Genomic DNA, 144,179 nt, shown 5'->3' with positions numbered 1-144,179 from the left:
CAAGTTGCGTGTGTGTGTGTGTGTGTGTGTGAGAGAGGGGGGTGAGGCGGGCAGCAAGTTTTTCCTGTATCCATGGTGTCCAGGTCGTATTGCAGTTGTTCATGTCGCAAAAACGAGGGCGGGGCTTGATTTCACAGGGCGTGCCAGATTGATTTCAGCCGTCACATTTATTACTGCTAGGAATGAAATTAGGAAGGATCAGCTGTCTGCGATCACTTTGTAAATGCCGACCCGACGTGGGTGTACTACGAAACCTACACTCGAATTTGGGGCAGATTTTACACTCAATTGATAAATGAGGGCCTTAAGATTTTGAGGGGCGCTAGCCCCCTCCTATATACAGGTTTAATGTTTGTTTTTAGTTAAACAAACATTAAAAACACCATTGATAATGAAGGGAAAATTACGTCATCTTGTCCCTAACACAACCATTAAATGCCATTAACAATAAAGAGAGTTTAATATTTGTTTTGTCCGTGTTTGTTTTACCTCACCATTACATCACCCAATCATACAGTAGCAACATGAGTTAGACTTAATATATTAGCGCCCCTCACTTCACACGGGTGTGATCTTTTAATATAATCGCTATTATTCATTCATATAAATTAATCTGTTGAAAAATAGTCCTGATGTGAGCTTGTAGAAGTTGTAGACTATCTATTTTAGCTGTTTTCGCGATTTTTGGAAATGATAAAATTATCAAATGCATGGCCTGTTTTGGCCATACGTTGGGCATTGGCATTGAGTGTGTGGCTATACATTTTTTCATTACTAGTATTTTTCCCGTCGGCTGGCACCTTACAAGGACTGTTGTGCTGTGCACCTTTTGCTCATAGCGTCTCCTACTGATTACCAGGAATAGGAGAACAGCCTGCAACCTGACTTTGGTTGTTTTGTTGTTTTATGCTGTGGTCTCAGTCCTACATTATAATTACTGCTGTAGCGCTATAGAGCGCTATAAGTGATACGTGTGTGTGAGCTGTGAATGTGGGCGTATATGATGGCCCAACCCAAATGATCCTTGGCTTGTAGAGCTTCATTTTTTTTTAATGATTTGTACTTTATTCATTTTCTTTTGTGTATGAAACATTGACATAGACATAGACAAAACACAACCAAAGAAATGCATAACAAAACAAACACAACAAGCACAGAAATATCCTGCAGGCTTGTAGAGCTTCATGAAAACAATGTTGAATTTAAGTTCCAGAACTTTAGAGGGTTGTTGATAACTAATGAAGATAAACAAGAAATGACACAGTCATATTAGCTCATCTGATTCATTGTACTTCCTCTTGCTGTCTGTGCTGCTACTGATGTTGCTTTGTTTTCTCCCACCACTACCCCAGCAGCACCAGTAGGCTCTGCTTTCCCCTGGGGGGTTTGTTATAGACGTATATCTCCCTGCTCTTAAAGGGTTGTCTGCTAATGTGCTGAGCAGGGAGTAATGCATAGCAGAGTCTGAACGCCAAGATCAAATATAATATTCACACTTGTATTTGTGCCTTATTATCTGAAGTATCTCATGTTTGATAGTTGCGATGAAGATTTATTTAACCAGTTACTGTGAGTTCACTAGTAGGAATAAACACACCATTGGGGAGGTTTACGGGATTTATTGACAGTGAAGGAATGGAGGCATGAAGGAGGGATGAATAAATGCAGATGTGTAGGTTCCGGGGGGGGGGGGGGGGGGTCGCTGACCCTGAGACTTTGGGGAGGAGGTCGAATGGCACTCGTCGTGTGGCGTTCGTCGTAAGGCGTTCGTCTTACGGTGCGCATGGACGATATCCCCCGCAGGAACCTGAGAAGGAGAGGAGAGAGTTTTGTTTTGTTTTAATAATGTGTTAATCGTTTGGTCCACTTTTGGCGGGGTGGATGTAGTAGTTCTAGTGCCGAAAAGCTCCTTTGGGGGGAGCGGGGAGAGGAGCTGCTAGGAGGTGAAGGGGTGGGGGTGGGTTGCGAGAAGCCTGTAGGAAGGCGGCTAGTGTGCGACGCAGCGAGGTGGGCGAAACATGGAGGATTCTGGGTGGTACTGGGCAGGTATAAATGGGGACAGGTTCAACATGGCGCAGGCATGGCGCCCAAGATGGCTGCCTCATGTGTTTGTGCAAAGTGAAGTGGATTTAGAATACAATAGATATCTTTCTTTTTAGCTGCCATCATTTGGATCTCTCAGTTTGAAACAGTTTGGAGCTGTGTTTGGAACCGTTTGGAGCTATTCTTTTTGTGTTTGACTGGTTTGACTGGACCCCCAAATGGCAGAAACACCACCTGTCTTAGAGTACACTATGGAATCCATGAAAGGACTCAGACATTCTGCTCCCCCACTAACTCCTCGCCTGAGAAAGATCTTAAGAAAAGAGGGAGTGGAACGGATACCAACCAGAAAAAGAGGCTGTAGAGGGGGTAAGAATGTTGTGCGCAACATTGGGACTGTTGTTGGCAGAAGATTTGACCACACTAGGCCTCGTCTGTTTGGATTTGGGAACTCCAGAGCTACATCACAATCAAACTTAATTAAAGTTAACACCCAGAATAATAGGCCAACAAACCATGCCATGTTACCAACTTTCTTGATGACAAACCCCAGATCTCTTGTATATAAAATTGTTGAGCTCCAGTCTATTTTGATACAAAACCATGTGGATGTAGCTGCATTTTCAGAAACTTGGTTTGGTCCCCATAAGCCTGAAGAACTATTGGGAATGGATGGTTACACCTTGTTTTCCAAATGTCGCAGCACCCGCCGTGGTGGTGGTATTGCATTGTACATCAGAGATTGTGTCCCATCAGACCCCTTAACCTGCATTAATGTTCCACAACATCTAGAATGTCTTTGGGTGAAAGTGAGACCTCACAGACTCCCACGGAACATATCTGCTATTGCTGTGTGTGTGGTGTATTCACCACCTAAATCACCACACCAGGATGAACTTATTGATCATCTAATAGCCTCAGCTGATTTGCTTCGTACTAAGTACCCAGACATTGGACTTGTAATTCTTGGAGATCTTAACCGCCTTGACATCCGTGACATCTGTCTGGATAATAACCTTTGCCAGGTGGTTGAGAATAATACCAGAGGCGAAGCCATCCTTGACAAGATTATCACTAACATGAAACCAATGTATTTGAAGCCTGAGATTCTCCCTGCCGTTACTTCAAGTGACCACAAATGTGTTCTCTGGAGGCCTAAAGGGAAATCATGCCCCCCCCAGTGCATTAAACGGGTAGTACAACCTATAAGGGAGCCTGGTCTGAGTGAGTTTGGTAGGTGGATCACCACCCATCCATGGCAGGAGGTGACTGAAGCAACCAGCACCAGTGAAAAGACAAATGCCTTTTATAATACTATCTTGCCTGAAATAGATAGAATTTTCCCTATGAAGACAGTGAAAATCTATCCATCAGACAAACCATGGATCACCCCCAAAATCAAGCACCTCATTCACCAGAGACAAAAGGCTTTCAAATGTGGAAAATCATGTGCTTTGGCTAGGTTCTACAAAAATAAGGTCCAAAAGGAAATATATGCAGCAAAAAAGCACTTCTACAAGTCCAAAGTGGAAGGCATGGAAAAAGCTAATTCAAGAGTTTGGCACAACAATATTAGATCGATGTGCAGCAAAACTCCTAAAAAGGAGGCCCGAATTGATGTTCCAGGAATTGACCCCCAGGACTTTGTGACAATTGCCAACGCAATCAATGCAAGGTTTGTCACAGTGTCCCAGTCATTTGAGCCCCTAGAACGAACAGCTTTACCTTCCTTCCTTCCATCCCCCCCATTGCCCACAATACCAGTTTGGGAAGTTTATAATAAACTGTCCTCCATCAACTGTCATAAATCCCCTGGCCCAGACATGATCCCCCCCAAAATATTGAAAGAGTTTGCATGTGAGATCAGTATTCCTCTTTGTGACATCATCAACAGTTCATTTGATGAAGGGGTCGTTCCTAGACAATGGAAAGAGGCTACTGTTGTCCCTATACCAAAATCGTCCCCATGCAACATAGATGAATTGAGACCGATCTCATTAACAGCTCAACTCTCAGAAATATGTGAACATTTTGCTGGGAACTGGATTCTTAACGACATCACGCCAAACCTAGACCCCATGCAGTTTGGCAGCCGACAGAACCGTTCCACAACACACAATCTAGTCAGTTTAATGGACTTTGTTTATATGTCCAGTGATGTTGCTGGCTCAGTGTGCACAGTAATTACAACAGACTTTGCCAAGGCCTTCGATGCTGTAGACCACACAGTGGCAGTGCAGTGTCTCCTTGATTTAGGAGTGAGACCAGGTCTGATTCCATGGATTTGCAGCTTCATGACTGATCGGCAACAAAAAGTGCGCTACCAAGGACACCTGTCTGATTGGGAATACCCCACATGTGGAGTCGCACAGGGAACCGTATTAGGGCCTATAATCTTCCTAGCACTGATCAACAGCGCCCTCCGGGATGGAACACACCACTGGAAATATGTGGATGATATGACCATGGCCCAGTCGTGGAAGCCCAAGGTTCCCTGCACCCTCCAAAAGACCCTGAATGGTCTGGACATCTGGGTAAACGAGCACAAAATGAAACTGAATCCAAGAAAATGCAAAGTCATACATGTCACTGGCATGAGACAGAAACCGGCCCTCCCAACACTCTCCATTGACCAAAACATACTAGAAGTGTGTGACTCAGTAAAGGTTCTGGGGGTCACCATTCAAGCGAACTTGAAATGGGACAGTCAGGTAGACCATATGTTGACCTCAGCCAATAGAAAGCTCTTTGTCCTATGCCGCCTGAAGAAATTTGGGGTCCAAGACCTTGAATTGGTTTCAATCTACACAGGCTACGTGCGCCCGGTGCTGGAATATGCAGTCCCAGTCTGGAACAGTTCCTTGACTGCCAGCCAGACTAAAAGTCTGGAAAGAGTCCAAAAACGGGCTTGCAGAATCATTCTTGGCCGGAGGTACTCGGGATACACAGGAGCTCTCCGCACCCTCACATTGTGCACCCTAGCAGAGAGGCGCACCCACCTATGCCTTGACTTCGCCAGGAAGCTGTTCAAATCTAACTTCAGGAACTGGCTACCTCCCCTCAGAAAAGAGATCTCTGGACGTCAAACTAGAAATGGAGACGACCTGGACACCCCATCATGCAGAACTGAGAGATACAGAAAATCACCAATCCCATATATGTGTGGACTTTTAAATGATAGTGGATTTTAGTTTTGTGTTTTACACCATTTGCATTTTTAGATAGGCTATTGCATTTTAGATTTGAAGTTTTATATTTGTGATCGGCAAAATAATTCAGTGTTTTTAATGGCACCTGTCTTTTAAAACCTGTGATCATGCTGAAAGTTGAATAAATAAACATAAACATCTACTTTAAAAGGTACTGTAGATTGACGTGGAGGGCGGAGAGTAGCATGAAGGGCAGGGCCAATGTGCGTTTCTCCTCCTCCTGAACATCTGTTGTTCCAACTCCATTTAATTAGAACCATTTCTCAATAACACATCACATGAAGTCTCATTTGTCTTCCTGTTGTTGTTGTTGTTGTTGAGCTGGTTTGTGCTTGCCGTCGCCTCTAGGAGACACAGATGTCCACAAATGCTGCAAAATAGCGACCTTTCATCTACCATCCATGACCTTTCACCCACCATTCATGACTGAGTAGAATTTACGGCTGGCAACCCTGAGCCCAGGGCTCACATTATCAGAGCTTCATGGGAAAATAATAGTGTCTGGAGAGAGGGAGGCGGAGGAGGAGGGAGATGGATAACAAGAGAAAGGAGAATGGATAGAAAGATGTGTGCAGAATGAGAAGGGAGAGGGCTCTGTTGGAGAGAGAGAGAGAGAGAGAGAGAGAGAGAGAGAGAGAGAGAGAGAGAGCTTAGGGCAGGTGTGTAGGAGGGCTTCAGAGAGAGGTTTATATGTTGGGGAACCTTAATGTCTTCCTGGGGTTTGATGAATGTCTCTGTAATGAACGCGTGGAAGTGTCAACCTTTAGCAGGGACCTTTACATCAGTGATGCAGTGAACAGAGGAGAGAGTTAAATTCCAGCTGTTTATTAGCCTTGCTAAGACAAGGCCATCACTGCTTATAAATTCACACATACACACTACAGTGGAGTGGATCAAAGAGTGTGTGTGGACTGTGTACACACATACTGTGCGCACAAAATGGCATCCCATTCTTTATACGGACTGTTCCCCTACTGTGTGCCTCAATGTAATCGTTTATTGAGTACAAATCTCTCATCATCATAGGCAGCATTAAGGGCCTTGCAAACGGGGAGCGATAAAGCACGCCAACAGACCTGGAGGAGACCTGTGTTGATCCAGGCAACAACGCCTGCGTTGTTGCCTGGATCCCTATAGATTCGATGTGTTTATTACACGTAACACGGCTTGGCTGAATGCTTGATTCTGATTGGTCAATCGCCGAATTCATCTGCCTGTTATTTCTGGATAATGACCGCTCCGCTCTATAACAGACCGATGCCTAATCAAACCCTCACCTGCTGTGCTCCGCTGATTTACCGCTGTTTCCAACATGACAGCCATGTAAATTACACATACAGTGTCATTTACAGCAAAACATTGCTCTCAAAAATGTTTATGAAAACATTTGAGCGAGAAATAGACGAAGCAGTATACCGAAAATGGATTTGATCAACTCATGCACTTCCTTGTTTTCCGACTGTGCTGCAGCTGGGCAAACGCCGGCCAGCGCGACACTTATGGGAATACTTTCATTACCAAGCAAAGGAAATACGAGTCGTTTTGTTGTGTTTTGGGTCAATTTATTAATGTATGTATTAAGTAGCGGGATAATGTATGGCTGAGTGGTCCTTCAGGCTGATTAAACACCTCCACTGTCACGTCAGATGGTTAACGGTGGTTAGTCAGCCTGTCTGTGATTTATCTATAAACAATGACCACTCAGCTCTGTGTGTATAGATTAGATGTGTGTGTATAGTGCGTGTACGTGTGTGCGTGCCGGAACCATGGTGCCCTCGGGTCTCCATGTCATATCGTTGCTGTCAGATGGAAACCTTGTAGGTCCAAAACCGTTATTTTTTATTATTATTTTAAAAACTATTTCATTGTGAAACCTTGTAGATCTGTGTATTTTCACCTAGTTTTGGGGCGAAAAACAATATGCAGATACAAGGTTTCTGCCCGACAACAACGATATTTCAAGGTGTTGATCTGCCAGGACTCTCCATCTCGCTCCTCCATGTTTCCCCTCCCCCATCCCTCCATCACACTGATAAAGAGATGCCAATGGAGAGAGAGAGAGAGAGAGAGAGAGAGAGAGCTGTGCTCTTTAGGATGTTAATAGAGGTCAGGACAGAGCAATCACACCATCTCTCTCTGTGTCACCTTCATTCACTACCTGTCTTTCCCTGTTTCATTCTCATATAGATTATTTTCATACCTGCCCTGATGGAGACTCCTTTGAGAGTCGAAACATGTTGGCTTTTTAAACTTTTTTAATAAAGTACCTTGATTTTATATCCACCCTCTCCTCATTTAAACACCTTTTTGAGTGCTCGGATCGCCGCCTTTTCTTCATTATAGATTATTTTCTATTGCCTCATTTGTATATGTCCATATGAAGTGTCTTAGACACCCACACACACACACATGCACATGCGCACGCACTTGGGCACGCACATGCACACGCACACGCGCACACGCACACACACACACACACACACACACACACACACACACACACACACACACACACACACACACACACACACACACACACACACACACACACACACTGACATTCTGATAGACATGAATAAAGGCCAAGGAAGACTAATGATGGCCAAGGAATGACTAATGGTGTGTGTGTGTGTGTGTGTGTGTGTGTGTGTGTGTGTGTGTGTGTGTGTGTGTGTGTGTGTGTGTGTGTGTGTGTGAGTGTGAGTGTGAGTGTGAGTGTGAGTGTGAGCGTGCGCGTGCGTGCGTGCGTGCGAAAGCCATCAGTAAGAGAGTTCATCTTCCGTGACTCATCTCACAGGATGATTGCCTGTGTATTAACGGATGACTTTACGAATGAGATATAACTACTGACCCACATCCACCTCCTTCACTTTCACGTCCTCCCTTTTCCCCTCTCGCTCCTCTTCTCTTCCTCTCCCCCTCATTTTCTCTCTCTCTCTCTCTCTCTCTCTCTCTGTCTCTCTCTCTCTCTCTCTCTCTCTCTCTCTCTCTCCCATGTGACAAGTATGTGTGCAAAAATACACCAGCGCCATCATTTTCTCCGGAGGCTCAGACTTTTTGGTGTAAGTAGAAACATAATGCTGATCTTCTATAGAGCTAGTATAGAGTCAATTCTAAGGTATGGTATCACCAGTTGGTTTGGAAACCTAACTGTAAAGTACAAATCTGAGATCCTTAGATTAGCCAAAATTGCAGGGAAGATCATGGGTATGTCTATACCTCCGATCACCCCCAAGCAGTGGCGAATATATCGACGGTGCAACCAGTGCAATGCACCGGGGCCCAGCGCCCCCAAGGGGCCCATGAAGGGGGAAGAAGAAGAGGGGGAAAAAGAGTCAGGACGACGGTGAAAGCCTGGTTTCAGGGGCTATCGGTCGCAGGAAGAGTAACACCAAGGATTCGTCAGTGATGTCACTGACTGACTGGTTTATAAAAAGTCCATACTACTTCCGTGTTGCATAACAGTGACATCAAGCGCGTCAAAACAATGAACAATGAAGCGCGACGCATCGCATCGCCCAGCCAAATATAATAGGTACAAGCATTCCTTTGTCCCTCTGTCAATCACACTCCTTAACAGAGTCCTTGCAGAGGGCAGACAGGGTAGGGGTCGAAGGTTTTGAGGTGATGTTCTTCCCCATTTTTGCACTAGGTATGTTGGTGTGTGGTACTTAAATATTGTACGGGTCACTGTCTGCCTTTGTTGTCTTGTATTGTGTATTGTATTGTATTGTATCTGTCTGCTGCAGGGCGGGTCCTTGGGGTCCAAGACAAATTTCTCCTCCGGGAGACAGAATAAAGAAACCTTGAACCCTTGAACCTTGAACTCTCTCTCTCTCTCTCTCTCTCTCTCCGTTGCAGTGTGCTGTTTGCCTGTGAGGCCGGGCGTTCCCTATGTGGATGCGGAGTTGAATCAACAGCACCTGAGACAGCTGGTGAGTTGACCTTCTGTCGTCTGTCTCTGACTAGTGGGATTCCTTGTTATTGCTTTCACAAACCCACAGGAATCTTAGGTTAAGGTTCCAGGCAAAGTCTGCCCAGAGATAGTGGAGCAATGAAGACCCTCCTCTCTGCAAGTGCAGCAGCCAATCGTTGACAAATGATGACAATCGGGGTGTAGAGTCCTGCACCGTAAAGTCCTTAGTGGTAATTATATTTTGTGCGTTAAAGATTCAGTGTTCATTCATCCATTTTGTAAATTAAATTAACACTCCCCTTCCCCTTTGGGCTTTTACAATTTGCAATTTAGGCATTTGGCAGACGCTTTTAATCCATAGCGACTCTTATGCACAAGACATGGGCACTGATACACACACAGCTCTTATAACAGAGAGAGAGGAAGATCATCACTGATACACACCCAGCTCTTATAACAGAGAGAGGAAGATCATCCGTCTAGTTCAGTCTTGGAGGGAGCAGTATGTTTCCATTACAGTCACGTTACGTTACTTATGGTCTTGAACCTGGGAGGGCTTGGGCCCACCATATATACACGTCTTCAACCTGGGAGGGCTTGGTCCCACCATATATACACGTCTTCAACCTGGGAGGGCTTGGTCCCACCATATATACACGTCTTCAACCTGGGAGGGCTTGGGCCCACCATATATACACGTCTTCAACCTGGGAGGGCTTGGGCCCACCATATATACACGTTACGTTACTTATGGTCTTGAACCTGGGAGGGCTTGGGCCCACCATATATACAAATCAGTTATGGTCTTGAACCTGGGAGGGCTTGGGCCCACCATATATACAAATCAGTTATGGTCTTGAACCTGGGAGGGCTTGGGCCCACCATATATACAAATCAGTTATGGTCTTGAACCTGGGAGGGCTTGGGCCCACCATATATACAAATCAGTTATGGTCTTGAACCTGGGAGGGCTTGGGCCCACCATATATACAAATCAGTTATGGTCTTGAACCTGGGAGGGCTTGGGCCCACCATATATACAACTCCGTGGAAGGGTGCCCTGTAGGCCTAGCCTGGCTAATAAGCCAGACTCAAATCACACTGTCATGTGGTATTTGAGTCTGGAGATGCTGTGTATGGATCTTGTTTCCTGGGGGGCGGGTTCAAACATTTTCTCTTTGACGCAATTGGTCAGAGCTACTGTCAGTCAAAGGTCTCAAGCATTGAACGTCACTGTACCAAAGCCCGCCCATATTGCATACCGTGTCCCGATTGGCCACACCAGTTCTCTGGTGTAGGAAATGGGCGTACAATTGAGCCTCTCCAGACCGTAATCCGCCGGCAGGCAACTTTTTTTTTGCCAATGGCTGATTCGGTCTGACTTATTAGCCAGGCTACTGTAGGCCAGCTGTAGGCAATCAATGCTGCGGAGTCAAGCTGCGCTTAATGTGACACCGCAGCTATGATTGTGCCCAGATAGGGCTAGGACAGGATATTGGAAAGGTCATAAATGACTGGACTAAATTAAATTAACTCAACTAAATGAATTAATCAGCAGCACAAATCAGTAATACAAAAAGTGAATTTAACAAAGCTTGGTATGTTCATGACATCAAGTGAATAATGTAACTTCTATGGACATCCAGAGTTTTAGATCAAAACTGAACCAGACACAGCCAAACATGTACAGAAGTACCGGAGCCGTGTGGTTTGTGTTTACGCTGCTGCTGACTGACCATTACATCCTAAACATCTTGGTCCGATGGTTGAGTGGGAGTCTCTGTGACCACGCAGCGTTCTGTTTTCATAGAATAAATATTCAGCCCTACTGTAGGTTACGGTATGTTACTATGCACTGTTGACTGAAAAACATTAGGCTCTTCGAAGAGCGAATCGGAGGAACCGGAGGATGCATTGTTCTCGCCAACCTGTCAGTGTTTATACAACCATAACTAAAACGTTAATTTGAGCACTCTAGGTGTGCAATGTTTTCCATTGATCTTGAACGTCGTATTGTTCCTCCTCAAAATGCACCCTGGATGATTAGCACAGCTGTTTAACTGTAGATTAATCACATTCACATTATTGTACTCAGGAACAAATATGCTCATACTCATACAGTACGTGGTGGTGCATACACATACAGTACATACTGGCCATGCACACTCACACATTTGATAATTATAAGAACATAAATAATAAACGGAGACACATGCAGATAGACCCACCCCCCCCTCCCACACACACACACACACACACACACACACACACACACACACACACACACACACACACACACACACACACACACACACACACACACACACACACACAGACACACATAATTGAAAATGTATTACCCTGTAATTTGTCTTGCTTTCGGCTGTTTCATTGCAGTTTTGACACTGACAGAAACCCATAATTAGCGTGTGTGTGTGTGTGTGTGTGTGTGCGTGTGCGTGTGTATGCGTGTGCGTGTGCGCATGCGCGCGCGCGCGTGTGTGTGTGTGTGTGTGTGTGTGTGTGTGTGTGTGTGTGTGTGTGTGTGTGTGTGTGTGTGTGTGTGTGTACGTGTGCGTGCGCGTGCGTTTGCGTGCGTGTGTGCATGCGTGTGTGTGTCTGTGTCTGTGTGCATGTGTGTGTGTGTGTGTGTGTGTGTGTGTGTGTGTGTGTGTGTGTGCGTGTGTGTGTGCCTGTGTAATATATACAATTATACATGTTATTTACTGTATAGAGAGCTTGAGAAATAAATCATTTTGTGGGCGAGAATCAAACAATCAAAGTGTGAGTCACACTTTAATTGTTTGATTCTCGCCCACCCAATGATTTATTTCTCAAGCTCTCTATACAGTAAATAACATGTATAACTGTGTGACATTATGGAAAGGCCTTTCCATAAAAGGACGTTTTATGATGTGACTTAAAATAAGACAAGCCTGAGCTTCCAAACTTTCTCAGATATCATGTAAACCACTTCAAAGTAGTTATACATTATATATAATTATAATTAGAAATATAAACTTGATCACCCTGGCTGGGTCGCCTGAGTGAGGGCTATGATGTTCGAGAGACGCGAAACCCTGATGACCTTGGGATACATCACTGAGGATACGTCCCAGGTGCATCCATGCAATGTTTTTTGTTTAGACTATGTGACAACCAGGGTTAGTCTGGTGACGCCCGGAGAGACAGGTAACAGCCGGAATGTAGACGGCACCCGGGTGAGCAGTATGGGTTAGCGCCCCAGCCTGTGTCCTCCGTGAGGAGGAAGCCCAACAAACCCTCGGTGAGTCCTTTAGGAGGGCCACTCGAGCCACAAGTGGAGACTGCAGCACCACCTTGCTGCTCAGGTGGAGTCTGCGGAACCATTGCAGCGTAGGAATCCATCACTCCTGAATGAAGTGTCTGGTGCTGGGACTCTGGTGCAGCGCACAGGTCCTGGGCCTGCTGAGAGCAGGAGTGGACCTGGTGAGACGCGGGAGGGGCCCGGACAGGTGGCAACCCAAAGAGCCTAGTCCTTCCATGCGCCAGAAGCGAACTTCCCAGCCCTGGCAGAGTAGTTCTGGAGTAGTTCCAACGGATTGTGTGGCCTTGGTCTTTCCCTAATGGGACTGATCGAGGGTAGCTACTGGGACGTAAGTCGGGACTTGATCACCCCGGCTGGGTCGCCTGAGTGAGGGGTATGATGTTCGAGAGACCCGAAACCCTGATGACCTTGGGATACATCACTGAGGATACATCCCAGGTGCATCCATGCATGTTTTTTGTTATAAATAATATGCCAACCCACTCCTGTAATCTATTCATAAGAATATTATGATCAATGGCACATGTCAAATGTACTGATGTACATTTGTGATGATGAAATCCTGACCTAAATATTTCAAAAAGAGAGAGAGAGAGAGAGAGAGAGAGAGAGAGAGAGAGAGAGAGAGATAGAGAGAGAGAGAGAGAGAGAGAGAGAGCACTGTTTACAGGTCTTTGTTGTAATCTGCAAACTATTTCATTCACTATGGATATCGTCTCTGTGGAAACCTTGTACAGTATGTCCTTCATTGATTATTTAAAAAATGTTTTTAAATGGTGAAAATAGCCTATTCACTACTGTTGTATGACTCTCCTGTATGATGAGGTAGCATTACTTTACGAAAAGAACATCAAAAGTTGAAGCTTTCTGCCCGACAGCGGCGATATAATAAAACAATTTCAGAAAGAACAAGAAACCGAAGTTCCACAATGAGATGCTGGCAAGCCTAGAGGAGGAGGAGGAAGAAAATGTATCTTGTTGAAGCAATATTGGCCTGCAGCTGCATCCCATAGTGCTGCTGATGTTCTGTGACTGTCATGTCACACAATTTAGCCCCTTTGGGATGGCATAGGCTTGGTTGTTTTTGTGTGATTTGATATCAGTGAACGAGAACTCAGATTGAACTCATTGTTTTATTTCATGTTGTGGAAGTCAGCCTACGCACCTAACCAGAAGCTTCTTGTAGAGCTCAACGTGTCACATTTTGCCTCAAAACAACAGATTAATTGTTTGACTTTTCAATTGTAAACTGGGCTCAATCTGCATTGAATACAGAGAGTGTATTGCATTACCTGCAGGGTGCAAATGACATGTTAATGCATGCAGATCTCTGCAGTGAAAATTAATGCAGGTTTAATTTAGCATTCAGTCTAGTCTCTGTCTCTATGTGTGAGTGAGAACACATGCGTGCGAGCACATCCTTTGTGCGTGTGTGCGTGCGTGTGTGTTGTGAATATTGAACCAAACCAACACTCTTAAATGGGCATTTATTTAGAATAATGGCATAGCCGCACAGAGGTAATGGAGGAGAGCTTTATAGTAGCCTTTAAGGTCAGTATAATTAATCACAGGTCATTCGCAATCAGGGTTTGTAGCCATGTGGTTTTCCATGTGTTTCAGTCCATGCACATTGTCATCCATTCAAGGTTTCTTAGACTTCAGCATGTTGACTATAACAGAAAACACTACATTTAGTATGTCGCTTGAAGACCAAGCATATGGAGGAGAATAAGTGGATCGAGGTTATCGCTTACCACCTGAGCTCCCGTCTTGTCAAACGCGGAGAGCCAGTAAATACTGAGGCAGAGAGTGCTTTTCTTCATACTGCTAGCTCCCGGCTGGTCAGTGCACGTGTGCCCAAATCAGGTTGATCGAGAACTCAAGAAGGTAGATTGGCAGGTAGCGTCCCTCGATGACGTGTCCCAGACTGGGGCGTGGTCTTCTTGGCTGTGCTCTGCCTTTATCCCACTGCCTCTTCCAGTTAATTATTTCTTTTAAACGTCCAAGAGGGCTAATTAAGATTCTGTTTGGCTGGAAACCTTGCTGCTGCCAGCTGCCCGGAGCATGCCTTGAGCAGCGTGGGGTTGGTGTTGCGTGGTCTTCTGGCCTTGTCCAGGCACTCGCCCCTGGTTGTTATGATCAGGGGCGAGTGTGTGTGTGTGTGTGTGTGAGGGAGGGGTGTGTGTGTGTGTGTGTGTGTGTGTGTGTGTGTGTGTGTGTGTGTGTGTGTGAGGGAGGGGTGTGGTTGTCTTGTCAACAACTGAAGGAGAGCTATAGCCTAAGTACGATGTTGTGAGTGAACTTGGTCTTGGTGTCTCAGCGGGAAGATAAGGAACATTACTCTCAATGACATACTGTAAGGTCAAATCCAGCCAAAATGATTAGTCCCTCATACATACGATCTCTGCCCTGTTGTGCCTGTATTCTGCTTCATTATCCTATCATATCTCTCTTATTTCTTGCACAGCATCTAATGAAGCAGCACTGGCCTAAGATAATCCTTTAGAAAAATTAGCATGATGTAATGAGCCCGAGTCGAGTCACCATGGGCGAGTGTAAGTCCCTGGACCGTGTCCAGAGCTGCTAGGATGAAGGAACCGCTGTGATGGTTTAATCCTGCTGTTGACCACTGCTGTGGCTTCATTTATCAGTACATGCTCTCTCTCTCTCTCTCTCTCTCTCTCTCTCTCTCTCTCTCTCTCTCTCTCTCTCTCTCTCTCTCTCTCACACACACACACGCACGCACGCACGCACGCACGCACGCACGCACGCACGCACGCACGCACGCACGCACGCACGCACGCACGCACGCACGCACAAACACACACAGACAAACACTAACAGACACACAGTAAACATGTATACACATGCACACACGGACATATGGCCATACTGTACACACCAAGACCAAGAGGTTGAAGGCTATAAAGGAAAAAGCAATGCATTCTGGGAATGAGCATCAGTGACGGCTCATTAGTTTTATCCCACGGCAACCCAACCATGCAGTGATTAATGGCTTCTGTTGAGGACTTTGTGTGTGCGTGCGTGCATGTTGAGGACTTTGTGTGTGCGTGCGTGCATGTTGAGGACTTTGTGTGTGCGTGCGTGCATGCGTTTGCAACTGTGTCGTTTTTTTTGTATTGTACTATGTATGTGTGTATGTGTCCATATGTGCAAATTAATGCCTGTGTGTGTGTGTGTGTGTGTGTGTGTGTGTGTGTGTGTGTGTGTGTGTGTGTGTGTGTGTGTGTGTGTGTGTGTGTGCGCGTGTGCGTGTGCGTGCGTGCGTGCGTGCGTGCGTGCGTGCGTGCCGGTCTGTGTGCCAATTAATGTTCCTGTGTGAGAGTGTGAAATTGGAACATGACTTCAACCAGTGTGTCACCAGTCATGATCCCTGACCCTGCATGCATCTCAGTTATTTTCCTCCCTTTTATTTTTATTTAACCATGTATGTTGTTGAGCAGCAGAGTCCCTCAGGGCTCTTTACCAGTGACTTTTTATTTTTATTTAACCATGTATGTTGTTGAGCAGCAGAGTCCCTCAGGGCTCTTTACCAGTGACTTTTTGCTCTACATTAAACATCTTCTCTGAAAATAGCTGGTCGACATGCTCACAACGCATCGCAACACGTCGCCTTGAGATCATGTCGATCAGCTATTTTCTGCAAAGGTTTTCCCAGAATGTGTTTGAAATGTATTTGGAGGATAAGCCCCTTGAGATAGATGGGGCTTATATCTATACATGGAAACAAGACTTGAGATAGATGGGGCTTATATCTACATGGAAACAAGACTTGAGATAGATGGGGCTTATCTACATGGAAACAAGACTTGAGATAGATGGGGCTTATCTACATGGAAACAAGACTTGAGATAGATGGGGCTTATATCTACATGGAAACAAGACTTGAGATAGATGGGGCTTATCTACATGGAAACAAGACTGCAAGGACTTTATTTGGTGCTATCCCTTTTGTGTTTGACTGTACTCTGTTGCTGTTTTTAGTTTACATTTCTGTCATAAACTATTTAATCGATCAATCAAAGATGCATCATCCTCATAGAATACAGATGAATGGGTTAATGCAGTCTTCTCTGCTCTCCCTTTCCATCTCTGTCTCCCTGGACCGATGCAGGAGTACATGGTACGCATGTATATTAGTGTAATAGTGTTACACAGTGGTGAGAGAAGTGTTATGATTTATTTTTACTTAAGTAAAAGTACTGTGCCAATACTAGCTCAATGGAGAAACACTCTCTGTTACAAGTCAAAGTAGTAGTATGCAAAATTTACTTGAGTAAAAGTACTAAAGTATTGGCATAAAAAATATTCTTAAAGGGATAGTTCAGATTTTTTGAACTTAAGTTGTATGAAATACTTGCCATTAATATAGTGGTTGCAACTGTATTAATTGATTGCCAGAGTCCCATGGTGGGAGTTCTGCTCTGGTTTTGGTGAAATATCAAGTAGTTCCGGTCATTTTGTGGGGGGCACTGGGGGCCACGCAGTAAAAGTAAATTAATCCACAAAACTAACGTAATTTGTATTGTTGACCTATTTCTAAAATATTAGTGCAACTTTCGTTCTTTTTTTACCCCTCTATCACACAGAACTATGTTTTTTGTGTCCATATCACTACGCCCAAAAAATAGTTCCATGTGATAGAGGGGTCAAAGTTGAACAAAAGTCACGCTAATATTTTAGAAATAGGTCAACAATACAAATTACGTTCGTTTTGTGGATTAATTTACTTTTACTGCGTGGCCCCAGTGCCCCCCACAAAATGACCGGAACTACTTGATATTGACCAAAACCAGAGCAGAACTCCCACCACGGGACTCGGGCAATCAATTAATACAGTTGCAACCACTATATTAATGGCAAGTATTTCATACAACTTAAGTTAAAAAAATCTGAACTATCCCTTTAAAGTACCAAAAGCAAAAGTACTGCAAGTTTTCGAAATTTGTCAAAATCATTCAAAAGCAGGTCTGAAAGCTCAATGCGTCTCATGGCAAGCTTGTAGATTGGCTATTTTGAATAGCTGATCTTACGTATAAAATAGAGCTTAATTGGTAAAATGTGTTTTGTAATTATTATAATCAAAATCTGTAAACTAGTACTGGTAGCTAAGGTCTCCAAATAATTGTAGTAAAAAATGCAATATTTGCCTCTGAAATATAGCTGAGTAGAAGATTTTTTACAGTAAAGTTAAAGTACCTCAGAATTGTACTCAAGTACAGTACACGAGTAAATGGCCCGACATAAAAAAAAATTGTCCCGAAGCCAAACCTTGTTGCAGACCCCTGACGGCTAAAACATGTCTGGTCTCATGTGGTGTGAGTCTGCAATCCATTACCTGGATGAGGATTGAATGAGAGGACTAACAAAGCAACTCCACCTCCATCTCCCAAAGGCCAGCTGAGGGTCTGAGGGTTGTGCTCAGGGCCAGCAACGCCACGTAAAAGGTTTTAGCTACAGAAATCTTAAATCTCCTACTTTGGCATTAGTCTACTCTATATGCATGCATACATCACCACATTACTACCCTGGAACTGGTCTACCATGCGACCTCAGTGCTGGAAAAGAACATGTATAAATGCAAAATATAAGGTGCTTACCCGCTTGCCCCAAATGTTAACTAGCTCTGTGGGGTGTTTGTGCAAAGTATTATTCCAGTGGTTTTCAACCAGTGGTCGGGGAACCACCAGTGGTCCTTGAGGAGGAGTTGGTATTGGTAACAAAATGGACCCTAATAGATCTTTAACTCTTGACAGTGTAACATGAAACCGGTCTCATGTTACGCCCTCAAGAGTTAAATTATTGTTAAACATCTGCATTAGTTAATATACAAGAGGTTTTAGAGAATGTAGAAGAATTGTTATTTTGATCAACATTTGCTGTTATCTCTCCTATGGCACCGCACATTAATACGGCATGAAATTGTGGACAATATCCTATCCAACAACAAAAACATTATACAGTTTTTTACAATCAAAAGTCAATCATATACGTGTTTAGAATTAGAACACTAGGTGTTCTCGTGAGGTGTTTGCGGTGACTCGTGTTCTAGTGTATTTTATATCCATAAATAAACATTTGGCATTGTATTATTACACACTGGTGTTTAGGTTTTAAACGCGTCACATGTTCCAGGGATTTACAGTGTTTATTGACAAATATGGACTAATACATGCACAAACACCGCGCAGAGCTAGTTAACATTTGGGGCAAGTGGGTAAGCAGCAAGCACCTTATATTTTGCATTTGCACATCGGATAAAGTACATCACTGAGCTGTCACATGTTTGGATTTACTGGTGACCGTGCAGGGACCACAGGGGGTAGGGGACTATAAGACTGTTGTAGATATGACAGTGTCTAAATCGATAAAATACATCTGCAAGAGTCTTAATCTAAGGCTAACTTTGAAGGTGCTATTCCATGCTTCATCTTGTGGTGCCAGCTTATATTCCTTGCAAGTTGAAAGTGGCCAAAACTTCAAAGCACGTCATGACTACAACATGACGTATCCAATATAATCACCCAGCAATTTAGTAACACAGACCAGGCTTTCCTCCGAGGTGGAAAGCCTGGTGACGTGAGGTTAGTGGGAGCATAGTATGCAGCAGAGTTGCTGTCAAAGTGTCCTTGAGCAAGACACTGAACCCCTAATTGCTCCTGATGTGCTGGTTGGTGCCTTGCATGGTATCCGCCGCCATCGGTGTATGAATGTGTGTGTGTGAATGGGTGAATGTAATGCACAATCTTTGTAAAGCGCCTTGGATAAAGGCGCTATATAAATGCACCATTTACCATTTACCATATAGCCTAGAGCCAGGGTATACTGTAGGAGCATATTATGCATGTACTGTATATTCGGGTTGCACAATAGACCAGTGCTATAGGGTATCTACATCAAAGTCAAAGTCATACGATTTTTGTCACACACGTTACCGCAGTGAAATTTGTTCTCCGCATTTGACCCATCTCTTGGAGCGGTGAGCCGCAGTGTGCGCCGCGCACGGGAATCATTTGATTAGTAGATTTGACCCCCAATCCAACCCTTTGATGCTGAGTGTCAAGCAGGGTGGCATTGGGTCCCATTTTTACAGTCTTTGGTATGACCCGGCTGGGGATCGAACCCCGACCTCCCAGTTTCATTGCGGACACTCTAACCACAAGGCCACTGAGCTGGTACATATTAGGGTTGCATGGTAGACCGGTGATGTGTGAAGACAAGAGTAGGATGTACATTACATACAGTACACACAGCCAAAAGGCTTTGTTGACCACAACATCACACCATCCCTCCTTCCCTCCACACACCTCCGTCACTGACATGTTGCATGTCTTTCCCTCTATTTGTACTTGCTCAGTTCACTGTTTTTCACACTGCAGTATCCTGTCTAAAACAAGAAAATAAACAACAGACAATAAAAAGGGTGTGCATGGCATGCATAATAAAACAGAATAACTTGACGAGTTAAGGCCTACTTGGAGTCATGCCTACATGATTGCATATAAACTTTCAGTAAATACAGACTACATAGAGTCCATAGCTGGAGGTCAGGTGAGGGCAGTGAGAGGGGAGACTATAGGGAATGCATAGTGTGTAAGGACAACAGAGAGAGATGGATGGAGAGGAGGCCAGTGCTAGAGAAGACGGATGCATCTGCCTGGAGATATTACTCTCTGAGCATAAAAGATAGAGGAGAGCAGGGGAGATGAGAGCAGGGGAGATGAGAGCAGGGGAGATGAGAGCAGGGGAGATGAGAGCAGGGGAGATGACACGAATGCATGCAAGAGACGGTGAGGAAGGGAGATATAAAGCCAGGAGAGGAGAGAAGCGATGCGAGATACTGGGTGATTACAGAATCTATGCAATTTTTGGGACAATGAAATGTACTTGGTCTACACCAAATCTGTTTGCTCAAAATAGCCAATCTACAATTGTAATTTTTCTGCGAATGTTTCTCCCAGAATAATATGCTAAGGTTTAAGTGGCTACAAGTCACCTGAATCATAAAAACTCTAATCCCCAAATTTGATATGATTTTCATCATTAGTGTTCTTATAGGTTACTACATCTGAATAATTTTGTGGTGAACAGCTAACACAGCACAATTACACAGCGAAATTATTTGTAACTTGTCAGAATAACTCTTTCAACTCGGTGTCCCAATTTTGTGCATGTCATTATATGTGAACATTTTGTATTATAGATAAGAAAGATAGGACAGACAGACAGACAGACAGACAGACAGACAGACAGACAGACAGACAGACAGACAGACAGACAGACAGACAGACAGACAGACAGACAGACAGACAGACAGACAGACAGACAGACAGACAGACAGACAGACAGACAGACAGACAGAGAGAGAGAGTGTTTTGTATTAAAGTGTCCTACATCATAAAATGCCCAGCCCGCACAGGCTTACAAGACACTCACAAAATGTACATACACAAAGATATAGACCATAAACAAAATACATACACAGTTACTTATGGATACATCGTTCTCCAATGTAACTGCTGTTAGATTTATAGCTGAGGCTAGGGAAATAGCCTAGAGAGCAAATACCTCGACCTTATAAGACTTCACTGGAAAAGTGAGAACACCAGGTATCAAAACACAAAAGATGAACTTAGAGTAATGTAAAAAACCTGAAAGGAGTTTTTGACACAAGACACAAGTTCTTAAAGTAATTCTCAGATTTCTTTAGTTTCTTTCTTCAGATTCAGAGCGTGTACAAGGGTAAAGGATAGAGGAGAGAGAATTCTCCTAAGTGCTCTGAATGTCAACATATCATTTTGCACAAACATATATACTGAAAAACATGTCATTGATTAGGATTCAGCTGTCACATTTCAATAGGTTGAAAGGTCCCATCAGTGTAAGATGTCATCAGGCTGTCATGGGCGTCCGATGGTCTGAATCCTGTTTTCGACTTTAATCACGTTCCGTGATTAGGATTCTGTTGTTGTTCATTTATCTCATAGGGTGAGAGTGTATGTTTATCCTCATCTTTAAGAGCAAGGTTGTTGTCGGGTTGTTTTCCATGTTTCTCCCACTTATTTCCCTTTTGGTATAATGACAATGACAATCTGGAGTGGGCGACAGCTGATAGTGGAATTAATACACACGCAAATATTGATATGACATCACTGTGTGACAGGGCAGTCCTGTTCACCAGATACAAGAAGATTTACAAGGTCTTTTTAAACATAGTAATAAGATGTGAACATAAAATATGAAACAATAAATCATATGGTAAGAAAATACCCATCAACTGCCATGCCTTATCTATGAATTTTCCTAAAACAAAAACTTCCTTGACCAACTTTCTTTGTCCAAAACAAATCTGGGTTCCTATCCTGGATGTTTTACATCATGATACAGTGGACAGTGAAAAACAAAATGAAACTCATCCTCCACAACTCCCAGTTGTGGTCACAAAGAACACACAGTCGCTGCTCCTCAGGAATGCCAGTACAGTATATCTGCCCACCTCAACTGCCAGAGGTAATGCACCAGATCTTAGCTTAAATTAAATGCAACATATATGGCTCAGTGAAATAGTCCTCTTTGAATTGAATATCATTTCTTAACTTTGCTTTCTTCTGAAAATGTTGAAAGAAATTGAGTTATTACTCTATGTGATGCCACAGGTGCTAAGGATCAAAACACAACACTCGCTCTTTCAGTGAAGTACAAAAAACCATGAGACTGTATGGCAGAAGAAGGCATGCATACAATAAAAACAAGAATTCATACATTATGAATTAATAACCAGCTGCTGGTATATATCTCCAGAATTGTGCTATGAAATGTAAATATCTGTGTCTATCTGTATTTAATGTGTGTGGAAACAACAACAGGATGTGTCCAGGTGACTCTGGTGTAGCCTTAGCCTACTACAAATGGAACCAATAAACAATAAACTCTGAGACTGTACAAATGGACTGTTATGGCTCCATTTGGTTGTACCCTCGCCGACCTCCACAGTCCTTCCGACTATCGGGGTCCGTCATAGTCGGCGTGGGGGTCCGCGGATAAGGGGGGTCCCCGCGGAGGTCGGCGCGGGGGTCCGCGGTAGTCTGCGGTGCGTGTCGTCAGGGCCAGATTTACCTTCCCAAGGGCCCCCGGGCTAGACAAAATTGCAGGGCCCGCCTGGGCTGTGCGGTGCAAAATTGCCGTATTTTGTTTTAATTTCGCTGTAATTTTGGGATACCCAGCCCCCCCAAAAGAGAAAGGCAGGCAGGCAGACAGACAACTAGTTGACATTGGCAGGGGTTTCCACAGCTACCCCACAACACAGCGTCACTGTCTTTTAACCATATAATAATACTAAATATGCAATAACTAAACATAAATCCCCCCCCCCCAAAAAGCCCCCCCCAGTCAGGGGCCCCCGGGCTGCAGCCCACCCTAGCCCAATGGTAAATCCGCCTATGTGTGTCGTCATGCCGTTCACGTTGATGCGTGTGGTTTATTTTCCACATGCCTGCATGGTGGCTGGCGTCAATTTCCACATGGCTAGTATTATGATGTGACTCTTCTTCATGGCGTGCAGACTATGGGATGTTATACTGTAAGTTGTTGCTGCATACAAGGCAGCCAATCAGCAATCAGAAGTACTCGTCAGTATACACTGACACCACGGCGCGTAAACAGCGCCTCAAACTGTGACTCCGCCCACCACCGGGGGAAGTTGTGATTTGCGCTCGTTCACTGCAATGCAATTTGCGGCATTTTCAAAACAATATTGAGCAGAGTAGCGATTATCAAACATATTTGCAATGCCATACGTTGAAAGATCTGTTGCCCGTGGACAAGGCACGCTACCTCTGCAAGTTAGATAGCATCGGCATAGATGTTTGTCCGTATGTGATTAAGGATTGGACCAAGTTGCATTGGCAGCCATAGAAAATTCTTACCCCAGGCTAAAACCGGATGTGACGTTTTTGGGCGTTCCTGTCTAGCGTGGTGTCAGTGTATAGTTGGCAGTATTGCCAACTGTCGTGACATTCAGTAGGACTACCAGTGTCGGTCTGGTCATCTAAGTTTCATAAGCATTCTATGACCAGCTTAGCAGCTGGTAATAAAACAGTTCATAGTGTTAATTGAGAAGTGGTAACAGTTTAATAATTCATTATTAACTTTTAGGGCATTGCAATTTAGTGCTGGGACTGTGTGCGGTATGGTACTGTATATGGGGCATTGGGGCTATACAGTAGTAGTACACAATTGAGCTTTGAGCCTGTCTGAGCCTGGTTTTCGTAGACAGTCCCATAAGACGCTGAGTTTGATCACGCCAACAGTGTTGGAGTGATCAAACTCAGCGTCTTATGGGGAAGGTGGGAGTCCCAGAACAGAGCTAGCTGCCAGCAGCCTAATGAGAGTATAAGGAGACTCACTCCAGCAGCTTTATAGAAACCCATTTTCACAATGAACTCAATTCACCCTTTCTGTTGGCAGTATGAAAGAATTCCACCTTTAGGGATCAATACAGTATTCATCATCATCTTCAAAGCACATAGAAGATGAAAAGCAAAAACAACAGTTAAGTGGTTGACTTTCTTTTGAAAAGTATTGCACGTAAGAATCTGTCACAAATAGTTTTGAGGGACCTTCTTTCTATTTTCATTTAACCTTTATCTAACCCAGTCATCTCAGCAACATGACAAAATGGGATGGGTAGGTGGGTGGGTGGGTGTGAATCTTTAGCTTGTGGCACAATCAGCTCAGTTGTTCAGCCATGGGCAATCGAATTTGAAATATTTGTATTTACTTACAGTATCTAAATCGCATAGTTTGCCAAGGAGGAATCTTAGAATAGCATTGTAATTGTTGCCAGTGTGAGGTGTACACACACACACACACACACACACACACGCACACGCACACGCACACGCACACGCAGTGAACAGAATAGTGTGAAAGTCTGGCTGCTGCCTGAAGTCTAGACGGGTATTAGAACAGAACATAATGTTATAGCACCTTGAAATCCTTTTTTATGTCCCCCTCCATTCCGATCTCTGCCTCTCTCACTGTCAAATCCTCCCTTATGTCTGCGTCTCTCATCTCTTTCCCTGCCATTTCCTTTCACTTACCCCATTGTGCACAGAACACTAGGCCTATAAGGAATAACGCTGGAGACTAGTGGAGAGTGACGGGTTAGTGACAGAATTCAAGTATGCTACGTTATATAGAAATATGTGCATGCATGCACACACACACAGGCACACACACCACGCACACAACTTTGACCCCCATCTTGTTCCTCTGCCTGCCGGGCTCGGTGACCTGCAGGGCGGTGTCAGTCCCGGGCCACAAAACTTTGAAGACAATTACAGGCAAACAGTATGGAATATGAAAAACCCTGTGTACTGAATTTAGTGACATTTGTAGAATATGTCGTGCCCCTAAGGGTGGAACTGGCCTGGCAGCCTGGCAAAGACAACAGTGGAGGAGTTCAACAGCGCACTTTGCTACAAGAAGTATAGTATCACTTCCACAGTCAATGCTTCCAGACCAGCACACAAGCCCTACCACCCTCTATACTGTATATGTGTTACCCTGATCTCTACACAAGTTCATGCGCGTTGTCACGGAACGTTGGTTCTTTTAATCTTGTCTCGCTCTATGGTTCGCTCTATGGTTCGCTCTATGGGGAACTGTGTCCTAGGCGTGATCGCGATCCAGTGTTGATTTCGTCGACTAAAACTAAGACGAAAAATGTTCGTCGACTACCTTTTTCAACTGACAAAAACTACATGGAAACTAAATGAAAACTAAGCTATGATGACTAAAACTAAGACTAAATATACGGACAATTTCGTCAACAAATAAAAACTAGACTAAAATGTTAGGAAGGGACTAGTGGACAAGAGATCCACTATAAGTCATTTTACAATTAGTTGCATGCTGAAAATAGCCGATCTACAAGCTCACAACGCGTCGCAGCTGTAAAGATCGGCTATTTTCAGCAAGTGTAAAAACAGTCATTACGACGGCATCAAGGGCTGCCAAAATACATTTTAGTCGACTAAATCAACCATAGATTTAGTCGACTGAAATCTCATGACATTTAGTTGACTAAAACTAGACTAAACACTAAAACATTAACTAAGATGTGACTAAAACTAAATTGAAACTATTCAAGAGACTATGACTGAAACTAAAATATAAATTTGCTGCCAAAAACAACACTGTCGCAATCACGCTTATAGACGGTGTTCCCCATAAAGAAAAGCTTAAAGAACCATGGTTACTGAAGTAACCTCTCAGTTTCTGTTGTCAAATTCAGTATAAGAACACACAAAGAAGAAACCAACTGAGCTCTCTGTAGAAATAGACTCACTCAAGTGTGTGTGTGTGTGTGTGTGTGTGTGTGTGTGTGTGTGTGTGTGTGTGTGTGTGTGTGTGTGTGTGTGTGTGTGTGTGTGCGTGCGTGCGTGCGTGTGTTTGTGCACTCGTGCGTGCGTGTGTTTGTGCACTCGTGCGTGCGTGCGTGCGTGCGTGCGTGCGTGCACTCGTGCGCATGCGTGTGCGTGCACTCGTGCGCATGCGTGTGCATGTGCCTGTGTGTGTGCATGGCATGCGGATGTCTGGTGTTTAATAATATGCGTGCACGACGTGTTAATAATATGCACTATTCCCAAGACAAGACACATTCATCTGTTCTCTTTCACTCCTCTGTTCTTACACCTCTCCCAGCAGTATACTGTACCTGCCATCTTTCGCTGTGATTCTGTCTGTACAGCATGGCTCCTCTTCAGGCCAGATGCATTATTTCCACCAGATAAAGATGACCTGCTGTTATTGCTCAGGGAGCCTAAAGTCTCAAAGCCCTAGCAATTGTGTTTGTGTGTGTGTGTGTGTGTGTGTGTGTGTGTGTGTGTGTGTGTGTGTGTGTGTGTGTGTGTGTGTGTGTGTGTGTGTGTGTGCACGCGCGTGTGTGTGTCTGTGTGTGGAGGGGGGTGCATGTATGAGGACACCGACTAATGTAAGAATGATTGATTTTTCAACACGTAGCCTAATAAATTGTTCAATACGTATATGAATACTTAAAGTGGATTCAATATTAATTTGCGTGTCTGACTACGGTCGCTGTAGAGATGACAAGTGTGACTATGCTACAGTACATGCATACACATCACAAGAAATTGCCTGCGTGAGGAACAGCTCTTTCAGTCTTACAGTTTGTCTGGATGTATTTTTTAAATTTCAAATTCAAGATTCAAGAGATTAATCTGTCATGCAAAAAATATATATAATAATCACAGTAGCCTATATGAATAATAAAGTAAAGTATCTAGCGAATCAAATGTAAAGTGTGTTCAAGTTTGCAAAGTGGAGAGAGTTTTGAATAACCAAATTACCGTAGAGTGTGCAAAAACAATATTAGACTTTAGAATTTAGAATATAAAAACATGATATCCTCACATGCAGCATTAGGCTGGCCAGGGTATATACAGTGCTGTACATACAGTATAGTGCACATTTTTACGTTGAACTGCAATAATTCTGAGCATGATATAGTCCAAAATCCTACAATACTGTATGTGCAGAGAATACAAATTGAGTGTGCTCAGTTGTGATCATGAAAAGGTTTTAGACATTTGACATTGACCTCGCAGTTTGGTCATTGTTTAGGACTCAGATGGGAAAGATTTTGGTGACTCTGTAAAAATGAAGGGATTACCTTTGCAGCCAAAGATGCATCTTTGTCTTATCTGCACTTTAGTTGAATCCCTTTCCTCCTGCTCCTCATTAGGAGTTTGGACATAAAATCCATAGTGCGATACGTTGTCGTACTCCTTCACGCGACACGTTATCAATACACTTGGTGCCAACTGCCAGGTATTGATATTATATTGCAACGTGCAGGTGCTCTACATTACAGATTCCCTCAGTGCAAACTCGCAGCACAAGACCACTGCATGAGAGCAGTCTGCTGTACTGTAGCTACTGAGCATCCACTCAGTCAGGTAGAAATTTCAAACATGCTGTGCTACTTAAAGAATAAACACAGCGGAAAAAGATGGGGAACAGACATTCCCTCTTCCCTGGTGCAACCAAGCCTAGGCAACACAACAGCAGAGTTTAATTATATAAGCCGTGCAATCTCCTATCCACTTCCTCCCATCTCCGTTCTTGTAACATTTCCCACCAACATGGGAATGGATAGATATGGATAGATTTCCAAGAAAAGATAATGATTGAAATTGAAGTCCTTGGCCTGCTGGAGGCGAGCACAAGAAATACACTGCTCATCTAGTATTATGTATGTAGCTGCACACACACACACACATGTGCGTGCGTGCACTCAGACACGTGTCTGAGCTGTGTGTGTCTGAGGTGTTGTTAAGCAACTTGTTATCTAAGTCCTGCTTGCGTTGCCGTCATGGAGAATTCCCTGGAGCGAGGGAGAAAATGGTGGAGAGAAAGAGAACGAGAGTGAGAAATCGGAAGCGAAACAGAGAGACAGACAGACAGACAGACAGGAAGACAGAGAGATTGGGGGAGCTAGGGCAGGTGACAGCGATAGTGGGTGATAGAAATGGACAGAGAATCATTGGGTGACAGAACAGAGACAGAGAATGAGTCATGGAAAGATGGTGAAGGAGAGAAAGACTTAAGGTCCCATGGGCTTAATGCTTCATATTTTCCAATGATGTTGTGCAGACTGTAACATGCACAAACATGCACGCACGCACGCACGCACGCACGCACGCACGCACGCACGCACGCACACACACACAGTGCCCAGCTGGGTTTGTATGATAGTGTGTCAAAACAAGTTTGACGTATTTCTTGCAGACAAGAGTGGTGGTGGGTTACCAAATGTACTAGCATATCTGATTGGTTATAAAACAATAACAGCTTACATAGTCACCTGGCAGGCACTAACTGTGCATTCACACATACTGCACAGTATTAGTACTGCACAGTACACACACAGTACACACACACACACACACACACACACACACACACACACACACACACACACACACACACACACACACACACACACACACACACATGCAGACAGTTTATGAGCAATCAGTGAGGCTGTGAGCCCTGGAGTCATTACTGCAGCTTTAATACCTTTCAGAGTGTAATATACATCTTACTGTGGGCTAGGGATGTCATTAACAGATCGTTTTGCAATCGCTTAGCTGGCATTATCATTTGGTTAATTTTACGACTAGTAACTAATGTGTATTATTTTGTAACTTTATTTTTGATTTAGAATGAAGCTCAAGGTAGCAATGTGCAGCACCACTTTTGGTCAGTCATCTTATTCAGTAAAAGGGATACACCTGTGGAATGACCTTCCAATTTATGAAATAAAATAAATGAATAAATAATTACAGATCCCAAATATTCAGGGTCAAACACTGGTGCAGGTGCGAATACTAGTATGTTAAGCACATTTTAAAAAATAATGTTGGTGTCACTGCTTTCATGACTGTAATCAGTGTGGTCGCCGATAGGCCAACAGACTATTGTTGTCTCCACCAGGCCGAAGGCATGGGGAGAGAGTATGTTTTGCACTCCGTCCGTGTGTGTGTGTGTGTGTGTCCGTTTGTGTGTCCGTCCGTCCGTCTGTCCGTATGTCTGTGTACAGCTAATCTCCGGCACCGTTAACTCGGTCGATGCCAAATTTTCTCTCTCTATCATGTGTTGAAGCCGCCGGATCTGTCCGATATTTCATATTCCATCCTAATTGGCTAACATTGGCTTTCAAAGTTTGCAGGATTGGCCCATTTTGAACAAACAGCCTCAAATCATGAATTTACGTGAAATCTTTTACGGACTTTCCTACTAGGCTGAGGAATATATCCCACCCTTTTCACATTAGCCTGTTATAGCGCCACCAACAGGTGGATTTTTGCAAAACACATTTTTGGAACAAAATGCCTCAAATCATGAACGCAGCATGCAATTTACGTGAAATATTTCACAGACTTTCCTACTAGGCTGAGGAATATATCCCACCCTTTTCACATTGACCTGTTATAGCGCCACCAACAGGTGGAGTTTTGCAAAACACATTTTTGGAACAAAAACTCAAATCATCCAATTGCCATCCAAGGCGTAAGAAGAAATTGCCTTTTCACATTGGCCTATTATAGCGCCACCGGCACTCTTTTCACATTGGCCTATTATAGCGCCACCAGGAGGCTACAACCTGACCTGCCCTGGTGGAGAACTGTGCCCCGAGGGGCACTTTATCTAGTTATTGGTCTTTTTTTCCTCTCCTCTGATTTGACGAGATATTACACAATGTATTAGCAATATATATTGGTAATACACTCGCAATTTCCCAGGATTGCATCTTTCTAGTTTGGAAATGTCATTGCTTTTTTACTTTTGTACCCTTTTTGTAAATTGATAGTTTTTTACTAGGTCCAGCTTAATATTTGTATAGAAAGGCCGAAACAGGGACTGGGGTCGCAAATTAGTCTTGGCTATAAACCCAACAATTGTATAGCCTACAATGCAAAGGTTTGTAACTTGATGCATTGCTTTATGTATTGTTCCTGTAACTGTTAAATAAACGTATACAAAAATCACGAACTAATATTTATCAGAATAGTAGAATCAGAAGAGTAGTCCATGGCCATCTAATGACGCCTATTGTATATACTTGATACAAGATAAAAAATGTTGTTGTCTTAATACATCATGTCCATTATTGATACGTGATGTGTTCCTACAGCAAGGTCAACCTTATCCTTATCTTATTGCGTACTGTTCTCTCTAGGTCTCATATCTTCTGGTCACGTCATGTGTCCAGCCCTATATATGTATTCCCTATGTGTGTGAACCTGTCACGTGATACTACCTCTGTGTCATCTTGTTCTCCCAGGCACGCTGCTTTACACAGAGGATTACTTCAACCGAATTGTCACACACCACCCTTGGACCACACAGAGGGAATCCTAAATTCATAGCACACAGGTACTTTTAAGTATTTTAAGTGATTAAGTGATGTCGCTCGTGCTTCTATTGTATTTGAACACTGAACAAAGTCAAGTTTGTCATCGTCCTTCTTTGTGAAATGGTCCGGATGGTCAAGCTGCGTTTCATTTAATTTTGCTCTTGATCTCTCTCTGAAATAGTAGACCACCTGGTGTGGTATTATTATGTTATTTACCCAATATGCTGATAAGCAAATTCATTTTTTTGCGGCTTCCGCCGTTATTTTATACTTTTTATAGAGTGACAGACAGTAGGCTGACAGGAAATGGGGAGAGAGATGGGGGAGTGACATGTAGTAAAGGCCGTCGGGATCGGGAGTCGAACCCGCGGCACACTGCCAGACTGGATTACCAGCCAAGGTGCCTGGACCGCTGAGCCACGGCCCAGGCCATTAATTTTATTTTTAATCAAAAAAGGCTACCCGGATAACTGAATGACATCCTTACTGGGGCCCTGAACAGAAGAGGTATTAATAGTAGACAGCACAACAATGAGACTAGACACAACAAGAGAACATGATTCAGTGATGCGCGTGGGAGTGGGTAGACTGCCACAACAGTGGGTGGTGGTAAACTACACTTCATTCCCTGAAGAAGGCAACTTGTTGCCGAAACGTTGGAAAAATAAAAAAAATGTTGGCATCGTGACTACGAGCTGTGCGGCCTCTCTCCTTTCTCAGTTGGTGGTAAACTACAAACATATACCCTGAAGAAGGCAGTTGTACCTGCCGAAACGTTGGTTCCTATACTCTGCATCCTAATAAATAATCGGCACTTTGGCTATCAGTGTGTGCGGCCACTCTTTTGTCTTTTTAAGACTTAACTCTTTAGATGTTTCTGCCGTGTGCCGCTGGCACCACTACTAAGACTGGTGTGCGTTTAGCATCCTCCTGCACAGTGGTAAACTACAAACAGTCCCACAGGGCTCTCAGTTCAAACTGAATATGAGCACACTCACAATGTGATTAGGATGACAGATGTGAACTTTCACCACACACTGTGCAAGTGCAGTGAACCTCAGCGATTTGTATCATCCTCTACCCTTAAATGATCTTGTCGATGGAGCCGTTAAGCCCACCAGGCTGCTGCTATAATATACTGTGTATAGGATAGTACGAACCACCACACAGTACAAAAACAGTGAAATAACACCCTCTGGTCCTATCAATACAGTGGATCTCTCTTTTTGGCTCTCTGCCTCTGTCTCTCCCATTCTATCTCTACCTTTTTTCCCCATAAATGCAACTCATAGAGTCCTGCATTGCCATCTGCTGTGGGCAGCATCATTCCGTATCTCTTTAGGTCATTAGTGTGTGTTTCCCTGCTGTCAAGGACCAGCACACCATAAGGAAGTCCGTCTGCGTACTGTGGGGTACGGAACACACATCATCAAGAGCAGCCACAAGCTCATACACTATATACTGTACGCATGGGTCCTCGCACACTTGTGGGCTTGTAAATCAATGTCAGTGCACAACTCCAAGTATGGGTACATAAGGCATAATTCTGGGCCAGCCAGAGAAGTAATCTCTAATCTAATCAGGCATCTATAGCAGTGGTTCTTTGGACCCCCATATTGATATGTATTTGGCCACGGACACCAATTTGAACACGTTTTGTGACAGGGACCCAACCTACTTTTTCTGGGGATCCCCTGGAACCCCCTCCCCCGGACCCCTGGGGGACCCCACTTGTACTGATCTATCATATATCTATACTGTATGACTCCACATTTGGGCAAGGTTTCAGATGTATATAAATGGGTTAACAAATAGCCCTGATCGGTCCAGCAGTTTGCGAGATTAGCTCCAGACTCAGACTGGACAGACAGACAGACAGACAGACAGACAGACAGACAGACAGACAGACAGACAGACAGACAGACAGACAGACAGACAGACAGACAGACAGACAGACAGACTGTGTGTGTGAGTGTGTGCGTGCGTGCGTGCGTGCGTGCGTGCGTGCGTGCGTGCGTGCGTGCGTGCGTGCGTGCGTGCGTGCGTGCGTGCGTGCGTGCGTGCGTGCGTGCGTGTTTAAATATAACTACACAAGGGGTACCAGAACATTCTCTCAGTCTGGAACATTCATTCATCACCCTATAACATGCTGGCAGGTCTTTAGTGAGAGAAGCCTCTATCTGTCTCTCTGACATTAGCAACAATTGAATTCATGGAGCATTTGTGATGAATGGGATATAAAATCTGTGTGTGTGTGTGTGTGTGTGTGTGTGTGTGTGTGTGTGTGTGTGTGTGTGTGTGCGTGCGTGCGTGCGTGCGTGCGTGCGTGCGTGCGTGCGTGCGTGCGTGCGTGCGTGCGTGCGTGCGTGCGTGCGTGCGTGCGTGCGTGCGTGCGCGCGTGCGTGCGCGCGCGCGTGCGTGCGCGCGCGCGTGCGTGCGTGCGCGCGCGCGTGCGTGTGCGCGTGTGTACACAGTAAATCACCTGTAAAATTGCCATTTGTAACTCTGGGGCGGTTACACCAATTCCAATGTGGAGACCGAAATGGAGGGAATTGTTTTGGTCAACGAAGAGAGTTCAATGAAATTCCTTTCTCCGTGTTTTAGCGACACCCCTTGACTGGAAAAAACGCTGAAAAAGGAATGCAGCAGGGTCAGTTTACGCTCATATCGTGAGCGTACGGACATTTACGAGCATTCCCACGTGTGGAATTCATGAACTTGAACTTGGCCGTGACGTTGGCGGACGTTGATCGTAAAATCCGCTCATTTCCAAGTCAGCTCGGAGGGTGGTGTACAGTGGGGTTCTGTCCGTCTCTTCCTTGTAGGTTTTGAAAGGGTTTTAAAGGTACCGTTCAGGCGAAATGTACCTTTGGAAGCCACACCTCTGATTGGTGGGGTTTAGTGTTTTTTTCACCCACTGTGTAATTCAATAAATGGACAGTAGGTGGCAGTAGGACAGAGGCCAGGATCGAGCTGAGGATCGAGCTGAGGCTCGAACCGCGAACCTTCCGATTCCCAAGTGGCCGAGCTACGTCCACTGCTGTCCAGGAGTAGACTCTGCTATTCGAGTCTAGAGGGAAAAGATGGCAGCCTTATTAAAGCATTACTTTTAGCTGTGGGTACAAACAAGAGAGAACAGGGTATCTTCTCACTTTCTTCTTTTTCCTACTACTTAACCTCTCTCTCTCTCCCCCCCCCCCCAGACAGACAGACTGTGTGTGTGAGTGTGTGCGTGCGTGCGTGCGTGCGTGCGTGCGTGCGTGCGTGCGTGCGTGCGTGCGTGCGTGCGTGCGTGCGTGCGTGCGTGCGTGCGTGCGTGCGTGCGTGCGTGTTTAAATATAACTACACAAGGGGTACCAGAACATTCTCTCAGTCTGGAACATTCATTCATCACCCTATAACATGCTGGCAGGTCTTTAGTGAGAGAAGCCTCTATCTGTCTCTCTGACATTAGCAACAATTGAATTCATGGAGCATTTGTGATGAATGGGATATAAAATCTGTGTGTGTGTGTGTGTGTGTGTGTGTGTGTGTGTGTGTGTGTGTGTGTGTGCGTGCGTGCGTGCGTGCGTGCGTGCGTGCGTGCGTGCGTGCGTGCGTGCGTGCGTGCGTGCGTGCGTGCGTGCGTGCGTGCGCGCGTGCGTGCGCGCGCGCGTGCGTGCGTGCGCGCGTGCGTGCGTGCGCGCGCGCGTGCGTGTGCGCGTGTGTACACAGTAAATCACCTGTAAAATTGCCATTTGTAACTCTGGGGCGGTTACACCAATTCCAATGTGGAGACCGAAATGGAGGGAATTGTTTTGGTCAACGAAGAGAGTTCAATGAAATTCCTTTCTCCGTGTTTTAGCGACACCCCTTGACTGGAAAAAACGCTGAAAAAGGAATGCAGCAGGGTCAGTTTACGCTCATATCGTGAGCGTACGGACATTTACGAGCATTCCCACGTGTGGAATTCATGAACTTGAACTTGGCCGTGACGTTGGCGGACGTTGATCGTAAAATCCGCTCATTTCCAAGTCAGCTCGGAGGGTGGTGTACAGTGGGGTTCTGTCCGTCTCTTCCTTGTAGGTTTTGAAAGGGTTTTAAAGGTACCGTTCAGGCGAAATGTACCTTTGGAAGCCACACCTCTGATTGGTGGGGTTTAGTGTTTTTTTCACCCACTGTGTAATTCAATAAATGGACAGTAGGTGGCAGTAGGACAGAGGCCAGGATCGAGCTGAGGATCGAGCTGAGGCTCGAACCGCGAACCTTCCGATTCCCAAGTGGCCGAGCTACGTCCACTGCTGTCCAGGAGTAGACTCTGCTATTCGAGTCTAGAGGGAAAAGATGGCAGCCTTATTAAAGCATTACTTTTAGCTGTGGGTACAAACAAGAGAGAACAGGGTATCTTCTCACTTTCTTCTTTTTCCTACTACTTAACCTCTCTCTCTCTCCCCCCCCCCCCCCCCCCCCCCCCCTCTCTCTCTCTCTCTCCCTAATGACTCACTTAATTTCTCTTTAGACATGCTTCAGTGTGTATCAGTGGCCTAACAGTAATGAATATTGAAATGAACGTGAACGTTGTGAATGTCTGCAGCGCTGTCTGCTGGCAACACAAGCCATATGGATTTGCGTTCACCCGGACTCACCTCTTTGTAGTCGACTAAAGAAGATCAAGGATCCGAGAGCGGCCTTTTTTTGCTCCACATCTCTAAGTGGGGTGTTGAGAAGTGTGCCTCCTGTAACATCCTTGTCTCTCCTCCATCTGTCTTTGTCCTGTTGCTTGCACCTCACATCTTGTTCTCACTCATCCTGTCCTCTTCTCAATGGCTTAGTTCATCTCAATCCTCATTAGACACAGGTGAATTAGGATGAGCATCTGTGTGTGTGTATGTGCGTGCGTGCGTGTGTGCGCAGATGGTGCACAAAAGGAAGATAAAATGGCTTGCTGGGTTTTGTTGGCTTTTATGGGTAGACAATATGCATAACCATAATCATACCATATGGGTAAAATCCAGAGTGTTTAACACTGAGAGTTTGTTTTGTTTTCACTTAAGTTAAATAAATACTCGATGTTACTGTGTGTATTGTGGCTAAACTAATCTAATAGGTTCTTTGTGCATGCGTGACTGCGTGCGCGACTGTGTTTTTGTGTTCTTGCACTAGTGCTTGTACAGTACATGCAGAGTAGCGTACGTTAACAGGAGGAGACGTGTGTGTCCGACTCCCATCGAGGCCTGTTGACCCTCTGTTCCTGTTGGCTTCCCTCACCACACAGACACAGTGGGTGGTACCTCAGCATACCTGGAGGAAGGGTAGATCAGTGACAGAGAGAGAGAGAGAGTGTGTGTGTGTGCGCGCATATATGCACGTGTGCACGACGTGCGCGTGTGAGTGAGAGTTCTTCCCAGGCCCCGGTTGAATAACAGATGCCTCATCACCGAAATGGAGCCATGCCCATGATCGTGATGCACACACGCCGCACACACAGACACACAGAGAAAAGAAGATGTTGTTGTTTACCAGTACCCAGGATCTAACGTGACTATACTTTTTATTTTAGTATTAACAGAGGAGAGGAGAGGAGAGGAGAGGAGAGGAGAGGGGAGGGGAGGGGAGGGGAGGGGAGGGGAGGGGAGGGGAGGGGAGGGCTAGACAAATTCAAAGACTTTGATATGATCAGCACAATTAAGTTATCATGTCTCGATGTCCTCACAATGTTTACTCAGCACGCCCGGACCTTTCCTGGTGGCCTGCCGCCTATTGGCCTGCCTGCCTGTCAAAAAAAAAAAAAAAAAAGCACTACCGACTGTGCCACCGTACCGATGCATGAGATTTTAGAAGACAAACAGATGGAGAGAGAGAGAGAGAGAGAGAGAGAGAGAGAGAGAGAGAGACTGCATTGACATTGGGTCAGTACAGGAAGGTAGACATTTTACAGGGACAGAGTATGATCATACCACTGAGGTTGGCTGCACTGGTTTAGCAGAGTTGTCTGGGGCATGTCAAAGGAAGATGAATGTAGAGTAGGCCCACCTGCAGCCCAGAAGCTTCGTTTCTCTCTTGGTTAGGAATGAGTCCTCTTTGGTACAGTGGTACCCATTTGGCTTCCCATGTGGGAGACCTAGGTTCAATTCCAGGTGGTTAAACTGCCACAGAGTGTGTGGTGAATGTTTAGATTTGATTTGAAAACTCTGTCCCTGTTTGAACTAGATCCTGGTGGGACTAGTGTTTGTAGTTTTGAAAATTCAATGGATGTTCCCTAAGGTGCCTCAGTGCTTGCCTCAGCTGACTCTTCCCTGATCGGTACTGCAAATGTGAGAAAGGCAAAAACTACCATTTCCAGAGGAGGAAAGTCTGGACTGGAAGGTGATTACATTTATACTGTCAAGCTGCTCTTTTGGCAAGACACTTGACCTCCTAATTGCAGCCTCTGGAGATGATGCTCAACAGCAGGCGACTGCAATTGAATTGGACATCTCCCAAGTGTGGATTTGTGTTGCTGTCTCAATGTTGAAGCAACTGCTGAAAAGAGCCTCTTGCAGCTCTGCCAACGTCCTTTGAAAACAAATCAAAGTGTTGTGGAATCACCTGGCCACCGTTGTCAGTCTATTTCAGAATGACGCTGGTCGATCTTAATGGTGCATGGTACCATAGTGTGTGTTGCCTCTGATCTGGTGATTACAGCACCAAGGCAGACACTTTTCTAGAGGTAGTACATGACAGAGAGACAGTGGCACAAAGAGAGAGAAACTAGAAAAAGTGCCCGTCAAGGCACAGGTCTTCACCAGGATAGGAGCTTTTATTTTGGAAAAGTGCTTCTTCCTCAACCTAATGGGAATAATGCGCGCACAGTTTCACCGCAATCGGACGCTGCGTTATTTTTAAACTTCTGAAATCTTTGGAAGCCAATCTTAGCCAATCAGGATGGAATATGAGAAATCAAAGACGGGTCTGTCTTGATCACATGGCTATAGAGATCATGTGTACCGATTAGCGTGAAATTTGGATAAAATCTGAACGAGTACTGAGAAAGGCTATCAAAGCTGCAAAGGGACAGTACAGGGACAAATTGGAACACGACTACAGCGGTTGTGACTCGCGGCGAATGTGGAGCGGAGTGCAGGCAGTTACGGGCTATAAACCCAAGTCAGGCACAATCACTGACACCTCCGCATCTTTACCGGATGAGCTGAATAACTTTTTTGCCCGCTTCGAGGCTCACAACATGGACCCAGTTACAACGGCGCAGAGCTCACCTGAGGCGGTGGACCTACAGGTGACGCAGAGGACTGTGAGTAAAGCGTTTAAAAAAGTGAATGCTCATAAAGCCGCAGGGCCAGATGGAATAGCCTCTCGTGTCCTTAAGACATGCTATAACCAGCTGTCATGGGTCTACCGACATATTTAACCTGTCCCTGTCATTGTGTGTGGTGCCATTATCTTTTAAAAAAACAATAATTGTGCCCATTGCCAAGAAAAAACCTGTTACCTGTCTCAACGATTACCGACCTGTTGCTTTGACTTCTGTTCTCATGAAATGCCTGGAGAAATTGGTTATTTCTTATATCAAGAGCATCATTCCTGCTAGCATTGATCCATTACAGTTTGCTTACTGTTCAAATAGATCTGTGGACGACGCGATCTCTCTTGCTTTACACACTGCCCTGGTACATCTTGAACTTGAACTGTTATGTCAGACTACTGTTCATAGATTATAGTTCCGCATTCAACACTATTGTACCATCTAAATTAGTGTTGAAACTCAGTGGCCTTGGTGTGGGCAGCTCCATCTGTAATTGGCTATTTGATTTTCTGACAGGCAGGCCCCAGTGTGTAAGCATAGGAGAGAGATGCTCATCCACAATTCTCACCAGAACCGGCGCGCCCCAAGGCTGCTGCCTCAGTCCTCTGTTGTACAGTTTGTTTACGTTTGATTGTGTCGCCAGATGTGGGAATAACAGCATAATTAAATGTGCGGATGATACCACAGTGATCAGATTAATAACCGACAGTGACGAGAGGGCCTATAGGAGGGAGATAGAAGATCTAACTCTATGGTGCGACAACAACAACCTCTCACTTAACACCAATAAGACCAAAGAAATCATTGTAGACTTTAGGAAGTCCAAAGGTATCCACACCCCCATTTCCATCAAAGGGTCATCTGTTGACATAGTTGATAACTTTAAATTCCTGGCCATACACATCACAGACACATTCACATGGTCACTCAACACTGAGTACATCCTCAAGAAGGCGCAGCAGCGACTGTACTTTCTGAGGCGCCTTAAAAAATTTGGCTTAAGTACAAAAAGACTAGTGAACTTTTATCGCTGTATAATTGAAAGTGTCTTAACTGGCTGTATCACAGTGTGGTACGGTAGCACGACCGCTCAGGACTGCAACAGGTTGCAGAGGACCATTAAAACAGCAGCTAAAATCATCGGCAGCACAGAACTACCCAGTCTCCACAACATCTACACCACTCGTTGTATGAAAAAAGCCCACAACATCATTAAAGACACCAGCCATCCCGCAAATACCCTGTTCAAACAACTCCCTTCCAAAAAACGCTACCAGAGCATCAAGTTTGTTTGTTTATGTCCTGTGTAGACTGAGAATGCTCTGAGCAAAATAATCTTCATTGTATTTATACTCTGTATCTATACATATGACAAATAAACCTGAACCTGAACCTGAGTAAGTAAAAAATTGTTTTACATAAGTCTGCCTCCTGGTTGCGCTATTAGGAGCAGATGTGCAAAGGTTTTTCCTTGGCCTCTAGGGAGCGAAAACTATAGAGTTCCGATAGAGAGGTCCGAAAATTAAAGCCTGGCCCTACCTGGGCCCTCATCAAACCCTGTACACTCAAGACCCTTCCACCGCTGCCACCCTTAGATCTCTATGGAGCTGACCTGTTCTGACATTCCATATGTTGATCTGACCTCATCAAACCCTGTACACTCAAGACACACTCCATATGTGGTCAATGCACGTGACCTCGCCCGTAGGCTTACTGGTAATAATAATAGAGTATAATTAAGCATATCATTGTATATACTAGAGAGGAGCCCGTGGGGCCTCTACGGTGGTGCCCGTTGGGCACTGGCCTACTTGGAATGATGCAAGTTGGAAATGCATGCCTGTCGAATGACTCTGAAAAATAAAACTGAACTGAACTGTCCGCAGACGGACACATGGACGGACAAACACACACACACACACACACACACACACACACACACACGGATGGACGGATGGACGGAGTGCAAAACATACACTCCTCATGCCCTTGGCCTGGGGAGACAATTAGTACTGTTTGTGGATACAGTGGAAGATAGAGGCATAAAGACAGAGGGAAGGCTGAAAGGAAGATGTGTGCTGATGAAGGCAGGGAGCAGGGGATTGTCTGGCTGAAAGATGTTTTTTCATGTTCACCATGCGGTGTGAAATAATTCTGTGTGTGCATGCGTGCATGCATGCTCGTGTTAAATACATGTGTGAGCCTGTGCATAAATCTTAGTGTGTTTTTATGTAACCGTATGTGTACAAGCAATGCAAGCAAAACATCCATTCCATACTGTACCAAAGTAGCCTAGTATTTCATATTACAGCATTACAGTAGTGTTACAGTAGTATTACTGTATTTTTTTTGGAGTGTAACAGGTGACAGGTCAGATAGGCAGAACGAGTAGGAAATGGAGATAGATGGTAGAAGGGGAGGGCGGAGAAGAAGAGGCACCCTTGGACATAGTGACCTCTGTCTTCAAGGGTGTATTGCGGTCGTGGCCGAGTTTGCTTTTAAAAGCTCCGACTCTGGAGAACATTTTTGAGGTTAGCTGACCTGCTTTCTAACTTAACCCATTTTGGGCGGGAACCCCTTTTGGTGTTAGCATCATGTTATGCTTTAGCTATTGAAAAATAGCAGATCTACAAGCTCATCGCGTGCCACCGAGTGGCGCGCTACGAGCTTGTAGGTCTGCTATTTTTGAAAAATCAAAGAACGACTGACATAGAAACATAGCTTTTTCAGAAAACTGTCAGGATTTAGAAGACATTTCTAGAATCTGATCTCAAGATGGGTTAAGTAGCTTAGACGTGGGATCATGTCCAGTAACCTGTCCTTGACTCACTGCTGTGTTCTTAACCCTTTCCACACTCAGTCCTCTATCTGGCACCAAGCATGTCGTTGTCGTTGGTGTCGGGCAGAAACCTTTTATCTCCATATTTGAACGCTTTGTGTTTTTCCGTAAATGAATGCCGTAGTTGATCATGTTACAGCGTCACACAAAAGCATCAATAGTAGCAGATCTACAAGCTCGAGCTTATACTGTAGACTTTTGAATTTGAATCCTGAACGTAAGAGCTTTCTTCCGGACAGAGAGGACGTGTTTATATCTCTGTATTTATTGTATGGAGGGGACTTTTTTATTATTTCACCTATAAGGTATATTAATGACATAGTAAAATGTTGAAAATGAGTGGTATTCCCCTTTAAGAGTGCAACGACGGAGGCAATGAAATCTCACATGGAGTAATAGATAAAAAGGTGTTTTCCCGCAAAATGTACGTATGTGACTATCATTCATTCATGGCTCTTTCAACAGTAAGAGAACAGGGCTAACAACATGTGCTACATCCACCAGCCCTGTGGGAGAGGGGCGTTCTGTCTCCATCCAACAGCCCTGTGGGAGAGGGGCGCTCTGTCAGCACATTTCATTATTACCCTGCAGATGCGGCTTTAGAATGGACGTGAAATTTCACTGATCACTTTTATAGCACATCAGGGCCAGCCTGTTTTTGGTGAATAGATTAAAGGTGTAGGCTACAGCTAAATACTAGTGGACCTAGTATAGAGCGCTGGGGGACTCCAGTCGCTTAACCGTTTCCGTCCGTAGGACGTCGCCACACGTCATAAGGACTCGAACCGAGGGGTACATACGACGTCCTCAGACGTCCTAGCGCATCCTCAATGATACCGGGCGAGAGAGTAATATTCTGAATTATTTCCTTTTTTTTATTTGTCAGTTTGCCTTTCGGCTACCGTATGCTACGCTCTGCACTCAAGTTAGCGTTGACTTAGCTGTTAGCGTGGCAGAAAGAATGACTCGTCTCTCCTAATCCAGGGCGCTCTCCGTGGTTTTGAACGGATCGATATACTAGCGCTTCATTTCTGCTCCTCATCCGTCTCTCCCGCTTTTTGGATCATATATCGTATAAATTAAAACGATGGCAATATAAGCTAGCAATGTAAAGATAACTTTTTTGAGCGGATTGTTTCCGGGTTGTGGGTTTCCGAGTAAAAGCGGCCATGTCAGAACATCATTGTGATGTCAGAACATCATTGTGATGTCAGAACATCATTGTGATGTCAGAACAGGCCAGCTCCATCTGTGTCTATGGAGATGTCAGAACACCATTGTGATGTCAGAACATCATTGTGATGTCAGAACATCATTGTGATGTCAGACCATCATTGTGATGTCAGAACAGGCCAGCTCCATCTGTGTCTATGCAGATGTCAGAACATCATTGTGATGTCAGAACATCATTGTGATGTCAGAACATCATTGTGATGTCAGAACAGGCCAGCTCCATCTGTGTCTCAGAACATCATTGTGATGTCAGAACAGGCCAGCTCCATCTGTGTCTATGCAGATGTCAGAACACATTGTGATGTCAGTTCTGTGTCAGGCATGCCCAAATATGAAATGTTGTGATGTCAGAACAGGCCAGCTCCATATATCGATATATGGAGATATAGGGGTGATCAGGTAGTAAGAGAACAGGGCTAACAACCATCTGCGCTACATCCGACAGCATTAGGCAGAGGCTTTTGTGCTGGTTCTGGACAACCGGCTGACACCGGGCACTGCACTCCCTGTGGGGGTGTGGAACGCGTGTGTCGGATGTGAAGTTGGTGGGGCGAACGGTTCTCAAGTTACGTACGTTACAGCCATACTGCACGTATGTACGTATTTTCATGTAATCCTATGGGCTGGGACGGCACCTGTTAGCAGGGAGTGTTGGGCAGGAGGAGTAGGATGATGGCTCAACGTCCTCCCGTTGGGGGCTCCTCACGGGCAGGTGAGTCAGTAGGATACAGCAGCAGTGACAAAACACAAATGTGTGTGGGGAGGAATCAATTGGCATAACAACTAAATCGGGGATAAAAAGGGATAAAAAGCTAAAAATGTGAGTGGTGTATAATATGAGTTGAAGTACAGTGTAGCGGGGAAGACTGCTTTGTTTTTCACCCACCAGCCAGCTTAATCCAGCACAAGCCATCCTACAGTAGTTGGCCTCAAGCTCACATCATGCATTCTTGAAGCAGAGAGGTATGTGCGTGCGTGTGATATACTTTATGACATGGCATTCTGCTGACTTATGGTGGAGAAAGCAACTGCTAAAAGTGTCCTGACAGGTCACATTAGTGCAGGCACATGCACAAATATTCACACACACACGCATGCATGCACACACAGATACACGCACACATGCACGGTTGTGGAACAGTGGTGCAATTGGTAGCATTATCGCCTCACAGCTAGAAGGTCCCGGGTTCGATTCCCACCAGGGACGTTGTGGGCGCTGGCGGCGTGTCCTCTGCGTCATCAGTGCCCATATCCTATAGGTGGGGTTGGTGAAAGGGCCTTTCTGTGTGGAGTTTGCATGTTCTCCCTGTGTCCCCTATGGTAGGTATCCTCACAAAAAACATGCAGTAATCCTGATCTCTATACTGCCTCCCCTTGGTCAGAAGAACTGATTGGAATAATGCGCTTCCACGCGCTACGTCCTACCGGGGAAACTCCCTCCCTGCCAGGTGATACGAAGCGGAAGCATGACCTCAGTTCGGGGCTCTCCCCAGGTTAACAGATGGAGAGTAGCGCCCAGGATTACAGCTTAGGCAAACATAAATAAATAAAATAAAAGCCTGTCTACTTCTTTTCTATTCTCTGCCCACTTTATCTGCTTAAGCCTTAAGCTCATGATGTGTGAAAATAATGGGATAACTTGAGGAGAATGAGAATGAGTGCAATGTTTGGATGTGAGACTTATGGGTAGGTGTATACAGGATGACTGCTCATATGCGTGAGCAGGCATACATAAATAATGAGTGTGCAAGCGTGCGTGCGTGCGTGCGTGCGTGCGTGCGTGCGTGCGTGCGTGCGTGCGTGCGTTGCTCCTCTCTCCAGCAGTGACAGATTAGTCGAACTGTCAACAGCCTGATGAACAATATGTCTCTTTCTTTCTTTCTTTCTTTCTTTCTTTCTTTCTTTCTTTCTTTCTCTGTCTCTGTCTCTGTCTCTGTCTCTCTCTCTCTCTCTCTCTCTCTCTCCCTCTCCCTCTCCCTCTCCCTCTCCCTCATCTTTTACTCCCTCTAACGGTCACGCTTCCATTCTTTTCATTTCCCTCCCTGTTCTCTGAGTCCTTTCTAGTCGCTCTCTCATGTTTGTTTCTCTCTGTCTAATTCACCCAACTTCTCATACGCCCCTCCTCACCCCCCCACCCCCCACCCCCACCCAGTGATCGATCGCCCCACCAAACCTTCCCTGGGTTTCCATAGCAACAGACTGTGACTGCCCAGAATGAGTGTGAACATGTTTAGGGGGCTGTTACTGATCTGTGCTCCCACGATGCCCCCCCCCCCCCCACTGCCCACATACCCCTCCTTCCATGGAAGGAGTGATACGGAGCGTTGTGAGCTTGTAGATTGGCTATTCCTAATAGCCTATAGAGCGTCACAGTCCCGCCCCCTTTCATGATGATGACATAATGATGTACGATGATAAGAGCGCCCCTCACTTCACACAGGTGTGCTATTTTTACTACAGCGTCACACAGAATTATCAAAAGTAGCAGATCTGCAAGCTAGCCGATCTTTTACTTTTGCTGTTTTTGAATTTGAATCTTCAAAAGTAACAGTTTTAGTCACATTAGCCACACCAGAGAGACAATATTGTGTTTTATTATATGAATCCAAATCTACAGAGTAACTAGTAAATTAAGTTTTCAGTTTCAGTTCAGAAGTGGACCAGTGAATGGACGTGCACTTTTTTTTGTTTTGTTTATCAGACATCAGAAAAAACTTCCTCCGGCAGATGGATTATTTTTATGTAGTGGCCTTAATGTTGCTTGTTACAATTAGGCTCTGTTTACTCTATCTCTATGTAGCCGCCTCAAACGCACGCACGCACGCACGCACGCACGCACGCACGCACGCACGCACACGCACATACTCTCACTCACTCACTCACACTCACTCACACGCATGCATGCATGCATGCAGTGCACATACACGTACAACTGTTTAATATTCAGAACAGGCACTGTCTGTGCCAGATCCGTTGAAAGAGAGAGTTACGACACTGCCAAAGTTTGGACAATATCGTAGTGCTTGGAACTAACTCCCTGTGGTCATTACTTCCACATTCTTCTTGTTCTAGTTGTTATCTATGAGCACACTGAAACTATTCTTTTGGCAATACATTATTGAACTTTGAATATTATATGAATGTTCCTCCTACAAGTCTATAGGAATGTTGTTTGTGAGTCTGCGCTGACAGTGAAGTACAGTACCGGTACTGCGTGTGTGCGTGCGTGCGTGCGTGCATGCGTGCAAGAGAGAGAGCGAGAGGGAGAGAGAGAGCGAGAGAGAGAGAGAGAGAGAGAGAGAGAGAGAGAGAGAGAGAGAAAGGGAGAGAGGGAGAGAGAGAGAGAGAGAGAGAGAGAAAGAGAGAGAGAGAGAGAAAGAAAGAGGGAGAGAGAGAGAGAGAGAGAGAGAGAGAGAGGGAGCGGGAGCGAGAGAGAGAGAGAGAGAGAGAGAGAGAAAGAGAGAGAGAGAGAGAAAGAGAGAGGGAGAGAGAGAGAGAGAGAGAGGCTGTGTGAGAGTGGGTGTATCTCACTGAGCAGACGGATGCTATCAGCTAGACACTGAACATTAGTCTCAATTCATCCATCCCTGGAAAAGAAACAAAGAAAGGGGAAGGAAGAAGGAAAAGGAGCACAGGTAGTCTAGGACCTGGCTAAGATATTATGTATGCACTTCACTTCATTTAGGAGAGAATGATCTCACACACACACACACACACACACACACACACACACACACACACACACACACACACACACACACACACACACACACACACACACACACACACACACACACAATGCAACGCAGTGGGCTTGTAAATAGGCTATATTTTTGCTGTTTTTGAAATGCAAAAAATAAATAGTTAGTAATAGATAGTTTTTGAAAATGTTTCGCCTGTATAATGACATGCACAAAATAGGGGCACCACGTTGAAAGTGGTTAATGAATGTATGGTTGCAGACAAAGACAAACACGTGCCTAAAACAATTAGGGTAGTGCCAAACGCCATCCCCAAATGACGTCAGTGCCTCTTCCTCGTGTTCACGCTATACTTCTTTTCTTCCCCTCCGCCTGCATTTCTGTTCTATCATTGTGTCTCTGCTCCTGTTCACATTTGACGTTAGTGAAATATAGCAAGCCCATGTCCTCCTGTTTAAAATGCGTCATCCCTTGACACTCATGAATACTGTTTTCACGAGCGCCCACGCAGGGCTCCACTTACAGTCCAAGGACTCGGCGAGAGCTATTGTGACGACTGGAAGTACCGCATGCAAGTGTTGCACTCCATTGATAATGAGTCATATTTCTTTTGGGCCAGCGCTCCTCCAGCCCCACTGAAAGAAAATGTTTCAATGCCAACTATAGCGTTATCCTTGAGTAAGTACTGTATGTGTTCTAAAAGCAACTACGCAGATGAGGAAAAATATAACTGGAAATCTATCAAGTTTAAAGCGCAAATAACATGCATTTTAAAACTGCTTTTAATATTTAATATCATATTGTCTATGTCCCTCAAAGTTATTTCTAATGGTTTGAGCCTCAATCACCACTCTGATATAACCAGTCCTTGTCATTTCTTTCTGGACTTTGAAAGCCGTTTTAGCTGCAGTACCACAATGTCCTGAGGTGGTGGGGGTGCTGATATGCAGATTATTTAATATTTGAGTCATTATAATACTGATGCTAGATAAAACCAGGCTTGTTTCCATTCCATGCCAGCTTGGAAAATCAACAATGGTGGACATTGTAAACAAAGTGGAAATGCAAATTTGGAACTGAAGACTAAAGAAGAGGAGGAATTATACAAAGTAGGGTGACATTGATGACATCACAATGAGACCAAAATCAGTTGAGCTGTTCCTGAGAGCAATTTCCATTAAAGCACCCATATGATATGAAAGCCTGATTGTTCAAAATTGGTTATTTGTGTGGATAGAAAACACATATGGGAGCCCCAAAAACACAAAAGAAATTGAAAAAGTTTAATTTTATGTTATAGGTCCTTTAATTTAGAATGAAAGCTAGTTTGATCTAGAGCAGGGTTCTCAAAGTGCGTGCCGTGTCACCCTACGGTGACACCGTGTCACCCTACGGTGCCGTGTCGGTGACACCGTGTCACCCTACAGTGCCGTGTCACCCTACGGTGACACCGTGTCACCCTACGGTGCCGTGTCACCCTACGGTGACACCGTGTCACCCTACGGTGCCGTGTCACCCTACGGTGCCGTGTCACCCTAAGGTGACACCGTGTCACCCTACGGTGCCGTGTCACCCTACGGTGCCGTGTCACCCTACGGTGCCGTGTCGCGTTGTGAGCTTATCGATCTGCTGTTGTTCCCCCATTGTTCCTCGTGACACATACTGTATCTTAGGGGGAAAGATTTACATATTTAGGTACCGTTATGTGACAAACGTTCGGTTCTATAAAGTACAATGTAATTCAGGGGCGTCTTGGATGAAAAAGGTTATTTACAGTGGTGACCTGAGACAACCACTTATCTAGAGGTCTGGTCTGCAAATGATACAGATGAAGCAGAAGATAAATAATTTGTCCAGCTGCTGCGCATCACAAATCAGCTTTTCAGCACGCAACACTCAATGTGTTGCGTGCTGAAAAGCTGCCTTGTGATGCGCAGCAGTATAGCTGACAGGATAGTGTATCAACCATGCATTCCAGGTTCAGTTCCACGGTTACCTGTTGGTTGGTTAGATTTTATACCATTTACTCAAGTCACTCATCATTTACCAGGATGGTTTGGTTGAGTGTCACAGTCTTCTGCTAAATGTCTTAACTTGTAATTGTAAAATTGAGAGCTCTACCTGTGATCGGTGATCCTAAATATTGCGAGCTTGTGACCAGCCTAGAAATTCAAACATCCAACCTTGCTACAGAAATCAGGTGAATGGTGAAAGTGAATGAGTTTGAGGATACTGCCACAGTGCCACGGTAATAATAATATCAATTTATGTTAATTACAGTATTATTATAAATTACCATCTGTGTGTTATTTACACCTTTAACTGTCAGGAGCTGCTCAGTGGCTAAGAATGCAAAGTTGTGGTTTTATTAGATAGCTATGCTATACATATGCCTGTGCTGGGTTAGGAGCAGCAGGTGTGAGCATTGCTGAAAAAAGAGCTTGCATACTCAGCAAATGTCTTCCATAGATATATACATAAATACATTTTAAATTAATGACATAAAATGTGTGCTGCTGTTTCCTGAAACAACACAACACTAAGCAATTATTTAATTTTTGGAAGTACATCAGAAGAAAGCAGGTTTTTACTAGTCAGGAGGTAAATAAGACAACTAATGTTGTCTTATCTTTCTTTTTGTCTTTCTGTCTGTCTCTTGTTCTCTTCGTCCTTCAAGGTGAGCTAGTCCTGCCACCCCCTGGCAGGTTGACCCTGCCCCGTCTCCCACAGACCTTCATCTTCCTACAACTCGCCTCCTGCCTCCCGGACACAGCTCCTCCACAATGTCTCTGCTCTCCTCCTCCTGCTTCCACTCCTCCCTCCTCCTGACCCTCTTCATCCTCCTCTTCTCCCTGCCTTCGCCTTGCCACCCGGAGTCCCAGCGTGGCGACGGACCGCCCAACTTTGCCGTGGAGGTCTCCCCATCTGCGTTCCCCGCCTCCTTCCCTCCCTTCTCCTACTCCTCCTCCATAAGCTACTCGCTTATGGTTAACTCCTCGCTGGGACCCGGCTCCGTGAAGAAGAAGAAGTGTGAGGAACCGGAGGGGTGTAGGCCGGGAATCCTGCTGCCCATGTGGCCGGGCCACCCGGGGCTGGGCGAGCAGGTGGCCAGGGCAGTGATCTACTTCTCCTCACTCATGTACATGTTCCTGGGCGTGTCCATCATCGCTGACCGCTTCATGGCCTCCATCGAGGTCATCACCTCACAGGTGAGCAGGAAAGTAATGGGCGGTTCCGAACCGATGAACAGATTGATGGGTGGAGTGGGGAGGGATGGATGGATGGATGGATGGATGGATGGATGGATGGATGGATGGATGGATGGATGGATGGATGGATGGATGGATGGATGGAGGAATATTTCATATACTCCCAAAAATTATCTTGCAAAGCATTGGACCAATAAGCGCCACATGTTGCATGCATGATGCCAGTCTCGGCCACAGAAGTATAGGCTACCTCAACTAGTTTTATTTTCTTTCTTTTTTCACATACATATTTGTTTTATCCTTTTTTAAATATTTAAAGAATACATTTTTCACACTTTTAGAGCATATCCGTTGCCTTCATATGGGCATACCTAACAATAGATGCCAAAACAATGGGAAATTTCCATTTTTGCCCAGCTTTGTGTGTCTGTGTGTGTACCCCATAGCATAGATTTGATTGGCAAACAAAGAGGACAAACAAATTGAGGACAGAAAAGTGATGATGCCAAAAGTGACTGGCCGGAATGTGATGATGTGTATATGATGATGTATGATGATGATAAGAGCATCCCTCACTTCACACAAGTGTGATTTTTATATCAAAAGTCCATAAAAAGTCAATTTGAATTACTTCCTTTGATTCCCATTGCTGCATGTTCCTCCAAACACCATTCTTGCAAAATGGTGACTAGTAACTGATGCCAATACCCCCAGGAATCCATTGCAAAGTCAATGCGAGTATACATGTTTATGATCCAATAATGAATGATTTATCAAAGTCTACTGTTGTTAGAGCAAATTGAGGCCTCCATTGTGTGAGAGGCACAATGCATGCTATAATCAGAGTACAATCATTGTCTGAGTGAGAATTGCAAAGCAAGGCCTATTTGGGCTCCTTAATGGGAACAGTATAGATTTCGATCTTGGTCCATTTATCCTATGTGTCGGAGACAATTGATTTTAAAGACGAGAAGAAGGAGAAGACTCTGGGGGAAGGAAAGAAAGTGAAATGGGACTGACAGAAGGTGAGATGGAGAGACAAGCACAGTGATAGGAAGGAGAAATATGGAGAGAGGGAGAAAGACACAGAGGAAGAGAGTATGGCATACATCTCATCAGGGGAAATGGAATTGCAGCGTGTTAAGCTTTTGGTTGCATGGTGTATTCTGTCAGAGAGCCGGAGAAAGAAATAGGGAATGGCCCTGGGGATAGGTGGGTCTGCGTTTGCGTTCATAGGGGACTGAACACATTTATATAATGTATATATTATATTTCAGTCAGGAACACTCATAAATAGATGTAACAATGTATTGCTAATGTATTGCTTATGGAATACAGCGCCACGTTTAACAAAACTGGCAGACCATAATGCAGACACGACACTAAAAGAAAAGTTATTCAACAAAAGAGGAATGGGTGTAGGTGTTGTCAGCTGGGGTGGAGATGGTTGGTAGGCTGAGGTTGATGGCAAAGTCCAAAAACAAAAAACACAACAAAAAAGGAACACTGTAGTACGTAGCCCTGGAGTGGCCATGGTGAGTAATTCACACAAAAACTGTAGAAATAACTAGCTAGAAGCGTTACCAAACGTGGAGTCTGAAAACGATCTGGCAGCGTGTGGAAAGTGAAGACCTGGGTTTTTATACTGTGGAGGTTGATGGGAAGATGGCGCGGCAGGCAGGTGAGTGATGATCAGTGGCGTGCACAGACATTTAGAGGGGCAGGTGCTCAAGTTAAAAAAGGGCACCTTGTGCAGCGCGTGGAACCGGCCGGTTGCCTTAATCCATTTTGGGCGGGAACCCCTTTTGGTGTTAGCATTATGTTATGCTTTAGCTATTGAAAAATAGCAGATCTACAAGCTCATAGCGCGCCACCGAGTGGCGCGCTATGAACTTGTAGGTCTGCTATTTTTGAAAAATCAAAAAAAAAGAAGAAAAAAAAAAGTTTTTTTTTCCTTTTTTTTTCAAAAGGGCACATTGCCAAAAGGGCAGGGGGTGCTCTAGCACCCCCTAGTGTCTATCTGTGCACGCCACTGGTGATGATCACGCATGATGTATGCAGTAGGAAATACAGTGCACATCTCTCTAATATCATTATGCAGATATGTCACCAAGATACATATTGTCACAGAGCATGCTTGTGCACTGAGTGCATAGCCTGGCTTCTTGGCCAGACTCAAATCACACTGTCCAGCGAAGGACAATCTTTTTTTGTGCCACTGGCAGATTTGCGTCTGGCCACTGCGACTGCGAGGCTACTGAGTGCAAAGCACACTATCATAATACGCTATAGGGATGGCAAAATGTACTTGGATTGAAACACCTCTATTAGAGAGGAAGAGTGAAATGAGAGAGAGAGAGAGAGAGAGAGAGAGCAGTGAAAAGAAAGAAGGAATGTAGAGAGACAATAGCAACGTTTTGAAAGAGGGGCGAAGACAATCCATCCATCCTCTTCAAGGTCAATGCAAATTAATGCCTCATCAAATATCCGACAATGCATCACTGTGACAGCTAGAACACCAGGCCCACATAACGTATGTTGAGCGTGCGTGTGTTTGTGCTTCCATGCATTCGTACGTGCGTGCACGGCTGCACGCGTGTGAGTTGAGATTCTATACTATAGAAGGCTGAAGTAGGATTTATGGCTGAAATGGAAGACAATTGCAATATAGAGCACAAAATGAACAGCTTAATGTGATGAATATATATATACTGTGTATATAGAGACCGTAATCTATCTCTATCTAGATCTAAATGGAGCATCTCATCGCTTAGAAAGAAACTGCCCAGGAAGGGCAGGCCATGAGCTTGACTCCAACAGTAGCCAATACTGTACATCCATCCTTGTCAAAGTGTCCTTGAGTAAAGCAATGAACCCATACCTGCTCCCAGGCCCCCCAGGGAGGACTCCGTCAACCTTGAAATCATTGCCGTATTATGTATGTTTGTGAACTTGTAGATCATCTATTTTTCCAAAATGGTTGAAAGTGCTTACGTCTGTACGTGGGTTTGTATAAATATTTAACCAAGAAAAAATATAAACGGTAGCTTGTGAATAAATAATAACCACATTTGGAATACAGTTTATTCTTTCCATTTCCTGAACAGTAAAGGTTTTGGTTTTGGAAATACAGATTTCCGTCCAACAGTGATGAAAGTATCGAACTGTGTGTGTGTGTGTGTGTGTGTGTGTGTGTGTGTGTGTGTGTGTGTGTGTGTGTGTGTGTGTGTGTGTGTGTGTGTGTGTGTGTGTGTGTGTGTGTGTGTGTGTGCGTGCGTGCGTGCGTGCGTGCGTGCGTGCGTGCGTGCGTGCGTGCGTGCGTGCGTGCGTGCGTGCGTGCGTGCGTGCGTGCGTGCGTGCGTGCGTGCGTGCGTGCGTGCGTGCGTGTGTGTGCGCCCACAGGAGAAGGAGGTGACTATTACCATGCCTAATGGGGAGACATCTGTAGCAACGGTTCGAATCTGGAACGAGACAGTGTCCAATCTGACGCTGATGGCCCTGGGCTCCAGCGCTCCAGAAATACTGCTGTCTGTCATAGAGGTATGCATACGCAATTACGCACTCACACACACACGCACGCGCGCGTGTGTGTGTGTGTGCGTGTGTGTGTGTGTGTCATATCTTTACGTACATGTATGCAGGCTCGTAATATACTTCATTTCTTTTAGAATACCAACGTTTTGAGCTTACCACACTAGCTTATAGAACTTCCATCTTATTTTTATCAATCCAAATGATACTGTATAGTGTAATATTTGCAGCATAATGAACATTCTGTCTCTAACCGGACATTAGGATATTTATAATCTTCACAGATAAGATTATCAAATATAATGCAATTTGAGCAAATTTGTCATTTCCTGCATGGCTTTACACAGACAAGACATGACAGTGTCAGTGACAGTGATATATGCTCACTGACAGTAAAAATAAATAAATACATAAATAAACATGAATCGTCAATCAAGTTTAATTTGTCTCTCTTGCTGTCACTATATAAATGTCATCCTTCACTCTGTAGCAGGTTCTCCAATCTCTCCATCCTGGTCTCCCTGATGTGTTGTTTACACAAGCCCAGAGATTTATTACATCTGTTAGTTCTTATCTCCGTCACCTGTCTTTCTGATCGTCACATTCCACCCTTCCCTCCACACACACACACACACACACACACACACACACACACACACACACACACACACACACACACACACGGCCCTCACACATCTCACGCCACACATCCCTGCAGGTGTGTGGACACAATTTCGAGGCCGGTGAGTTGGGCCCAGGAACCATCGTTGGCAGTGCCGCCTTCAACATGTTTGTGATCATCGGGATCTGCGTGTGGGTGATCCCTGAAGGGGAGTCCCGGAAGATCAAACACCTGCGCGTCTTCTTCATCACCGCCTTCTGGAGCATCTTCGCCTACATCTGGCTCTACCTTATCCTGGCCGTCATTTCACCAGGAGAGGTGGAGGTGAGAGACAGCATGGCAGCACTGCACAATGTGCAAGTCATGTCCAGTCATGTTGAGTGGGTGCGGGGCTTGAAGAATTGCGAAGTTGGCCGGTCGGTCGTTCAGTTGGTCAGTCAGTTGGACAGCCTGTCAGCCCGTCCAAATCTACTGGCTGAGAACTGGAAAAGAAAAGAAAAGAAAAGAAAAGGAAACAATTTGAATCCTTCCTCACCCGGCATCTCTAGCCCAATACAATATCCAATATAGCTGACCAATAAGCCTTTTATGAAAGGGGTGTGGGTTGGAATGCATTTCAAATTTTCAGGAGGGCTACCGGGATATCAAAGTGATAACAAACAATTGTCTCCACCAGGCCGAAGGCATGGGGAGAGAGTATGTTTTGCACTCCGTCCGTCCGTCCGTCCATGTGTTCGTCCGTGTGTCCGTCCGTGTGTCCGTCCGTCTGTGAACAGCTAATCTCCGGCACCGTTAACCCGGTCGATGCCAAATTTTGCACACACACTCCCTGGATGCGAACGATGAACCTCTGCCCCAAGATTTCCAGAACGGCCTGTTATAGCGCCACCAGGAGGCCGCTTTGTGCAAAACAAGTTTTTGGACAGTACACCTACAGATTTTGTCCAAACATCATGCAAATTGGTACACAGTCTCTCTAGAGCCATTCAACGAAACAGGTCTTTCAGATTTCTCAGACTCCATCCTGATTGGCTAAGATTGGCTTCCAAAGTTCACAGGAGTGCTCAGTTTCAAACAAAATGCGGCAAATGAAGAAATGCCACATGAACATTTTCAACTCAGCCTCATGTTGGCGCTATAACTGGCCGAAAAGTGTTTTTACCTCTAACTGCACGGATCTGTGGATAACTTTGTATGCCAACTCCCTAGAGGCCAAGGAAAAACCTTTGCGTGGAGTTTTTCACATCTGCTCTTTATAGCGCCACCAGGAGGCCGACATATCTAAAACACATTTTCTAATATTACTCCTTCAGATTTTATCCAAATTTCACGCAAATCGGTACACATGCTCTCCATAGTCATGTGATCAAGACGGGTTTGTTTGATTTCTCATAATCCGCCCTCATTGGCTACGATTGGCTTCTAAACTTTTCAGGAGTAGCCCGCTTTGTACCCGTTTTGTACAAATCGCCACAACTACTCAACGCAGCGTCCGATTGTGGTGAAACTGTGCATGCATATTCCCACTAGGCTTTGGAAGAAATGCCACTTGACCGTTTTCAAATCATGGTGGCGCTACAACAGGCCAAGCCGCGACACACACACACACACACACACACACACACACACACACACACACACACACACACACACACACACACACACACACACACACACACACACACACACACACGTTTATATTGCTCCTAAACATTTTGCCAAACATCACACACACACTCCTATCCTCCTGGTCGATACCTGTGCCCAGAGGGGCACTTTTTCTAGTTATATGTGATTACAGACATCTCCCAGTGCACCTCTGGCAACGAAAGAGCCAAAAAATAGAAAAAGATACAAGCGTGTTCCTTGCTGCATGCCAGTTTATCTGGTTCAAACAGGTGGGTGGCAGATGGTGCAAATTGTGGTCCTCATTGACACCGAAATTGCAGTATGCTGTGCCTTTCCTCCTACATTGCCACACAAGTCCCCGAAATAACAAAACATAATGCAGGTGAAGAAAATCACTGCAGCTCAGGAAATTTCATGAGCTGTCAGTTGTAATTTCGTATGTGCCTGATGCCATTGCGCCCACTCCTACATACTGTAGGCACTTAGTCTTGTAAAACTAAGAAGAAAGTCATCTGACAAAAGAAAGTCATCTGTACCAAAGAAAGTGTTAATGTGGTGCATGAGATCAGAGATAGTAGCCTGGGACTAGATTCTGCAAGGCTGAACAACAACAACTAGAAAAAGTGCCCTTCTGGGCACAGGTCTCCACCAGGAGGATAGGAGTGTGTGTGTGATGTTTGGCAAAATTTTTAGGAGTAATATAAACATGTTCTTTTGTTTGTTTGATTTTTGCAACAATTTTCTTCATTTTGTTGAGGAAATGCAGAGCCAGATCACTCATAGGATAGAATTCTGGATGAGCAGAATTTTGTACACAACGGGCTACTCCTGAAAACTTTGGAAGGCAATCTTAGCCAATCAGTGTAGAATCTTAGAAATCCAACAGGCTCGTTTTGATCACATGGCTACAGAGATCGTGTGTACCGATTTGCGTGCGATTTGGATGAAATCTGTGCGACTAACATAAACAATGTGTTTTGCAGAAATCGGCCTCATGGTGGCGCTATAACCGGCAGATGTGGAGGGATGCAGGGAAAATGTTTTTCCATGGCCTCTAGGGAGTGCGCATACAGAAGCCCTCTGTTCACTCAACTTGACTTTCTGTGAATGAAAGCGGATTGGAACTTGGAAGTCAAGCAATATACTCAGCTCCATTTAATTGGTGTTTCCATTTCATGTGTTTTATCCATTCATTCTCCTGTAGGTGTGGGAGGCTCTGGTGACCCTGCTGTACTTCCCAGTGTGTGTGATACTGGCCTGGGTCGCCGACCGCCGCCTACTCTTCTACAAGTACATGGGCAAGCGCTACCGCGCTGACAAGCGCCACGGCATCGTTGTGGAGACGGAGGGTGACCTGACGCCACAAAAGGGCGGCGGCATGGAGATGATCATGGACGGAAAGCGGGGGAGCACCATCGTGCCCTCTGAGAACTGTGGGACGGAATCTCACGACGGGACCGCGGGCAATAACGTAGGAGCTGTTCCCAGCACGATGGTCAACATAGAAAGCACCAAGGAGCTAGATGAGAGCCGCAAAGAGGTGAGGAGAGAGGACGGAGAGAAAGAGGTGTGGATGAGGAGAGAGAGGCAGATGGAGGAGAGAGAGAAAGGGTGCGTGCGTGTAAATGATGTAGAAGAAGAGTGGGACAGAGGGTGGATGGAGGAGAGAAGGGGGAGGGGGTTTGAGAGAGAGGGATGGAGCGAGGTGGGAGAGGAATTTGAAGAAGGTGTGTGTACTGATGGCTTTGGTATTTCACTTTCAACATTCAGATGTATTAAATTAATAATGGAGAGAAAAAATATCTGCTATTGAAACTACTGCTGACTGGAGAGCAAAATATATCAAATCATGTCAGTGGGGTTAAGTTTCAGTGAGAGGAGGAGAGTAGAGAAATGGAGGGAGGAGAGTGGAGAAATGGAGGCATGAGAGAAACACTCAACAACTCGGAAAAGCCTTTTCACAACGCTGTGTCATTCTCTGTTACCCATGACAAACACGTAATGGTGAGGTTAAAGTGGAGAGCAATATAACAGGTGACTCCCCCATAGGTGACAGTTATAGAGGTGCTAATTGAACACTATGGAGAGGAGAGAAACATAATTCACAGATTCTGTCAGTGGGTGAGAAATATGCATGTTGATAATTATAACACAACAGTGATTATCTGTACTTTGCTTTGAATGCAAGAATGAAAGGACAACATTGTCCTTTCCCCATTGAAGTACTTTAAATAGCTGAGTTGTGAAAACAAAAAAGAGGGAACCATTTTCTCTGTTGTGATTCCATTTGAGACCATATAATTTCCAAACTGGTGACAGCTGTTCTGACAACCAGTGTTTGATGAGTGGCTTTTATCTCCTACTTGGCAGAATTGACACACACCTGATTACAATGATATTTCTTATTTTGTACAGTTTACTCTAGACTAAAGTCACTATCTGCTGTATCTGGGCATCAATGTGTTGCAGGTTAAATACTGGGGGAGAATTAGAAGGGATCAGTTAAGGACACACCACACGCGCACGCACGCACGCACGCACGCACGCACGCACACACACACACACATATGAACGCATAGCCACTCACATACGTACACACATTCACTACAGTGAGATGCCCTGAGCAAATGCAGTCTTGTACTGTAAGTTATTGAGCAGAAAGCTGAGAGGTGAATAGGATTTGTTATGACAGCAAAAAGAAATGGAGGGCAGAAGAGGTGACAGACGGGAGATGAAGAAGAGATAGTCTGGGGCCGGAGACGTGGCAGAGGACAGAAACAAAATTACACGCAGGGATGAGGAAAGAGATGCAGAAATGAAAGCTGACGAGTTAATAGGCTGCAGAATAATGAAATAAATCCACATTCGGTCCTTCGCCAAGGCTACTTGGCATTGGTGAGGAGCACTGTCAGACCTGCTACGAGCTCTGATACAGAGCATTCACCAACACATAGAATGTGATCTAACTGTTCTCTCTGCTGCTGGAATCGCTTCTGTTGTAAAAGAAAAAAAGATACAATATGTCTTCCAGAAGAACTTTGATATTTGGACAGTGCAAGTGCTGCATTACTTCCTCTCCAGTGCCAACTGTTTTCACAGGCAGCACTCAAACCAAAGTGCCTAAAATTTAAATGTGAAATGTAAATGAGAGTGAAGGCTTGGAGGTTGAGGAAGTAAATGGGGTTTGGTGAGTGTTTGTTTGTCATCACTGGGAGTTATCAGATGTCCTGCTGCAGATGGGTGATTGAATCGGGCCCAAAACCCCTGCGGGAACCTCAGCCTCACCAGACACGTCAATTACTCGCCCACATAGCATCTCCTATTTCAACCACATAGAGGCATATCTGTTAATGAGTGCAGCAAGCCGTGTGCTAAAGTGTAAGGAACCTAGCGGATTCCAGTTGGCCGACTGATCTACTGTACTGTGTCCTTCCACTCTAATCATGTCACATATAGGGCTCCATTTTCATCACCGCTAAACCCCTTATCCCTAAACTTCTTTGCCTTTTTTTTGCTATTTTGCAAAACATTTTTGAATAGTTAAAATGGCCAGTCTACAAGCTCACAACGTGTCAATGTAGATTGGCTAGTTGAAATATTCAAAAATGTTTTTCAAAATAGTAAAAAAAGGCAAAGTAGTTTAAGGATAAGGGGTTTAGCGGTGACGAAAATGGATCCCTATAGTCTGCCACTAAAGCCCAAATCACACCAAAGGGTCAGGTCGGGACAAATTGTTTTTAAAGGCGTAGTGAAACGGAAATGGTGGACATTTTATTTTGAAGTTTCAGACGGTTTCAAGTTGAAACACCGCTCTGAAGTTTCTGAACCAATCAGAGCGTCGCATCCCTTCAGGCAATGGGACGGTAGCTATGCTATACGCACTAGGACCGACTAGGACGCATGTGTGTTTGTTTACAAGTCAGACAGTCGGCCAGCTGTAGCAGTTTACTGATATGTGGCTTATTTCTACCCTATAATGTTTTCAGATACATATTTTAGCGTGATGATTAATTTGGCCAACTGTCTTTGGCGTAAAATTCCATGCATGGTCACATGGATTCAGTGTACATGGATGCTTTCCAGTTCATTAAATGTCAAAGATGTCAATTTTAATAGTCGCCTACCCTATTTTTGTGTGTTAACATGGCCACTCCTTAAAATAAATTTGAATGAGTTCAGGCATGCTGAAATCTCCTGCCGAATAGCCCCAAATTAACAAATATGAGACATTTGGAATATTTTTGAAACGTACATTTTAACAATACAAATCTTGTATGAGGTAAAAAAAAAACATTTTCAGATGTCTGTGGCCAAATGCATATTTATTTGGGCGTCCATCGCATCGTATGCTTTTCAGAACAGAGCAGGAATTATAGGGAGAAACAGAAGGGGAGTAGATTGTTTGATTCTTCACTGCATCATTGGAACAGTGAAAAAAACTAGAGGCCATGCAGCACAAGTTTGATTTGTAGAACGTCACGCCACGTCTCTTCTTAGCTTCATGTTGCTGGCTACGATTGAAAATGACTTGTAGCCTGTCACCATGTCACCATGACCACACGCACACCCTCGCGCACCTCCCCCCCCCCCCCCCCCCCACTCACACACACATCATTCAGACTAGGTCTCCTTGTCTCCTAATTCTCCACAAATCTTTCATGGGCAGAGGGCATAAGATTGCACAGAAGATAATGGATTACATAGTCTTCTCTTAAAGGCAATGGCATCTGGCACAGTGATTGGATTTAATATTGTAATCCATACCTGCGTAATGTGACGGGTAGTGCAGGTGTTGTAGGGATATACGGCTGGTGTCTCAAGAAAGTGGCTTTAGTCTCAGTAAGACAGCCCTACCCCTATCCACAAGGAGGAGCAGTGGACCAAAGCATTATGGGGATTGTAGTCCAGGAAGGAAGTGAGCCCAGTGTCCACTGTCCATGACATCATGAAGCCCATGGACACTTTGAAATACTGAAATATCTAAAAACACAAATTACCCACATAAGAACCCCAGGAAAGTGTTTATTGACTCCCAAACATCATTACAATAAGATCTGGTTGCAAAAGGGGTGAAGTGGCCCTTTAAGACCTCCCAAAACAAACTAATTCGACTACTTCTCGGCCTGGGGCCCATGACCCACCTCTTTCCAACCCATTTTGCTAGTCTAAACTGGCTCCGGGTAGAAGACAGAGTTAAGCAATTGAAAATGCGATTGACATTCAAAATTGTAAATGCAGCCTTGCCCTCAATGCCCTCAGTACCCGCATACCTGACTAGCTACCTCAAAAAAGTGAGCGATGAAATATTCAAGTCAACCTACTGTACACTTAAAGGGGCATATCACTCAATTTCAACATTGAACAATGTCATTAATATACCTTAAAGGTGTTGGAATATAAAGTGTGGAAATAATAACCCCCCCCCCCCCTTCTATTTAGCGTAGACCTGTAGTTCTAGAACCTGGGGTCATGTGATCAGTGACATCACAAAGATGTACTCTTTGGCTTGCAAAGTACATCTTCGTGATGTCACTGATCACATGACCCCAAGTTCAAGACCTCCACTTCTGTGCCACACAGAAGGGGGGGAACTGTGTGTGTGTGTGTGTGTGTGTGTGTGTGTGTGTGTGTGTGTGTGTGTGTGTGTGTGTGTGTGTGTGTGTGTGTGTGTGTGTGTGTGTGTGTGTGTGTGTGTGTGTGTGTGTGTGTGTGTGTGTGTGTGTGTGTGTGTGTGTGATGTCACGCGACACTTTGAGTAGTTTTCGGAAAATATCGGTTCCAACTCGAAGATTAAAAAATGCCACGTGTACAAAAACGTATAAATAGAAGCACTTTGCTAACATACCATACTGTCCTCACCCCTCTAGGTGATCCGTATCCTGAAGGAACTGAAACATAAATACCCGGATAAAGAGCTGGACCAGCTGGTGGAGCTAGCCAACTACTACGCACTGCTGCATCAACAGAAGAGCAGAGCTTTTTACCGCATACAGGTATAGATAAACACACATGAACACAAACCTGTGCACATACAGTATACTCAAGATGGACTTTCACTGACTGCAGTACAGGCATGTGCCTGTACTGCAGTGGGGAAGTGGGGAATACCACTCATACTAACTGCACACTGCAGTACTGCATGTATGCATACTGCATACTAATAATACCGTAGGAGCCAACTTGTGCCCAAGCACTGAACTGCCTTCATAGGAGAATTTACCCTGGTTTAAGCCTCCATTCATTCTGTCATTTATGTCTCTTGCCGAACCACAATTGCTCTCCACTCTCTTCTCATTCAAGTTGTCTGGCTTTAGTGACACTTAATGGAACTGGCATGCATGCTCAACCCAAACGTCTTCAGAATATTATATGATGATGAAACAGCCATGAGCCATAGAAGGTCTATGGCTGTTTCCCTTCATGTGGGTGTGAAATCTGGTTTTAGGAAATGGCTAACATGTCTATCTCATGCACGTCACATGCAAAATCGTGAACTTGCTATGTTCCGGTGCTAGGGTTTTTAAAGGGTTAATCGGTCAAAATTATTTAGGCTTATCTATTAATCATTATCAAACTTATTTGTTATTATATTATGTATGTATTGTATAGTATGTACACATTTACTTGACTGGGTCTACATCAGGGGTGCCCAAAAGGTAGATCGTGTTCTACCAGTAGATCACAAAGGCTGTGCAGGACTGCAGGTAGATCACATGGTGCCCTTAAAATATATATAATTTATTTAAAAAAGGCATATGCCACTTGAATTAAGGCAACTTGACTTGACTGATTGACATCAAAAAGGGCTTGTCAGCTCAAACTCACAATACAATATATTTTTTGTTTTCAAGAGTGCTGCGCACAAATGTTGGTAGCATTACAAAGTAAAAAAATCAATTTTGTGTCATCAGCGTCCGTATTCCAAAGGTAATTTTTTTTAAACGATTTTCAGCAATGGGATAACACACTTTTTGGTTGGGTAGATCACGTTTAGCTGGGCATTTTGAAAGTGGCTCTCAAGTCAAAAAAGTGTGAGCGCACCTGGTCTACATTATTTAGCTTCCCTGGTTTCCAACTTTGCTACCGTCCTCCTGGCTCCAGCCCTGAATCGCTACCATTAAAAAAATATTTCCTGGCGATTCAGGTCTGGTGACTCTGCCTAATTCATGGTATACTGTAGTGGGAAACTGTTGATTTGACGTGAGTGCTGTTAGAATGCCTCTCCGTCAATCAAAATGTCATCTATTTTGTAACTGTGTGGTATATTTTGGGATAATCTTAAACGTCATGATTCTACATATTCAAAATGTAGCTTTTGCTTTGTAGCCTGGTAAAAAAAAGAAGGAATGTTTTTTCACATTTGGTTCACACATATGCATTATGCACACAGACGCACAAACGCTCACACACTTGTTCTGTGTGTGTCTCTATGACTGCGGGCGTCTGGATTTCAACAAAGTCTATCTCATAACCATCCCTCTTCTGTCTCACCCTCCTTCCCTCCAGGCCACCCGCATGATGATTGGTGCCGGTAACGTCCTGAAGAGGCATGTGGCTGACAACGCCCGCCGTAGTGCAGTGGTAGATGAGGAGGCTCCACAGGAACATGATGACATAGAGGTGTGCAGCCACATTGCCTTCGAGAGTGCCCACAGTCAGTGCATGGAGAACTGTGGTGTCCTCACCCTGGCCGTCGTCTGTCAAGGTACACCCACTGCTATCTTAATATGATTCTGCGTAATGGTTGGCCGACAGCACAAGGCTCCAAAAAGGAGGACAGGTTGACAAATTCAGTTTGAGGGTATTTTATTTACCGTAACGATTATTAGCGGTGCATGCCGGCAACAAAATACAAAAATAAATAATAAGCCGTTCAATAAAAACATTTGTTCAATTTGTTCATTTCGTTCACTCGTTCATTCAATACTAGAAAGCTCAGCAGTGCATGCGTAGACCGGCTCAGCACTCTGAAATCGAATTTGTTCACTCAACAGCGGAGCAACACGTGACAACAGTAGGCTACCCCTTGAAATATATTGCCCCCCCACCCCCTACCCACACACCTCCTCAAGTTGTTCCTGTTTTGTTTCTGAGGGAGAGCCTGTCCTCCAACTCTCAGTCCAATGAGGGAACAGTGAACAATCTCTTTTCAGGCAATCCCAAAATAAATCGCATTTGCAACTGAATGGACTGAACGGATCTTTCGGGAAGTGACGTAGTTCATGTCGTTCACCAAAAAGAACTGGTTCATTTGAGCCGTCCGTTCATGACTGACACAACACTAAGAGACAGGTGACCCACAAATAAATGATAGCTCCACCACAGTGTCAATAAATAAACATATAAACATTTTTTTAAATCTCTTTCAATCATTGTGTTTAACTTTAAAATGTAATTTGTACAAATAGAGTAAACACAATTGCATTTAGTCATTTGATTGGTGTCCTCAGTGGCTCAGTGCCAGCTTAATGGAAGGGCTTTAGGTGCGGCAGCACAGGGCACCAACTTTGGGGGCCACCAAATGGCGGGGAGAAAATGAAAGAAGACTCAATTATCGCTACAAGAGCGCCAAAATTTAGAAGCAATGGCTGCTGAACGGGCGAAAAAAAACAGTGAAGCGCACCGGCGTAGCGACAATTGTCTGCACTGCGTGATTAATTCCTGGCCATTACCATTATGTCTGTGCGGTTGAGTCTGTCACCCCCCCCCCCCCCCCCCCCCCCCCCCCAGACTCTGGGGCTATCTGTATTACTTTCTGTAGCTTGAGTTGGTGCCCTCTTGCGAGTGTTAACCTAATACACCCACACTAGTCTTTCCTGGAGGTCATCTGTCTCTCCATAGTCTCGGAACTTCCTCGGTTTCCATCCAGACTTTCCTGGAAGTCACTGGTTGCCCGGAGATCCATGACTGCAATTTCGTCTAAAGATGATTCCCCTTCATTCACTTTTGGTGAATGTGTGCATGACTAAATTGGGTGAAAAAAGGGACAAATTGGATGAATGAACACTTTTAAATGTCTTATGTTTAATGTTCATGCCAGTTGTTGTTGTAATTGTCTCCACCAGGCCATTACCTCAAGTGGCATTCAAGTCAATGGCAAAATAAATTACTATGACGGACATGTCTATCCCCTAATTATTATTGTTTTCTTGTCGTGTCCACAAGACAGTCAGTTACAACACTTGTTGGCTAGATGTGGTTCAGCCACAGCTGAACAGATTGCTGTCCCTTCTAATTACACTGCCACAGTCACACACAACGTCCTTATCGTTTAAACATCCCCATTTGGCGAGAGTGGCTTTTGCCCGTCCAAAACCAGATCTTAATCTGTTTAAGCATACCACAGATCCCCTGATCATAGATCAGCTGAACACCATATGCGTATGTGTATTATATTTTTATTGGCACTGTGAAAGAGAAAATTTGAATATACGGTCGGCTACAGAACAGAGAGAATAAGGAGCTTAACACAGTACTTGGAGGCTCGTTCCTCAAAAAAGACTTCTCAAAAGTGCTGCCATCTCCCTTTCATGATGTGTAAAGAAAATAAAAGAATCAGATGGTTTAAATTGTTTAAGAATCAATGGGAATAGAATACAGCCAAGTGAATTCCCCATTCCCCACTATGCAATATATTCACATGTTGATCTAGACTCATTATGCTAGACTTGATACATAAAGGTCTAATACAACTATAATGACAGTTTATCAATATGGAAGGGACAAGGGATAGTACATATACTGTAGGATCCTGTATAGCGTGCACAGCAAACTGTGCACAATATCAAGCACAGTTTATGAAGCCTACCATTTCTATATATTTGTCTGCTTGATATGACCCTCAATCACCCCATTCTCTTCAACAAATCCTAAAACAATAAGCAAGCATGCAGGAACTTTCCCCTATCCCCAAAAACCCAACTCAGTCCAGTGATCCACGACTGGAGGTCAACTTCTCATCTGTGGCATGTCCATAGAAGTTTGAAGTATTCTTAACAAATACTTACATTTTATTAGAAATATCAATAGTGTCATTTACTTGTCTCACAATAAATTGTTGCTCTTATTCAAATTCTACAATTCCCTTTAAGGTGGCCTGGAAGAGAGCACCTTCTACGTAGACTACAGGACAGAGGATGGCTCAGCCAACCACGGTTCCGACTATGAGTATGCTGAAGGAACGTTAGTGTTCAAACCTGGAGAGACACGTAAGGAGATCAAGGTGAGTAGGCAGGAGAGGAGGAGGAGATGGAGGAGATATAGAAGTCATGTGTTAGTGAGAGAGGAACGTGGGCAGACGAGCAGCACCAGAGATTTTGGAGGATTAAGCAAGGCAGTTTGTGATGTTCTGTTCACGTCTGCTGGAGATATGCCAACGTGGAGAGAATATTCTGTAGCTGATTGGGAACATTTCTGACTAGGCTGTGATGAGTGAAGGACGGTATTCCGAACATTCTTGAACTATATTGTGAATTTTTGTCACTTCTAGGTCCGGAAAAAAGATCATTTTGAATTGCATATTAGAATTGTATAATATCACGTATCAGGCAAAGTAATTTGCCTCAGTGGTTGATATATTGGAAAGAGAAGCTGATAGGATTTCTGTTTCAGGGCCGTGCACAGGTGGATTACTTTAAGGTTTGATTGATTGATTGATTGATTGATTGATTGATTGATTGATTGATTGATTGATTGAAGTATTTATTAACCCATATACTGCCTCCTGCTGGACGCAGAGCCAACCGCAGACTGCCGAGCCGATTTCAATGTAGCACACGTTGGACTGGCATCCTGTCTGGAGCGTCCATCTGTAATGCTAAATAAATAGCGCCAATGCTAGCGAGCTAAAACCGAACATCGCGCATTTTATCCAAACCATGGAGAGCTCTGTAGATTTCAAGTTATTCAGCTTTTTAGTCAGCCTGTATAATGGGAGGTGGACGGCAGCGTGGTTGCGCAATCCGGTCTAGGATCGCTAAAGAAGGAAAGGCCAAGCCAAAATAATAATTAAAAAAAAGAAATCAGCGATCCGGTTTGATATCAATAATAAAGCTTATCAGACGGAACATTACGCCAGAAGCAGTTGCTGGTTGGATTCCTTATGACTGTTAAAACTGTTAACTGTGGACGACACCATAAAGGCATAAAGCATTTCACTTGTTTACAATAGGGTCCACCATTTTCAATTCATCATAACATTTAGAGACGTACAAATATACATTTCTATATAGCCAAAAACAGGGAAACAAAAACATATACAGTGAGGGGGAAAAGGGGTGGGTGGAGGATTCAAACTTTACGGGGGCCAGTTTCGAATTGCAGCTGTCCGTATAAGTGCCCTTTGAGAGTGTTTTTGAAGGAGTCAAGGGATTCGCATGTCTTAATGACTGTTGGTAGGGCGTTGCACATTTTGGTGGCATAGGAGCGAAGATAATTTAGTCCCTTGTTTGTGCCAAGTCTGGGTTGCACATGGTTTGTAATGCTCAGAATATAAAGTTGTTGTTTGAATATCTCAAAACTTGTTCAAGAGATCAGCAGAGCCATCGTTTCTGCTTAGTCTGCAGTCACATTCGTGCTGTATAACAAAAAGAACAAAACAGAAGGAACAACAACAGCCCCTTTAAAGTCTTGAAAGATGCCTGAGGAGATCACAGTGAGGGAGTGAGTGAAGAGAGAGGAGCAGAGATAAAACAGGGAGACAGACAACGTCCCAGCAGGACAAGCAGAGAAAGGGTAAGGTGGATGTTATTATGAGGCAAGGAGGAGATCAGCAATACTGTTGCTAAGCCATTACTGCTAGAACTAATTAAACTTTAAGTTTAAATCAAAAGAGATTTCAGTTTTTTCTAGCTGTATAGTCCCGAGTGTTATATTAATCATGAGCGTACAAATGCGGATCTATTTGGTTACATGAGTTATAAATGGCTAAATTAATGCTTGATCCTTTTCTTATTTTAATCTATTCTTCATTTGTGGAGCATTAATAAACATTTGCTTATAGTTAACAGTGAATGAGACAAAGGGAATGGTAAAATGAAACATTACTCATTCCTGATCAAAATACTAATTTCTTTCCAAGACGTTTTGTCACATTGGATCTGAAGAGACATTTTAGAACTAAATTATCAATATTTTTTAAATTATTATTATTAAAATAATTAAAAAGGACTGACTCAATAAACAAATCGAATTAGCATTTATGCTTTACTACCTGAATACCGAGACGAATGAACGCTAGAGTGAGCCGAGTGTGATCTCTTCTCAGATTCCCCTCAGGTTTGTTTGATCAAAATAAATAGGTAGGTAATAGGATTACATAACATCTTGGTAAGTAATAGTATGGGTCATTAATGCAGAGACTATGGACTACAAATGGGTCCCATCTACGATCTCTGAAAAGACACAGCGAGGCTCACCAAGTCCATTCCAAGGGTCACCGTTGTTCATTTCAGAAGGATACAATTGGGTTTCATTGATCGTCGTGCCTCAAGACAGAGGCAGAGAAACCAATTTAAGTGGAATTGCTCACTCCTGCGACAGTTTGCTCACAGCATCTGTTCAGCTGTATAGTCATCCCTGTGGCACTCGTAGGCACTGCACTTAATTTAGAAAACACTATTGGATTGTCTTGATCCAGGGGCTTCTTGTCTGCAGTCAGGCAGAATAGACAGGTGCAATTATGGTTTGACCCTAAAAAAATTGCAACAGAAGGTTTCTCAACTGTTTTGTGTAGTATTAGGTGTCCTTAATAACATACTAAAAGTTTACCAAAGTTTGACCATGCGAAAGGTGTTATTTTAGCATAATATGCATAATATGCCCATAACATCCTATATAAGGCAAAAAAGTCCAAATTTCATCATTCTTTAAGTAACATGTGACATATGAAACTAGGGTGTTTGCATGATTCTGAATCCATTCCAAGCATTAGTTTTGCAAAAAAACACTCATTGGGCTTAAAACGGCCATGCCCACTTGCCCAAATGTGCTGGCATCATCAATTTGTGATGACGGCATTGGCCGTTTTTAGCCCAATGAGTGTTTTTTTGCAAAACTAATGCTTGGAATGGATTCAGCATCATGAAATCACCCTAGTTTCATATGTCACATGCTACTTAAAGAATGATGAAATTTGGACTTTTTTGCCTTATATAGGATGTTATGGGCATATTATGCATATTATGCTAAAATAACACCTTTCGCATGGTCAAACTTTGGTAAACTTTTAGTATGTTATTAAGGACACCTAATACTACACAAAACAGTTGAGAAACCTTCTGTTGCAATTTTTTTAGGGTAAGGTGCCTTTTTTTCATATATGCCCTCACCTAGAATGTGTTTTAAGCCACCTCCATCAAAATGTTCGCTTATATTGATTGTTTTCTTTACTTTGTGTGCATAATCTGGTCACACCCAGAAAAATCTGATTATTTATTTACAAAAAATAAAAATCCAATCACAATATGCTTATCACCAAATTTGATCTGCTGACTGTTATTCACAGAACAGTACGGAACATGCTACACTAGGACTGGGCAATATTTATTTGATAAGGCATAACTCCTGTCTTTTCCTGGTTTTATTCAATTAAGTCCTATGTTATACTTTATACTACAAGCTCACAATGCGTCACATAGTTTTGTGAGCCTGTAGTTCGCTATTTTTGCTGTTATTACCAAGCCCTATGTTACACATATAACAATGGTAAATTATTCTGCAAGAATGCAAGCAGACATATATATGTCCAATAGCATAAAAGGAAGGCTAAATTAGCACTGGTCTTCTATTGTAATTCTTATTAAAAAAAAGTCAACATGTTGGGTGTCAGTGTCCTTGAACTTAGCATTGCAAAATTATTATTATTATTAAATGAATTTTGAGACTCTAGAGCATTCTTCCCGAAACTTACCTTACCTCCTGACCTAGCTGGCGCACCCCCCACATGGAAATTAAATTAAATATTAAACATAATAGTTGTCCAACATATATGTGACATATTATTCGAAATTGGCCGTCTGCATATATGCTGCATAAGCTATATAGAGACCTATATACTGTATGTGCATATATCCACATATGTGCACATATATGAACCTGCATGAATATGGCATGAATCAGCGGCCACGAGATGCAGTGGCAGTGGAGTGACATAATCCCCCGTCTCATGCCGTTGCCGGATTATGCACTCGCTGCTTCTGCAAAATTGTGTTAAAAACCCACATCAGCCTCATGGTCCAATTCATGTTTTCACCTATACCTGCACCGATCTGTGGACAACTTTGTATGCACACACATAGAGCCAAGGAAAAAAACTTTGCCCTGCATTTTCCACATCTGCCTGTTATAGCGCCACCATGAGGCCAATTTTTGCTAAACTTACACGCTATTATCCTGGTGGAGACCTGTGCCCCGGGCACTTTTTCTAGATTTTATTTTATTTCATTTCATTTCATTTCATTTCATTTCATTTCATTTCATTTCATTTATTTCTTCTTTGCTATTCTTTGCTTTCACCTGCTTCTATAAAATGTTTTCAAACCTTCAACTTCAATGTCATGTAATAATGAATAACTCATTAAATGAGTTATTTGTGGCATAAAATATTTCTGCAAAACTATTTTGTTTTGCAGAAATATTTTATGCCACAATTTTTTATTCCAAGGCTGTGTTCTGTAAATGGAGTTTACTCCCATGGAACTGATGCAAGCCAAGGGATGCTGAACGTATGTCTGTATTGGTTTTGAAACACTTTAATTTACATAAATCAAGTGCAAGTGTACGCATTTTGATGCAGGCTGCATTTCCCTATCCCCTTCAGTCTCCTCTCCATGTCTGCCAGACTTACACACAGGCATAAAAATAACAAGTCAAGTACAACTACACTTTATAATACAAATGAAGCTTCAAGTTGTATAGTGTAGGTGTTAGGCAGACAGTCAGGCCCTGAACTGAATTTTAATGTTTTAGTGTTTGGCATTAGCTGGGGAGTGCTGCTGTTCATGTTGACTATATGCCTGGATACATTGTGCTATTTATGAGTAGCAGAAAAACTTGTGTTTAATGAGGATCATTTCCACTTTTGTTTCCAAAACCTTCTGTAGGCCTATATATTGCAGACAGACAACTTTAATGGGAACAGTATCTTGCCCCCATATTCAAGTTAAAACTCAAGCCACAAAAGGGGCACAAACTCATGTAGGTGGTGAAAATATCTCTTGGAACATGGCACGGTGCCAATTTCACAGATACTCTAGGTAGGAATGCCCTGCATTTGGGTCCTCACCATACCACCACTACGAGACAGTACAGTATACAGTATATAGTTGAAAGTATGTTGAAAGTGTACACAGAGGGTAGTAGCATATCATTTACATCGTGCAATACACTTTTGCAAGTAAATAAATACTGTACTGTAACAAATCAAATTTACTGACACAGAGGCAGCTATATATTCATACTTGTATTCAGGATGTGGTCTGTTGCTCGTCAACTTACGAATTCTGTACGGAGTTGGGAGAGCCCATACCTATCACTGTGTTCTGTACGGAGTTGGGAGAGCCCATACCTATCACTGTGTTCTGTACGGAGTTGGGAGAGCCCATACCTATCACTGTGCCACAGCCAGTTGGGAGAGCCCATACCTATCACTGTGCCACAGCCAGTTGTAAAGAAACTCCATTTGAAATGACAAGTGTAACGGTAGCCTCTGGTTAAGTCTGCCAAGGGAGATGACTGGCGATTGGCTCTGCTCTGTGCCTGGTCTCACACTAGTGTCAGCTCCAGTCTGTTCACATCCATCCACACACACACACACACACAATCACACACACACACACGCGCGCACGCACGCGCAACATCCTTCAAAGCGAGCACATGCACATTTTCATACATAAAATGCAAACACAAGCGTGCTCGTGCATTGTGTGTGTGTGTGTGTGTGTGTGTGTGTGTGTGTGTGTGTGTGCGCGCGCGTGTGTGTGTGTGTGTGTGTGTTTGTGTGTGTGTGTGTGTGTGTGTGTGTGTGTGTGTGTGTGTGTGTGTGTGTGTGTGTGTGTGTGTGTGTGTGCGTGTGTGCGTGGGTGCGTGCGTGCGTGCGTGCGTGCGTGCGTGCGTGCGTGCGTGCGTGCGTGCGTGCGTGCGTGCGTGCGTGCGTGTTAGCAACATCACTTGAGAATGGATGGGGAAATATTTTCATGAAACTTAGAGAGGTCGATCAGTAGGCTGTCTCAAAGAAATATCAAATATCAAAGTCACACAAAATAAAAGGACAAAATCAAAAATCGATGACACTTGGTGAGAAGAATGACCAGTGGACAGATCGTAATCTTTTGGGTCGAACAAGAGATGTTACCAGCAGGGTTTTCAATTTGCAATTGAATATGAACATCATTCCTGCCATAACACTGTCTTATATCTCCATTCCTCCACCTCTTCTCTACGTCCAGGTGGGCATCATCGACGACGATATCTTTGAGGAGGACGAGCATTTCTTTGTGCGCCTGCTGAACCTGCGCGTGGGCGACGCCGAGGGCATGTTCGAGAGCGACGACGGTGATGGACCCAAGGGTCGCCTGGTCGAGCCCCTGGTCGCCACGGTGACCATCTTGGACGATGACCACGCGGGTATCTTCACATTCGGAGCCAGCACTTTCCGCGTGAGCGAGAGCGTGGGCACCATGGACGTGACGGTGGTGCGCAACTCAGGCGCGCGCGGCACAGTCATCCTGCCGTACCACTCCGAGGCGGGCACAGCCAAGGGTGGGGAGGACTATGAGGATGTGCGGGGAGAGCTGGAGTTCACCAATGACCAAACCACGTGAGTAGAAAAACATTTGATTTCAACGTATACTAATGTATCAATGTATTACAAACAGAAAAACGTGTTGACTGAATGTCATGACCGTCATCTCCTTGTTTGTCATTGTACAATCATATACTAAAATCAGACCCGTCTGAACTGAGTGGTGCTGTGTGTGTATGTGTGTACTACTGTAATGTACAAGCCCTCCTCCCTGGCCTGTGTGTGTGTGTGCGTGTGTCAGCGTGTGTCAGCGTGCGTGCGTGCGTGCATGCGTGCGTGCGTGCGTGCGTGCGTGCGTGCGTGCGTGCGTGCGTGCGTGCGTGCGTGTGTGCGTGCGTGCGTGCGCGCGTGCGTGCGTGCGTGCGTGCGTGCGTGCGTGCGAGATGCTCAACAGTGCCATCCAGCTGTATTCGTCGTGGTACTTCCGTGCTCATACATACACACAGACAGACATATACACATATAGCCACTCAGAAATCACATCAACGATATTTGATTGAATGTTAAAAAAAACCTGACGTTTTACACTTATGCCCTACTGTATGTACGGCAAATAGCAAAAATAACCCACCTTCAAGATCATACATTTTATGTGTCCTATTGCGACGTGTTGTGAGCTTGTAGATCTTGTAGATCAACACATTACTTGCCACCATTTACTCCAGGCGCTCTTTTACCAGTGCCAGGCAAAATGCACGAAAAAGGCAGCGAAGAAGACCCTGTGATGTGGCTCCGTGAACCGGAAGTAGTAATCGGGCGAATTCTCTAGCATTAAAAATACTAATACGCTAACCGGAGCCTCACGCACATTTTTTAGTGAGCTCCAAACATCGTCCCTCACCTCATATCACCTCATCTGAGCCTCAATTCAGAGAAAAACGCATAGCCACCGATCGCCGCCATTACAGGAAATGGAAAGGGAAATGCATGTATTTAACTCAGTCTGACAAGAAGCAGGGATAAAAACAATATAACATGAATGACCAGAGGTTGGATATCAAAACAGAGGCAGCAAATTGACCCTGATGGTGAAGGCCTAATGGGGACATTTGATTTGAAGTTAGATTATAGCTGACATTTGATTTGAAGCTAGGGAAAACAAAACAACCCATGCTGGCAGCAGTGCACAAACTGTTGGAGGCAGAGTACAGCTTACAATGTTACACTGATGGGAACACAAATGGACGCATCCTGTCAGCAGGGCCTCCCATTCACTTGATTGCACTCAGCAGCATGTGTCTGTGTGATCACAGCATGTGCTCCCTGCACTCTGCACTGAGCATGCTGTCCCGAATCACCAGGGGCCGACCACCCACACACACACACACACACACACACACACACACACACACACACACACACACACACACACACACACACACACACACACACACACACACACACACACACACACACACACACACACACACACACACACACACACACACACACACACACACACACTACAACAGGACAAGAAACAAAAAAGAAAACCAACAGAAAGGAAAGGAATCGATACATATACATCAGGCAGCGACAACACCGAAACAACCAAAGAAAACAAAAAGAAAAAAACACTAAATTGACGCCAAATTACGCCACTGCTCACTAACAATATCAAGTTTTCAAGTTCTGCCCTGTATTCCACAGAATCTTTAAAATGACATTGCTATGTCAGGGACGGGTCACTGCTATTTTCTGCTGTGCTCCAGTGAACTGTCGTACTGTGATCAATATGTAGTCCCATCATCCCATGATGACCTGGCACTGACGTCCTGACCTACTGCATCACTGTCTGGTATGGGAACTGTACAGATGCTGACCGCAAGTCCCTAGAGAGGATGGTGAGAGCAGCGGAGAAGATCACAGGTGTCCCCCTCCCCCCCATAGCTGACATATATACAGACTGATGTGTCAGGAAGGCCATGAGTATAATGATTAATGACCGACCCCTCCCACCCCTCCCACCATCTCCTTGAACTCCTGCCATCTGGTAGCAGGTCCAAGAGCCTAGGAGGAAGCACCAGCAGGCTGTCCAATAGTTTCTTCCCCCAAACCATCAGGACACTGAATGCTCGCCACATATTGCCCCCAAGGCCATGTGCTATAGGGAAGAAGAGTACGAGGGCATGTGAGGAGAGCTGTAGTTACATTTCCCCAAGGAGGCGTCCGGGAGGCATAGATAAAGGGAAGAAAGGTCAAGTGTTGGTTATTGTTATTGTTTGCTCATAGAATGTCTTCGTCAGCCTCTACCTCATAGTTTGTTGTTTTGGGGGTGTTTCTTTCTCCTTGACACCCCTTCATACAGTTTGCTCGCTGTCCATGATACATATCAAGGCCAACCTATTGGGAGCCTCATCACTACTGGGTTGTGTGTGTGTGTGTGTGTGTGTGTGTGTGTGTGTGTGTGTGTGTGTGTGTGTGTGTGTGTGTGTGTGTGTGTGTGTGTGTGTGTGTGTGTGTGTGTGTGTGTGTGTGTGTGTGTGTGTGTGTGTGTGTGTGTGTGTGTGTGTGTGTGTGTGTGTGTGTGTGTGTGTGTGTGTGTGTGTGTGTGTGTGTGTGTGTGTGTTACTAATTACTGGGTGATTGCAGTGGGAGTTTAGGATGCCTAATTAGCTTTAAAGGAAACTGGTAATACCAATGCAATTAGGGTAGAACCTACCTACCTACCTGTCTGTCTGTCTGTCTGTCTGTCTGTCTGTCTGTCTGTCTGTCTGTCTGTCTGTCTGTCTGTCTGTCTGTCTGTCTGTCTGTCTGTCTGTCTGTCTGTCTGTCTGTCTGTCTGTCTGTCTGTCTGTCTGTCTGTCTGTCTGTCTGTCTGTCTGCTACTCTTTTTAAGCACCACTTTTCAACTTATCTTTATATAATTGGTCCTCACTAATGTTCATGATAAAATGCCACCATGTCTTTCTATCTTCTGTCTGTGTGGGCAGTTCAGAAACTTAAAACAGTAGACAACTTGTGTTCACTCATTACTGGCATAGTGTGCAAATAAATGATACAGTCTTGTGTTCAGTGTTTACAGTGTGTACAGTGATTCTGCCCAAGTGTGTGGTTTGTGGTGATTCTGCTGTTTCTCTGTATTGTGTTTCTGCTCCACTGCTCCAGTGTGCGTGCGTGCGTGCGTGCGTGCGTGCGTGCGTGCGTGCGTGCGTGCGTGCGTGCGTGCGTGCGTGTTGTATTGGGTATGTAGGGGGGTGGTGTCAGACCATGTTGAACAATTTCACAGCTTTGAGATAAAAGCTGTTTTTCAGCCTTGTGGTGTGTGCTTGCATCGCCTGCCAGAGGGGATAGAGAAGTTTGAAGAAGTGATGACTGAGTGAGCAGCAGGATGAGAGATGATGTTGGAGGCCCTGCCAGGCATCGGGCCTGGTAAATGTCCTCGGCTGCCAACAGCCATGTCCCAGTTATGTTTTGGACCATATTGATAACCCTCTGCAGACACTCATGAACGAACGAATCAAATGAACCGGTCCTTTTTGGTGAACGAAATGAACCCGCTCACTTCCGCGAACGATCCGCCCAGGCCGTGGCATTCAGTTGCAAATGTGAGGCGGTTAGTTCACCGTTCCCCTTTCCTCATTCAGTGTGAGCTGGATATTCACATAGTGAGGTTGGTTGTCTCTCCAGAATCATGTGCCTGAAACTTTTCATCATGTGGGGCCAGAATAATGATGAGTGGTTCTCCGGAACTGGCTCACTCTAAACCCCGGCTATATGACCTGAAAAGGCATTGGACTATGTATTGATTTCAATTATCAGTCTTATTGCTTTAACTGCTCTATTCTAGGGTCGTATTGCCGTCCGTATCTCCTCATCCTCAACTCATAATGATTTGTCTCTTTTTCATTTTCACGCCACTGTGACTCCCCAGTAATGGCCAGTGGGCATTGATTGTATCTGTATTGTGTACACACGCATGCACACACACTGTCTGTTCTCCAACTTCACTCTCTTATGAAACAACAACAACAACAACAACAACAACAACAATTAACTCACTTTAATGTGACACCCTGTCCCCTTTTCGTCCTATCTCTCACTCCGTATCCTCTTTCTTTTCCTCCTTCCGCCCCTCGCCGTCTTTCCCTCTCTCCCTGTATCCCATCATCACTGCCTCTCTTCCACCTCTCTTCTACCGCTCAACCATTGCTCTCCTCTCCTTTCTGCCTCTTTCTCTATTCCAGGGGTTCTCAACGTTTTTGGCCGGGGACCCCCGGAAATGTTTTGGCAACGTCTCGGGACCCCCGCCCCGCCCCCTCCCGACCCCCAATATAAATTGACTGCTACAATAACCTTAAACCATTTTGGGCGGGAACCCCTTTTGGTGTTTTAAGCATTGTTATAATTTAGCTATTTAAAAATAGCAGATCTACAAGCTCATAGCGCGCCACCGAGTGGCGCGCTACGAGCTTGTAGGTCTGCTATTTTTGAAAAATCGTGAAAAAAAAAAAAATATATATATATATATATATATTTTTTTTTGAAAATAATTTGGGGACCCCCTAAAATAATTTGGCGACCCCCCGAGGGGTCGGGTTGAGAACCCCTGCTCTATTCCAGTGATTCCCAAACATTTATGGATCAGGGCCCAATTGAAACCGGACCACCCATTTATGGATCAGGGCCCAATTGAAAACCGGACCACCCATTTATGGATCAGGGCCCAATTATTGAAAACCGGACCACCCATTTCACCACTTAACGGCAGCTGCCGTTTGGGCTGCGTGTATTTTCAGAGCATGTTTATATTTAATGATCAATCAAGTGATTGTGTTCCGGCTTGGATCAATGGGACTTACAGTACTTTGCTTAGTTCCTTATCGGCATAAAAAAAAAAAAAGGTTTTAAAGAAGAAGAAAAAAAAGCACTGTGCGACATTTTAGCATATATGCTAAAATTAATATTAATGTTATATTATTACCTATGAAATCTTAGTGTTTTGCCAATTATTTGGGGACCTTTTTGCAATATCCTCACAGCATGCTGCTTCCCCTCCCCCCAGGTTTCCCCCACCATTACTTCCTCTTTAATCTCTCTCTTTTTGTGTCAAGTTGATGTTGTCTTCTGTCTGCTGGGAGATGGTTTATTTCAGTGTCCTTAGAGACACCTAACATAAGGCCTATGACTAGAAATGTACCCAGCCATCATTCACATCTAATGGCCATCAGAATGATACACAGAAGGTGGACAAAAAACTGTCATTTCAGCTATTTTGGCTGATAAGGTACAGCAGGAGCGAGCAGGCGGGGGCTCTGGGTGTTGTTCAGGGACATGTTGACATGACAGATGGTTGTTGTACAGTACGTGTTGAACCTGTAACCTGTCCTTGGGTAGCCCTGCAGTGCAACAACTATTATTTCTACATACATTGTGCCACAAATACATTCCGTTATTATCTCCACTAGGGATGTCCCGATCACGATTTTTTGCTCCCGATCCGATTTGATTTTGAGTATCCGATACAGATTTTTCCCGATCCGATATTATATCTTTATAGAACACTTATGCCATATCACAATAGTACAATATCCAAAATCACAGATGATATCCAGTCTAATTTCATGATATGGATATAATATTGATACTAGGGATGTCCCGATCACGTTTTTTTGCTCCCGATCTGATTCCGACCATTCATTGAAATCGACGTGATCGGCCCCGATTTCCGATCACGCGATCCACTAGGCAGCAGAGATGTTTAATTTATGTGATTGTGTGTCTGTCCGCAGCTAATCTCTCTCTACTTTGCTGATCAGCATTATATTTGTTGTGTTTGCTGGTGGCAGGCTAAGTACCTAATTTCCCGAGGGGAACCTAGCCGGGAACCTAGCCGGTTAAGACTCACCCGTGGCTTCCACTGCGGTTAGGTTTCTGGCTGAAGGACTTCAGTGTTAGGGTTAGAGTTTGAGGATAGGGATAGATAGGATAGGTTCTATGGTCGCATAGGTGGCGGGTGGATTTTACCTTTAGGTAGGCTAGAATTGCTTGGGGTTACTTATTTATTTCCCCCAGATGGTCTAAAAATGAGTTACTTTTTTTATTTTTTATTTTACCAATTTATTACCAATCTCGTACACTATTGCTCACGAAAGCAAGATCCTTGACCCAATTATAGCCACTGCATCTAGCTTTTAATTAAAGTAAAAGTAGTAAGTCTCAAGTCAGTGTGGAGATTACCCGGCGGTGTTGCTTCCCCTCCAGGCTCATTGCTCTTTCACAGACGGGCCGACGGCACACAGACAGCAGCCTCTCCGCTGACCGTGTCAGTGTTGCAGCCCCTCCCGGCTCATGTCTCTTCACAGACGGCACAGAGACAGCAGTCACAGCAGCCTCTCCGCTGACCGTGTCAGTGTTGCAGCCCCTCCCGGCTCATGTCTCTTCACAGACGGCACAGAGACAGCAGTCACAGCAGCCTCTCCGCTGACCGTGTCAGTGTTGCAGCCCCTCCCGGCTCATGTCTCTTCACAGACGGCACAGAGACAGCAGTCACAGCAGCCTCTCCGCTGACCGTGTCAGTGTTGTGTGAACCGTGCGTTTACTGGTGCTGACAGCCGACTCACAGCTTCTTCTTCTGAATTACTTTATCTTTGTCTTGAAAAAGATCGTAGGTCGTAGGCTATATCCATTTAGCTTTTTGCTGTTTTACAAAACAATCCAGCGCGCGCTACTGTTTGCTACAAAGCGACTGGAAGGACGAGGTTTACAGACATACCAAGTAGCCAATCATATGCTGATTAGGCCAGTTGCTGTATTATTAGCCTACCCGATCAGCGATCACCAGGGGGCAGCAACAACACACACACACACACACACACACACACACACACACACACACACACACACACACACACACACACACACACACACACACACACACACACACACACACACACACACACACACCATAGCCTTCTATATAATACTGCGCACATATATTGAAAAATACATATTGAAAAATACCCAGCATAATTTTTGGGAAGCCTTGCCTAGCCTTACATACCCGCCGCCTATGTATGGTCGGAATATTGGGTAGTCGGATTTTTGGATGTCGGATTATTGGGACATCGGACTAACACTACGCAGCCATTAAGTGAATTGCCACATAATAGTCCAGAAAGTAAAAACTTGAAAACCTGACTAATAATAAAGAAAACCTAATGATCAAGGTTTCAACCCCCACCGCACCCCCACTGCTCTAGCTGATTTCACCTCTTCGCCTTCATCCTCAACGCTTTACTGTCTCCCCCTAATTTCCTCCTTTTTTGAACTTTCCCTGCGGCCATTCCTCTTAATGATCTGGTCTGCTACAGGAATCCATACATCTGTGGCGATCACATCAACACCCGCCCCCATCCTCTCATTCTGTCTCTACTACTTCTGTGTCCTCCCTTTACCCTCTCTCTCTCTCTCTCTCTCTCTCTCTCTCTCTCTCTCTCTCTCTCTCTCTCTCTCTCTATCTCTCTCTCTCTCTCTCTCTCTCTCTCTCTCTCTCATCGTTCCTCTCATCTGTTAGTTAGCTAAGCTTGCTTTGATTCCCTTAAGGCATGATTATACTTCCCACGTCCGCAATAGGGTCTGTGGACAGCGGACGTGAGATGTGTTGTGATTATCCTACAAATTGGACTCTTGCTTTCAAGAGCAAGAGGAACACGGGTTGCACACAATACAAGGCTTCTTCCAGACAACGGAAGTATATGTGTGTGTATATAAATATATATATTTATCTATCAGGTTGCCCCAAATCCACAGTGCACGATTTTAGGTGTTATTTAACTCTGAAAGTGTACAAATACTAATAGATAGGTCCATTTGGGTCTGTCCATTACTTTTAGCCATTTCTTTATTTTGTATATTCAACACCCACAGAATAATAGAAAAGGTTTTCAGTTTAGCAATATGGTATCTATAACAATACCATACGCATGGTGTTGGTGCATGTTTCGTGCCAGTGTTCTGGCACGAAATATGCACCAACAACACACACACACACACACACACACACACACACACACACACACACACACACACACACACACACACACACACACACACACACACACACACACACACACACACACACACACACACACACACACACACACACACACACACACACACACACACACACACACACACACACACACACACACACTGCCAGTCTGGAAATCGATCACAGTAATGGTTGCTGGCACATTAAGATATCTCCTTACTGATTAGTTAGTGGTAGAACCATATTGCTTCAACCGCTGAGCTGCACTGGGAATCGAACTCTTGCGGTAAATGTGGTTAAGAGTAGATTATCATCTCTCTCTCTCTCTCTCTCTCTCTCTCTCTCTCTCTCTCTCTCCTGTCCACATTGTCTCTTTCTCTCAGTCTCTATCTGTCTGTCTGTCTGTCTGTCTCTGCTCTCTCTCTCTCTCTCTCTCTCTCTCTCTCTCTCTCTCTCTCTCTCTCTCTCTCTCTCTGTCTCTGTCTCTCCTCTCTCTCTCTCTCTCTCTCTCTCTCTCTCTCTCTCTCTCTCTCTCTCTCTCTCTCTGAATTATTGATCCTACTTCCTGCCTTCTGCCTCCTTTGGTCTGATTTACCAGCGGGGAGATCAGAAACGATGGGGAGGGAGTCCGCCATTTGCCTGGCTCTATACTCTTTGTGTGTGTGTGTGCGTGCGTGCGTGCGTGCGTGCGTTCGTGCGTGCGTGCGTGCGTGCGTTTTGAGCTTTGCTGAGGCCAACACTAAGGTGCTGGCGCTGTACGTTGTACATTAACTATTGATGAGGTGCTTTTCTTCTCTTTTGTGTTTGTGTGTACATGTGTGTGCTGTATAGGGTGTGTTTGTGTGTACATGTGTGTGCTGTATAGGGTGTGTTTGTGTGTACATGTGTGTGCTGTATAGGGTGTTTTTGTGTTTCATGTGTGTGCTGTATAGGGTGTGTTTGTGTGTACACTACAGGTTATCAATCACGCTCACAGACACACATTAGGCTTATCCCTCCACGAATGAACAGTGAGCAAGAAAAGACTGCTTTAATCTTGCTATGCCCCAGACAAATGGAACAAACTCCAGGACTCTCTGAAACTGGATCAATGGGTCTCTATAGAGACATTCAGGGTACTACTTGCGGATGCATTACATTATGGATTGCACCTGCTTTGTGTAGCCTTTATGTGTCTGCATTGTGATGTTTTTTTTGTTGTTCATTATATTGCACTTTTTTCCCCCGGACTAGCCGTTTTCTTACCAAATACTGATGATACTATATGTACAGTATATGTATGTAATGTATGTATGTATATGTACAGTTAGTGGCGAAAATAAACAAATATATAGGATATATAGCCTGCCCTATATCAGGTGCCCTAGGTAGGCGGGGATGAACGCCCTCCTGCTCAAGGCGGACGCCACAGAGTGACAACGTTCTGTGGACGTATCTTCAACATCATGTTCTACAGATTTAAACAAAAAAAATCAAGTGATCTAAATAACCGATTCACCGTGCTGTGCACGGCCGAAGCCGAGGAGTGGCTGTATTTTATTTAAAATGTACGCATGTGTCTTTGTGTGTTTCTGCAGTCAAATCCTCCAGATCAGGATCATTGATGATGAAGAATATGAAAAGCATGAAAACTTCTTCATTGTCTTGGAGGAGCCGCGCTGGCTCAAGAGAGGAATCTCAGGTATGCCTTTTCTTTTGTAACGTTTCTTTGTCTAGGAGAGTTTATTTGGTTGCATAGTCATGTGTGCTTCCGCATCAGTTTTTGACTTAAAAAACAGCTGGGTTAGTTGAGGATAACGTGCTGTACATAGTGGTTGAGGGAGAGAGAACATTACTTGTTGTCTCCACCAGGCCAAAGGCATGGGGAGAGAGTATGTTTTGCACTCCGTCGGTCCGTGTGTCCGTCCGTCCGTCCGTCCGTGTGTCCTTCCGTTACCAGCTAATCTCCGGCACCGTTGGCCCGATCCATGCCAAACTTTGCACACACACTCCCTAGATGCCAACGATGAACCTCTGCCCCAAATTTTCCAGAACGGCCTGTTATAGTGCCACCAGGAGGCCGACTTTTGTAAAACACATTTTTTGCTCATCCTTTTCACATTGGCCTATTATAGCACCACCAGGAGGCCACAACCTGACCTGGCCTGGTGGAGACCTGTGCCCCGAGACACTTTTTCTAGTTAGTTACTCACAATAGTCTTTCTAGTGAGTTAGTTACTCACTAGAAAGACTATTTAAACGGTGTGTGTACGTGTGTGTACGGTTGTAATGCACGTAACCCAGAACCACCACAAAAGGCTCTGCTCAGGCTCTGCCAGTGGGCCTAATCAGCCTAAGTCCCCTCACCTGTGCAATTCCCAGCCTCTGCCTCAGCCAATTGATTGCCATGGCAACCCCACACCTGCAAATTGATTACTTAACCACTACACTTTTCACAGTCAGTTTGCACTCTTCGGGCACAGGCAGACAGACAGAGGCAGAGATCTCCATATACAGTATGGGCACAAAAGGGACACAGACAGATAGTTCAAACGGGTGCTATGAAGTTGACAATTATTATTAGGTTCCCAAGTTGCATCGTTCTCAAGTAGACCGGTGGCCGACGGGCACGTACAGGTCTAGTAGATTAAATGAACGGTAGCGGGGTCTGTCTCTGGCGGCCGTTCTCTATTGCAAGGCTGTGTTCACTGAGTCTGTACCTAGTCAATGCTTTCACGTTTTTATTTGTCAAGTCACCATCTCAGATCAATATTACTACACAGTTAAATTGGCAATGTTATATAGTCCATTATTAGACTGCTACTGTGGAAGCAAAACCAGCTGTAGTTGAGAACCACTGTAATTACAATTTAGGCATTTTGCAGCCGCTCTTAAACCAGAGCAATTTACAATAAGCAAGGTGAACACGAGGTGATACATCAAATGCATAGAAATTGTATTCTAGGATCATAGGTAAACCAACAACCTATCATCAGTCTAAAAACAGTATAATATCCAAAAAAGAAATAATCTGTACATTGAAACTATAGGATGCCAGGTCACCTTATGAACCTGTACCTGGTATGGCATCAATTTCCATAACAAAATGTAGGCCCCCCCCCCAATCTGGCATAGTCGGCAGGACATGCAGCGTGAGATCCTAGCATGAGGGACATGAGGTAGGGCCTATGTTGTGTGCGACGGTCCGTGGCGTAAAGTGTTTTTGTTTTGCTGGTGAAAGTAAGACCCCCTACCCACTAAAAAGACAGAGACAGGGAGACTATTATTGCGTCATCAATATTGGTGAAAATAATCTGGATTATTTTGAGATCGGTTCGATACCGATATAGCCGATTTCGATACGCATCAGGTGATGATGAAGGCCAACAGCCGAAATGTCGTGAAACTGTGATGTTTTTTAAATAAACTACACAATGTAGAGCAGAGCTGTGTGTGGACTTCTCATCTTTTTGACATAGACTGGGGTTCAATCCCCGCTACCTGCGTATCACTACAATCCAAGCAGGCATAGAGAAGAGGGTGATCTATTGCTGTTATCTCTCCCCTGCTGCCTGGCTTGTTGTCGCTATTTAGTAAACAATTAGACTAGCCATTGTTTGCAACTCATCAACACCTCCCGATCTGTCTAGTGTGCGCCTCAGCCAGGTGCTTAATCTTAATGTTAACATGCAGAACCACAACAAACTGACTCCGGGCAGCAGAAGGTGGCCAGACAGGCAGACACAATACAGTGAATACACCATACTGGTGAATCATGTTAGTCAAGTTTAGGGATCATGGCTCAACTCAACGATCCTAGTAAATACATATACGCGCTGCGTTACAGACTGGATATTATGAATGGAAGTGTGAATGGAGGAAAGGAGATGTCATCCCACACAAAATAGACACGCAGGCACACGCACGCACGCACGCACGCACGCACGCACGCACGCACACACACACACACACACACACACACACACACACACACACACACACACACACACACACACACACACACACACACACACACGCAAAAGTCAAAAGAGTGAGAGACTTTTCAAATTTCAGAAGACCTTTCTTTCTTCTCAGGTGGTTTGTGAGCCGAATGCCAAGATGGCCAAGACAGAGCACACCTTAGTCTTTCAGAGGCTATAAACGCACTCATGTGTGCGAGACAAGGAAATTAGAAGAGTATTTCACAAAGCAATCAGAGCGTGCTAATGATAAATGAGGTGTGAGTCTTGAAAAAGGTGGAGCTGTCAGAGTGTTGAAAAGGAAGCTTAGCACAAACAATGGTGTGCATGCGACCATGCGTGCATGCATGCGTGTGTGCGTGCCAGAATGAGTCGTAAAGAATGGGAGAGAGGTGTGAAATAGATTGACTCCAAAGGGCAACTTGGTACAATGAAAAGAAAATACGTTTTTATTTGAGCGTAACTGCTTAGTGAGTGTATGTAGTATCTTGACAACTGATGTGTTTCTCCCTCTCTTTCTCTGTGTGTGCGTGCGTGCGTGCGTCCGTGCGTGCATGCGTGCGTGTGTGCGTCCGTGCGTGCGTGTCTGGTTTTATATTCATGTTGGATACTGAAATGTATTTTTGTTTTATTATCTTGTAACTAAGTGGCCGAAATATTGTTGTGATTCGTCATTATTTCTCTTTTTCCTCCTCTCCTCCCCTGACTCCTCTTTCTCCCTCTGCAGCTCTTCTTGTCAGCCAAGGTAAGGACATTTACATTTTACAACTATAACTTCCAGGGTATTAAAGCTTCACTCCAATCACATAACAAATTAAAATCCAGTTGACTGTGGTCCCTATCAGTGGATTTGAGCAGTGGTTCTTAAAGTGGGGTCTGGGGACCCACAGGATTCCTTGAGGGGATTCCATGGGGATGAACCCGGGTATAAAATAAACCATACCAGATGATGAATGATATTACGGTAATAATATGACCTTCAACAAAATGGGATTAAAAACAGGAGGATAACAACAAATAAAAGAAAGCATGTGATAAAAAAAAGAAAGACCAGAAATATTGAGAAATAATAAAATGGGAAAAATAAAACAACAATAATGAAAAAGGTAGAGTATTGCAGAAACCTAGGTAAAAGCAATGCTAAAAAGGTGTGTCTTAAAGGGTCACTTCACCCTTTTTGCAAAAATGTTGATGACGTTTAGAAGATTTAGAACACTTTCCTGGGTGTCTTTTTGTGTGTAATATGTGGTTTTAGATATTTTAGATTTTAGCAGTGAGCCCAGTGTCTCTGATGTCATGTACACTGGGCTCACTTCCTTCCTTACTGAGACAACATGTAGTCCAGGAAGTAAGTGAGCCCAGTGTCCATGACATCAGAAACACTGCCAAAATCTAAACTATCTAAAACCCCATATTACACACATAAAGACCCCCACGAAAGTGTTCTAAATCTTCTAAACATCATTAACATATTATTTTTTTGCAAAAGGGGTGAAGTGTCCCTTTAAGGTTTCTTTTAAAAATGTCAACTGACCCGTAGAGCGTCCGGCAGGCTGTTCCACAGGCTAGGGCCATAATAGCTAAAGGCCGCTTCCCCATGCCTCTGGGACATTTAGGAGACTATGGTGCCAGAGGACCTAAGGGTCCTGTTGGAAACATACCTGGAAATCACTGCAGACAAGTAGGCCGGAGCATTTCCATGTAATGATTTAAAAACCAATAAGAGGATCTTAAAATCGATTCTAAAACTAACAGGCAGCCAAGTGCAGGGACCAGACAGGAGAGCATTAGAGTAGTCAAGGCTGCTGGTAATAAAGCAGTCCATTCATTTTTCTGTATCAGCCTGAGAGAGAAATGATCGAACTCTGGCGATGTTTCTCAAGTGATAGAAAGATAGTTTTGTTACATTCCTAAATTAATATGGGCCTCAGCTCATAATCAAATATGACCCAGAGGTTTCTGACCTGCTCCTTGGTGTTGGTTGTCACTGATGAAGTTGAACGGACAATTTCTCCCTCAGATCCTTATTTTTTTTTTCTTTACGATTTGTTTTTGGCTTTTGTGCCTTTATTGATAGTTACAGTGAAGACAGACAGGAAAGTGGGAGGAAGAGACAGGGAGAGAGACATGCAGGAAAGGTCGTCATGAACGGGACTTCAATTTGCGGCACGCTGTCAGGCCAGAGGCTATATGTGGCATGTGTCTGGACCATTAGGCCAGCGGGCGCCCCCCTCCTTCAGAACCTTATCCCATTATCCAGCCATCCAGGTGTTGGAGATGCAGCTTACTAGGATGTAAATGGATCATGGATATTTTACAGAGTCAGGACAGACGTGGGATGGGAACACTTACCTGCCATCACAAGCCTTGGCCACAAGTCCATTGCCATTTAATCATAGTTAATCATAGAACCGTTCGGTACTGCATACACGGTTCAATACGCCCTAATGAACCGCGGTCTTTCGTTCTGAAATTAATTAATTTCTTACAGCTGTGGAGAATGTATTTCTCGGTCACACTCCGTCGTACTAAAGAAGTGTAGAACTCCATCGGTCACACACTGTCGTACTAAAGAAGTGTAGCACTCTGACGGCCACACACTGTCGTACTAAAGAAGTGTAGCACTCTGACGGCCACACACTGTCGTACTAAAGAAGTGTACGTAGCACTCTGGTGGCCACACACCGCTGCACTGATCCGGTGATCCCTCCCCTCGCCTGAATCCCTCTCCTCTCTTCCCTGCATGCGCTGCAGTCTGCACGTGTGAGTGCATAGGTGCATTTTTTCCCTTGAGTATAATAATGATGAGGGTCATTAAATTGCGATATAAGGTTTTTTTCCCCTTGAAAATAATGAAAAGGCAGAAAATACTGGAATGTGTCCGGATAGGGGAAAAAAACGATTTTTCTTTTATTGCTAATAAACTAAAAATGTTGGAATTTTTTAAAACTGTACCGAAACCGAACCGAAACCGTGGCCCCCATACCGAGGAACGAACCGAACAATGGGCTAACTGTACCGTTGCACCCCTAGTGTTTGCATGGGTTTATTACACCTATCTACAACAGTATTATATTCCACCTCCACCACCTTTGCTGTGTACACCGCTGTCTAAGAAAGACATGGGGTTTCCGTTGGATCATCTGGTCCTTTTTTTGTACACGCTACACAATGTTTTTTATTCCAGACCACTGATAATGGCGTTTGTTTCTCCCCACTTGGTCCCATATTGGTTCTGGCACACATTACTGGCCTCTCTCACAGTCTCTTGTTTTGGGATGAGATCAGCCTCTGTGTCACCCTCCATTTAAATCACAGCAGAGCTGGCCTCCCTGACATGAACAGTTTGAACACACAGAGGGCACTTTGTTAATGGTATGGTTATAGGAAATGACTTCTGGCAAATGAGCTATAGGCACCGTACACACTAGGCGTGTAAAAAGACTGTTTGGCTTCCTCCACCCATGCTGCGTAAAACATGACATATTTGCAGCCTTTCTGACATAACAGAGTAGTGACTTTCACCCACATGAACCCTAATGGCCCTATTCTGGGCATGTTATATTAGGCAAATAGGCAAACAACAAGATCAACCAGTTTACAGCACGCCAAAGGTATATAGAGGGATTAAGGAGTGGAATGTATATTATATCTGAAGTTCTGAGCTGCTATTGAGTTAGTTCTTACTGTATGTCTAGTTGTCTACTTTGTATTCCGAGAGAGAGCAGGAGGAATTATGGGATAGGATTAAATGGGAGAAGGTTTTGGCGCAGCCATGACAAATGAGATGAGATATTGACTTGGAATAATGAATGCCGCTCTGCTTCTCGTCTTCTTGTATCGGTGGAGTTTGCTTATATGTCTATCTGGATGGCATAAACATTATGAACTGGTGTAGACGGTATATATAAATAAATATTGAAGATAGAAGTAGCGTGGCATAAGGACACTATGACACTATGACAGTGAGAGCACTGTGGCCCAGCCAGCGTACACCACAGTGTTGTGTTGTCTTTTTGTTAAGGGCGTGCACAGATAGACACTAGGTGGTGCTGGAGCACCTGCACTTTTGCCCTCTGGACAGCAATGTGCCCTTTTCAAAAGTTCGTATTTTGTCAAGTTTGTTAATTTTATTTTTGTTTTGTACAGTGTACACAGTATGTACCAGTGTGGTATTTATGCACCAAAATCTATAAATCTCACACACTATTTAGGCAGATGCTGCATTTGCTTCCGGCCTCCCTCTGCACCGCGTATACTACTGCCACCTCCTGGCATGGAGAGTTATTGCATGTGATCTGAGTGACCCATCAATGTGACCTCGGACGGCTATTTCTGCTGCCAACTTGTGTAGTCTGTTGCACTCTGAAAGAGTGTTGGAGTTGGAAAGAGTCTCTTAGGTGGAGAGTCACCTTGACTGTGTCTGTGTCTTTCTCTCTAGAGAGACGCACGCACGCACGCACGCACGCACGCACGCACGCACACACACACACACACACACACACACACAGACACACAATGTTTTCCATAACACTGTACCAGAGAATGACCGGGTTCCACCAGAGCTGTTTTGGGAACTTTTAGTCCAAGTCAAGTCTGAAGTCCTGAGTCACGCTTTAAGTCTCCAGCTATCTATGCCAATCTCCATAATAAAATATCCATCACAGCTTGGCAGTGCCCAGCCAGTAACCAAGTTTAGTCCAAAGAAATGCTATACAGAAAGGCGGAATTGAGCACAAAGCAGTAGGCTGAACTACAGTAGGCCTGTCTGTGTGATGGTGAATCATTTAAAGTTGCCCTGTACTTATAATAAGCTAGCACTCAAATGTGATCATGTTTTGGCTTTCATGTCTCGAGTCAAGTTGTGCTTTAAAGCAGTCAAGTATAAGACTTGTATCAGAGGAGTCCAAGTTAAGTAAATAAATCTAGATTTTGGCAGCTTAATCCCATCTCAAGTGTACAGCTCTACATTCTGTTGGGGTTGGGGTTTAGAGAATGTGAACTGCTGGACCGTAACAACTATCTCGACCTCTTAGGAGGCTAATATGACTCCTTACTGGCTGCACTTCTTTTCTATTAACTTAAGACACACTGTAATTGGTGTAGGTGCTGCTGCTGGTCATTTGGCAGTAGATCAATAGCACACTGCGTATCTATTCATTCTCCTGCTACTCCATGCATACAGACTCACAATAGGGTTCACCATGGGGCCATAAGGGAAGTGACATCAATATTATAAGGACACTCTAGAGTGGTGGGCAAAACCGTACAATTTTGTTCATGTTCACAGCAATGATCTGTTCAAATGATTTGTTTGCATTCAATGTTCAGTACGTAGTGCTTCTTGTCCTGGCAGAGTGCATGAGCTACTGTGTGCCTCCGATCCCACTGACATTACTGCACAGAAACACAGCACTGTCATTCACGACACGTCTTCTTTGTAATATAATAATGTGCAGAAGTAATAAATAACTAAAATAAATAATGAAAGGTTATTTTGTATTAGTTACTCGCGCAAGCAGAGCGCGCAAGTACTAGTTTCGCCCAGGACGATGCGTATGCACCGTCCCAGCAAATGACGTAATGACTACTTGTGCCTGATACGGCAGTGGAGCCAGACTACATACATGTATACATAGGAGCATTACCTCTAATCCTCCCGACACTAAAACATATCGTCATTACGTCACCATCGAAAACCAATTACACTCTGGCATTGGGACCTTTAATCCACATCTTTATTACGTCATCATTGATAGCTAGTCATCATTGAGAGCTAGTCATCATTGAGAGCTAGTCATCATTGAGAGCTAGCATATGACGCCAGTTATACCCTGACGTCATATGCTGGGACGGTGCATACGCATCAAAAGTAACCACAGTATACCACTAATCAACTTACAAATTACATATACATATACATAGAGGCATTTCCTGTAATCCACCCGACATTGATCGAGATATACGTCACCATCGAAGGCATTGGGTCCTTTAATCCACATCTTTATTACGTCATCATTGAGAGCTAGCTATACCAGTTATACCCTGACATCATATGCTGGGACGGTGCATACGCATCAAAAGTAACCACAGTATACCGCTAATCAACTTACAATTATACATATACATAGAGGCATTTCCTTTAATCCACCTGACACTGATCGAGATATACGTCACCATCGAAGGCATTGGGTCCTTTAATCCACATCTTTATTACGATATACTTCATAATACTACTTTTTTACGTGCAAAAAGTAGGTACGTAGCAAATAGCTAAACCTAATAATTCAATAGTTCAATCGTTCTTTCAAAGAGAAGCTGAGATTTGACAGTTTGTAGCGGTCGACAGTACTTGCGCGCTCTGCTTGTGCACTAGTAGGCCATTTATGGCCTACTTGTGTGCAACAAGCAAGTAGGCACTCGACAGAGTGCAGTTCTAGTTAAGAATTATTTCCACAAATGCAATGTTTTACAAAGCTGTCTAACTCAGTACACTTACATGCAATTTCCTAGCATGTCTTTAAGTAGGTGTAGCATACAATTTCTATTAAAATGAAAACTTGCCTACCTGTCCTTTGTGTAGACTAGGACCATGCATATTTTTATTTTTGGATAACTTAAAGGACCACTTCACCACTTTTCAACATCTCTTCATATAATTGGTCCTCACTAATGTTCATGATAAAACACCACCATTTTTTCCTACTCAGTCTGTGTCTCATAGGAGGGCTTTGGGCAGTTCGGACACCCGTCCACCAGTGACATCATCATTAGGCAGATTTTTTTTTTAAACAAGATTTGTTTTAAAATATATTTAGATTTGTATTATCGTGAGAACGATGGCTTCAACTTTTGCATTGCAACTTTTCAGGAAAAGAAAGCCTGCCGTTTCTATTAGCTTGGATTCACCATCGATGATGTCACTGGTGGACGGGTTTCTGAACTGCCCACAGCCCTCCTATGAGACACAGACTGAGTAGGAAAAAATTGTGATATTTTATCATGAACATTAGTTAGGACCAATTATAGGAAGAGAAGTTGAAAAGTGGTGAAGTGGTCCTTTAAATGTGATGCTTTTCGTCCAGGAACAACAGTAGGCTACCTTTATTTCAATTCAATGCAATATGCATGCATATCAATTGTCTGGTGAAAAACTCCACAGCACTGCTGTCTGTCTGATGGTCTGTCTGTCGTGAGAGGAACAGCCATCCGTCCTGTGTGCGGGACTGCGGGGGTACAGTGGGGGCCATGAACGAAAGCGTTACAAGAAGTGAATGAGTTCACTCATGGCAAAAATCTAATGTAGTTCTTATTCGTATTTTAGTCGTATTTTAATAGCACATTTGCTTTATTCAAGAGCTTAGTGGAGGGAGAGATGGGAAATAATTGACAGAGGGGTAGGGGTCCTCCAGTGGATGACCAAGTATCTGACATTACCTTGCCGTTGGTTCCATTTCACTATTACATCACCCTACACACACTCCAGCTTTCATTTCTCTATCTATGCTCTTTGTCTACTCAGCATGAGAGCACACACGCTCTCTCTCTCTCTCTCTCTCTCTCTCTCTCTCTCTCTCTCTCTCTCTCTCTCTCTCTCTCTCTCTCTCTCTCTCTCTCTCTCTCTCTCTCTCTCTCTCTCTCTCTCCCTCTCTCTCTCTCTCTCTCTCTCTTGCAGATTCAAGCTCAATTATTGATAAAGTGATGCCCTGGAAATATCTATCTTCGTGCCATGTGCTGGAGTCTCTCTTTCTCAATCTGTCTGTCTGTCTGTCTGTCTGTCTGTCTGTCTGTCTGTCTGTCTGTCTGTCTGTCTGTCTGTCTGTCTGTCTGTCTGTCTGTCTGTCTGTCTGTCTGTCTGTCTGTCTGTCTGTCTGTCTGTCTGTCTGTCTGTGTCTCTCTCTCTCTCTCTCTCTCTCTCTCTCTCTCTCTCTCTCTCTGTGTCTCCAGATTCAGCAGAGGGCCAGATGAGTTCTGAGGAGGAGGAGGCCAGGAGGATAGCTGAGATGGGGAAGCCCATCCTGGGGGAGCACAGCAGACTGGAGGTGGTCATTGAGGAGTCCTATGAGTTCAAGGTACTGTACATATTATGTCTCACATGGAAATGTAAGTGTTCAATTAAAGTCGGACTGCAATGGCTTTTTCAGTTTCAAGTTTCAAATGGAATTGAAACTTGAAACGGGAAATGGGACATTAGTAGAGAGAGACTGCCAGCTAAGCATGTTTAAACCAGTGGCTCCCAAATTGATTCAGTCAGAGTCTAAATTTAACCACTTCCAGATCGATGTTTGTGGTTCACAGTGTTATCGACTGGACTCTCTCTCCCAGACTGCTAGCAATTGTATATAAAATCTCATTAAGTGTTTCCCTTTAAAAGCAAGTTTGTCCATGAATGTATTGCTGACCGAAAGAATAAGGTCGCGAATACAAGCGGCCGAAATGAGTTTTCTCCGACGGGTGGCTGGCATCTCCTTTAGAGATAGGGTGAGAAGTTCAGTCACGCGAGAGAGACTCAGAGTAGAGCCGTTGCTCCTTCGTCTGGAAAGGAGCCAGCTTAGGTGGTTCGGGCATCTGGTTAGGATGCCTCTCGGGCGTCTCCCTATAGGGAGATCCTCGATGCACATCCCACTGGGAGGAGACCCCGGGGCAGACCAAGGCGCAGATGGAGGGATTACATCGACTCACTGGCCTTGGAACGTCTCGGGATCCCCCAGGAGGAAGTCACTAATGTTGCGATGGAGAGGGAAGTCTGGAGCTCTCTGGTGGAGCTGTTGCCCCCACGACCCGACTACGGATAAGCGTTTGAAGATGGATGGATGGATGGAAGTAGCATACAGGAGTCCCTTTATCCCCCCCCCCCCCACACACACACACACACACACACACTCAGCTGACCATCCGTACTGTCAGCAAAATAGGCCTATATGCAGTGCTTTGCTGGTCACTTTATGCAAGCATCCTCCATTATGCCTTTTCACATGGCCTCCTCTTTCCTTCCCTTTCTCCTCGCTACTTATGTCACTTTCTCCCCTCTCTCCCTAACTTCTTCTCTCTCATCTATTTCATCTTCTCTCTAACTCTTCTTCCTTTCCCCTAGCCTAGAGTCTAGCGTAGACCACTAGCATAACTCAATGTATAGCTCTGGGTTGTCCTTTTTATTTCTTGAGGAATCATCATTTGCAGCATACCCATGCTGAGCCTTTTAATAGCATCCAAATGGCCACACCGTGCTGTGGTATAGCTGGTCAGATTACGTAACCTTACTCCATCCTTTCACATGCCACTGAACCTGAGGTTTTACCCCTTTGTAGCAACGAGGTCTAATATTGCCCGGCTGTAGAGCACCGAGTTGGTAAAGATGGAAAGGTTGAGATCCATGCCCCACTGCAATACCCGTTGTACCCGTGTCAGAGTACCCATTTCACCCATCTGTCTGTGTCCCTTTTATGCCCATATATGGAGATATCTGTATCTCTGTGTCCCTTTATTCCTATATAGATTTCTGTCAGGCATACCCAAATATGAAGTGTTGTGATGTCAGAACGGCCAGCTCCATATATGGAGATATAGGGGTGATCAGGTCCAGAGCCCGGGCAGAGGCCTTTTGTGGCGGTTCTGGACAACTGTGGGTCCGACCGACTCGACACCGGGCACTGCACTGCACTCCCAGTCTATGCAGGTGTCAGAACATATTGTGATGTCAGAACAGGCCAGCTCCATATATGGAGATCTAGGGCCTCTGTCCAGAGCCTGGGCAGAGGCTTGCTTTAATATTTGTTTTGCACATGGAGGGATGTTTTTCAGTATGTTTGTGTGTGCCTCGACAAAGCAGGGCAGTAGAGTATCTGCTATCTACTTGCCGGTTGTGGTGGGCCGGTCTGGGCCAAATATCCCAGTCCAGCCCTGCCTCGCTGGCCGTGCGGTCTGGCACTGCACTGCCAGTGTTGTCAGACCTGCTGCTCTCCTCTCTCCTCCTCTCACACCCGTTCTCAACTTCTCTCAACAATAAAACAAATACTGTCTAAAATAATTACAAACCTATACTAGGCTACACAAATAAACAACACGTTCGGTTCACATAAGAAACTAAACACAACAATCCGTCCCCGACACATCGCAACCGCGTTCTTTTAACGAGCCACGCTACTTCAGTTTTTCTTCATAAAAATGTCACATTATAACCGCGGAATTTCTATGCATTCAATATATTTACCACGTGTTGTTGTCTTTGCTTACTGTAAATTGCTCTGGATTAAGAGCATCTGCTTAAATGCCTAAATTGTAATTAATTTTAAAAATGACAGGAGATAAACATACAAATTATCAGTACAGGACAGGTGGAACGATGTTATAACTTATAATAAGGGAGGCGTGCTGACAGGCTGACCGCTGACAGAAAGCTGGCTCAAACGCGCAGTTGCCATAATATCGTTCCCTTCCACAGGAAGGCAGGCAGGCAGCAGATCTATATAAATGGACCAGCGCCGTTACTTTAACACAATTTGTCATTATGAATCTGTCCACCTTTTCCAAGTAGGCTAGATTTTGAAGCTGGATTTTAACATTGTTGAAATTCATTGTTGGAGTTCTGATGCACTGTTGTTGATCTGCTGTCCGACTCCGACACCTTCAAAATTGCTCCCAAATTTGCATACTCTGATTAGCATAACAACTTTACATACCTCCATTCTAAAAAGGTTCACTTTAACACATGAAGAGAGTGGATCGCTTTGTTTACTTTAGTTTAGTCTTTGAATTGTGCAAGAATTTCAACATTCTATCGGAAATAATTTTAATTTATTGTACAATTAACTAGGTTGTCTGTCTACTCTGTACATGGACAACATGCAGCCAACAGTCTCACTGTCAAAACTCACATGTGTACACTGTACACCTGGGTTTAACATGGCTGAAAATGTACTTTAGACTTTAGAATCGGATTCTCATTGGTTTAGCCTCGAGCACTTTACACAGCATATTTGGTCAAATATCCTAATTTCACTCCGCAGAAACCAATCTGGTAATTGCGAATGTAGTGATTGCGAAAATAGTGAGACATTTACTATATAACCCAGCATAACATGTCTCTCTGTGTCACGCTGTGACACCACCCGCCCGCCACCAGAGGGCGCAGCTGTATCACACAAAAATAACACGCACGAACACACACACACACACACACACACACACACACACACACACACACACACACACACACACACACACACACACACACACAAAACTTAAAAAAAAGAAAACTTAATTTACGAGCTGCGTTCACTTCCCGCATTCGTGCGTCTTACTTGTGTGGTAACTAAAGATATTGACCACTGAAGTCCCAGCCTCTGTACGCAGGCTTCTGTTTTCGTTTGCATACTAAAGTCCTGCCGTCACTGCCACTAGATGGCACTATTCCCCTGGTTTGTGGGGTTATTTGTTTTGTTGAAATCGCCACAGGGGAGATCGCCACATAGATCGCCTCATTTAAGGACCGTGTTAGAAAAATACGTTAAATCACAGAAGACTCTGTCTTCCTGCCAAGGAACGCAATGAAAGGAAGGGACGGGAGGTCATGTGACTGGATGCCAGGGATGTCCCATGATGCTCATGGGTGGCAAATATCGCACCGGAAGTTTGATGAAATACATGGCAGTGGATGGAGTCGGCTGGACAAGCTCATGAACAAACACTATTTATGAACGATTGCAACCTTTGTCATTTCATCGGTTCAGGAATATAAAATAAGACATATCACAGGTTGTTTTAGAATCACTTCATTGACGTCAGACCCAGAAGTGTAGTTTTAAGACTTTTACAGCACAATTAATTATATTTTCTCCAGAAACAGGCTACAGGCTGTATCAAATATGAATGAATATCATAAATGATGCAGCCACCCCCCCTGACAGAAAAACCTGGATGATTTGTTTATTTTTGGAACACAATTCTTCCAACACAAGGATTCCCCTGATTTCAACACAACAAATAACAACACAAACCAGGGGAATAGCACCCTCTAGTGGCACTGACACCCGACTTCAGTGGTCTATTTGGATCAAATCTAAACCAGCTTTGGTTTGAGATTAAATATTCATACAGGCAAATAGCAATAGTGCTCATCCATCAAACCTGGCAATGGCGGTTTGTGCGTGCGTGCGTGTGGCGTGCGTTTGTGCGTGTGTGTGCGAAGTGAGAGAGTAAATCAAGCATACACAGTACAAATATTTAAATTTACATTTGACCAATTGAACCCTCTGGACACAACAGAAGAGCAAACACCCTGTTCAGCGTTCTGTAAGCATTGCATGGCATTTCATTTGGGCTTGTTTAATTCAAGTAAATGATGTATCTGCAGCAAGGATGCAGGATGAGGAAGAGGACAATGAACAAACACAACTATAAATAAATGAACAAACAAACAGATCAGAGCAGCTCCTTCTTTTCTATTTATCACTGTCTTTTCACTGCTCTCCCCCTCTTTCAATCATGTTGTCATTCTATCACTCTGCGCGCGTGTGCATGTGTGCGTGTATGTGTGTATGAGTGTATGTGTGTGTGTAATAAAATGCAACATCCCTGTCCCATGTTTATTGATCCATTGTTGAAATAAAATTAGCTCTGTCTCATGATTTGTGGACACAAAGAGCCGAGTCGAGGCAATAATGCAGTTCAGGGTGATTGACGCCCAGTTTTAGTACCTCCAGATACAGATCAATGTCTGTGGATTGAAAAGCTCTGATTGCCAAAGAACAAATAGGAGCATACAATCTGTTGAATTAAATCAGATATGAAATGAGGCAATATTAATGTACAGTATATTGTGTGGGGATGGTGGGACATCATATTATGGTTTATGTCTATGTGTGATACTTTTTCTACCCAGTTTAGCGAGCTAAAGCATTTCCGGGGGTCCCCAGCCAAAAACATTGAAAACCCCTGATATAGAACACCGCTGCTAGTGATGCTCCCAGAGCCGCTGTTTCGAGTCATTCAGTTTCACCATTTTCCAATAGAGACCTTCTTTTGGGGCGAAGGTATAAACTAAATACCTGCGATATGAATGTACATAAAAGACATGCTTACCCACCTGTCATTTTCTCATAACGTGACAGCAGGATGCTATATGTGGCATCATCATGTTAACTCAGTTGAAGACTCGCCTCTGAAGAATAAGATAGGGACATGATGACATTCTAATGAGGCCTTGTTAGTGCCACCGTCTCATCTTAATGGATTTGTCATAGGTTGTGTGCTCTGTTTGATCGCTGATTAATCGTGTTGTGCTTTCTGATTGGCAGAGCACGGTGGACAAGCTCATCAAAAAGACAAACCTGGCACTGGTTATTGGCACCCACTCCTGGAGGGAGCAGTTTGTGGAAGCTGTCACTGTCAGCGCAGGTGAGGAGATTTTTTTTCAAGACTCACACCTCATTTATCATTAGCACGCTCTGATTGCTTCGTGAAATACTCTTCTAATAGGCCTATCTCACAGAATGTCCCCGCCCCCTTAATACGCCCCCTTTCCGCGTTAGTGGTGATAGCGTGACGTCACTCCATAGACACTACATGTTAACAGAGGTAATTTAAGAAGTCTACAACTTTTGTTTTCTCAAGGTAAGGTTTGTTCTATCTGTTCGAGCTGATTTACCATCTTGTTTGCTTCATAATAATATTCTGTCACATTTTTACATTAGGAAATGTACTTAGATTCTCCAGAGGAAAAAACGTGTAAATGCTAATGTTAAATGACACCACTATCTACCGGAAGGGGGCGTGGAAAGGGGGCTGTGAGATAGGCCTATTTCCTTGTCTCGCACACATGAGTGCGTTTATAGCCTCTGAAAGACTAAGGTGTGCTCTGTCTTGGCCATCTTGGCATTCGGCTCACAAACCACCTGAGAAGAAAGAAAGGTCTTCTGAAATTTGAAAAGTCTCTCACTCTTTTGTCTTTTGTGTGTGTGTGTGTGTGTGTGTGTGTGTGTGTGTGTGTGTGTGTGTGTGTGTGTGTGTGTGTGTGTGTGTGTGTGTGTGTGTGTGTGTGTGTGTGTGTGTGTGTGTGTGTGTGTGTGTGTGTGTGTGTGTGTGTGTGTGTGTGTGCGTGCGCATGCCGTGCATTCAATAGAATGGATAGAATGTTATTGGAAGCGAGAAGCGACCTCGCCCTAAAGGACGAGGTCACGTGCACGCATCCGCCTGTGTGACGGCAGACTGCTGGCTGAGCGCTGGCGCTTTTGGCATGGGGGTCAGATCAACATATAGAATGAATTCTGTACTGGCCATATATGGAGCGTGTCTTGAGTGTACAGGGTTTGATGAGGTCAGATCAACATATGGAATGTCAGAACAGGTCAGCTCCATATATTGAAATCTAAGGGTGGCAGCGGGGGCAGTGTCTTGAGTGTACAGGGTTTGATGAGGGCCCAGGTAGGGCCGGGCCTTAAGTTTCGGGCCTGTTGAGAACTCTAGTTTTCGCCGGCTGCCGGCGATAACTTTGCAGCGGGCCCGTCTAGAGTTTGAATGGACAGGTATCAGTCAAAAGGGAGACATCGAAGAGGAAGGATGGGTGGGTCAGAACCGGTCAACTCCATATACTGTATGGAGCTGACCTGGGGGTCAGATGTAAAGTTGCTGGCCGGCTCCATATATGCAGATCTAGGTGAGGATCCAGTATTCTCCATGTATGGCTATACAGAGTTTGATGAGGTCAGTGTTGTGATCTTCATATATGGAGACTTCTGTGACTTGCTCAAGTGCACTACCACAGTATCAGCAGTAATACCATACACATTGCAATGAATCAAATCAGCCTTCATTCTAGGCCTACCTGTCTCTGAGAATTATACTACGTCTGAAGTAATGATGGGTCTTTGCCAGTTGGATCATTTTTAAATTAATGGCATCTGTCGGGGGCATATTATTCAATAATGTAATGAATAAAGCTCAAATGTCTGACTCACACGCTGTGATGAAGTAAGCAAATTCTGAGATCGCATTATTGTAGGACAGTCCAGACAGAGTTATAAATTATAAGAGAGAAAAGGGACTGTCTGAGCACATAATACCGGATGTCGTAATTAACCTTTGCCGTTATTAATGAATTTGTGATTTGTAACAATAACAGTAATAAAAGCAAGAAAGTGCTCCTTGGATTATATGTGGTTTGTAATGCAAGTACCCCCCCTTGTGGACTGACGGGCTCATTGCCAACAGCAAATATTTCACCAAAAGCTACAAAGTACTTTTTATATATTGACTTGTTAACGGGCTCATATCAATCTATTCATAATGCCTCTCCCGCTCTTCTTTCTCCGTAGGCGACGGTGACGATGACGACGAGGGCGGCGAGGTGCGCCACCCGTCCTGTTACGACTATGTCATGCACTTCGTTACAGTCTTCTGGAAGGTTCTGTTCGCCTGCGTGCCGCCCACTGAAATCTGGAATGGCTGGGCCTGCTTTTGTGTTTCCATCAGCGTCATTGGCCTCCTGACAGCCGTCATAGGAGACCTGGCGTCCGCCTTTGGCTGCACAGTGGGGCTCCGTGACAGTGTGACCGCCGTCGTGTTTGTAGCTCTGGGAACATCCATTCCAGGTGATATAGTGGGACAGACTTTATACAGTGTGTGTGTGCGTGCGTGCGTGCGTGCTTGCGTGCGTGCGTGCGTGCATGCGTGCGTGCGTGCGTGCGTGCGTGCGTCTGTGTCCACATACTTATCTGTAATTCTGTCCTCTCTTTGTCTCACTCTTTCTCTTCTCCCAGACACATTTGCCAGTAAAGTAGCCGCCACGCAGGATCAGCACGCCGACGCTTCAGTGGGGAATGTCACTGGAAGCAATGCTGTCAATGTGTTCCTGGGGATCGGTGTGGCTTGGTCGGTGGCAGCCATCTACTGGAACGTCCAGGGCAAAGCGTTCCGGGTGGACCCGGGGTCTTTGGCCTTTTCTGTCACCCTGTTCACCATCTTTGCTTTCATCTGCATGGGCGTGCTCTTGTTCCGGCGACGCCCCTCCATTGGCGGAGAGCTGGGTGGTCCAAAGTCGTCCCGCGTGCTGACGTGCATGCTCTTCTTTGGCCTCTGGTTCCTATACATCCTCTTCTCCAGCCTAGAGGCCTACTGCCACATTACGGTCTAGAATGAAATCACACTGCTACATACACAGATATTTTGACCCTCGTACATACGTCCATTGTTAGACAAACCACATCTCATCTGTGTGACGGCCTGAATATGTCCTAGTCTTTAATCTGAAAAAGATTACAGGCAGTCTTTACTACTGATACATGAATCCTGCAGACATCAGCCGCTGATACATTATACAATATACATGTGTAAAAATGATTTTCATCTTGATGAAACACATGATTGATCATGGACTCTGGAAGGCATAGGAAAGTGTTTGTGATGGAAGAGACACGTGAATACAAAGCGAAGGTAGCAGCGAGGAGAAAGAAAATCTTGTAAAGTTGAAGTAAATTAGAGAGTAAGGAAGTTAGATGTAAGGAGTGATGTGATATTTTAGCAGCATGCCATGCAGATTGGCTTCACTGAAAGGGGTTGAGCCAAGTTGTGTTTTGAAGTTTTTACAGAATGTCTACAGTGATTTTTTTTAGACTGGAAGGATCAGTCTAAAATGGACGGCGTCGTGCAACAAAAAAAGCGAGATTTTTTTACCAGAGAGGTGGAGTTGAAACTGTGGATACCAGACATGAAACAATAGAAGTAAATGGTTGAAGCAGAGAAAGCATCATTCACAACCCACTTTCACTCAACACGCAACTACATACCCTCTCAGTCCCTTCTACTCACCTCTCGTTGGTACAACTTAACTTTTCTTGAATAAGGATGGAGCGCCATTTGACCAAAAAAAAGGAGAAAAAAAGGAAGGACGAAGAAGAAGAAGAGTAGAATGTTTACAATGACAGAATCCAGTCTCCATTATTGTTTACTGTGATGGACAACTGCTCATCTGACATGGCATATAGAGGGAAGTAGCTTTCCACACTGCGCTGTTAGTTTACACACTGTATAAGGGCGTAGATGTTTATCTTTTCTATAGATACCAGAGTGATGCTACCTTTGGAAAGGTCGGAGGGGTTTGGAAAACTGGATCCACCGCAATGTGCAGAGACTATATTGGCTACATATGGAAAGACTCAGAGAACACTCTCAGAGTCCAGTGAAATAAGCAGTCTATGGTACAATTTATCAATTTGGGGAGATTCTTATTTGTAAGGGGAAGAACCATGTGACATCTAGATGGAGGCTCTTTCTTTGTCTGTGGCCCTTCTTGAAACACCTCCTACCTGACTTTAGTTTCACTGTAGGATGGTCTGGACTCTGGAGATCTCCCAAACTATGTTCGCATTTCTTGACATTTTTGAAAACGTTGCACATTTTTATGAGTGCTGGAGCTGTGCCTGAGTGTTGATAGATAATGATTTAGCTCTGTGCTAGAGGTGTAAATATGGTTTTATGTCTCACCTCACATGGTCCATCAAAGTGCATTACTGTCCACTGAAGCCAGCAAAACAGCAGTCTCCTCCTCTGCTCTACCTGAGGTAGTGATTTACAGTTGGGTGGTAATACAGTATATTACATTATGTAATATTGTTACAACAATGATTTGATCCTGAACTGAAAATGAAACAAAAAATATAGTGTAAATAATAGGAACTTGATGGAAATCATTAAAGGGAAAGGTCATTTGGGTTGTGAGATTGTAGATTTATTTTCCTTGGGGGATTATAGAAAGCTAACATAATTTACAGATGAGTTGAGTCATGAAATTCAGCCTACACATTTGTATACATTCTTAATTTAGTGGCATATGCAATAGATTGGAGTAAAGTAAGGGATTACATTACAGATTACAATGTTGACTGGGTAATCAGTTATCAGCATTGGTAACATGTGAAAAGTAATTGCACAGCCCTTGTACATAAACAGCTACTTTGAATAACACTGTAAACTGAACCTGTTTCTGTGCAATTTTCGGTCCAATATAGAAAACCTAGGACAAAATCCACTTGTGCTAGGTACTAAATTGTCCTTGAGGGGCAGATAGGCTCTCACTCAGTGCATGCTTGTGCATTTTGTAACCAATCAACCAGTGGGTGGTGGGTAGGTCAAAATAAGTCTCCTTTGATCACAATATGTATCCAGAGCCATGACTCCTCAATTTCCTTTCCCTCAAACCTTTAGAGGATTTATTCTATGTTAGGGGTATTCATGATGATGGATAAGGTAGACATAGGCATTTAGCCAAAATACATATTACCAACCCACATGAGTTACCAGATACTGTGGAAAATAACGACAAGAAAGGTCTACCAGTATCAAACAGTGTACATAAATGCATCCCTCTGGTTACATAATATTTGCTCAGTGGACAGTAAACTATCAATTGTGACTTAATGGATGTGGATGTTTTCTAGTCAATGCTCTATATATGTTTAGGAAGTCAGGGCAGGAGAGAGGTAAGGAAAGAGAGTGTTAAGTGTTCTGTAGAATATGATGGGTGGAAGTGACAAATTAATTGATACATATTTTTTAGTAAAGTCTGAATCCCTCCTTCAGAAACATAAAACATATGAAAGGTTTAGGTTACTCTGACAACCACTTGAACTCAAATATGCTGCTCATGCAGTCCAAGTATTGTGAGTTGAGTTTGTGATGAACAGTTTCTTATGACTCAGCAGTGAATTGATCATTTCAAATGCGCTTTCATTAACACTGTTTTTATGATTATGTTTTTGTTAATTCCACCCTTCATAATGTGATCTGTGTGTAGCCTGATTTATGCTTTGGCAATGACGTTTTGTGGAATTTGATGCTTGAGCTTGAGCATGAGCGTGACACTTTGTCACCGAAGCAAAAATCAGGCTATTTGTGTTGCCGTTTGTTTAGAGAAAATCCACAATGTGATTTGTAAAACTTTCCTAATGAGTCCCCTTTGGACCACATTGAATCTTTGTGTTGCACTCCTGTCAGTAACAAGCTAATACTGTGGCATGTGCAAGAGAGTCATTGTTTGTAATAATGTAGACGCATTGTTAAGGCATTGCTGGATTCGACAAATATGCTTATAGGGTCAAACACAAAACATAAATAACAGTGTTAGTTTACATTCAAGGGTTAAGTCTCAGAAGGCTATTATGTTGTACCTTTTAATCAAAGGCCTCGTGATAGAATATCAATCTCCACAAAATTGATGTCGATACAGCATCATACCCATCCAATGCCTTATAAATGACTAGTTAAAAACGCTAGTATTCAAGTTATCAACTGTGCAACTCTACTGTTTAACAACTGTATGCTGTTAGGTCTTCATATTGTTTGATATTGAGTTATGCTATAGATTGGGCACCAGGGGGCAAACAGTGCATTCTGTGCAATGCCGTAAGTGAAATCGGAAAACTAGGATATACACAGTGTTTACAGTGGTGAGGTTAACTCTGACTTTGTTATCATGAGCTCAATGTAGCTTGTGTATCTGGGGATATCTTTTCACACCGACACGTCTTGTTGTTAAATGTGTTGTCAATGGAAAGGAAGCATTAATTGCTCTGTAAAGAGGACAGCATCTTTTGGACACGGACCATTTGATAGAACTTAAATTGATACGATACAGTGTAACTGCTTTTAATAACTCCACAATCACAGCTTTGTAAGGTTCTTCATGTGTTTCTTTCCATTAGATTGTATCGAATACCTGCACAAAGTGATGCCTATGTGGTATGTGAAGCTCTAGAACTATTTTATCATAACTGATCAGCATCGTAGAGGCAATGACAGTATGGCATATATAACACACACACACACACACACACACACACACACACACACACACACACACACACACACACACACACACACACACACACACACACACACACACACTATATATATAATACTGAAAAGGAAATCCCCTGACTTATATTTCAAAATATTTTACTGGTTTACAATATTTTACTGTCGAAACTTACAGTGAATATTATAGACTTTAAAGCAGCTGTTTTTTTTTAGGTATTAGCTAAAGGATAACAATTATCTATTAGTGGTTAATTATATTGGTTGTATATCAAGTTATAATTGTATTAATCTGGTTAACCCTAATGTATTTCAAAAAGTACCTTAATTTATTGTTATGCTGCCAGACATATTCTAAGAGTAAGCATCAACTTTTTTATTATTGTTTTAAATAGTGCATATCTCATTTATAAATTAAACTCTTAAAATGCTACCTGCAACCAATTAATATCTTATTTAAATGGTAGATTAGAATGGTAGATTGTAGCATTATTGGGTTTAGTGTCTTAAAACCCCAATGATCCACAATGATAAAACCCCCTTGATCTGTTCAATTCAATGTAGCCTACATAAGCATAACCTCATCTATTACTTTGTGAGCAACTTGTTTATGTCTACTGAAGATGATTATCTTCTCACAAGATTATTTAGATTATTTATTTAGATATTTATTTATTTACCAAAAGATTATTTATCTATATGTATAGTGTTTAGTTCAGGGAGCGTGGTTTAAATGTGCAATACAGAAGAAGAAAAATAATTGTATATCAATAACATCTGTGAAGAGAAGTCATAGTAGTAGGAGGTAAAAAGAAAAATAACCTAAGTGTCTTTTTGCTCCAGTGTTTGTTGCTCCTTCCTCCAAAATTACAAATATTTAAAAAAACAATCTCTCACATGTAGTTTTGGAGTGTTTAAGTGGCATAACGTTGCTAGTAAAATGATTTCTTTAGGGTTTCTTTTTACGAGTAATGGATGTTGTCATTACCGTTAAACTGGTCACTTCCGTCATTAATACTAGGAAGAATGTTGTTTGACTTGCCTAATGCCTGCCTAGGCAACTGTAACTCCATGCTTTTACGATCCTCTGTAAGGAAGGAGTTTATGATTTAAAGTTCTGCAGGTAGAGACAAGTATAGATTACATGTAACATGCAGGTTTGCCTCGCTAACTCTTGTGCAATCTAGATCAGAGGGAACAATCTGTACAGAATGCAGAGAGCGCCACTGGTAGATGCCTATTTTACTTGCTCCCGGAAAATGTGACCTACACCTAGCTCAGCACACAAAATAGAACTGTCTACATCGACCAGACAATGTCCTGTGTTTTGATAAACTTATGTACTGTCTGGGTTTGGCCTTTGCTGTTCGGTAGCTAGATGTGATGTCCCCCTTCGTACTGTGTTTGTTTCCCCCGTGTTCCTCTGCGGATGCATGATGATTCCCTTGTATGTTAGCAGCATGGTCTACTATGATGGACGCCTAGTAATGTATAGGCACATGTTACTGGGTTGAATCCAGGTCAGTCTCTCCCAAAACCAGAAGCAGAAGCAGGAGACACATTGTTTTCTCTTCCTCTAACCCTCTCTCTTTCTGACACTTTTGCGTGCACGCACACGCACACACACACACACACACACACACACACACACACACACACACTGTTTAGTTGTTTTTCGGTACCATTACCATATAGATGCTGTGGCGAGAGGGCCATTTGAGTTTTGTCTGTCTGAATAAGTAACATAGCTCATCTTTTTGTTGTTTGGTGTATGATATCTCTGTGTATGTGTGTGCGTGCGTGGGTGTGTGTGGGTGTGTGAACTTAGTATGTCCCGATCTTTTCTCTCCAGTTTATATGGGGATGAGAATTCCACACCCCATGGTCTTGCTCTTCAATGTGTCTTTGTGAAGTTTTACCTGTGATTAAATTTCTCTCTTTGCCTGAACCTTTTAGGGAAATTATCGAATTATTATGATATTGTGATAGAAATATACATTTATCCAATACTGAAATAATTGATGAACTGAAGATGATATTTAAGCTTTTTTTTTAACAAAATGATGAGGAAAATGCTAAGAAAAATGGTTATACTTGTTTTTGAGAATGGCATGAGGTGTAATGTGTACTGAAAGAAACAAAGTTCATCCACTGAAGTTGACCTTATTTGAATATAGTTTATTTATTTTCAAGGCTTACTGTGTCTGTGTAATTATTCTTTATACGCACGCACGCATGCATGCACATGCACGCACGTGTACACACACACACACACACACACACATACTACACACACACACACACACACACACACACACACACACACACACACACACACACACACACACACACACACACACACACACACACACACACACACATTTAACATCTTTATTTGCATTCACATTTTACAAGAAATTCTTGAACACAAACAATAGTGGATGCGCAAACTCGGAAAACAAGTGCTTCAGGATACAGATCACGGGTACAGAAAGCATCGCCAATTATTGCAGACACTGAGCAGAATTTTGCGTCGGCTTAGGCATGCCTGCAATCTGCAGGCCCCTCACGACTGATTTATGGACATTACAGAGGCATCCAAATATGAACACAAGTAGTTTACATTTGTAGCCAAGCTGTATAATAGCACCCTTAAGACGCTGGTACTTAAGCACCTTGGTAAGGAATGCCTCTTCCAGACTGGTCAAATGTACATGGTCACTTCTCTACTGTCCTCATCAACAACAACATCTGGTGTATTAGCTGTGACATCTGAAAAGGCATCATTTTCATTATTGTGCATGAACATGGCAGTTGAAACACGTGAGTGCTTATACATTTTGGCAGATGATGAAACATGCCCTTATGTCCTTAGCTAATAGGTCAACAATTCTGTCGTGCCTAGCAATGTACATTCCCTTTATATACATAGCAGCCATTAAGAATATGTGACAGTGTTTCTGTAACTGGAGTGTGGTCATGGTGCAGACAATGAGGAGGAAACGTGTTAGGGTACCACAGAGAGAGATTGAGTCTGGTTGGAAGGACCTGTAATCTGGCTTTGACTGTAAAGGTGACTATATCCTCATCAACTGCATAATTCTTGAATATTGTATGAGATACGGTGTGGTCTGCATCGAGAAGGCAAGCTAGCTTCCCCTGTAGTTTTAAACCAGTCCAGTGTTGTTGTCTCCACCAGGCCGAAGGCATGGGGAGAGAGTATGTTTTGCACTCCGTCCGTGTGTCCGTGTGTCCGTCCGTCCGTCCTTCCGTCTGTGAACAGCTAATCTCCGGCACCGTTAACCCGGTCGATGCCAAATTTTGCACACACACTCCCTGGATGCCAACGATGAACCTCTGCCCCAAAAGTTCCAGAACGGCCTGTTATAGCGCCACCAGGAGGCCGCTTTGTGCAAAACAAGTTTTTGGACAGTACACCTACAGATTTTGTCCAAACGTCACGCAAGTTGGTACACAGTCTCTCTAGCCATTCAACGAAACGGGTCTTTCAGATTTCTCATGAGTGCTCAGTTTCAAACAAAATGCTGCAAATCATGAACACATCGTGTGATTTCCGTGAAATTGTGCACGCACATTCCCACTAGGCCGAGGAAGAAATGCCACATGAACATTTTCAACTCAGCCTCATGGTGGCGCTATAACTGGCCGAAAAGTGTTTTTACCTCTAACTGCACGGATCTGTGGATAACTTTGTATGCCAACTCCCTAGAGGCCAAGGAAAAACCTTTGCCTGGAATTTTTCACACCTGCTCTTTATATTTCATGCAAATCGGTACACATGCTCTTCATAGTCATGTGATCAAGACGTGTTTGTTTGATTTCTCATAATCCACCCTCATTGGCTATGATTGGCTTCTAAACTTTTCAGGAGTAGCCCGCTTTGTACCCGTTTTGTACAAATCGCCACAACTACTCAACACAGCGTCTGATTGTGGTGAAACTGTGCATGCATATAGGCTTTGGAAGAAATGCCACTTGACAGTTTTCAAATCAGCCTCATTGTGGCGCTACTACAACAGGCCAAGCCGCGTCACACACACATTGCTAAACATTTTGCCAAACATCACGTCACACACACACTCCTATCCTCCTGGTGGAGACTTGTTGTTTTTGCTGTTGTAACATTACAAGGTACCTTCGTGCATTGACTGGTGAAGGTGATATATGGTGTTCCGTATCAATTACAGTACCCCTTACTAAGATCGAACAGTTGGTAATAATGTCCTCAGAAACTGCTACAGATTCAGAGTCAGGTCGAACCCAGCACAGGGATACTCCAGTTCTCACACAGAGGTCATTGAGGTCAGGCCAATCTGACGACACCCCAAACCCAGTAGCATGTGAGTCCATTTTAAGGTTGGGCTTTCTTCTAAACCCCAAGAAAACAAAAATAAAAAACACACCTGTTTGAAGTGAGTGGTGCAACTACGTGTGGGGGTCCCCGGAAGTTCCAGACCCACAGGAACGCGGCCAGGGCCCGGTTCCGGTGAGCCGCCCTGTGTCCGAAACGGTTGAGAAATGACAGAGTTACCGTGTGGGGGTCCCCAGGAGGTCCCTGTACTGTTCTGTACTGTACTGTCACTACTGTACTGTAACACCCCAAATCATACAGTTAATGTGTGTGTGTGTGTGTGTGTGTGTGTGTGTGTGTGTGTGTGTGTGTGTGTGTGTGAGAGAGTGTGTGTGTGTGTGTGTGTGTGTGTGTGTGTGTGTGTGTGTGTGTGTGTGTGTGTGTGTGTGTGTGTGTGTGTGTGTGTGTGTGTGTGTGTAGGATTATAGGATAGCCTATAGATAGATAGATAGATAGATAGATAGATAGATAGAACCATAACCCAAACTCCAAACATCTTTTAAAACCATAAAACAGCGCGCGCGCACACACACACACACACACACAAGGCTGAGGGAGAAGTGTGCTGCTGCTAATAAGCCAGACTCAAATCACACTGTCAGTGTCATGTGGCCCGGACGGAGGTCACTTGTAACTGAAGTAGGCTACTGAACTGCGGAAGGAGGTAATTAACTAACGCGTGTGGTCGCCATTGTTGTTTATTATTTGGGTTTTGAGTAATTCCTAGATAGCCTATAATACATGTTACCAAATATAGCCTATCCATAGCCTGCCCTTACTACTCTTGCTGAAGTTGCTGCCGTTGCATTAAGAAGGAATTCGGGCATTAGAGCTATGGACCAGAGCTTGCCTATATTGATTAGTGTTTAAAGTGTTACTTTTAATGTTCTGTTTATCGAGATATCTCTGTGAAATATCACTCATGAATTTAATTTCTCAATAAGCTTCGTATGATAACGTTAGCTTTCCAGCTAGCCATGGTTCACATGACGCTCGTGCTTTTTTTTTTTTTTCCACTACTTCACACAACACAAGGGGAATTAGCTCAACTGGTAGAGCGCTCGCTTAGCATGCGAGAGGTAGCGGGATCGATGCCCGCATTGTCCAAGGAGCCCACAATTCTTATGATGAATTGAAAATGAAATGGTGGACCCTCTTGTAAACAAGTGTACTAATACTTTATGGTGTCGTCCACTCACAGTTGGAGGGTTGACGGTTTTTGTATTGAGTTGTACTGTAATTCTGCAAACTGTTAATAAATACTTCAATCAATCAATCAATCAATCAATCAACCAATTCACTGTCATGCTTATGACAGTGAGTCATGTAATGTTTCAGGGCTAGCTTTCCAGCGAACTTTAGAAAACTACCGTCAGGTTAATAAAGTATGTTGCTTAAAGGAAAGTTCCATGAAATATGGGACTACTTTTATTTGTATATTAAAGGATGGTTGCATTAACAATTTGTAATTGGTAATACATTACAGATGATATAATCACTATTGTCAACAACAGAATGTGGAGGGGTGTTGCCCATTGGGGTTTTCTTTTTTTGACTGCTAGTTTTGTTTTTTGTTTGTTTTTCTTGTCTCTTTCTTTTGTGTAAGTCGTGTGTATTTTATGCTTTATTGTAAAATCAATAAAAAACTTTGATGACAAAAAATGTTGATTGATTGTATTCTTTATTAACAGTTGACAAGGACAAGCACGGGGAAGTAGACCTACAGTACAATACAAGAAAACGAAAAGTAAAAAGGTAGACAGTAACCGGGGGCGGGGGGGCTTTGAGTTTTTACTGGGGTCCGTTTTGAATTTCAGCCACCTGTAACTGTAGGCCAAGATTTAGACTCTCGTAGCTTCGAGATGACGTCAGGAGAGACACTTCTTCATGACTATTGGTAGGGCATTCCACATTTTTGTGGCATAGAATTTAAACTCTTGTTCGTGCCAAATCTGGGTTGAACGTGATTTGTGGAGATCCCTCTTGATGTTGTGATTGTGGACTTGATTGACGTTTTTGAAGTAGGCCTAGTTTAAGATGGGTACATAGTTATCAATGAGGTGTATAGTCAAGTATATATTGTAAGTTGCTGTACTCTGCTGTCTTCTACTCTGAGCCCTCCCACCCTAGTAAAATTAGCAGGGGTTAAATTAGTTCTAGATGGAAGGCCAAGCAGTTTGTTTTGGGATGTCTGATTCTGAAGCCTTTGTGGTGCTATGCATGCACACAAGTCACTGTTTCCCAAACAGTTGGTCCCATTTGTGGGTTATTATTATTAGTTTTTGTTTCCTACATTTGTTTTTTAATTATTATTGTTTCAAAACATTTAAAAAAAACACTGTTTCGTTTCAGTCGCTAGATAGATGGGTCAAATGCGGATAGGTGTTTTATTTGGCGTGTAGCTACTCGATTATTTTTATCAATTGTTTTTATTCATAACAAAAACAGAACAATTATGCAGTCTGACATTATTAATGGAACAAAAACGGTACATGTAAATACATTGTGTAAAATAAATAAGAGAAATAAAAACAAACAACCCCACCCATCCCTCTTAGGACCAACGATGTCACCAAAAGCATACCTGTGCAAAGTTCGTACGATGTTTTGTTTGTATTTACATTTTTGCATCAAAGCATTATAGTTACAGCCGCACACGTGAGTGACTGAACTTGGTGTCGGTGACACGTTTGCTGGATCCCACGGTTCTCGTTAACGTCATGTTTTAGAATGGTGTTCAGTGATGGTTGTGGATAAGTGATTATATCACGTTGTATCTAAGATCACTGTGCTGGCATGTGTTATATCTCCCATGGGCAGGACACATAGTTAATGCCTGGCACATATCACCATAGCATCTCCATTCAACGCTTCACTTGTTTTTTCAGAGTAAGGCCAGAGTCAGACACGTAAGATGAAACGTGACACACTTTTCTTACTTAAAACTAAGATTGTCTTTATCTCTGTAGTGATACATTGAGCAGCTTATTCACCTCCATTTTTAATGAAATGGATTGGAGACTAAAGACTATATATTCTTAATTTTGTTTTGTTCTTGGTATTTTCTCGTACAATGCTGGATAAACCGGCAGGGCCACCATGGCTTGTGAATCTTACTCAATCTGCTGTCATCTCTTCATTCTCTTGTAAACATTTACCCATCTCTTCTCAAACAGGTTCCCAATTCAAACACATTCAATCTTTAAATGGCTAATTGAGCTATGATCAATGCTCAAGGCCTGATGTTGTATTGTTAATAACTTTGTTGTTTGTGTTTGTTTGTTTGTCTTGTTTTGTATTGTAATGTATATTGTCATGACTGTTATAAAGATTTGTTAAAAAAAAAAAAAGCCTTCAGCACTGCACTTCCGCCTTCATTGGGATACACGTCGCTCCAATGAACTGCAACGGCCAGTGAGGCATCTATTTCTTATAATATCTATGCATATCACAACATCTCCATTCAACGCTTCACTTGTTTTTTCAGAGTAAGGCCAGAGTCAGACACGTAAGATGAAACGTGACACACTTTTCTTACTTAAAACTAAGAGACTAAAGACTATATATTCTTAATTTTGTTTTGTTCTTGGTATTTTTTCGTACAATGCTGGATAAACCGGCAGGGCCACCATGGCTTGTGATGTGAATCTTACTCAATCTGCTGTCATCTCATGTAAACATTTACCCATCTCTTCTCAAACAGGTTCCCAATTCAAACACATTCAATCTTTAAATGGCTTTGAGCTATGATCAATGCTCAAGGCCATTGCCATATTTGGAAAGTGTCTTGTTCAAGGAAATGCAGATGTGGGTTTGTTATTGTTACACAAGTGAGAACAAAGTACGAGTACTATTGTAAATGACTGAAAGTCAGTTGTGGTGGGTTGGGGTTTGTTATGAGCAACGTACAGGACTGTTGAGATGCTTTATACTTTGACCTTCATCCCACAGTTTACTAATCCTTGTCTTTTTCCATTGCAGTCGCTCCCGCTCTGCAAGTCCCAAGCGGAGTCCAACACCAGGCGACGACTGAGTGAAGATTAATTTTCGCCCCTTAGCTCTCAACTGTGAGGCTTCTCTTCCCCCAAGAACACACATGTCCCTTAACTCCCATCCTTCCACCTGCTTCAAAAGCCCTGCAGCGTATTCTGTGAAGTCTTGATTTGATTTTTAGTTCCTGCAGTGCATTCGCCATGCTGTGCAAACTTGGAATGTTGTACATGTAGAAAATGTATGTTTTAAAACACTGCTTTCCTGGTCCTCTACCATTATAGAGAAGTCGAGTAAGGGTGTATAAACAGTGAGGAGGATGTTGTAAAAATTGGTGTAACAGTAGATTTTAACAATGACTTGGGCAGTCCGGAAAGCAATTTGCAGTTGTCTGGAATGTAGATGATTAGCTGAGTTAATTGGCACCGTTCTGCAGGGTGTGAGGCACCAGTCCAGTTTTGGATTCATCACTTTTTAATCCATAAATCCTTACCATATAACCCTTGCGCTTGACCTCACAAATGCAAATAACTACCCTGTAAATGGTAAATGGATTTTATAGTGCTTTTCTGTAAAGTGCTTTACATTATAATGTGCATCACCCACTGATGGCGGCGGAAACCATGCAAGGCACCAACCTGCTCATTGGGAGTCGGAACCAGGTTCAGTGTCTTGCTCAAGGACACTGTCAGGAGGAGCCAATGTGCTTCATACATCCTGTGCCACCGTGTCTCGTACATTGTACATACCTGGCTGGTCTGCATGCCATATGTGTGATAATACATTCCTAGACAGAATATTTTAGTACTCTGCATGATGTCTGTCATTTTACTGACATCATGCAGTAAAACATCATTACAGGTATCCGTTCACTGTTGAATGTATAGAGTGCTTAAGGGTGATTTTTGCCCTCCCTGCCTTTTGATGACAGGCAGTTTTCTTTTTAGATAAATGTCTACTATATCTTGGCTCTTGTGTCCTTGTTATGTTTGAATTTGTGTTGATCAAGGCACAGTATGTTGTGCTGTTCCTGTATTTATGGTCCCTTAAGGGGATGTCATGGTGAATTGATGTGTGAACCCCATGATGCCCACCAATGTGGGTGGTTCATTAGCAATTAAAACGAATGCTTGGTATCCCCTCGTCAGTATCTGTTGATGACGACCCCCCCCCCCCCCTCCCCCCCCCCCCCCCCCCCCCCCACACACACACACACACACACACACACACACACACACACACACACACACCTAGCTCAGACAACACCCATCCTGGAAGTTTGAACAATGCCTTAAATGCCCTTCATTATCATGTCAACAGCACACCATGCTTCGTGACTGCGTCTTGCGTGGCTGTGAATGTTGATGTGTCAATGTCAACTGTCATAGAGACTAATCTCCAGACAAACACTCAAGTTTCAAGCAGTTTGTCATCCAACTGTAGAAGTAGGTGCATTGAAAGTTTAGTGGCATTGTATGGTATACTTCACCAGACTGCCAACAATGACCAATATTTTAAAAAAAAACGAATAAACAAGGTAATTAATACAATTGTATATTGATAAAGTGATGTTTGGGGGTGATGGGGGGCTGTTGCATCAATCACAGACTGGTGTACGTAAACCACATATTATCTAGAAAAAACATTTCATTTCAGTGTAAAAAATATCATAAACCAATGTACTGGAATGACATCTTTATAACTGGGTAGGATATGATGTAGCCAGTGGGGTGAAAGAGAGAGAGTATAAATATATATTTTGTTTTGTGTGTGTGTGTGTGTGTGTGTGTGTGTGTGTGTGTGTGTGTGTGTGTGTGTGTGTGTGTGTGTGTGTGTGTGTGTGTGTGTGTGTGTGTGTGTGTGTGTGTGTGTGTGTGTGTGTGTGTGTGTGTATAGACTCTACATGTCCCAGTTGCATATAAATGATTAATGCAGCAAAAGGTAGATGAAACAGAGCAAATGGCAAATATGTGGTAAAAAACAACTAGGCATTCAGTATGACTATAGGTGGTGACTGACTAGGTCGTCTACATTTCATGAGCTTTCATTAGTCAGGTTTCACCTGACAAAAATCTACATGCATGTTGAAGAGCACAGTTTGCACGAGGTTAAAACAACCCCAGCGACACTACTGCGTGCGACTGAGTCAAGGTGTGGTATTCAGGCGGATTATGTGTTGCTAGATGTAGTCCTTTTTAGTTTTTACAACGAGAGGAGATTGCAAAAGTTTGTAGTTGAGGAAGAAGAGGAGATTTGACTGATTGATTGATTGAAAATTTTATTAACAGTTTGCAGAATTACAGTACATTTCAAGCACAAACTCAATACAAAGGCTGTTAACTGTGAGTGGACGACCCAATTAAGCATTACACTTGTTTACAACAGGGTCCACCATGTTCAATTCATCAAAACATTTAGAGACGTACAAATAGACACTTCTATATAGACAAAGAACAGTACAGGAATTCATCATAATGGAGGTAAAAAGGGAAAAGAAACATATACAGTGAGGGGAAAAAGCCCTTTGCTGCCATTCTTTGCTTCTAGCCCTCCCACGAAATGCACACGCACGAACACACGCACGCACGCACGCAAATCTTATGTTCCAGGGGTCCCTAACAGAGCATCTTTTCAGATGGGGGTACTGGGGTCCACAGCCAAATACATTGTCTTTCTTATGTAAACCGACTTTGAGTACTTAGTAAAGCGCTATATAAATGTCAGATATTATTATTATTATTATTATTATTATTATTATTATTATTATTATTATTATTATTATTATTATTATTATTATTATTATTATTATTATTATTTGGGGGTCCTTGCTCCTTGGACATGAAAGGGTTTGAAAACCTCTGAAATAAAACCATAGACAAAACTAGAAAAAGTGCCCTTCTGGGCACAGGTCTCCACCAGGAGGATAGGAGTGTGTGTGATGTTTGGCAAAATGTTTAGGAGTAATATAAACATGTTTTTTTGTTTGTTTGTTTGTTTCTTGCAACAATTGTCTTCATTTTGTTGAGGAAATGCAGAGCCAGATCACTCATAGCATCTCTGAGGATAGAATTCTGGATGAGCAGGAAATGTGCAGCATTTTGTACAAACCGGCTACTCCTGAATACTTTGGAAGGAAATCTTAGCTAATCAGTGTAGAATCTGAGAAATCCAACAGGCTCAGTGCAGATCTGTGTTGATCACATGACTATGGAGATAGTGTATACCGAATTGTGTGATGTATGGATGAAATGTGTACGAGTTATCTACAGAAATGTGTTTTGCCTAAATCGGCCTCATGGTGGCGCTATAACAGGCCGTTGAGGAATATTTGGGGCAGAGGTTCGTCGTTGGCATCCATGGAGTGTGTGTGCACAGTTTGCATGGATCGGGCCAACGGTGCTGGAGATTAGCTGATAACGGAAGGACGGAAGGACGGACGGACAGACGGACGGACACACGGACGAAGTGCAAAACATACTCTCTCCCCATGCCTTAACCTGGTGGAGACAATGAAGCTGATAAATGGCTACTCTCTCCTGATTGGCTGAAATGTTGCCACCTGTACTGTAACCTATATTAGGCCTGTATATTGACAGGCTTAGGACGACATGGAACTGTATACCACCTCAGGTTTTTCAGTGTGTTGATTTCCCTCACTGATTTAGTGTATAGATATTCCCTGACAAATCTTGTCAATCACAGGTTGTTGAGTTCTGCAGCATTCATAGTCTTGTGTTATCAGACTCTCGTCATTTCCAAATGCTTTCATCATACAGTCTGGAGCAACGGAAGAGCTGTCATGAGTAAAATATAAAGCAGAAGTGGAGACTCCTCGCCACTTCCATTTTGTCATTTACAGCCACGCAAATCTCTATCCTAATAAATATAAATCATCTAAGCATATATAGCTTGTTGCTTAGCAGAAAAGGATATTCTTTCTTTCTTCTTTCTTTCTTCCCTTCTGGGCACAGGTCTCCACCAGGAGGATAGGAGTGTGTGTGTGATGTTTGGCAAAATGTTTAGGAGCAATATAAACGTGTGTGTGTGTGACGCGGCTTGGCCTGTTGTAGCGCCACCATGAGGCTGATTTGAAAACTGTCAAGTGGCATTTCTTCCAAAGCCTAGTGGGAATATGCATGGACAGTTTCACCACAATCGGACGCTGCGTTGAGTAGTTGTGGCGATTTGTACAAAACGGGTACAAAGCGGGCTACTCCTGAAAGGTTTAGAAGCCAATCGTAGCCAATGAGGGTGGATTATGAGAAATCAAACAAACCCGTGTTGATCACATGACTATGAAGAGCATGTGTACCGATTTGCGTGAAATTTGGATAAAATCTGAAGGAGTAATATTAGAAAATGTGTTTTACATAGGTCGGCCTCCTGGTGGCGCTATAAAGAGCAGATGTGAAAAATTCCAGGCAAAGGTTTTTCCTTGGCCTCTAGGGAGTTGGCATACAAAGTTATCCACAGATCCGTGCAGTTAGAGGTAAAAACACTTTCGGCCAGTTATAGCGCCACCATGAGGCTGAGTTGAAAATGTTCATGTGGCATTTCCTCCTCGGCCTAGTGGGAATGTGCGTGCACAATTTCACGGAAGTCACACAATGTGTTCATGATTTGCAGCATTTTGTTAGAAACTGAGCACTCCTGCAAACTTTGGAAGCCAATCTTAGCCAATCAGGATGAGAAATCTGAAAGACCCGTTTCGTTGAATGGCTCTAGAGAGACTGTGTACCAATTTGCGTGTTTGGACAAAATCTGTAGGTGTACTGTCCAAAAACTTGTTTTGCACAAAGCGGCCTCCTGGTGGCGCTATAACAAGCCGTTCTGGAAATTTTGGGGCAGAGGTTCATCGTTGGCATCCAGGGAGTGTGTTTGCAAAATGTGGCATCGACCGGGTTAACGGTGCCGGAGATTAGCTGTTCACAGACGGAAGGACGGACGGACACACACACACACACACACGGACGGACGGAGTGCAAAACATACTCTCTCCCCATGCCTTCGGCCTGGTGGAGACAACAACAAACTCACAGCAACGTCATTGCAAAGATTATCTCGAGTTTCCCTATTGGTTCGCGGAGACTAAACGTCACGGGCAGACTGACGTAGGGTTGTCAGCCAGCCTATCAGGGCCCGGCACAAACCGTAGAAGGCGTGGCCAGTGGAGCTCGGATCTTCTATGAGTTTTCCGGCCATTTCATCTCTCGTCACTTCACCAATATCCTTTTTAACCAGCAGGACAACATGGCTACTGCAACGAGCCGTTATTACGGGGAGGAAGGGCGGGCGAGCAAAAGACAGAAAACTGACGGAATGTCCACAGTAAGTTGAATTTGAGAAATGCGAAATATATATATCTGTAAATATGCACCATGTTTGGAGCCACAGCTGCCACGCGCATTTCATTCTCAGTACGCTGCTAAGTTAACTGAACCCCCTCCATCCGCGTACTAATTCATTTCCTTTGTATTACATATAAATACGCACTTAAATGTGTTAATAGTATGCACTTTTTATAAGCTCAAACCGAGACTCAATCGCCGATATGCGCCGTGTTTGAATTGAATTAAAGGACTCGCCGGGCCACGCCATATGTGACCATACGACCTAGCGCTTTGTTCCGTTAGCATACATGCTAACGGAACGCTTATCGAACGGAGTCGTTTTTTAAGGCAGCGATTTGCATTAATGTTTAAGTCTAAACTACATTGCTCGTGGTTTTGTGTTAATTTTGGACCACAACAACAACAAATTGGTTCACATTTAGTTTTGATTATTGAACCTAAAGCTGCATGTTAACCCACCCTTCCCCCCGCCAGTAACGTTATGACCCAAGGCGTTTGTGTAGGTAGCAGCAGCGAGAGCCGCTCCAGGGGCCTACACATTTTAAGGACACGTAACAGAGTTACAAATGTTACAATAGGACCCCCCCCCCCCTGTGCATATGTACCTTGGCCAATGTATACATATATACATGTATGTCTCATATTTAAATATTGTTTGGATGGATTTTTTTAAGGGCTATGAGGATCCCCACAAGACCCTCCCGTCTGTGGTGGTGCACATCCGTGGATTAGTGGATGGCGTCACCGAAGCGGATCTGGTAGAAGCCTTGCAGGAGTTCGGAGCCATCAGGTAATTTCTTTTAATGCTACCCCTCTTTTTAAACCCGACACCGATTTTTACAAATGCCTTCAACATCGGTAGTTCTCACAAGTTTTTTTTCAAAATGGGTTGAATCATTAAAATCAAGAAGGCATCGCGTCACTTTGCCACGCTGCGAGCTTGTGAGAACTACTGATTTAGAAGGCATTTGTAGAACCGATCTCAGGTCTTAATGGGTACTCTTGTATCGTCCTGGCTACTGAATTATTCTAAAATATCATTGTCTGAGAGTATTTTCTTGGCAGACAGCTTGAGCTATCCTTTGTGTGGGATCCAAGCCTTAAATTTGATTACACATAACAAAGTCCTACTGTTCAAGGGCATGAATAAGATCCTTTAGGTTTTTTTTCTCAACCAAGGTTCATGTTTTAGGTTGTTGGAGAAAGTAAAAGATGATTTATAAACATTTTTATTTTTTACTATAGTGCTACTAGACCTCAGGATATTACATCTGACCACAAGATCACAGGATCTAATGAATGTATAGGGGGCTGCCATACAATGTGTTGTAGACTCAACATGTTTGTCACCCCCTTCACATTCAGTAGATCCTGCCATCTTTTGTGGCCAGGTGTAATTTTATGGGGTCTAGTAGGACTATAGTAAATAATAAAAAAACTATAAAATTGTGTAAAAGGAAAAAAAAGGAATACATATTTAGCCCCATGTTCGGAGGCCCCCGCCCCCCCTATAAAAACATTGCTAATACGAAAAAACAGCAAATGAACGCTCATCTTTTACTTTCTCTAATAACAACCGGCTAAAACATGAACCTTGGTTGAAAAAAAAACTAATGTTGTCTTTTAACATGCAAACATTAATTACAAGTGTACCCATGTTTTTTTGTTATTATGCCACACATGGTTATTTTTCATAAGTAAAATATTGTAAGAGTTTAAGAATCATTGTATCGACTAACATTACTGTTCAATATCATTTATGTATTATGAACCAGAACCTATCCACTGAATGGCCTCTCTGATGTACCTAGTTATGTGGTGGTGATGCCGAAGAAACGTCAGGCACTAGTTGAGTACGAGGACATGAATGGCTCCTCCACGGCTGTGACCTATGCTGCAGACAACCAGGTGTACATCGCTGGCCACCCGGCATTCATCAACTACTCCACCAGCCAAAAGATCTCCAGACCAGGAGACTCTGACGACTCCAGGAGTGTCAACAATGTTCTGCTGCTCACCATCATGAATCCCATTTACCCAATCACCTCGGTAAACGATTACTCTTGTGGTGCATTTTCATAATTACTTGCGCAAGTGACAGTACTTTTTTTTTTGTGCATGCCGTACAGTCACACAATACACTTACAACAACATGAACTTCAGGGTAGCATTGGCATACAAATATAATAAGAGATTACTATGACATTAAATCATTAGCTTTGATAGTATATTTTGCTGTTGATTTCCACTCAACTGTGCTGACATTGATGCTCTTTTACACACAGGATGTCCTCTATACTATCTGCAACAACTGTGGCCCAGTCCAGAGAATTGTCATCTTCAGGAAGAATGGTGTCCAAGCCATGGTTGAATATCCTTTCACAATCTCTGCCATTTAAACGATGATCATATGTTCCAAATTTGGTAAATTGCACCCAATACAAAATTTGTGATTGATGCATGTAGTAGCAAAACTGCGGTAGTAGTAGCTTGCCAAACTGTAGCAGAATGTGCATAACTATGGTTTCTCATAGGGACTCTCCGTAACGGGAACTTGGCATGTCATTAGTGGAATCATACATCACATTGTCACTGTATGGTAGCATGCTTTTTGTTGAAACATGTATCATCCTTTGTGCGAATTTGTCATATCTGTTAATAACCGCAAGGCAGTTTTTGTTGAGACCTTGGGTTAATCCTTTTGTTCATCCACGCTAAACCAGACTTGAGAACCACTCCTTGACACCTACAGCTACAGATTATTTTAAAATAAAGAATGGCTCACAAGGCATCTTGGCAGTGCAGACTTTACTGCGGTTTGAGGGCAAAAACTTGTACCAGTAATTCCCATCAATTACTCACAATGCTATGCCTGATCATTCTTCCCATACCTATCTGGTTTCACTTCCTTAACTCTCCGATTACATTTGACTCGGTGCAGAGTGCACAACGGGCTAAAGCTTCACTCAATGGAGCTGACATTTATTCTGGCTGCTGCACACTCAAGATTGAGTATGCCAAGGTATGTGCTGCAAAATATGGCTTTCCCCCCTGACAAACATGCTACATTTAACATGTGCCATTCATAAAAGGCAACCCATTTGATAGTTAATGGTGTGTATGTAATTCATTTTGTATTCCCACAGCCTACTCGTCTGAATGTCTTCAAGAATGACCAGGACACTTGGGACTACACCAACCCTAACTTGGGGGGTCCAGGTAAATCCTCAAAAACAAGCATTCATACATTCATAAACACCAAGTCTCCCATTTATTTTTCTTGGTGAAAAGATACTTTTCAGCCGCTTTACTACTTGTGGGTTGGGAGTGGGTCTTTCAGCAACTAGGCTTTTCTGGAACCATGGAGGCTGGGAGACTTCCTTCACAATGCTACACATTTGAATTAATTATGCTTGATTTGGGTCGCAAGGAGCTACTGTGGCATTATGAATGAAGTGTGGCTGTAAGGGCCTTCTTCTGTAAAACTGTTGGGCAACGAGCATGTCTTTTAAAGTATATTATGGACATTGAGGCTAACTATCTTATACTGGTACTGTACTGGTGATTGAAGACACAAAATTTCCTTTCTATTTACAAAACTATTGGTCTGTCAGCCTGCAGTCAACTGCATGATTTGCCCTAATTTCTAAATAAAAACATGAAATGTATACAGATATTTAACAAAATATTTTACCAGTTAAATTTACTCCATCCAAAACACATGTTACTCTTCTGTTGGGCTCCCTCAGACAAACTAGAGTTATGCAAAGCATGACCGTCATGCTTCTTGGCAATGTCAATCATTTGGCATAACAATGACGCTACTAAGACCATGTTGATGTGACGATGCAGGGCTGCCAACATTTCACTATTGTTTGGAATGAGACTTTTGGGGTGAGACTGACAGGTCATTTCTGGTGACATTCTAAAAAGGGTTTAAACATCCCTATAGCAACTTGAAGCCAAGAGTTGAATCCTATATACTCGGGGTGTTTCACTAGTTACGCAATGTCCAGCTGGGTAAAAATGGTAGCCAGCTGCATGTGTGTGACCATAGGTTAGCAAGAGCACCATCTAGTGTAAAAACTCGTCCAAACTCTCAGTTGGCAGTCAATTAACAAGTGCTTTGATTGACGCAACTGATGCAAAGCTCAGACGGTGCCCCCTGGTGAGGCACGGGGTGATCATAAAGGAGACTGCATTACAAAATATTAAACGATTGTACTGAAATTCAGTAGAAAAGTAGCCAGCCACGGAGACTCTAACATACAACCAATTGGCTGCCAGGTATACTTAGGTTTTAGTTGGCAGCTCTGCAGTGTGTTCATGTCTATCCTTATCAGGCCTGGAGCAGTAGACTGAAGGAATAAACAACTTTTATTATACTAGCTGTTCCATACTGCCAATTATAGGAACTGACTAAGATATGACAGTTATGTTGTCTGGTTACTTTGTGGTCAGGTTGACGTACGCTCACATGTCCATTATGCACTCCATATTCCATTCTGAGGCTCTTGTTTTGAGTACTCATCTTTATCAGTGACTTGACACATTTTGTTTGGCTTGAAAAGTTTCTACATTTATATTTAGTTCAGTCACTGAATTGAAAATTGGCCATCAGCCCTGACCTTTGAACATGGCGTTAGTTCCACGTGTAGTCGTGTATTACTACAGTGGCGTCTAAACCGATCTGGTGCTTATAAAACTGTTATTCTCAAGTCCAAAGCTAAAACGAATTTCCTAACCACACAGCCAGATCTTGGTCTCTTCCACTATTCGTACTTCTGTTAGTCTGGTTCTTTGCCAAATCGAATAGTGAATGAGACCATTGGTCAGTATGGGGATACTGCAACAGAAGCCATGCCAGTCTCCATGTCTTCCAAAATGTCAATCGCTGTAATCGCAAAGTAAAATGTACCGAACTTTGTCTCAAGAGGGAGAGGCAGACACATTTGCACTGACAACATGCGCCACCACCTCAAGTGTCTACGTTTTATGTGAGGACACATCCACCCTTGTACAGAAGTCCCATGGTCCCTTCAGACACAGGGAGAGGACATAGTCTCCACTCATGCGACATGTTGTAGGACTGATGACTCTTCATCCACCCTCAACACTTCTCATCTCTGCATCGCAACAACAAAGCTGACTGATACCAGTCCAAAGATGGAAGGCGACACCATAAAGATAACATCCATCCACGTAAAGACAAAGCTAGTGACAAACCTCGCAACAACCAACAAACGACAGACTCACTCACTCACAAGTCAAATGAGATCATGCTGACAGTTCTTGCTCTACCGGTTTACTGTTGTTGGCGGGAAGGGCTGGGTTTTGTTTCATTTTTCCTCTTCAGTTGCTAAGAACTACAAAACACTCAAGCAACACATTACCTCCACTTCTGATGCTGTACTACCAACTGATCCAATAGATGACTTGCACTACCACCACTGATCCAAGTTGTAGCCAGCCAGTCACATTGGAGTTGCTGACACAAGAACAAAACACTCAAGCAACACATTCTCTCCTTCAATACTTCCTGTTGCTGTACCACCAACTGATCCAATAGATGACTTAACACCACCACCACCACCACCACCACTGATCTCCACGTTGTAGCCAGTCACATTGGAGTGAACAACTGATGAAGACAGAACATGCTGACACCACCAGGCATTAGCACACTCAAGTCAGGCTTATCAAACACTTATGTGGAGATTGAGCTCCCCTTTCCTCTATCTCCTCATCTTTCCCTCCCATGTGCTTTTCTTGCTACATGCATCCCTGTATAGCTCTATTTTTTTTTCTGAGTGCAGATTTTTAACACCTTCCATGTGATGCAGGTTTGGCAATTTACAAAGAGGAGCCAGCTCCCCCATCTGAAATGTGCTCTATGGCAGCCTACCAGTGAAGTTAGCATGGACCCATTAACCGACCTGCCAGCAATGGCCTGCATCTTGATAGAACCCCCCTCCAGCGGGTTCTTTCAGCGAACGAGGGAATGGATAAGAGTATGGGATGAAATGAATTTGGTGGACATTGATGGAACTACTGCCCAACTACTTCTGAAGCAAATGTCTTCCCCTCTCCCACTGTTTGTAAGCAAGCAGTAAGTAAATCAAGCCCTCCCTCACCTAGGGAGCACGACTGCACAGACCACAGCACCACAACATTACGCCACTCCCCCAGCACCCACCATGGCCATACAAGACTGACCTAACCATTTTTCCCCATACAGGCTTACTCTCTTTCTGGGTTGTGGTGGGAGGTGGTTGTGGGTTTTTCCTGTCAAGACTCCACTAACATTGGCCCTGTGTATGTTCTCTCTGTTCCTCTGTTAACAGCCAACAGGCAAAAAAACTAATGACACATAATGGCACTGATTGTGTATTGTGAGGAGGGGGCGAGCATACTAAAGTGGCTGGTAGGACAGGCTAGATGACAATGTGGTATAATATCCCTTAACTACCATGCGAGTCTAGTGTTAAGTGTATTTTTGCATTTTCTTGAACATATTATATAGGAAGGTGGTAGTAGAAATTATGTGTTGGTGTTTAGGATAAATGTACTGTACTTTATACAATTTAATTAACCTGGCCTGTTTGATTTGTTTGATTATTGTGTACCTGTACAGATGGTGAAGCAGAGGGCAATGGAAACGGTGCAGGTGTGTACTTGTGTTACTGTTTCATCATCATTGAGGAATTCTATTTTTATTTTATTTTTTGCGAACTGCCATTCTCTCCAACCATCCTTGATCTCCCCATAACATTTCTGTTTTGACATTTAAAGCCAAGATCAGCATTTTAAAGTAAATGCTAACATCCCAGCATCTTGTGTATTTGATGCTTCCTAGAATCTTCAGTTTTCTGTCGTAGTGTCGCTACTTGCCATATAACACGTTCCCCTCTCTCCTTTCCACCCCTTTTTAGAAGATGTAACTGCCAATCCCAACAAACGAGCAAGGCAGCCTGCGCTGCTGGGAGATCACCCCCCAGAGTATGGTAAGACCGCCATACAGTCAATTATATTGATCATATGCTTTTGAGTTTAGATCTTGCCCTCGTCTAATGTGCTTTGTCTTTTTGCTTCCTCAGCTGGCGGTTACCATGGTGGTTACGATGAGAGCTACGGGTCCCCTCCATATGGGGAGGGTCGCCGTATGGGCCCACCAATGAGAGGGCGTGGTGGGAGGAGCTATGGTCCAGGCTACGGCCCCCCTCCACCACCACCTGGAGAGTATGGTGCCCATGCAGACTCTCCTGTTGTAATGGTGTACGGCCTGGACCCAGTCAAGATGAATGCTGATCGAGTCTTCAATGTCTTTTGTCTCTATGGCAATGTGGAGCGGGTAGGTTCCATTTGTTTTGTTGGGCATGCACTGAAGGTAGTAAAATGTCCTATATAAATAAAGTGGATTGGGCTGGTTAAGAAGAGGTAAATGCAGAGTATGAATTTCACATGTGCAATTGTAAAGTGACATACTCTCAACAACTAGCCCTACTTGGACTGAATTACATTCCCATACCACACCTGTAATGTAGTACTTCGTGCTTTTCTCTAGATCTCGTGGAAAGTTATTAATTCCATCTGAGCCATCCACGAGAAACATGAGATTTTATTAAAAAATACATTATTTTACATTTTTCTTTTTTTACCTCAGTTAGCTTGGTTAGTTTGGTGCCTTGCATGGTTTCTGCTGCCATCGGTGTATGAATGTGGGTGTGTGTGTGTGAATGGGTGAATGTAATGCACTATCTATGTAAAGTGCCTTGGATAAAGGCGCTATATAAATGCACCATTTACCATTTAGAGTGCTGAAAACGGTAATAAACCGGAAGTCGAGATTTTTTTCTCACTTAACACGTGCTAAGCTAAGCTTTGACTGTTGACTAAATGTCAGTAGGTAGGCCACTGGCACGGCTGTTTAGAGCTGCTTACTGCACATGCAACAAATGTCTTTTTAGTTCTGTTCCAATCCAGACAGCAATACATTTATCAGACTATCCCTGAATATACATTTTCATGAGATGGCACAGAGGTTGAGCTTGGTTTGTCTATGATTTATAGTCACTTGTGACTTGACATGTCCTCGTTTCTTGTCTCACCTCGCCTATTATATTCGACTATTGTATTCTTATGAGTCAAATTACACAAACGTCATGCCTTGCAAATTACACAAACGTCATGCCTTGCAGCATTGTACTTGCTGCCGGTGCCTGGGAGCCCCTATGTGATCTGTTATTATGGCTGGTAACTTGGGCGTTTGTTTTTTTAGGTGAAGTTTATGAAGAGTAAACCTGGAGCAGCCATGGTGGAGATGGGAGACTGTTATGCGGTAGACCGTGCAATCACTCACCTGAACAACAATTTCCTCTTTGGACAGAAACTCAATGTCTGGTATGTACAATTACTGGTTGTAACAAATGACAGGCAGTCTGCCAACTGACAAGATTTTGGCAATGTTCAAATCATACCCCTTGAAGCGATGTTTCTATTGTTCAGATTTTGTAATAGGTGTTATGTTTGGATTTTGTAATGAAGTTTTATTTTCTTGTAATGTCGTCGATCACTAAATGTAATCCTCCTTCCAGTGTGTCCAAGCAGCAGGCCATCATGCCAGGACAGTGCTATGAGCTGGATGATGGTTCCAGCAGCTTCAAGGACTTCCATGGATCCAGAAACAACCGGTTCACGTCTCCAGAGCAAGCGGCCAAGAACCGCATCCAGCACCCGAGCAATGTGCTGCATTTCTTTAACGCCCAGCCCGACTCCTCGGCAGAAATTTTCTCGCAGGTATGTCCGGAAATTGGCAGACGTGTTGCATTTTAATTGTGCACACATTTGTTGAAGTTCTCCTGGATATCGGAATTAGCTTATTTTGTTAATTAATCCTACATAATTGCTTAGAAACAAATTATGTCACTTAACTGATTGCCTTCTTTACAGATTTGTGAGGAACTTGGTGTCAAGAATCCTGTAAACATCAAACTGTTCACGGGAAAGAGTAAGCATTTTAACCACAAATCTATATACATCTCATTCATGACTGAAATGGAATTAACAACATGCAAATGAGAGTATATTTCTGTGATGTCCTGAATGTGGTCAGTAATCCCTGTGACTGTGCTGTTTGATCACCAGGTGGCGCTGCCCCCAGTGAGCGAAGTGCATCAGGCCTGCTGGAGTGGGAGTCCATCAATGATGCCATGGAGGCACTGGGCTTGATAAACCACTTTCAGATGAAGAACTCGAGTATGTACACAAGTGTATCGCCCTGAAGGGAAAATGCACCATAACCACTAGCCTCATGTGTTGCACTGAGCTTGTAGAACAACCTTTCCTGTACTGACATGCACAAGTAGGGATGCCAGGATTAGAGTGGCTAAGACAAACATTGATGCTCTGTACAATGCTATAAATGCACAGTATGTGATGACGATTGCACAGTGTTTTAGGGGTGGAACTTTATTTTAATCTCGGAGCAGTTGGCTATGGCAGTGATGCAAATAGTCTGCATCCTGCAAAGACTCACTAAATTGAGAAAGGACTCCAGGTGCAATACTGTACTCTGTTCAACGTCATTGAAGTAGGACTCATAAAATGTCCCTGGGACCCATTTAAGAGACCACTCCTGCGTCCCGCGACCCATTGATCCTATTAACATGATATTGTCGCTATATATTTATATTTGAATTCCTTGCAATATGTGTCTAATGATCACCTCTCGCCCCCCTCTTCACAGCTGGTCCGTACCCATACACCTTGAAGCTGTGCTTCTCCACTGTGCAGCATGCCAACTGAGCGTGCTGTCTGCAGAGGACCCCACCCCCACTTAGACCATGACTTTTCACAAAACCCACCTGGTGCAAACTGAACAACCTGCGAAGGATATTGGCCTGCATGGTCGTATAAACCCTGCCAGCTGCAAACCTGTTTTCTTCGTCACACCAAACAGACTTTAAACCAATACTGACCAGCATTTGAAAAGATGGTATTCAGCATGTCCAGGTGTGGTTTATAAGGCGTCTGTGTCTGTATTCTTCAGTTGTCCTTTTTACTTTATAATCATACAAAAGCTCGGAGTGTTAAATAGAATATTTCAGAGATCTGTTTTTATGCTTGGATGGATAAATGGCAATTGTAACTTTTGTATGAAGTGTTTATTTTGAAGCATTTTTTTATTTTATTTTTCCCTTGTTTAATGTGTGTGTTTTTTTTTTTTATTATTGCTACAATTTCAATACCGCACCTCCATGATACTATGTAGTAGGAGTTTGTTTTGTTGTAAGAAAAATAAAATACGACTTGAAGCTTAGTTCTCTCTATGGCCTGATTTTTGTCCATAACCGAGATAAATATGGTATGAAAAGTCAGTGGATTACAACAATTGCAAGTTACAACTTGTATATGAACTGAAATGCATTTTGAGATGGTCCAACCTTTGGAAAGTCCATCCCTAATTATTTGGAAATATTATGACCCACAGAGCAGTCGATTAGCTGCCAGAGGTGTACAGTAACTGAGTAAATGTACTTGGAAGGACAATTTTAGTTGAGTTATTTTTTTCATTTGCTGCTTTCTTTCATTTTAGCGATTTGTTGTTTTTGGTGGGGGCATTCAAAATATATATATAATGTTTTACAAAATTGTACAGCGATTTATTTACTATAGTCCTAGACCCCAGGAAATTACATATGCCCACAAGATCACAGAATCTACTGAATGTGAAGAGGTGTACTAGGGGGATGCCATGCTGTGTTGTCACCTCCCCCTTGACATTCAATAGATCCCATGATCTTTTGTGGCCAGATGTAATTTTATGGGGTCTAGTAGGACTATAGTAAAAAAAAAAAATACATATTTAGCACCATCTCCGTATGCCCCCGCCCCTGTCAAAAAAAAAGTTAAAACGAAAGAAAGCAGCAAATGAAACAATTTACGCTCATCTTTTACTTACTCTATAAAAATCACACCCGTGTGAACTGAGTGGTGCAACTCCCCTCTTCTCTCTCTCCTGAGGATGTGTACTTTACTTGAGTATTAGATTTATTTTATACTCTTACTCAAGTACATTTCCAAGACAAATTATTTTACTTTTACTCAAGTAAATTTCTAGTAGAGTACAGAGTACTTTAAGGTTGGCTGTTTTGTCTGGCTTTCAGACATGAGTCATGTGGCAGCCACACTGGGCACCCCTCACTTCACACAAGTGTGCTTTTTGTTTCTTCTCCACTTCTGCTCTCTCACACACTAGCCCTGTCTGTGGCTTCCCCTCCGCTTGCCAGCCACTCGCTTTGTGTTCAAACTGTTAAGAGGGGATGATCGGCGCTAAATAAAATCACACCCGTGTGAAGTGAGGGGCACTCTTATCATCATACTTTCATCACTCCTGATGAAAGCCTCCAGTGGGAAGTGGGAACAAAGCTAAGATGTACAGAATATCTTCACTACCAGTGAAATGATAGATGCATGGCTCAACATTACTGTAGATGCAGATGGACCAGCTCTGGATGCCAAGCCAGTGAGCCACCAATCCAAACCATTTAGTGGCAAGACGTGTTGCAAGAATTCAAGATCAAGTGTTGGTGTCTGGCTGTTGATTTTACACAATTCAAATCATTCCGATGCATAGCTGCCCCACTTTGTGATGTCCAACATTACCTGACCTCACCTCTTGCCCATGGAATGGTGTACTGTAAATTGTTTTTGATTTGACAAGCAATATAAAAAGTTACGCTGTTATAGAATGACCAGAAAATATATAGGCTACCACTGCACGCAGCCCAACTGTTTATGCATTGCATGATACTGTTTGGAGCCAAGTTTCACAGTCAAATTACAAAACCAACTAGAACTGCACTCTGTATCAGCCCCCCTGTAAAATATTGAAATTATATACTAAAACAACAAATAAACCTTTAAAGAAATCTGACATTACATTACGACATACAATTATTTTGTTTAAAACATGTATGTAATCTGAAACTTAATTACGTCACCATCAAACTTATAATTGGCTGTTGACGTAATTAAGATATGTTTCAATGTCGGGTGGGTAAAAGGAAGTATGTATGTAATCTGAAGCCTATCTTAATTACGTCACCATCAACAGCCAATTATAAGTATATACTTGTATACATGTATACATAGCTTACATGTATGTAACTTGAAAGTAGTATACTGTGGTCGGCTGGACCGAAAGTGGTATGATAGTCATGGTGGTCATATTCTATAACTTGTAATAATAATATTTATTTAATTGTACTTATATATAAGCCCCAAGCTGAATTAAAACGGTTGCACTGTGTTTAGAAAAGCCTATATGCTCAGACACATATGACGACATAAATTCTCAGTTCATTGTCAATGGCTTGATGTTTGATTAGGACAAAATAGCCGATTTGCTCGTCTACATATGACATAACTTCTCCTTTCATTGTCAATGGCATTTAATATTTGTGTTGCCACAAAAAGCCGATTTGTTCAGACACATATGGCGTAAATTCTCCTTTCATTGTCAATGGCAAATGTGACACGTGTTGGGACGAAAATATAGGAGGTGCTAGCGCCCCTCAAAAAGGATATTATATTCCTGTTACTACTAAGATGTATAATGTAGTTCTACAAGCAAGCACGTCAGTGCATGCAGTGCAGGTGGTTTCAGAGTTACTTCTCTGAAACAAGAATTACAAGGTCCTATAAAACCAGTAAGACGAGAAGCGACCTCGCCCCAAGGGCAAGAAGCGTGCACTGGCCATATAGCCTATGGAGCGTGTCTTGAGTGTACAGGGTTCGATGAGGTCAGGTCAACATATGGAATGTGGAACAGGTGGGGTGGCAGCGGGGCAGCGTCTTGAGTGCAGGGTTTGATGAGGGCCCAGGTAGGGCTGGGCCTTAATTTTCGGGCCTGTAGAGAACTCTTGTTTTCGCCGGCTGCACAAATAACTTTGGGGCAGGTCCGTCTAGTTATATCCATAGGATAGGCCTATACTAATATTGATGACATCAGGGATCTCCATATATGGGCTTAATTGCGATAGCAAGTCGCATTTATAATGACATCAGGGATCTACTCTTGAAGTCTTGATGTTACTTGAGTAAGAGACTCAAGTAACATTTTGACTGAGCTACTTATACTTTAACAGTCGTATTTGTACTCTTACTCAAGTACTCATGTGGGGTCGAGTACTAGCTGTAAATATTCTTTCTTTTAACCTGGAACTTGAAATGAAAATTTTAACCAATCTGGCAGAGTATGGAAAACCTGGTGAGGTGAGGTTAGGCAGAGTATGCTGTAGACAGGTTGACGAGTAGTACTGTGTCCAGGGCAGGGCAGGCCAAGCATAGTGCATGGGAATTCACAGATATCAGTCGGACTTGTGACACATGTCGATGTGATGTAAATTGCAATGATCAGAATGACCATAGTACTGCTAATTTAGCAGTACTATGGTCATTTTGCAATTAGCAGTGCTAAATCTGTTTAGAAAAAAGAAGTATGAGAAAGTGAGAAACACAACAAACGTGATGATCGTTTCTATTCATGTTATTCGCAGCAAACACGGAAAAAAACACATTGCTGATTACTTAAGGGCGTTAATTGGACCTTAGGTCTGCGACGACTCACTGGAGCACTTGCACAAATGGAACCAAATGGACCCGGGACCTTGAAATTAAAACTTGTGAGAAGAACCACAGACGTGAAACAACATATCTCATCATCTGCGAAGAGAAAAGATGTAGGCTATTCAGTTCCTCCGGATCATATTCCAACGCTACGCGTATAGTAGCCGAGTTTGAGCCTCGTCGGACACCATAGCACTTTTAGGTTTGCCAACCGCCAATAAACCCCACAAGAAGAAGAAGAATAGCACTTTTAGGTAGACGACATGAATGTGACAGTGATATGCTGCAATGTTATAATTGCAACATTTGGATTTTTGAAGCCTTAAATACAGTTGCCTTCCTTGAGTCTGCTGTGTGCTAGATGCAAGCTAGGACGTGGTGGACCCAGCTACTTTTCTACATTAGAGTATACTAACTAGCTAGTAGCTGCTACAGTTAGCAGCTGGATGTGGATGTAGGTTAAAGTTGACAGACGGCGGGGTATTCAAAAAGCTGAACGGGGTGAAGTGTCTTTTGAGCTGCTCATCACATGCACCCTGCAGGGCAGCAACCTTACCATTTGTGACAGAAGGAAGGAATCTGCACCCTGCACTGCAGTGACGTTAAGTTAACCTTGCATTTCAAACAGCCACAGGAGTACTCTGGACTCATTGAGACAGGGCAATGTTGTCATTCACTGTCAGGTCAGCTCTCATGAAAAGTAAGTGTGCCGTGATGAATCACTAACATCATAGGTTTAGGATTTTTAAGGTGCTGCGTTTAATGTAAACTGATAGGTGACAACCTACAGATTCACACATAACCAACATCTCCGAACTATGTTAACAGGTTCCACAGGGTCATCCAAATCCTGTATTCTGTTAACAATATTTAGCCCCTTTTAGAACCGTATACCCTTTTTGTATTTGGAAAAAAGTGTTACATGAAAAGTGTTACATGCTAACTCCTATTGTGTTACACTCACTTACTACTCATTTAAAAAGTTGTATTTCTTATAGGCTACTGTATATTATCCAGTTGTTTTTTGAGGGTAGCTATAGCCCCTCCAATGCATGGCTTTCCAAAATTATGTCGTAGCATAGGCCAGCCGAATTAACCTGACTCCGCCAGATGGGGCAGCAGAGAGTACACTGGGTTCCCCCCGGAGCAGGAGGGGGGAACCCAGTGTACTCTCTGCTGCCCCATCTGGCGGAGTCAGGTTACAGCCGAATACCAGTCCCAGACAACTCACCCCTTTACCAACTCGCCTCGGGCGTACAGCCGGTGGAACTGCACTGCCTGGTATTCCTAAAGTAACCTAAGTAAATTATGCTTAATTAAACCTAACCTTAACCTCAGTAAAACTATGCCTAAACCTAAGCCTATTCCTAAACTTAAACCCAGTAAAAATATGCCTAACCCCAAACGTATTTCTAACCGTATTCTCAGTAAAACAAAATAAAGAATACAAGAACCGCCTCACCGAGCAGTCGGAGTGAGGTGGGCAGAAAAAAGCGGGGGCGCGATGGAATTGGGGCGACCGTACCTGTTACCGGCCAGCCAAGTCTATGGACTTTGTTAGAGCCTATAAATTCCCGCTCCCCAGCCAAATAAATACATTTGTAATACATTTATTTCATTTTTCACAGACATGAGAACATCAACATGTCCCCAAAAATCTCGGTGCCCCTCACTTCACACGAGTGTGAAGGCCTCAAAAACGCTATAGAAAGATGGTTATTTATTTTGAAGGTACTGCAGAAAGCCTTATGATTACATTGAAGGTACTGCAGAAAGCCTTATGATTACATTGGTTACATTGGAGTGAAAGGGAAAGTGTCTGTCTTTGTGTAACCTCCTGTCACTAGGCTTTTCTTTGTGTAAATTAGGACTAGGAGGCTTTAACTCTAATCTCCTCATTCTATCAGACAGACATCTGTGGCTCCCCCTTTGCAGTGCAGTCAGAAGTATGTCTTCTGCCGGGCCCAACCCCCCCCTTCACCACCCTAGCCATCAATCATCCAGCGGAGTCCATCACTCATGTCGAACTACACCGGCCAGAGAAACGCAACGCTATGAACAGGGCTTTCTGGAGGTATGACCACTAGACCAGAGGTTCCACAACCTTTTCAGGTCGAGACCCAAAGAGAGAGATTAGACGTTTGCCCGGGACCTAAACTAGTGAAAATGGCATATCTAATTATCTACAAGCTCACAACGGGTCGCTTCGCGCCACATTGTGTGCTTGTAGATTGGCTATTTTCACTACTTCGTAAACATTTGTTTTGTTAAGTATTCGTTCACGAAATACTTCACTCTATGGGATGTTTCCTTGCGCAAGGAAACATCCCATAGAGTGAAGTATTTCGCTCACTTTACTTACAAAACCTTGGTTTCTAAAAAAAAAACTTTTCGTTTTCTAATTCATGGAATTTCTTAGATTTTTCGTTGCACACAGCACATTGTCTTCACTTATATAGCAGCAGTTTATTAAGCTGAGTATGAGTATACTTGGCTTAATAAACCGCTGCTATATACTGTAAGTGAAGACAGAGGGTTCCCTTCTCTCAGCACTGGTTGCCTGCTCCGAGCCTCCAATGCACCTGTCCCTGTAGGTGTGCAAAGTTTCTTCATGAAATTACTGAAAAAAATCATTGAATTTTATTTTTAATTCATGAAAAGTTTCATTTTCTTGGAAATGTTTTTTTTGAAAATGTTTTGAAATAATAATTAAAAACAAAACATAGGAAACAAAAAAATCAAGGGACCCATAAAAATGTGTCCGCGACCCACAAATGGGTCCTGACCCAGTGATTGGGAAACACTGGACTAGACTACTAGACTGTACTGTCATTAAGAAAAGAGAAAAAGGTTCCTGCTAGTACTCTATAAATTACTTGTGTCTGGAGCCAATAATTTGATGACCGGGTCATCGATCAATAGGAAACTGATGACCGGGTCATCGATCAATAGGAAACTGATGACCGGGTCAACGATCAATGGGAAACTGATGACCGGGTCAACGATCAATGGGAAACTCGGTAGCGCCGGTCGTCAAATCATTGCCTTTGGAATGTGACAAAAACACAACAATCTCCATCTATTCAAGGCTTCTTGGGGTGTGTAATTGATAGAAAATAAGCCATTTTTACATGAACTAGTCCCTCAAGGCACAAAATTGGGTAACAAGATTACATGCGTTTTAGTTAATTTGTTTATGCTATATATATTTTGAAAGATATTTCTTAGGCATTCTTTTTTACTTTATTGACAGCGACAGGAAATGCGGAGAGAGAGTATGGGCATGACATTTAGCAAATGATCTGGCCAGCCGGGAATCTACCTGGGCACTCATTGATCAGAACATTATACCCTATACCCTCGACTATCGGGTTGCTTTTTTATACTACTCTAAATCAAGATAAAGATGAAAGACAGAAAGCCATTAGTCTGCGTTTCACCACAGTGTCCTGATTCTGGGGCGAACATGGGGCAAAAATAACAGATGTGCAAGCTCACACACAGCACGTTGCAACACAACGTTGTGATCTTTTAGATCGGCTATTTTCGATAAAGACATTTGGTGTGGTAGGAAAAATGGAGGTGGGCCTTGCATAGAGCCCCCAGTGTTAATTTGAACACTAATGAAATCCAGAATGGAAGTTTAAAGGTGTAGGGAAACAGAAATGGTGGGCATTTTATTTTGAAGTTTCAGACGGTTTCAGCTTGAAACGCCGCTCTGAAGTTTCTGAACCAATCAGAGCGTCACATCCCTTCAGGCGATGGGACGGTAGCTAGGGACGGTAGCTATGCATGTAGTGTGTTTGTTTACAAGTCAGATAGTCGGCCAGCTGTACCAGTTTACTGTTATGTGGCTTATTTCTACCCTATAATGTTTTCAGATACATATTTTAGCGTGATGATTAAGTTGAAACCGAGTAATACACTGTCTGGATGGTATCTTGAATGGGAATAAAAACGGAGGATTTCTGTAATCAGTAGCAGCTGTGTTGGACGGATGCGCGGATATGGGGAATTAAACGAGTGAGCTTCATTTTTATTGGCTTTTATCGATGTGGGCCTCGACATGTCATCACGCAGTACGTTTTAGTTTTCAGGAAGTAATTCAAATTCGATTTTTATGGACTTTTGATATAAAAATGCACAAATGAAAATGTACCCATTTCTTTTGGCCACAGTTGTGGTCTAAAAGTGTGAAAAACATATTTTTCATTTCACTACGCCTTTAACATGAACATGCTGTTTCTTTACCAGTGAGATGGTGGACTGCTTCAACCAAATAGCTGGAGACCCAGATTGCAGAGTGGTGGTCTTTTCTGGAGCAGGGAAGTCTTTTACTGCAGGTATATAGTTGTTCAAAATATTAGTGCTTGTTTCAAGATGATTTATCTCACCTGCATAATATCCAGTGTTCTCTAGTGGGCTCTATTTATAACTACTTTTATTTGTGTGTGTGTGTGTGTGTCTGTGTGTGTCTGTGTGTGTCTGTGTGTCTGTGTGTCTGTCTGTCTGTCGCCTCTAGGTATTGACCTGATGGACATGGCCAGTGATATACTCTCATATAGTGATATTCAGCCAGAGGGGGATGACATGGCAAGAACCTCCTTGAACATGAGAAAAATCATAGCGAAATACCAGGAGTCATTCTCTGTTATAGAGAAGGTGATGATTACACACTGACACTGTGTACCGGTATATTGTGGCAGGGTGGCCTTTTCAGGGAAAAATAATCACGTCACACTCTGTAACACATGAAATACTCACAGTAGTTGACACTTTGAGTAGTTGACCCTCTGAATCAAACTAAAGAACCTATGGTACACAGTTATAGATTATTACTCTAGGTAGGAGATGGTGTACATTTCTAGGTTGGATCTATGATTTAACTTTCTCTTTTCTTTCAAAAGTGCCCAAAACCTGTGGTGGTAGCAGTCCATGGAGCTTGTGTAGGAGGAGGTAATATCGCCACAATGCCTAACAACCACACCACAAGCAACAGCAACATGACAATCTGCTTTTCAAGTCCATTATCCTAAATATTACATCTACTTGTTTTAAAACCTGTAGTGTAGAACTTGTACTAGAGGAATACTCGGTAAGCTGATTTGTCATTCTGCCTCTTATTCCAGGAGTTGACCTGATTACAGCCTGTGATATTCGTTTATGTACCCAAGACGCATGGTTCCAAGTCAAGGTATGGCTACTATGAGCTCATACCACATAAATAAGCTGGCCCGGGTTCGGTTCCACCAACCTGAGGCTTTTTGCTGCATATATCTCCTTTCTCTCTCTCCTGCCTTTAAAGCAGAAATACTGAAAAATATATTTATTCCACAATTCCTTTGCATTAAAACAGGGGATTTAACTGATAAGGGGGGTCTTTTAAGATGTTATGCAAGAAATTTGGGTCATTAACAATACATATGTATTTTCTTAAATACTCCAGTAGGCACTGACAAACCATAACGATGATGACTAACGACTTGCTCCATGAGGCCATTTCTGATCAGAAACAGATTGGAGCCATTCATAGTTTTATCTGTGCATTCAGTAGGGGCAGCAGTAAAATGTGGAATAAAAGGGGACATTATACTATTACTTTCTCACCAAGATGAACATGGGGGTCTGTGTCCCAGCATGCATCTCAATATGTCGACACAAATTTAGTAAGAACGAACCCCCAAAGAGCCTTCGATGTTTGAAAATGGGTTTACTACATTTCCAAAAATGTGTTCCGATTTCTGCATATGCATTTTAGTCTTAGTGATGTTTGACATCGAGACAAATGCATATGAACATATATTTGCACATATCTGTCAAAAGTATAAAGCATAAAATGTTTTTGTTGTGTGCATTAAATTGCCTTTATTTTGTATGAAAAGTGTCTACAAAGTTTCTACAAAACACCACTCTTTGTAAGCCTCTCCTCTTGTCTCATGTTGTAGGAAGTGGATATTGGTCTTGCAGCAGATGTTGGAACTCTCCAGAGACTTCCTAAAGTAATTGGCAATCGCAGGTATCTCTTTCCATGCCCAGGTTTATAGTGATATTTCAACTACCTTTGGAAAAATCACAATATTTTGCGCCCGTGTTTTTCCCCCCGATTCTACAACATCCGTTGGATTCTAAAAACTCTGTTCCCATAGACAGCATAAGCCAGCGGTCTTGTCACGCGGACAGTCTCATCTAGAGTGAAAATAAGTTCAGTATAAGAAGCTGAGAAGCTTAAATTTTTCTACATCTCAGCAACTGGTCAAGCTATCGGCAGGCAGAATGGAGGAATGATCTATTCTAGATTATAGGTACTCTGGCTGGCTAGGCTCATGTGGTCAGAGTCAGACCCATACCTCTTGACATCTATTCCAGCCACAGAGGGCTGAATTCAGCATGTTTGGGGTTTGCCAAAGAGGGCAGCGATCCAGGAATCCCGAGTTGGTGTTGGCTAGACCTCACTCTCGCAGCAACTAACTAAAGAAAATATTAGGCAAGCCTCTGATTAGCTCGGCTTAAGGGCCGATTCATACTCCTATTTTACCGCTGTTTCGGCGCTGTAGTGCCGAAATGATTTCGGCTCGTCAGATATTTTCGGTAGCACCGAAGAGCCAACTTTAGGACGGTACCCGCCCCCCCGAACCTCAAATGACGTCACATTGTAGTCTACAGAGCCGAACCGACTTTTATTCGGCTCTAAAATAGGAGTATGAATCGCCCCTTAGTCTTAGCAGTATCTGGTAAGAAAGTAAGGGGGAAGACACTCATGAATAAAACATTTATTTTGAGCAGTGGTTACACAACACATTGATGTGGAATGTTTCTGTAAAAATGTCATATCAAATATACTCACACATTACTAGTTACATGCCAATGTTGTTGATTTTCTCTTGTTTTAACCCATTTCTAGCCTCGTGAATGAGCTTGCTCTGACTGCTAGAAAGTTGTATGCGGATGAGGCCAAAAACTGTGGCTTAGTCAGGTAGGAGTGTGTCCATATATAAACAATGAAACATTGATATATTTTCAAATGGTAAATTGTGTCGCTTGTTCCCCAGATTGTGGGTGTATCTGTATCATTTATAAACGCAACAATTCATATTCTCTTTAGCCGTGTGTTTGCTGACAAGGAAGCAATGATGGCTGGAGCCTTGGAAATGGCCAGTGAGATCGCCGGCCGGGAACCAAAGTCAACCTCATTTACTCCAAAGACCACAGTGTAGCAGGCTACGGCCCTCCTCCACCACCACCTGGAGAGTATGGTGCCCATTCAGACTCTCCTGTTGTAATGGTGTACGGCCTGGACCCAGTCAAGATGAATGCTGATGTGGAGCGGGTAGGTTCCATTTGTTTTGTTGGGCATGCACTGAAGGTAGTAAAATGTCCTATATAAATAAAGTGGATTGGGCTGGTTAAGAAGAGGTAAATGCCGAGTATGAATTTCACATGTGCAATTGTAAAGTGACATACTCTCAACAACTAGCCCTACTTGGACTGAATTACATTCCCATACCACACCTGTAATGTAGTACTTCGTGCTTTTCTCTAGATCTCGTGGAAAGTTATTAATTCCATCTGAGCCATCCACGAGAAAAAAATATTATTTTACATTTTTCTTTTTTTACCTCAGTTAGTTTGGTGCCTTGCATGGTTTCTGCTGCCGTGTGTGTGTGTGTGTGTGTGTGTGTGTGTGTGTGTGTGTGTGTGTGTGTGTGTGTGTGTGTGTGTGTGTGTGTGTGTGTGTGTGTGTGTGTGTGTGTGTGTGTGTGTGTGTGTGTGTGTGTGTGTGTGTGTGTGTGTGTGTGTGTGTGTGTGTGTGTGTGTGTGTGTGTGTGTGTGTGTGTGTGTGTGTGTGTGAATGGGTGTGTGTGAATGGGTGAATGTAATGCACTATCTATGTAAAGTGCCTTGGATAAAGGCGCTATATAAATTTACCATTTAGAGTGCTGAAAACAGTAATAAACCGGAAGTCGAGAGAATTTTTCTCACTTAACACATGCTAAGCTAAGCTTTGACTGTTGACTAAATGTCAGTAGGTAGGCCACTGGCACGGCTGTTTAGAGCTGCTTACTGCACATGTGACAAATGTCTGTTTTTTGAGTTCTGTTCCAATCCAGACAGCAATACATTTATCAGACTATCCCTGAATATACATTTTCATGAGATGGCACAGAGGTTGAGCTTGGTTTGTCTATGATTTATAGTCACTTGTGACTTGACATGTCCTCGTTTCTTGTCTCACCTCGCCTATTATATTCGACTATTGTATTCTTATGAGTCAAATTACACAAACGTCATGCCTTGCATATTGTATTCTTATGAGTCAAATTACACAAACGTCATGCCTTGCAAATTACACAAACGTCATGCCTTGCAGCATTGTACTTGCTGCCGGTGCCTGGGAGCCCCTATGTGATCTGTTATTATAGCTGTTAACTTGGGCGTTTTTTTTTTTTAGGTGAAGTTTATGAAGAGTAAACCTGGAGCAGCCATGGTGGAGATGGGAGACTGTTATGCGGCAATCACTCACCTGAACAACAATTCTCTCTTTGGACAGAAACTCAATGTCTGGTATGTACAATTACTGGTTGTAACAAATGACAGACAGAAGATTGTGGCAATGTTCAAATCATACCCCTTGAAGCGATGTTTCTATTCAGATTTTGTGCCAATGTTCAAATCGTACCACTTGAATCGATGTTTCTATTCAGATTTTGTGGCAATGTTCAAATCATACCCCTTGAAGCGATGTTTCTATTGTTCAGATTTTGTAATAAGTGTTATGTTTGGATTTTGTAATAAGTTTTATTTTCTTGTAATGTCGTTGCTCACTAAATGTAATCCTCCTTCCAGTGTGTCCAAGCAGCAGGCCATCATGCCAGGACAGTGCTATGAGCTGGATGATGGTTCCAGCAGCTTCAAGGACTTCCATGGATCCAGAAACAACCGGTTCACGTCTCCAGAGCAAGCGGCCTCCGTCTCAAACGACAACAATATCATGAAAGAATATAAAGAAACAATATTAGCCTTACAGATACGCTCCATGCGGAACGACATTGTTTTCTCCGGAATCCCCGAGCAGCCCAGCGGCGATACACCCGACCCTGAACAGGCTGTTAGGGACTTCATGACTACCCAGCTTAAAATGCCGTCCAAAACCGTAAACCGGATCACATTCCACCGAGCTTATCGCCTCGGTGCGTTAAATCCTGTCGATCCTCGACCCCGATATATTATTGTAAAGTTTGTACACTTTAAACACAGAAAGCAGGTCAAGCAAAAGGGAAAGGAGCTGAAAGGAACACATTTCGAGATGAAGCACCACTACCCGAGAGAAATAAGGGAGAGGCACAACATTCTGAAAAGATTAAGGACAGAATTCAAGGCGGAAAACAAGAAGGCTGTCATCTCAGTTGATAGACTATACGTCGATGGTCAACTGTACAGGGACAGTGAGAAGACACCGTGGCTATACTGATGCTATCTATCTATCTATCTATCTATCTATCTATCTTTCCATCCATCCATCCATATCCATCCCTCCACCTACCGCGCTCTCACTTTAGGCTCATACGGAGACACACACACACACACACACACACACACAGCCCGCCCAACCCAACGAACAGAACCCCCCTCTTCAACCCCCACGAACTATAAAATCTACAACTGCTATTAAAAGCCTAATTCAAAACTTTCCGTGATGACGATGATTATTGCAATATCGTCCTGTCAAGCAACACAGGACCTTCACTAGGATAGGAATAGATCCAATACCTCTTCGAGAGACATTGCTAAAGCACAAACCATAAATGTTCACCACAAAACAACTCTCGGATGACGAAGAAAAAGACTTTGCCTAAAACAGACGGTTTCTATCCATGGTTACGGACCGTAACTTACGGTCGGAAAGCTCACTGCTGTGTTGCACGGGTGTGCACGCATGCACACACGCATGCACGCGCGCGCGTGCGCACACACACACACACGCATATGCACCTCCTTCAAATCAGAACTATAGTATATGAACAATAACTTAAACGACCCCACCAGCCCTACACACAAAATAGTTATAAAAATAAAAATAAATAAATATATATCTAAAAACTAGAAAAAGTGCCCTTCTGGGCACAGGTCTCCACCAGGAGGATAGGAGTGTGTGTGATGTTTGGCAAAATGTTTAGGAGTGATATAAACATGTTTGTTTGTTTTTTGCAACAATTTTCTTCATTGTGTTGAGGAAATGCAGAGTCGGATCACTCATAGCATCTCTGAGGATAGAATTCTGGATGAGCAGGACATGTGCAGCATTTTGTACAAAACGGGCCACTCCTGAAGACTTTGGAAGGCAATCTTAGCCAATCAGTGTAGAATCTGAGAAATCAAAAAGACTCGTCTTGATCACATGACTACAGAGATCATGTATACCGATTTGGATGAAATCTGTGCGACTAATATAAACAATGTGTTTTGCAGAAATCGGCCTCATGGTGGCGCTATAACCGGCAGATGTGGAGGGATGCAGGGAAAATGTTTTTCCATGCCTCTAGGGAGTGCGCATACAAAGTTGTACACAGAGCGATGCAGTTATAGGTAAAAACAGGAATTGCCCTGTTATAGCGCCACCATGAGGCTGGTTTGGAAAATAAATTGTGTCATGTCGTCCTCAGCCTAGTGGAAATGTGCGTGTATAATTTCACGGAAATTGCACACTGTGTTTGTGATTTGTGGCATTTTGTTCGAAACGGACCAATCATGTGAGCTTTGGAAGCGAATCTTAGCCAATCAGGAAGGAAGATGGGAAATGGTGCAGATCCGTGTTGATCACATGACTATGGAGATAGTGTATACCGAATTGTGTGATGTATGGATAAAATGTGTACGAGTAATCTACAGAAATGTGTTTTGCCTAAATCGTCCTCATGGTGGCGCTATAACAGGCCGTTGAGGAATATTTGGGGCAGAGGTTCGTCGTTGGCATCCAGGGAGTGTGTGTGCAAAGTTTGGCATGGATCGGGCCAACGGTGCCGGAGATTAGCTGGTAACAGACGGACGGAAGGAAGGAAGGACGGACGGACGCACACACACACACACACGGACGGAGTGCAAAACATACTCTCTCCCCATGCCCGGAGTGCAAAACATACTCTCTCCCCATGCCTTCGGCCTGGTGGAGACAATAACATAACAAATATATATATACATATTTATGCCCTGCTGCGGTTGTGATAACACTGATGAAATAATACTATGGATTATGATAATTCCTGTTGCTCGTCTGTTATGGTTTCTAGGTTTGTACAAAGTTTGTTTAATGTAATTTAATTATTTGACTTCGAAAGTGATGTGGTGGTGGGGCTGGGCCTGGGCGTGAGGGGCCGGCGGGCAGTTAGTGCTCCTGGTCCTCCTGTGGCATGGTTGGGGCCTGGCTGTGGCTGACGGTGTGGGGTTTGGTGGGGGGGTCTTCTCTCTCTCCTCCCCTCTCCCCCCTCCCCTAACCGAAAAATACTTAAATAAACAAACTAAAACAAATAAATTAAAAAACTATAACAAAATAAGCTAACTGAATATGAATCCGATACCAAGTCCATTATAAAACAAAACTGGGGGACCTGACTGGGAGGATGCCATGGGCTGATGCCCTCCCCAGGTTCTGGGAGTAGCTCACGGCGGAATCCCAAGTAAGTCCCACGGATGCCACCTCAAACCGAGGGGGGTGAGGGGTCGGGGGATTCGTCCCTTGCCGAATGTACCTCTATGCGCCGTCTGTCCGCTGCGGCCTCCCCGTGCTGCTTGGGGCTTGGGTGGTAGTGGTGCTTCCGCTTGTCACTCACGCTTCCTTGTCCTGTCTCTACCCATTGCCACACTACCTCTCTACATTCAGACGCATAAATTAAACCAACACACCCAGTCTCTCGAACGCCCACCACAAAGTTACTCTGCTATCGATACTAATGGATAGCGGCCTGGTAACTCTGCCGACATGTGTCAGCGACACACGGCATGTCTGCCATGTTTTTGTCTTGCTTGTTTTTTATTACTCCTGTTTTGTCTTTGTTTTTTGTTTTTCTGTTTTTTCTGCTTATTTGTTTTTTGTTCTATGTCTTGCTTGCTGACCTAACTCTACACCGACACGTCCACTCTCAACTCCACTGATTTTTCTTTCCCCAAGGTACAATTGATATAGAAACAGTCGGGTCTAAAGGTTGTTCATCTTAACATAAGGAGCATTAGATACAAAATTGACGCCCTCAGAACATGGGCCACTCTATATAAACCGAACGTCATCACAATATCTGAAACATGGTTATACGAGCTAATTTCCGTCGAGAGTATGAAAATTGAGAACTTTGTTCTGTACCGAGCCGACAGGGATGCTAACGGTGGTGGTCTGGCCACATATGTTGACTCAAATCTTGTTTCTGAACGTCTCACGCCCACCATAGAGCCTGTCAATTTTGAATGTCTATTTATCAACATCAAGTTCCACGACAACAAACACCTAACAATTGGTAATATCTACAGGCCACCATCTGCTCCGGTTGACTCTATAAATTGCATCCTGTCTACCATCAACTCCTTTGACAAACAAAACGAGCTCATAATTCTGGGAGATTTTAATAAAAGCTGGCCCAGTCATTCCTGCACCAACGACAGAAACCTACTTAAAAGCATAAATCTGACTCAGCTGATAAAGGAACCTACTAGAGTGGACCACCGGTCCTCGTCACTTCTCGATTGGATACTTGTCACTAACCCTGGGAGGATCATTAAATCTGGTGTCATGTCCGACTGTTTTAGCGACCATTCGGTCATATTTTGTGTCTGGAAAATTAAAATCCCCAGCTCTCCCCCAAAATACATAACTCTGAGACAAAGCAAAAACATGAACGTAAACTCCTACATACAAGACCTAATTGGCATCAACTGGAACAGATTCCAGCAAATTCCTTCTGTTGAGGACGCGTGGGACTGAAAACAATCCGAGTCAAAGGAAGACATTTACCATGGATTAACTCACAATTTATTAATCTCTATAAAGAAAGGGACAAAGCTTGGTCAAAATACCGGACCACAAGAGACCCTGGTGATTGGGAACATTACAGACACCTGAGGAACCAATCAAAAACCCAAACAAGAAATGTAAAATCTAACTATTTTAAAGACAGCTTCAGACATGATTTCCACAACCCCAAACAATTTGGGGTTTCTCAATAAAACAGATAAAAAAAACCATAAAGCAGATCCAAATCAATAATGACATTATCTCTGACCCCCTTCTCATCTCCCAAGCATTCAATAACCACTTTTCCTCAATCTGTAGTTCCCAACACACAGACTCCTATGTTACAGCTGGTTCCCCAAACACAAACGCCCATAATGGTTCTTTCTCTTTCAAAAAACTTCAGCCTACCGATGTCTACTACGCAATATGTGAATTGAAAGAAAGTTGTGGTGCCGGTCCAGGCGGTCTTGAAGCTAAATTTGTTAAACTTGCTGCTCACATATTAATGTATCCCCTCGCTGACCTGTTCAATCTGTCTCTGTCTACCTCCTCACTCCCTTCAATTTGGAAAAGTGCAAGAGTCACCCCCATTTTTAAAACTGGAGACCCAACCGACATAAATAACTACAGACCCATTTCCAGCATTTGCACTATTGCGAAAGTCTTCGAAAAACGTATCTACAAACAGCTATCAGATCACATTAATCGTGGCAACATTTTATCCCCTCTTCAATCAGGATTCAGACCACACTTCTCCACAACCACAGCTACCTTAAAATTCACAAGCGACGTACT

The 144,179-nt window shown here is 43.5% G+C and overlaps 2 protein-coding genes and 1 pseudogene across 4 annotated transcripts; all 3 read left to right on the top strand.

Moving 5' to 3' along the window:
• Window positions 1–48,536: 48,536 nt before the first annotated feature.
• slc8a2b (solute carrier family 8 member 2b) lies at window positions 48,537–99,368 on the top strand (the record flags this gene model as incomplete). Its single annotated transcript, XM_079513844.1, has 14 exons — window positions 48,537–48,704; window positions 52,107–52,244; window positions 52,954–53,181; window positions 55,691–56,026; window positions 60,354–60,479; window positions 61,993–62,191; window positions 64,578–64,708; window positions 70,932–71,302; window positions 80,858–80,961; window positions 83,967–83,984; window positions 91,187–91,311; window positions 96,535–96,634; window positions 98,551–98,826; window positions 98,995–99,368. Exons 1-14 carry the CDS (start codon window positions 48,567–48,569, stop codon window positions 99,366–99,368), a joined length of 2,664 nt encoding a protein of 887 aa, XP_079369970.1. The 5' UTR covers window positions 48,537–48,566.
• A 17,220-nt stretch (window positions 99,369–116,588) lies between these two features.
• LOC306933039 (heterogeneous nuclear ribonucleoprotein L-like) lies at window positions 116,589–127,076 on the top strand. Of its 2 annotated transcripts, none has more exons than XM_079515022.1 (14): window positions 116,589–116,735; window positions 117,433–117,548; window positions 118,570–118,807; window positions 119,044–119,131; window positions 119,686–119,780; window positions 119,905–119,977; window positions 123,393–123,425; window positions 123,691–123,762; window positions 123,856–124,109; window positions 125,037–125,158; window positions 125,353–125,554; window positions 125,708–125,765; window positions 125,903–126,013; window positions 126,504–127,076. In XM_079515022.1, exons 1-14 carry the CDS (start codon window positions 116,658–116,660, stop codon window positions 126,560–126,562), a joined length of 1,599 nt encoding a protein of 532 aa, XP_079371148.1. In that variant the 5' UTR covers window positions 116,589–116,657; the 3' UTR covers window positions 126,563–127,076. The 2 variants fall into 2 exon arrangements, with proteins under 2 accessions (XP_079371148.1, XP_079371147.1); XM_079515021.1 differs by having other exon boundaries at window positions 118,534–118,807.
• Window positions 127,077–130,652: 3,576 nt separating this feature from the next.
• LOC306932142 (delta(3,5)-Delta(2,4)-dienoyl-CoA isomerase, mitochondrial-like) lies at window positions 130,653–137,957 on the top strand (annotated as a pseudogene). Its single transcript, XR_013792547.1, has 10 exons — window positions 130,653–131,087; window positions 132,295–132,461; window positions 134,642–134,730; window positions 134,910–135,049; window positions 135,295–135,343; window positions 135,517–135,581; window positions 136,333–136,403; window positions 137,289–137,360; window positions 137,490–137,714; window positions 137,928–137,957. The product of XR_013792547.1 is annotated as a delta(3,5)-Delta(2,4)-dienoyl-CoA isomerase, mitochondrial-like (transcript).
• The last annotated feature ends 6,222 nt before the right edge of the window (window positions 137,958–144,179 follow it).

The sequence above is a fragment of the Electrona antarctica genome, assembly GCF_951216825.1.
Source record: "Electrona antarctica genome assembly, chromosome: 11".
NCBI classification, from domain to species: domain Eukaryota; kingdom Metazoa; phylum Chordata; class Actinopteri; order Myctophiformes; family Myctophidae; genus Electrona; species Electrona antarctica.
Note: the sequence above shows the minus strand (reverse complement) of the source record. Positions and strands in the feature narration are given on the sequence as shown.

Excerpts from the sequence above, each read along its gene's own strand:
- LOC306933039 (XM_079515021.1), top strand. The coding sequence starts at position 116,658 with ATGGCTACTGCAACGAGCCGTTATTACGGGGAGGAAGGGCGGGCGAGC. Across the intron at positions 119,978-123,392 it reads CCCTAACTTGGGGGGTCCAG|ATGGTGAAGCAGAGGGCAAT; the intron begins GTAAATCCTCAA and ends GTACCTGTACAG. Across the intron at positions 123,763-123,855 it reads AGATCACCCCCCAGAGTATG|CTGGCGGTTACCATGGTGGT; the intron begins GTAAGACCGCCA and ends TTGCTTCCTCAG.